At 38.9% G+C, this 112,769-nt stretch overlaps 1 protein-coding gene across 4 annotated transcripts; it reads left to right on the plus strand.

Moving 5' to 3' along the window:
• The first annotated feature begins 18,456 nt into the window (after positions 1-18,456).
• Positions 18,457-99,499, plus strand: GADL1 (glutamate decarboxylase like 1). 4 transcript variants are annotated; one of them, XM_051789026.1, is made up of 15 exons: positions 18,457-18,760; positions 29,946-30,115; positions 30,893-31,019; positions 32,751-32,841; positions 33,497-33,603; positions 35,031-35,146; positions 41,847-41,926; positions 42,041-42,095; positions 45,473-45,589; positions 51,637-51,701; positions 51,919-52,000; positions 58,985-59,184; positions 63,266-63,317; positions 65,713-65,802; positions 76,746-76,909. In XM_051789026.1, the coding sequence occupies exons 1-15, from the start codon at positions 18,754-18,756 to the stop codon at positions 76,860-76,862; spliced, it is 1,476 nt and encodes a 491-aa protein (XP_051644986.1). In that variant the 5' UTR covers positions 18,457-18,753; the 3' UTR covers positions 76,863-76,909. The 4 variants fall into 4 exon arrangements, with proteins under 4 accessions (XP_051644986.1, XP_051644983.1, XP_051644985.1 ...); XM_051789023.1 differs by lacking the exon at positions 76,746-76,909 and adding an exon at positions 96,798-99,499 and having other exon boundaries at positions 18,630-18,760; XM_051789025.1 differs by lacking the exon at positions 76,746-76,909 and adding an exon at positions 96,798-99,499 and having other exon boundaries at positions 18,630-18,760; positions 29,963-30,115.
• The last annotated feature ends 13,270 nt before the right edge of the window (positions 99,500-112,769 follow it).

Below are 112,769 nucleotides of genomic sequence, written 5' to 3' on the forward strand. Positions count from 1 at the left end.
TTGCAGATTGATAAATACCATAATTCTCTTCTGCTTGTCAAGTTGTGCTACTTACAAGTGTGGGGCTTCAAAGGAGGCCATTTTAAAACATAATTTTCCTATCTGGATTGGTGCTTATGTGCCCCCCCAAAAGAGAGTGTGATTTTGAAATCCTGCTAAAAAGAGGCAGTATCTCTCTCTTGACAAGTCTGTGCACTTACTGCTGGAAAACAGTTAAACCAAGGGAATATTTATAGCACCAGTGAGAGAACAAAGTTGGTCCCTTAACTGTGACAGAGCCCATTTCAGTTCTGTCACCTGTCTCCTTTCTCAGTTGAACATCAGAAAGCAAGTTCCATTCAACGGTGGCTTCATGCCGCTCTCTGCTGCCAGCTGAAGCTTCAGTCTATGTCAGTGTGAGTTGGTTATTAGACCCTTCTGTCTGTACTGGCTTCAGCTCCTGCTTTTGATCCCTGGTCTCTTGCATCTAACATCCACTTGTCCTCTTGATTGTGTAATGCTTCGTGGAAGTTTTCTAGTCCATCTGCAAGTAGGAGATTTTAAGTATATGCTAATTTTATTGTAAATTATTGACAAGAGGAATACGGAAAGATCTGTTGGTATAGTTCTTTTGATCCTGAAGAAATCTGATCAGATGTTTTCCACCAAGGAAGCCTCTTGTCTTGTTTTCCCCTCTTTGTATGCGTCATTCAGAGTATCTCCTGCTTTGCAAGTGGTCTGAGAAACTGAGAACTAGCCCCCACAGTATCCATGGCTGCAAATACATGAGAGGTACAATCACGTTTAGACGGCTCAGGCTGACTCATTATTTTGGAGTTTGCACTTTTCTCTCTTTGGTGACTATCATCAATTCCTTCCCTGCAGTTTAAGATAGAGAGGCTCGGTGAATGTATTCTGAGACATGCTCAAGAGAGCCCAAAGTACAGTTTTTAAGGCAGTTGGATATCATACATTAAAACCATAAGTGAATTTCCTTAGCTAAACCTAGCAGCAATCCTTCTTTGACCTTTCAGTTATTGCGGGTTGTTATTAGGATTATTTTTAGGATGTTATTAGGATGATTGTTATTAGAATTAAGGGTCCCAAGCTTTTTTCCTCCTGAAAGGATAACATGTACTTTTTATTTTAGATTAAGGAAATCACAGACCTGTCAAATCTCGCAATTGCTCAAAGGTTCCTGCCATGGCATCACACCCCATTTTCTTCATGTGACTGTCCTTTGCCTTAACCATCCAGTATATAACATCCTGCACTTTCTCCTGCTTTGTGGAGCCTGATGATGGAGGATGTCCACGACCAATGTGATCTGTAATTTGCCTGTAGTGGCAGTGGGTTGGTAGAGGGGCAAGGCCACAGTAGTACCATGAAGCACAGATATGCCCTGTGATAATATTCAGTATTCAAAACAGACCTTCAGAACTTCTTTTGTAGAAGCCTTTTTCCAGGATCCTTCCCTGTCACAAGCTTACCAGATCCACTCCTCTATCACAAAATGAAGGTTCTGGGACTTCAATATCAGGCAAGAAGCAGCTTTCAGCGAAGGCTATGTGAATACCTTCCTTAATAACTAGAATTGACTCTGATACAAAATGTTTTCTGTGCTAGGAGTCTGAGGACATGACGTACAGAAAACAGGGACTGTATTTCTGGGACTTGGAATTTGCTCTTTTGTATTCTTGGCAGAGAGTCCTGAACTTGGCCCTTTGCTTGCTTATTTTGGCCTTTAACCTTTGCAGGAGTATTCTCTTCTTTCCCGAGACCTGTCTTCATTTCAGCTGTCTGTGAAAACTCTGTGAGTTTTCCATCCTTTGTCCTCTGGTTTTGCAGGGACTCCGACCTAGTTGTGATCTGCACAGGCCACTGATATTGCAGGGAATGGGATCTTGGTCTTGATGTTCATTTTTTTCCATTTCCTTCCCCGAGTACCCATTTTAACACCTTCGTTTTTCACTTGGCCTCTATTTAATATCTCATGCAACTTCACACTTTGCCCACTTTACAGCATGTCATCTACTTGATGATGTTGAACCAATTCAAAATGTCTTGCAGGTCTTTGATTCAGTTGTAATATTGCGAAAACAACCATATGGAGAACAGTTTCTGAAGAGGAATCAAACCAAAAGAGTTAGATACTGTCTCGTTATTGTTTCAAAAACCACTATATATTCATATCCATTGCACTTCGGCATAGCCTGCTAGAGCTGAAATTTTCCTTGTTAGATTAAACAGTGTGGAAAAAGTTCTCATGAGATCATTAATGACTCCAAAATAAAAAGTGAGTTTTGTTTCTCTTCCTCCTGGAGAAACAAAACGTGTTTTGGTGATCTAAACTGCGATGATCTGAACTTTTTCAGTGAAAGTTTTACAGATTTTCTGAGCAGTGTCAAATGACTTCCATTTTTGGAAAAATTTTCTAGTTTTATCACACCTAAATATATACCTATTCTATTTCAGAGAACTTTTTAAAAAAATAACCCCTCTTAACCACATGTCAATTATTAAAATGCTTCAGTCTTTCCAGATGGCAATTAGTGCATCAATTTGGACCTGCACAGTACTATGAATATTGTGTAGGGGAAGTGTCTTTAATGCTAGATAAAAACGGGCCAGGAGGCATTTCCTGCCCTTAGGCCTAGCTCATATTCACATGGCTAAATTTTCTTTCTCTCTTCAAGCATAATGATTGAGCCCAAGTAGCTTAATACAAGCATGCCAGTACTGTTCCATCCCAAAAATGAGCCCAGGTAGGATGAGGGAAAGTGAGAGCTGGGATGGGTGAGAACCAGGCTAGGAGCATGCTAACACCTAAATGGCATTGATGGTCATGGTCCAGAAGTCAGAGCAGTACGCAGCCCTGCTTATTTCATAGAGTCATAGAATCATAGAATGGCATGGGTTGGAAGGGACCTTAAAGATCACTCAGTTCCAAACCTCCTGCCATGGGCAGGGACACTTCTCACTAGACCAGGTTGTTGAGAGTCCCATCCAACCCATCCTTGAACACTACCTGGGATGGGGCATCCACAATTTCTTTGAGCAACCTGTTCCAGAGCCTCACCACCCTCACAGTAAAGAATTTCTTCTGTATATATTTTGCAGTATGTAGTTATTAAGATTAAACTTCTTTTGTGTTTTATGTTTTGTTGTAAAACATCGTAATGATGATTGCCGTGCTGTAGGGTCATAATGATGACAATCAGCAACAAGGCTGACCAGCAAGGAAAAGAACTTTTGCTATTAATGGCTAAAATTTCCAGGTATAGCAAGGAAACTTTGTGTAAGTGTGAATACTTACTCCACTTACTCCACTGCCTTTGAAATGGTTTCATATTCTGTGACTATGAATGTGTAAGTGGGGTAAGATTGGATAAACCTTTAGTCTTTCAAGGGAGAAAAAGCTATGACCACATGGTACTTTTACCTTAGAAGTGCTGCCCCAGTTTGCATTCCAAGTAGCTTCTTTTTTGATCAAAATAGTTTATTCCCATGGAAACTCTGCATTTGCACATTGCTGTTCTGAGCCAAGTCCTTTCAGGCTTTTGTCTTGAGGTACTCTGTCCTGTACAATTCTGATCATGTAGCCATAATCCTGTGCTTCTGTACAAGCCTTCCTTTTCATCCCTAAAAATGCATGGTTTACATCTCAGTTATAAGATGACCTAACAAATATATCTCTGGTCACTTCATTTACTTGTTTAATGGTCAGTGCAGCTCAGCAACACTTCACTCTTTGACTTTCAGTTGCAGAGGGAAGAAGAGAAGTTTAACACGTGGTATGTCAGGGATGGACAGAGAAACACAGGCCTAATTAGCATTCCGTAGGTGATTTTCATCCAGTTCATTTTTTTAAATTTTGACAGGACAGTACTGTTTTCATAGGTCTCTGATCTGAAAGTCGTGTCAAAATGGGTCAGTGTTCTCTTCCTCTGTGTTGTGACTCTTAATTTATTTTTCTGCTTTTAGAAGAATAAGGATCATCCACTCAACTTGGCTTAAGATAAAAAGGCATCTGGGCATTCTAGGTCATATTTTTTTTTGCTGGAAAATTCCAGTCAAAGTGTTTTCCAATACAGAACAAAGTTGATAATATCTTTGAAATATGTTTTTTGGTTTTTTTTCTTTGGGATTTTTAAGTAATATTTGATCATTTGGAGGTAAGTTTTATTTAACCAGGGAGAGGTATGAGGAAAGACCTTATGGCACCACGCTGTGTGCAATTGTCATTGGCCCCAATCCTGCAACTTGATCTTTGCAGAGGAACTTAGATCTGAGTACTGTATAGAGGCACTTGAGGTCATGGAGGATGTTTCTGTATTAAGAAATGAAACTCAACACCTAGACCTCTGGGGTACTGCTAGTCTGCACTCACATATGCAGACAGTGCAGAGATGCTCACCCAGTGTTCTGCAGAGCCCTCCATCAAGCCATGCTGCCAAAGTGCCACTGGCTGTGACCAGTGGCAAAAGGGTTCACTGAAGGGAGGCCTAGACTAAAAAGGTTGTGAATCAGTGGTGTACAATATGCCATATTGAAGGCTTTTGTAAAACTTTTGATTTCCAGCTGAGTTGTTCACAGGAATGGCCAAAGTGTTGTCAAATGCATGGGGATAGTCCTGCAAAGGAGTTTGGCAGGACTTATTAAGTAATAAGTAATAAGTAGCCAGTAATAAGTAATAATTCCTTCTGATAAGAGGGAGGCTCTTGACAAGCTTGTTCTGAGATCAACAAATTAGTCTATTCAACCTGTCCCTAAGAACAGAAGAGGACAGGAGGGTGCCCCACTGGGAAACTGCAGAGCACAGTCCTGCTGGTGAACCTGGGGCTGGATGCAGCAAGCGGTATAGCTGAAGGAGTCCAGAAAGGCAACCCTGCCCACAATCCTTCATCATCTGGAGCTAGACCGCTAATTTCCTTTCATCACAGATACCTCTACTCATGCAGTGGCTAAGCCAGGAAATGTGACAAGAGGTAGCAGCTTATCACCCATTTGGTGAAGGTGCTGGAACCGTGTGTTTGCAGTTAAGGCTAAGTCTGTTGCTAAGAAAACAGCTGCACTGGTTTAAGCTTTTATAGTCTCCTTGCTGATGGCTACTCTGCCAGCAGTTACTACTGCAGAACAAAACCTGGCAGAAAGGAACATGTACCCATGCCTCTGCCATTCCCATTCACAGTTTGTCACCTTAGTGGAAATCCATGTTCTTTGGTATTGCCATCTATCAGGTGCATTGGGAGATGATGTGATTTTGTTTTAAACTTTGTGAGCAGGGTTTAAACTAACACACTTAATGCTTAAATTAACTTTAATTGAAAATCATGCTTTTGGTTAAACTAATGCTACTTCATTGTAAAGCTAAATCTTCAGATTCATATCTAAATACTCAAAAATGTTAACAGTTGTCGAGATTTTTTTTTCTTTATTGTGGAATCATGAATTTGTTGCAGACAAAAGTAACAGCTTTTGGTATTGCAGCACCAAATGCATACTACTTGAATCTTTATTGCACGAGATCAAATTCTTCTATGCAAACAGCAAAAATGAAACCAAAGAAAATTGCCTTCATTGAGGTATAAGTGAAACCATTTGCCGTACTTACAAAGACATTCCCAACCTGCTTTTGGCACAAAATGTGTGTTTTAGAGCTTATCTTGGCACACACATCTTCTGCTCCCAATTATTAATGCCTTGGGGTGACCAAGTAAGCAATAATTCCAGCTGCTCCTGACAAAAGAAGACACTGCTGCACTGCATTATTTCTCTGATGAATGTATCTTCCCAATAAACTGAAACTGGCTTTGCATCAGCAACATCTGCAACAGCAGGGAGTTAGAAAGTGGGTCAGGTATATTGATGGTTTGGGGAAGGAGAATGGATGAAGGAGGGTGTGTGTGAACATGTGTATGAATGTAGATCTATTTTTGCCTTCATATTTTCCTACAAATACCTTACTAGTTGATTCAGATCCTCTGGTGGTAACCATAGAGAGAGTTTTCAGTATAAAGTGCTTTACTTGGAGCTTCAAGGCTGCAAAATCTGACTCCGTTATAGTTAATAATAATCCATTTTCTTGAGTCGTATGGGGACAGCATTACTCCTTGTAATTCCTTAACAAGTTCAGGGCAGAATCTAGGTAACACATTGATTATGCTATTTTTCCTCAGCACTGCTCATTACTATTGGCTCTGTTTTTGTGTACGTGACAATGACAGCTTGAGGTGAAAGGATGTCTCAAATAAAATGGTAAATTTCAGGAGAGAAAGGATTAAAATCTGCAGACCAAGGATTACAATCACCTAGAGAAAGAGGTAAACAGAAAGTCTCTGTTGTTTTGAGCCTGGTATTAATATATCAGGCAGCAAGGCAGGAGGACGTACTGTGGAAACATCTGCAGTGAGAAGTTTGATTCCCTGGGGTGGGAAAGGAGATTGTGGAAGCAGAAGCAGCTGCAGTCAGACTGAGAAATATCTGCTTTTGCTGTGTATTTTAACAACAATACCGAGCTTATGTTGTGTTGATAGCTCTGGAGACTGCCTAGCTTTCTTTGTGCTGGTTGGGCAGGGTAGATTTAGAGCACGCTCCCTTTGAGCTGCACATTAAGTTGGCTAATGCATAAATGGTAAGGAACACCTCGATGGAAGAGGAATCTTGAAAGAAGCACCTCAACCATCAAATTTAGTCCTTTAGCAGACAGCCCTTTGCTAAATGCAAGCCAACAGAAATGCTACTCTGTGTATATCCTAGGAACCACAGAACACTTCCCCCAAACTTGTAATAACATAAAAGGCCATGATACGAAAGGCAGAAACACAAAAGCACACCACACCTCAGGAAAAAAGGAGAAGATATTGGGGCATTACCACTGTGTTCAGACTCTATCAGGAGAATTTATCCCCTAAAGAAGTCTAGAAGTAAACAAAGTAAACAATCCTACAAAGTAAACATTTCATCATGCTATTGATACAGAACAAAACCTTCCAAGTCTTCCCTGCCAAACTGCTTTGAAAGGATTTTTTGGCTTCAAACCTTGTGACCAGCTTAACCCTGGGTGCCTGAGCAAGATGCATCATGATTTGGACAGCTCTTTATCCTCCATGTCTATTCATTTTTTTCACAGGCCTCTATTTTCTGAGACAGCTAATGAGACACTGTGTTAGTATTGATTCTGGGTATAGTGATAGTGAGACACACTAGAAACTGGACACAGACTTTCAGATGCATCTTATGTTGATCATTAACCCACCGTTAGAGAGATTGTGTCAAATCTTGTAAAAAAACCCCTCTGAAAATAAGTTAACTTTTTTGTTTTTAATGTCTCTTTGTTTTCCTGTTAGACCTTTCTGCAGGGGGAAGGAGAAGGAGCTCATTAATGACTAGCACAGCAGTCTTGTTGGCTTGTTTTCCTATGTTGCCATGTACGTCTATCTTAGTTTATTCTGTTGTTGTCTACAGTACCAAGGATCAGATAGAAAATCTGTTCTTTCCTACACATTTTTAATAAATTAAACCCCTTCAGGTGGGACTGCTGTCAAACAAGGTTAACTTTTAGAGCCTCTATCATACACAATGTTTGTTAAAATTACCCTATGGCGTTTCAAAGCCACCAAGGGCCATATGCTTCTAGCCTTTAAAGAAAACCAAAGAAAGCACGGGTGTAGACAATGTAAAAGAGAAATCAAGTGAAAGCTTCAGCACATTCTTTACACCAGGAGGTTGTACTTAACATTCTGGAGCCAGACTCAGAAAAGAGGAGACTGTGCAAGAGGCATAAGTAGTTATTTTGTCCTTGGACAGAAAATAGCACTTCAGCACACTAATCACCAGGTAGTTCCCTAATAGACAAACTCAACTCTGAGTTGCAAACTTTTGAAAGTCTCAGGCGTAGTTCCCAAGAGGTGGGAAAGATTAGGTTTAAAATGCCTTAGTATACCAAAGGTTCCTTATTCCTTTTAGTGCTGACTAGAATTTGGAAACATCCTGAATGCAGTCCTGTTATTTACCATTGAATAGAATTTTTTTTGAACTGGTAAGGGAGAAATACTAATTAACTGTCTCTATTTTTGATAGCTTGCCTAATTATAAAACTAATTAGTGCCTGATTTTTATTGTTGTGAGAATTAGAATACTGAAAAAAAGCCTTAGAGTAACAAAATTAAAAATATGAGATTTTTCTAATGATTCTAGATGGGGTCAGAGACTTACGTTTCTTCCAACAAACTTACATAAGTTTTGGAAAGGAAAAGAGAGTGCTCCTTGGGATATTTCCCTTACTACATTAGTTCTTAAAACTAGCCTCTAAGAAAATGAGAGCAGTAAAGTGTAAAATGTACTCAGGCTAGAATTGTCAAGCAAAAAGTCCCATATTCTATCCACAGAGGTGTTTCTTGAAAACTAATGGCACAATTACTACCTTCATTTTAGTACTAGGAATACTCAGGAATTTGTTTGGCATCTGTAAAGAAACCAAAGCATCCAGAATGGAACAAAAGCCCCTACTGCCACTCTGCCACTGTAAATGAACTGAGTTGCAAGGAACTAGGATTAAAGAATATATTCGTGCATTTATAGAGAGGGGTCAAAAATAGTAGCAATGTTGTGTTTCGATGGTTGAACACTGTAATAAAAAGCAAATGGCCTCAAAGAGCCATGTTGAAAAACTAGAAGTAATCTGAGATACCTAATTTTGCTACAGTCAGTCAGTTTATATTAGGGGACTATACTATTTATTGAGAAGTTCTAAACTATAGAGATTGACCTTTGAACAGAAATCAAATAGCTACATGATTAGGAAGAATTATCTATGTCAATATAAGTCACTCTCTTTTAAAAGGCAGTATGCTAATTTGAGCTAATGATTTAGCATTTTCAAATATCAGTGGTAAGAGAACCTGTTTCAGAAGTTGTGTTAGTTTTTCTGTGTCTGAACTGCTACACTGACACTAGAACTGTACCTAGACAAACCTTTTGAAACGGTGTGCTTATGGGCGGGATGCAGCACATATTTTGAATTTAGGTTGCTGTTGACATTAAACGTTTGAGGATGGATATGATTCAGGAGGGAATGTAACTGGATTTAATGTACTACAGTTGGTTGTGAAGCATATAATTTAAAGGCATCTTTACCTCTTAATGTGTTATATACCACTCTATATTGCTTTATGTAAGTAGGTACTAAAATCTTACTGGCAGCTTTTCTAAAACAAGGTGGAAGTTTGTTTTGTTTTCTTTCCATTGCACTGCTGACAGGTCTTGTATTTTGTGACTCATTTGGCTCCATTCTTTCTGATATGCTTGTAGAGTAAGTCTTCATATTCTTCCATGTTGTCAAATACAGAAAACTATGCAGTGTTGTCATCTCTACTATTTTTAATACAACTGGTTGAGTGAGCAATCACAGTCTGCATTTCTTTACCTCTGAAATCCAGAGAGACCCCAAGAGAAAAGATGCCTTGGCAAAGAATGCCATTAGTTTGAATGGAGGATGTCTCAGGAGAAGGTCAGTTCTGACTGATTAAACAAAAAAAAAAAAAAAAGATAAAAATTGAAAATAATGACTCCTCTTTCCTGCCCGAGCAGCCCAATAGCAGTACATCTCATGAAAGAGACTACATAGCTGAAAGATCCATGATTTCGAAACACTTATCTCAAGTTGCAACTGTTGCTTTGCAGCTAAGTTTTTCCTCTAATTTTCTTCCTAAAATTTCTCGAAAATAGTGTAGGAATTGCTGTTTTCAAGAGACCAGTTCACACAACCCTAATATCTAATACTGTTCTTAAAGCATTTGATGGTGAAAGAAATAGCACTGTACAGGCTCCAGTTTAGCTCTTCAGCTGTGAATGTCTTTGCCAAAGTGAAAATGTAGTTGAAAACAGTCAAAACAATCTTTTATTCAAAGCTCTTTTATTCTCTCATATGTTTGCACACTGACATTTCTGCACTAGAAACTCCAGTTTCTTTTTTTATTTATATAATGATCATAAGGTCTGTAGGTGTCCATGTCAAAAGGCATTCCAGGTTGTGGTATACTCATTAAGTGCCACATCTTATACCAGTGCCTTCCTCAGGTTTGGAAACCTGTCCTAGGTTTGCCTCAGCTCTTTCAGCAGAAACATCTGGCACTTTTCATGGGTGTCTTGTTTGGAGAAAGTGATCTTCTGAGTACTTAGGAAGGCAAAATAGGAGTTATAGTCTTTTAGCAACAAAAATAGCCTTTTCTTCTAGTAAGGGGCTGGGACTTAGACTTCTTTTTCTTTGCCCTGCCATAATTTAAAATCACTGGCTCATTCCCGGACTCAAAATGTAAAATGTAACCCATGTACAGAGCACTACGCTGGGTGCACAAGATGGGAGTTCAGATCCTTGGTCTCTCAGGAGTATACTAGTTAACTTTCAGCAACACATTGGTGTTCCCTTGACCTTTCTGTACCCCGTATTGGCTGCATGCAAGCTGTTTTCTTTAACAAAGGGGACTTTTAAAATTACATAAGAGCTGAGAACGCTAAGAGGAGTGAGCTGCTTAGCATAATTCTTGTCCTGAGAGGTGCTTTTATTTCTTGTTTATCTCGTTTGATCTCAGAAAAGATGCTTTGTCATAGCCTAACCTTTTTCTTTGCTAGAAAATAGTTGCTGGAGAAATAAATACCAAAAAAAAAATAATTTTGCAGACATTACTGATATGCACTGTACTGTGTCCAACTCCCAGTAATCTCTTTCTCGGCCTTAAGCTTGAATTTGTAAGGTCAGTTTGTCATATGTGCTACCTATTTGTAGCCAGTGATATAGTTCAGTGTTGTGAAAACTGTATGAAAACCAGATGTATTGGGACAGACTGGAATTTTAGTTGAATGTGTGTCCAGTAGAAATAACTGCTCACTTAACTTTCTGCAGGGGAACCTAGATATTAAAACCACTTCCAGTTATCACAATCACGATGTTTGGCATAGCTGTCCTTTTTAAGCAACAGTGTACACTTGGTCAAAAGGGTAATTGAAATACATAATTTCTGCCTGTGCTAGCATAAGAGAGCAGACATAAGCCAAAACTACCTTTTGGTTTCATATAGCTAATGCTATCTTGAAGAAATTAATCCTTCCCTATTGCTGCTCCCTTTCTTCTGGAAGACAGAGAAGTAATAAGCTACCTAACCAAAATGAGCTCTCTAATTTACATGCAGTATTTTTCTTACTCAAAATGTTACCATTAAAAAAATACTTTGTTCTGGTTGTGGTATGGTGACATCTGTTTGCTTCTTGCCTGTTCCTAGTCTCTGTATCCCAGCCATGACATCAACTGTTATAATCTCTGCATGCAGCAATTTCATTTTACTTCAGACTTCTTTGTCCATAACAGGTAGTGAAATTATCCAAAGTCACATCAGATATGAAGATGGCTCAAAGAAGCTGTTTTTTCCCTTCAAATGCGATTTCAGGCTGCTTGGTGTGCATTGTTTGTACACAGAATTCTAACTTTGCCATAGAAGTGAGCATTGGAAGTAATTCCATTTGCAGAACCCACAGGCTAGTTTTTTGCTAAATAACATTGCTCAGTGTGGTTCTGAAATCACCTGCTGCTTCGCATCCTTCTTAAATGTTACGTGGTCCGTGACTCTTTTTTTGCAATTGGAATGAATTCATATGAAATTTGTCTTGACTTGAAATAAATTTCATTCTTTCCTGAAGTTTAGAGTGATGGGAAGCTGAAGTATCAGCCCTACTTACTTAACATGATTACATGTTCTGGAAGACAACGTAGATGTGTTTCACTTACACTTTCTGGTATCTGTATTTGCTTCCAAACGGTACCACACAATGATCTGCATTGGATGGACCTGTTTGAGTTCATTTCTTGGACTCATGTTACCTTCTGGGGGCTGCATGTTACAAAGGACATAAATCCCGATTCTAGAAACAATATTCATGCCTTTCATTTTATGGCTTGCTAATAAGACAGTTACAGCTTTTGTCACAAAGGTATTTCAGGGTGGCATACTTACCCTGCTCAAAATTTCCTAGTTTTTATTTTTTTTTGAAAACCACAAGGGATTATTTTTTAGGTGGGGAACAAACATGCAAGCTACTTTATGGGGAAAACTAGTTATATGGGGTTTTCTTAAGATTCCTGACACCACAAAATGTCAAAGTGGAGCGTTTGCCCCTTCTCTGTTTTGTCACCTCTAGTCTTATGCTCTTTAAAGTTCATTGTCTCAAGAATATCTAGTGAAGCCTGATTCAACAGTATCTGTAAAAAATTTTGTAAAAGAGACAACGTGGGTGAGTCTAACTGATGAAGCTGACCAACGAGTGAAACCCTGTCTTTTTACTAATTGCATCTTTGACTTTTGTAATCTTCATATAACATCAAAGACAAACCAACGACTGACCTTTGATCTGTTCAGCCAGCACACATAATCATTTGTTATCTTCCTGTGCATGGCAGAAGTCTGGCTGCAGCAGCATGTCACTTCAAGTGGGTGACAGGCCAAATATCCAGCCTTGAGGAAGAGTCTGCAACTTGTCCTGAGCATTGTCTTACCTTTGCTACTCCTTTAGCAATATCTAAGCCTGCTAGTTTAAAGATGGCTCATGCATGCCTACACTAGCTGCAGTGATCACAGTAGTGTGGTATCTGCTGTTACTCAAATTTTTCTTTACTCCTGATTTGTAATCCCCTTGGCTTAAAATAGGTTAAGATTCTTGCATGAAAAAAAGAGAAAGAAAAAGCTATGTGCACTTCTGGTATATTTTTGTTTATTAAAAAAAATCAAATACAGACACATAATAAGGATGAAAACACCTTGTTTTTATTAGCCATTTCCCCCTAAGCTTCTCTATCTAGCACAAAATGAAATGGGCAAAAGTGAGTTATATACCTATCAAAAGATTTTGGTAATGTTGTAAACCATAAGAATGAAGCTTGTATAGTCTTCTTCTTTGTAATCAATGAGATCTTAAGATAAAATTATGAGCCTGAGATTTGAAATATCCTCATTTTTTTACAATTCTTGAATATGATTTCCTTCTTATGCCTGCTCCCTGTTTTGTGTGATTCAAATAGCAAGCAGAAGCCCTTCTCTAATTGGTTGATCATCCTATTTTTAATTTGCAGGAGTGATTTAATCCCACTGAATTACAGAAGGGGCAAGCAACTTCATAAACCTGACTAATGAGATTTCTTAAGCATTATTTTATCATGAGGGTCTTTCCTAGAGCACATATTTTTCCCAGAAAAATATCTGATTAAAACATAATGGGTGAAAGAGTATGCTGATACCTAACCTTGAATCATTCCTCCTCTCGTGAAGTTCACCTCCCACCAAAATCAGCCTCAGAGAAGGGATATGACATGACCTGGTTTGCTAACATTGATTAAAGGAGAATGTACAAGACATACCAGTTTCTCAAAAATAGTATTACAATTTTGAGATCAGGCACCTTAGGTAGTCTACTGTTTAATAATGTATGTTGCATGGCTTCTTTTATTAAACATGGGAATAATAACAGATCTGTAATTATCATTATTGACTTGAATGAACAACAGTCAGTCGTGAAAGTCTGCATGCTCAAGGGTTATAAATAGCCCTATTTGGATTACCCTACTTTCCCCAAGAAAATACAGATGTGATTTAACATATTTAAATATACAACGTGGATATCTAAGCTGGGTCTATGAAACCGGAAAAGACTTGTCAGCAAGTTGACTAAATTTCTACTGGCTTTGTTGTCTTTGCTGATACCTGTAGGGTCCAAGCCTCACTAAATATGTTATGTTGTTTTGAGCCTTGATGTTCTGAACAATATGTTTTGTCATCCAGCCAATGCCATATTGTTCCTTTGAAGGCATCAGATGCTGCAACTTGAGAACCTAACTACTTCTTCATTTTAGTGTATAGAATGATCAGTCTTCACCTTTGGTTGGTCTCTAGTGGCACAGCAACATTATCCTCTAGGCACCAAATAGGTAATGAATGCCCTTCAACCTCTTAATGCTTTTTCTTCCCTGTCTTGGTTACCTACACCAGACTACTAATGTTTGAGTTCCATAGGTGACGTTGATACCAATGGAGGTAACCATGACACTTCAATTATTAATGCTCCAGGATCTGATTTTCACAAGCAGCTTTCTTTCCCCACTCCACTCGGAGTTGTGAATTCTTTGTGATTCTAAAAATGGAGCCCACGGCTTCTCCTGGGAAAAATATAGAAAAAGACCTGAGACTCTATTTTATGTATGTTCTAGGTTAGATTTGTAAAGTATAAGGTAACTTTAAAAGCCTTCATCTTTAAGACCATCTAAAGGGTCTAGTATTTTTCTAAATTTCTAAAATCACAGGGTGTTAAGAGTTTGCATACCAATATAAGGTATGTCAAAATTTTTTAGCCTCTTAAATAAAATTGAGGAGTTTTTTTGAAAACACCCGTGTTTGGAATTTTGGAGTACTGGATTTGAAAAAAAATTTTACATGCTATCTCTAAAATGAACTTTCTTCAACATAATTCTTTCTCTCTTAAGTAAGGAATGTATTGTTATTCTACTGTTCTAACTATTTGTTTACAGCCATTGGGGTCCTGCATAATTTAGAGAAGGTTCTTTACTTGTTGAAAAGGTTTTGTTTCATAGAATAAACTTCAGGGAAGGGGAAGGATGATGAAAATAGAAAGGCCACTGAGGTGAACATTGCCATGTCAGCTTCGGAAGCAGAGGAGAGAAGATGCAAGTTCACATCCTGGCAAATACAACAATTTAAGAAGAATGTTAGTTCATCAATGTTTAAATGCAGTTCTCAATAGTTTATGTGCAACACAATTCAGTTGTGTGGTCCTGGCTGCCTTCAGAGAGGTAGGCATTACTTGTCGTGTCAAACCTTTTAGTCCTCATTGCATACCACAGCTCATTATGGGGGATCATAGCTTCAGGTGAGGTAACTTGATTCATTTATGCAGAAGCTGGGCAAGAAATCCATAAATATTTAAAACTGATGTATATTTACTAGTGTAATATTGCATATTGAATTAGTTGTCTGGTTTGCCTGCCAGCATTTCAAACCTTGGGTTTAATTATCACATTACCTAAGTTTGATGGCCAGTGTTTTTAATGGATTCATCCTTCTGCCCTTTCCTTCAGCTTCTCCTTAAGCTCTTCTGAGCTCCTTTGTGACCCAGAGGAATTGAAATCATCAGCTTAGTGCACTGACAAATGAAAATAAGTGACTAATGTTTATTGTCTTTCATATTTCATACTCTGCTTGCCAAGAATGTCTCATGTACTGTGATCATTTAGAATCCTACACACTCAGGGTAGTCATGTTTGTCAGACTCATTGCAGTCAGTTGACAAAGAATATCATCTTGAGCAGATGTTCATCAATAGCCACCCCTTCTTATAATTACCTAGTGTAAGAAGAAAAAATTAAGACACAAAGGACCATTTAGTCATATGGTCTGATTTCCTCTGTATCCTATGTCATTAAATTTCACACATGTAGAAGCAGTATGAGGGCAGTAACCTGCATTTGGCTAAACCCTGTCTTCCAGAAAGACGTCCTGTCCTGGCTGGGGGACGTGTAACCATTAAAAATTTCTTGGTACCTTTGTTAGCTTGTTTCAATGATGTATTGTCACCTTAAGAAGAAAAATTGTGTGCTTTATTTGAATTTGTCTCACTTCAGTTTCTACTACAGCTTCTTGTTATGCCATTCTCTGCTAGATTAAAGAGCTCTTCAGAATTCAGTAATTTTTTCTCCATAGAGGTACTTTTCTGTAATCAAGTCAATCTTTTTGATACGATAAACAGATTGTGCTCTTTAAGTCTCACTTAGCAGAATTTTTCTTCAATTCTCAAGTCACATTTTCAGATCTTAATCTGCCCCCTCTACAATTTTTTGATGTTCTTTTTAAAACATGGCAAGGAACACAGTATACAAGATTGGTCTCATCAGTGACATATCCAGAGATAAAACTATCTCCCCTACTTCCTACTTCCCTGATGCAGGTTAATCCATCCTTTTACCAGTGTCAGAGTGAGTGTTTATGATGAGTTGGTGACTACAACCTCTAAATCTTTTCCAGTAAGTGCTATTTCCTTCTCAGTACACACCTACAATCCTTCAAGCTTGTTTACAGGGATTTAATTATAGTAATTACGCTTTAGTTATAGTAAATGCATTTTGTTTGACAAGGTCCAGTTTGCCACTCAATTCAGACTACTTCACATGGTTGACTGATACGTTTGCCATTTCTCTCCTTTTTGTGTCATTTTCAGATGTGACCCCCTTTTCACAGAAACATGCAATTCCTTTAGTGTCCACTACTTTTGTCATCAGTCATTTGGCAAGGCTTAGCCAATTTAGCATCTGCTTTAATGACCTCATGGGATACTACATTTTCTTCCAGAATTTCTTAAAAGTCTAATTTGTCAATATGCACATAGCCAAATGAGCAATTTCATTGAAGAATGAATTCAGAGAAGTTTGATTAGACTTGGTCTTCCTAAAAAAGACTGAAATTATTTCTATTAATTTCTTTGAAATATTTTTAAATTAAATTTTACTCCCATTATTATTTAGGGTGCTTATGTTGGTCTGTATTTTTCTCTCATTGCACTTGCCCCTTTTTGACTACTAGTGTAAGATTAGCACACCTTTGGAATTTCACAAGTATTCCAAAGTTTACTAATACAGGTGAAAGAGCCCACATATCTATTCTGGATCTGGGAGTAAAAGTTATCTAAGTTTTCCTATAGAAGAGTGCTCATGATTCCTATCTTAATTACTAGCAGGCTGGAGCAGTTCTTCATAATCCCCTTGAAATCCATCAACTTGTTCCTTTTGTAGCACAAAAGTGCTTACTGAACATATTTACATTTTCCACACCAACAAAATACCACATTTAGTAATGGACCAGTACCATCCTTGAGTTCCCTTTTATTCCTAACACACTTTAAATGTTCTATTTATCTTTGGCTCTTAAACCCTGGATTTTTTGCTTGCCTATTAACTTATCAATTTCTGTTATTGTAACTTGTAATTTATAGTAACTGTAATTTATATAATTTCTCTTTGTTTTCCATTTTCTTTCTAACAGCCACATTTGAGTTTTTATGGTAAAGTTACTGCCTTCTGTGATTGCAAAGTCACAGTCTTTTGGCCATTTAATAGAGGCTTTAGGAGAGCTCCTCTTTTGATGTTCACACTAAATATGTTTTGCCTTGTCGGTTCCCTTTACTGTTTTTCTCAGTTTGGGGAAATTAGCTCTCTTGAAGCAGGAGAAATGCATAGTTTTGACTGAGGCTGTCTTTCATTTCCCCATGATGAATACAATCAGCTTGTTCCCAGGCAACTACGAACTTTTTAATTTAGTGACATCCACCAATTTTATCTATCACAATGAGGCTCAAATACTTATCTCTTCCAGTGTAGGATATCTACTGGGCTACAAAATTACCTTCTCCAATCGTAGAAGTTTTTAATGACTAGGTAGAGTCTGCTGTTAAGGTAAAAAAGAGCTATGCTTGTTTCCCCACAAACAAGGAAAATTAGGATACTACATGTGAATAAATGTTTAATTCATGTGCAAATATTTAACTGACTTTTGAAAATCTTTGTCAAATTTCAATCAGGCCCGAATTTTAAGGGAAGATAAACTTTTGGGGGCATTGGTACTTAATTTTTGGACACTTTCAGACATTTTTGTGACAACAGTCTAATGCCTTTTGTCCAAAAGAATACTTGCTTACTTTTTTAAGAGGTAGTAATTAGGAGGAAATTTATTTTAAGAAGTAGTAATTAGGAGAAAAAAAAGGGATGAGAATTAAAAAGGCCTGTGTTCCATTGAATAGAACTGGTGTCCTGGAATGAACTGGATGTCAGCGACAACTCACCGAGAGCCCTATTCAGCTTGGAGAAGAGTAGGCTGGGGGGGAGGGGGCTAAATGAAGTCTACAACTTCCTTGTGAGGGGATGTGGAGGGGCAGACACTGATCTCTTCTCTCTGGTGACCAGTGACAGGACCAGAGGGAATGGCCTGAAGTTGTGTCAGGGGAGGTTTAGGTTGGATATTAAAAAAGGTTCTCCACCCCGATGGTGTTTGTGCACTGAACAGGCTCCCCAGGGAAGTGGTCACAGCACCAAACCTGTCAGAGTTCAAGAAGCATTAGGACTGTACTCTCAGACACATGGTGTGACTTTTTGGGGATGGTCCTGTACAGAGCCAGGAGTTGGACTCGATGATCCTTGTCGGTCCCTTCCAACTCGAACATTCTGTGATTCTGTGAAAACTGCCCTCGGCGGGCGGCCGTGCCCGGCCAGGCTGATGGCATCGGGCTGGGCTGGGCTGGGCTGGACCAGCCCGGCTGCCCACTGCCTGCCTCCGGGAGCGCCACGCAGCCCCGGGGAGAGTTTTGAGGCACCGGGTCAGGTTTCAAAGGCACCAAAACAAACCGTCAGAAGCAGCGACAGCCACGACCCCCCGAGTTCCCAAGAAAGGCCACCCCCGGGCATTATACCATCCACCATGCCCGCCTTTACGCAGTCCTCCCTGACCCTCGGGGGCAGCCAGGCTCCCTGCGGGCGGCACCGCTCCGGCTGTGCCCCGTCGCCCGCCCCCGCCGGGGCAGGCGGATGGCGGCGGGCCAGCGGCCACGAGGGTATTAATAGGCGGCCCGGAGGAGCGGCGGGGCGAAGGCTGCGGGATCGGTTTCTCTCGGCGCGGGAGCCACGCCGGGGAGGTGCCTCCCCTCCTTCTCCGGTCCCACCTCGACGGCGAGATGGAGGGTAAACGCCGGCGGGGCACAGCCGCCTCCTCCCTCTTCTCTCCCCGCTTCAGCCGCCCTGCGGCCGCCGGGGCGGCGCTGTCCGGGCCGGGCGGAGGGGCTGGAGAGGGCCGGGAGGAGGGGAGAACCGCGCTCTCAGCCCTGCTCGGGGCTTTGAACTCGTTCCCCGGCCCGGGTGGGCTCCAGCAGCCTCCCCACCACGGGTGTCGCTGGGCTTGGCGAGGAGAGGGACCTCTGGGCAGAGGAGGGAGGCAGGGTCTGCGCGCAGCCCAGATGCGGGAGGTGTAGCTGCCTGCTGGGTGTCGACCTGTAACCTCCATTTGTTACAGCGCAGCAGCAGCGTAGCCAGAATGGTTTAATAAGGTACAGGGTTTGCAACAGTTATCGTAAAATCATTGCAGAACAGTATTTTTTCTAATATAAAGTATACATGAAATAAATGATCTTTATTTCATATCTAATATAAATAAATGAAATAAATGATCTTTAAAGAGAGTTACCTTTTATTTTAACTCTTTTTTTTTTTTTTTTTTTTTTTTTCTTTCTGGCACCAGAATAAAATAGGCATGGTAATACAGTGATTTGCTTTGGAACAAAAGGTCTCAGTAAGGGAGAAGTTAATCCTGTTTTATAAATGTATTGTCAAGTTTTTTTTACCCGCATTAAGAGGAAGGCTTTGCATCATTAAGTGATGAAAAGTAAAAGTTGGCCATATGTTTATGAAAGCTGAGAATGTGGATGACCTGTGGCTAATACAATAATGAGACTGCTGGAGGAGGTTAGCAAATGCAGAGATTAAATTGTGGTACACCTAGGATTCAAATGATTATTTGCAAGGTTAAGAGGCAAAGAATTCTTTGGTCTTGTGAGTGGAAGCTGGTTGCTAAGTCAGAAAATAGTAAAAGTGTTTGCAGATGGCTGCCTCCTCTCCCTCCCACAAGATCAATATTCTTGATAAAAATTTCTCCACTTGTCTCAAATTGGGAATCTCTTATGAAAACAGTGAAAAAAGGCTTGAGATCTAGTATGTTTCTTTTTTCTTTTTTTACCCTAAACATGGGTGAAAAAGCAAAAAAGTTTTTAGCCTCAGGTTGAGAAGTCTCCTAGCTTGTCTCCCATAGGTTGAGTGTCTTGCATTCATGAGTGATCCAAGTTATTAGCACTATATTGGCAGACAAATCGCCAAATAAACTAATATATTTGAAAGAAAACTTCAGGAACTTAATGTTTGGAAAACAATTATTCCCTTTTGCTTTATTTGATATAAATTGAATGAGCATTGTAAAGTTACATGACAATTATAGTGTGATATGGTGATATATATGATATCATATGATCTGGTCTGCACAGTAGTCTAAGGCTGTACTGTAACGACAACTGTACTACGTGAGTAGCAGGAGCAGTGCTATGACAGCAGCTCCAAAAGTGATTTGCTTCAGATGCAGCTTGTATTTATATCCTCTGCCAGGACAACACCAAAAATATGCTGCCAGTAGTCACTAAGACTGAGATCCTGGTGGTTTAGCTGGGTAGTAGTGTTCTTGTTCAAATATTGTCTGATGTATGCTACTCAAAGTCTAATTTTGTTCCAAAATCACTGGCTTGTGTTGGTAAGACAGAATGTGTCTGGAGATAATATGATATCCACCCTTGTTGCTGAAGGTTTTCCAGTCTCTCTTCCTTATTCATGAGTGGCATCTGTAATTTCTGTGTACTTTCTCTCTCATGAGGAATCCTTTACTCTCCCAATCCTCTCTTCCCTTTATTTTTGGTGACTTGCCGTGTTTACTGTCAGGTTTCCCCTCCCCACTCCCCCAAGAAAATGTGAATCCATTGTTAAAACCAGACCTTCTGGGCTGATGTGTGAGGTTCTTTTTTCAATAGCAATTTTATGGACTCTTAGCTTTTAAGGTTATATTGGAAAACACCTAGGAGACAAAGTCTGAAGGCACCTGCCTGTTGCAGCACTAGCATTGTGTTTGCTTTGCACAGCCGGAGCAGCTGGCAAAGTGGACACAGTTGGATTGGAGATGTGTATGTGTGTGGAGTTAACACTTGCAGTGGCTGCTGTGGTGAGCGCAGTGGCAGCAATCTTGTGGGGAGACACCGTGGGTTGTTTTCCTTGCTTCTTTTTTTTTTTTTTTCTTTTCTTTTTTTTTTTTTTTAACACTGTTACTGTATCTGAAAGTGTGTGCTTGAGTTTGATCTTGCTGGTTGCTAATTGAGCCTAATTTCTTTCAGACATCACCACTGTCCACAAGGGAAGCTTAATGACTATGCAGGAATGAGTAAGAGGATTTTTTTTTTAGGCTATGATTCCACTAACACAAAAGACAGCAAAATCCCGTTAATGAGAGGGGGCCAAGTTGTAAATTCCTACTCCTAGCTGCAGAAAGGGATCTTGACTGCACATATCCTTCAGTAATTTGGCATTGGGGTAGTTTTCCAAGGTTGTTTTGGCATGGAGAAAGCCTGGCAAATTCTGTATTTGGAGAAAAAAAATAGGGGAGCTGCTCCCTTGTGGGGAATAAGGCCTGAATGAATTAAGCAGATTCTCAGGCAAGTTGCTAGCTCATCAAGTACAACAGAGTCAGAGCTGGAAACCACAAGGGAAAGGGAGCAGCCAGCATTTATGCAATATGCTGATTTTAACTTCTGAATTGCTGTCTGCTCAGTGTGTATATGGTATGTTTAGGGTGTTATGTGGTTTATGTCACCAGCAGGTTGGGGAGGTGAGTCAGCAAATATTTTGTGTAAGATGTTGCTATGTTGCCATCTCAAACCTCTGTAACATGAAGCATGGTGAAACATACTGGAAGTTAGTGTGACTTTAAGGCTCTGGTAATGTGACACTCAGGTTAGTATTTTGGTCAGAGCAGAGGAATAGGATCTCTCCTGTGTCTTAAAATCTAATCTGATAAAGAGGTCCTAGGATCTTTGCTAATATCACTTCATCAGAGGAAGGGAAACATAGGTTTGCAAGAAATGAAGCTTGCATCAAATAAGGTCATTCCGTGAGAGTGCATTCATGGTACTTTAAAATTAATAAGAATTTTCTTGGCAGTTAATGAACATTTAGTGAAGAAGCTTAATTTGACATTTGAAAAGTTCAATAAATAATTTTTCTTTCTTGATTAAGGCATCTTTTAAGCTGTCACTTATACAACAAGAGTTGTCACTTTTTAATGCAATAAGAGATCTTGTTGCATACTGATTCAGCTATTATTGCCTATTAAACAGTTTAGATTTCATGTGCCTTAATTTCCCAACCCTTAACTATTTTAAGCTGGCTGCTTGTTTAAAGACCATTGATATTTGCATAAGCCTTTATCACACATTCAAGACAGAAAAAATGGACACATTGAAGTACATGTGTATTGTATTTCTTTGTACGTATCTTTGTATTTCTCTGACTTCCACCCAACCTGTGGAGAGATTTGGGATAGTTTTTTGTGTTCATCCCAGATGTTTACAGAAATTAACTCTTTAAGATTTGCAAAAATCAAAAGATAAATTTCTTATGGCCTCTTTTGCTTTGCCTCACATCATAAATGGCAGAGGTTGTTGGAAGTAGTTGTTTGTAAAGCATTGATGAGTCAAGGATACTCAGCAGGACATGACTAAATTGGGGCCGTTTGACTCCTTTTTTATTCTCACATCTGTGCACACAAGTTATTTTACCATTAATGCGGCTTATACATGTGCAATGAAGGAATAACTAATTGAAAAGGCAAATGGTTGTTGCTTGGTGGCATGTTAGAGGTCATTTCTGTTGATTATTGTCAGGTCTAGTCTAAGGGCAAGAAAAGATTTCTTTGACCTGATTCAAATGTATGTATGTCATCCATCTCTATTACTGTTTCTTGACTGCATGTGATCTTTATTTTTTTCTTTAGTGAAAAACTTGTCAAGTGTCAGTAAATAGATTTGTCTTTTAAAGTAAAAGTCACTGGACCAGAAGTTCTTCCATGCCGTGAATAGGATGAGGAAAGTGGTTCTTAGTCACCAAGGCATTTTGTCAGCAAAGTAGCAATAACTCTACAAAGTAGTTGGTCAAACCTAGATAATCTGGAAGAGGTTGTGGCTCTAAAGCTTGGATGTCTCTGCCCTTATGTAAGCTGAAAAGCCTCATAAATATGATCTTACGCATTGGCAAATGTCAGGGTTTCAACAAGAAAGGTTGCAGTGTCTCATTGAGCTGCTTAAACTAATTTTTCTCAAGCAGACCTACTCTATTGTTAAGGGATTATTGAGTCCCCTTTTGGGCCAATATATCATATTTTAAAGCTGTTGTATCAGCCTGAAGGGGAAAGAGAAAGCGACAATTGCTGTATGTGCCTGGTGTTTGGTTGCAATGCTAATGTCAAATGACTGATTCAAGTTTTGGCATGGTCAAACAAAAACCCAAACAAAATAAGTTCTCCATCTTCTGCCTTTGTTAGAGGAAAAATGGAAGACATGGGTGTAGTCAGGCTACAGATGGTGTGGTGGCTCTGTTTGGGCCTCTTTCAGTTGCCTTGCTGTGACAGGGATCATATGGTCTTGGTGATGAGTCTCAGCATGCATAGTATGGTCAGATCTGTGCTTCTACCAGGTCTCATCCAGGCTGATGCTCTAGAAAAGGACTGTTAGTGTCTTCTGCTGGTACTTGCCAGTGTCACCCAGCAGCTTGGCCTCTTGCAGCTCAGGAGGGGTTTCCCAAAATCACATAGCTAAACCCATGGCAGGGACAATCTGAAGTGGTGTGTCCAGAGCACTGCTTGGGTCCCTCATCTACATGACTGGTCTCTGCTGATCTGATCAGCAATGTTATAGTCTGTGCAGAGCAGCTTGCTCCATTTAGAAAGTGCATTGGGTTACTTTGAACTACTTTTACGTTGAATTAATATACTAATAAATTATGAATATCTGCATAGAAACTAGTTCAGAGGACCTAGTGGGCTGGAAAGTTACATCCTGATTTACTATGCATGAGCTTCCCTGTGTTAGTAAATAAGGGTGTATCTCAGAGATATGTTGTAGACATGAGTTAGTGAACAGCAACTGGAAATCCTTTGTAGGAAGCAGAAAATATGGAAGTGTTTATGATATTAAGAAAAAGCAAGGGGAAAGAGTTGTTTTGACTGTAAATTGAGTGTAGAGGTAAAACTTCCTAAAATGAAATTTAGACTTTTCATCTATTTCTACATTTTAACTTTCATTGAATCCCATAAAACTAAGCTTTAGTAAATTACTGCTTTTTTAGTTGATTTTGAAAGACTGGAGCTAAAAATTTATTTTATGTCATGACTAAAAATAGAATTCTTGCATGAAATTACAGGCTGTCATGAAGTCTTTTAAATCAAGCTGCAGAACTTTAATTTGGAAAAAGAATCCTTTTTGTGTCTCCATTTTTTTTTTCCAGCGGGAACCAGGAAAATCAGAGGGATTCCATATATTCTATGTGGGTCACACATATATTCATCACTTCTGTCTGAACTCAGACTCCTGAAGTTAACTTTGCTATCCCATGCACCGTGCCTTTGATTGACTTAGATATTGCAGATTCAGTCACTTTCCCACAGAAAAAAAGGAACATTCATTAAATGTTCATTATCAATGTGCAGCTTTTAATTAAATTAAAACCAATTTTGTTTCTTGTGTGCTTCCTACACTGTTAGCAGGTGTTGAAAATTGGAACATGTGAGCTGAGAGAATCTCTTTGGGTTCAGGGAGTTGAGATTTCCATTTCATAGCTGGCATTTGCTGTTTCTCAGTTTTGCATCAAGGTGAATTCTGATTCTCCACAGCCTTTCTTCCTAATTGGAAATGTTACAACATGAATCATTCCTGCAGTTGCTTGGTTAGGGCATTATGAAGTTTTTATGAAATATTAACATCAATTCCTGAGGTTTGGCTACATAAAAGTTTCTGATTCTTTTTTCTTAACTTTTGTCTGCTGTTTTTGGTTTTGTAGTTTGGTGAGCTTTCCACTAATAAGAGTGCTCCCTCAGAACTGTGGAAACACCTCTGAAAGCAGGACCTCTGTCCTAGCGTGGACGTTGTGTTCCCTGTCAGATATTTGTTACTGAGTCTCCTCTCCAGTTTTCACTCTCCTCCTAACCTTTCCTTTCAGAATGGGAAATTCAGGTGTGGGATGGAGAACAGGACCCATTTGTTGTGCTGTTGCTGTTCAGTGTTAACAGTGTTCTCAAAGAGTCTATTCAGGGGCTTCTGAGCCCATACAGAAGCACTTCTGTTTTCCTTGGGTCCTGATCTATAAAGGTCACATCTGCCTTTTCACAGTCATAGGATTCCTGTGGGAGGGGGCTCTTGCAGCCCTTCTGAAGGGAAACACCCAACTTGTTCCCTGTCCACAGGCCTGGTCCATAAACCTGCAAAACAGGAATATATAATTCAGGGGGAATTGCAAGAGCCCTACCATACCTGTGCCTACTTCTTTTTGTTTGTTTTTCTTTTTTTTCTTTTGTATGGATAGCTTTGCCAGGACACTAAGTGATTTAATATGTTGGATTATAAGAAACCTGCATCTCCTTTACTAAGAAGCAATGTATTTTTGTGTTAAGGCTGAAGTGGCTTTACTTCATTCATATGTACAGAAAGCAGTGATTAAAGAAACAGATATGTCTTTAAAGATTATAAATACCAAGGGACTGAAATTACTGCATAGTGTGGGACATAGGTGCATAGGTTTGTGTTTTAATGCTTTGATACATGATATGGTGCCACAGTAATTCATTAAACATGGTGGTGTGGAGCCTTGACACTGAATTTACTTTTCTTTTGCTGGACACACTGAAGGAAAATACTGAAGTCTTCTGAAGGATTATCCATGACTAGATCATACAGAATGTGAAATTTAAAATTAGTTTCTGATTAATACTTGCAGTTATTACTGCATTTGTTACAAAACAGAAATAAGCCTTTGATCAAAGGCAGCTTTTTGCATTCCCTTGAATAGTCAGTGGTGCTAATACAGTGTAAACTGACAGGATTTGGCCCTGGCATCCAAGCACAAGCTGCTCTTTCACAACAACCCCCCTCTGTTTCCTCATTTTCCTTGTGAGCAATAAATCTTTCTGGTCATCTCATGCTACTTTCCCAAATGTTATTACAATATGTTGTTAAAATGGGCCAGGTACAATGCTTCAGTTTCTTTTTGTAGTGCAAAGATTTAGCAGTCAAATACGGAAGCACAGATGCAGCTTTTAAAATACTTGGTAGTGCTTACATGAAGATACAGAAACATCTGAAAAAGTGTTTATTTTTTCTGTACATTATTCCAACTCCAATTAGTTTATGTTTTCTGCTGGGAAAATAGTATTGATTGTAAAAATGAAATGCTGGTTGGATATTCTTAGGCTTCTGTAATAGAATATTTCTTTCAGGATGAAATGTGGGAATTATGAGCTTGATTTTCCTGCTGCTAAAACCAGTGGCTGAATGCCCAATTGCCTTCAATTGAAGCAGGATTGAGTCTTCTGTTTTGCAGAAGGATATTTTTAACAGACAATAATCTTTAATCTCTGGTTTAAAGCACTTCCATTTGGTAAAGTTTTAGTTCTGTTTCAAGCCTGGAGCCATTTGGATGAAATTGTATTTGATATATTTTCTGGAAGTCTGTTTTCTGAGTCTGCCTAGGAGTCTGTTTCTGTATTCTCAAGTAGAAAAGAACATATTTGTTGCAGCCTCATCTCTAGATTGTTTCCCTATCATGTCTGAAAACAAGAGAGGTTTATGTGATGAGATGCTGTTTCTATGAAGTGGGCTTCATGCAGAATGTGTTCCTTTAGTGCAATCAGAGGTGTTTGAGACAGATATAAAAGGCCTAAAATTCTTGGAAAATAATATTTTGAGCATTTGATGATGATTTTTTTAAAGAGGCAACATGTATTATCACCTCATAAAAATAGTGTATGTTTCTTAGCATGGATGCTGAGCTCTGAGATGATGTTAATGGCTTGCTATTTAACTTGGATACTGCGACATAAAAAGTGAACCTAGAACCTTTTTGGAGGTTCATCTATGTAAAACATAATAAATTGGTATTGACTCTTTTAAAAAATGTGATAAAAAGAAAAAAATGTTATGGAATTTCAGATATTCATCATCTACTTAGTTTTCTTCTTCAGGGTTTTACTGCAACCAAGAGGAAACATGTCTATTTTTTTTGGAAATAATAATTTGGAAATTTCGTAAGAACTCCAGATGTCAGACAGTTATAAGTAGAAGATTAAGTATCATGGCATTTGCAGAAAAATCATGATATGGGAATACTGTATACATCCAGGAGCGCTTTGCAAAACCTGAAGACCTGTACCTCAAAAATGCATGTGTTTGGGGCTTGATTTAAATGCTGATTGTGAAATAGTTTTCTGTTAATTTCAAATAAAGGTATGTTCCAGGGCAGAATTTAGCTCAGAAAGTTCAGATTGAAATAAGTGATAACCAAAAAATTATTGAGAAAGTGGTAAATAATTGCAAGGAGTATTATTCCAGGAAATAAAATATGGGCTAAGTCATGAACTCTTTGCTGGAGCTTTGCACAGGTAAAATGCTGTTGAAATGAAGGCTCTCTTTCATCCCTTCCTTCTATCCTCTCTGCTTTGCCTTTCTCTTCCATGGACTGTGACTTAGTACCAACACAGATGTGGGGACTAGGATGATAGTCTACCTGAAAGTCCTACCCATTTTCCAGAGTATATCTTCTTCCTCAGGATCCACAAAGTGTCCTAGGGAGACTGTAAAACTGTGTGTAGAGGTGAGCAGACTTGCTTCAAATAGGGAGATGTCAGACCTATCACCCAGCCCCCTAGAGATATGGTAGAAAAACTAATGTAAAGTTCTGCTTTTGCTTTTTGCAGAATTCCTGGAAAAAGATCAGTCATGGAAGTACTTTTACGTCCATGCAAAAATGACAGGAACAGGGCTGATGGCATTGCCTATAGAAACCTTTTGCACAGCTCTGGTTCTACCAGAGACCTGAGAGGTGGAGCAGAAAAAAAAAAAGGAGTTAATGAGTTCTCTTGCTCCACCATCTACTGTTCTTATAACCAAAGGAAGTATCAACATCTGGGCTTTGTGATAGATATTCGTCTCCTGTATATTTTTTTTTTTAGATCCTGTCTTATTTTTTTTGTTGTTGTTTCATAGCAACAAAACACCTTTGGCATAAATAGAGATGATAGCATCTCCAGGTGATGTTAAGGCTGAAATTTTTTCTAGTGTTTATGTTAAACCTGGATAGCACTTAGGTAGCTATTTATGCATCAAATAGCTAACTCTCAATTCACAAATGGTCTCTGCTCTGTCTGCCCAAAGACCTCATGCCTTCAAATTCCTTGGTAATACTTGGTGTTTCAAGTCTTGCAAAGTTGACCTACTAGCTTGCATTTTCAGAGAGAAACCTCTAAGACTTTTTCAAAGCTGCAGTTTCTTTACAGTGCCTCTGCTGTGATGTTCTGGAAAGCATGATGAGAATTGACATTTTTGATGTCTGTGATTTTCCCTCTTTGCCTGTTAAAGATTTAATACTGTTTACCTGCTTGTTCACTATCTGTCCCATAAGAACATTTATGTCTATCCTGTAACAATGTGCTGAAGGCTACTCTGTTCAGCAAAATTTAGTATATTGCCCATTTGGATTAAAAATAGAAGTAATTTCAGAAATGCATCTGCATGTGTCTCATTTTTGTTGGCAGCATTGTGGGAAGCCTGAGGTCCCATCTTGTGTTAGAGTTTTGTCTTGTTTGTCATATCTCTCCTGATAAGTCAAAGTGAACTGAATAGCTTTTCTGAGTTCTCAGAAAGCAAAAATTCATGGGATTGACAGAGTTTCTTTCAATCAATGGACCTTGAAATGATGAACTTTTCTAAGTAGCACTGTTGTTCTCCTATATCCTCCTGTGCATGAGGAGCTGTAATTGTGATAAAAATGATGAATGTGTCAGACTGCAGTATCTAGCAGTCTTCTGGAAAGGTGATTGTTTATTTAGACCTGTGAAAAAGGCATCTGTCTTCTGTACTTTGTAACTGGAGCAAAAAGTAAAGCAGAAGATAAAGTCGTTTTGGGCACGGAGCTTTCTCTGTACATCACAGCCTTCCACCATCCTCACTGTAGGTGGAGACAAATTTTCATGGTAGTGCTGCCTGGCTTTATAGATCTTGGCTATTCCAAGGCAAGATCAGTGAACAGATACTGTCTGTAACCCAGATAATTTGGCTGTGGTAGTTACCGCTTCTCCTTTCAGCGCTATACTGTTTCAAATGTCTGTTCCCTTGATATCTCTAAATGTCTCACTTTCATCTTCATCCTCACGTTGATGAAAACTGGAGTCCTGATCTTGCCATATGAAATCAATACATGAAATAGATACGTAGTTGTCACTATTGGCCAGCGTCTTATAAGCATCTTGGATGTGCTTTCAGAAGTACTGTAAAGGAGGAAGTAGCAATGTGCATATGAAACACATCTGGAGAGTATGTCTGTTGGGTAAAGGTGAGGGGAGGAAAAGGAAAGAGATCATCATTGGAGAAGCTAATGAACAAGATAATCTACCTAGTAGATTACTGTAATCAGTGACTGAGGGCTCTTAATAGGATAAGGGCAGAAAGGAGTACAGGTATGTGATATTGATAGCAATCTCAAAAGCTTTTATTTTCATGGAGTGTGGGTCAGTGAAGCACTTTGCAAAGAATCCAGAAGACTCAGAGCAAGAGAACTGGCTGGTGAGAAGGAGTAGCACAAAGATACAGGAAATGAAGCTGGAAATTATTTCATGAAAAAGGCGGAGCAGAAGGGATGGCATGTGGAGGGAAACATTTTCAGCTAAGAAAAATGCCCATTACCTTTCACTGTATTTCTGTTTATCCAGCTGTAACATATTCTAAGCCAGAACTGTATTTTCCTCTGTGTTTGGAAGGTTTCTTGCATGCTACAGAAAGCAGTAGATACAATACACTAGGTTATTATTACTTACAGAATAATGGTCTAGTTTCGAAGTAACACATAATTTTCTTCTTTTGCCTGCAAAGATTCTTCCACTAAAATATAGGATTTTTGTACACATAAAAGTCCATGTGAGTTTTTATTTAAGTTTACTGAATCAGCAATGAAAGCATTTTTTTTTTTGTTTATTATTTAGTTATCCAGGCCTTGCTCTAATGATGAGTTTTTCACCTTACAGTTGGTGTTTGCAAACAGGAGATGCTCCAGAAGAAGAATGCTGTTTTGGTGGATGGGGTCATCCTAAATGGTCCAATAATGGACTCAAAAGCAGGAGAGAAGTTTGTGGAAGAGGCATGTAAGATTATAATGGAAGAAGTTGTCCAGAAAGCTGATGATGTAACAGAAAAGGTAAGCAATAAAGTGTTGTTGGGAATTTGTAATGGACATAATGAACAATAAATCAATTTTTTTTATAAGCTGTATTTTATTGCAGAGTCTATGCCTGGCTCTGAAATAAGACAGCCTTAAAAAGGAAAAAAGAATATATTGTAAAAGCTTTCAATAATATAGTTACCATAAATATCTGCCAGAAAGTAATGAGGGTGTTTTTTTTTTATCTCAGAGTACACTGGTCATCTTCTGTGTGATCACAAATGGCTGTAGTGTTTTTCTTGTTTGAGGTGGGGGTGAGTTATTTGTTTGCTCCTCGGGGGCAATGGTATTGGAGAAGGAGGAACAGTGGATTTGGTACCACTGTGAAAGGGCAACATTATGAGATTGCTCTGGGTTTTGTAGAACCCCTGCTTAAGGGGCTGCATGGGAAGAGGACCTGCAAATAAACTGTGCTTGCCTTTGGGCATGTACTGGTTGCTCCCTCCCTTTGGCAGAACAGCATCTGAAAATGCTGTGATTACAAATCCTTAGCTAAAGGATAGAACTTGAGCTACAGGCCTCTTTCTGTTCTGCCTTCCAGCATTCCCCACTCATTTTTATGGTTGAGCAATGCCCGAGATGCAATAAAACCAACATCCCATGAGACCAGTTTACGATATATAACATATATTACCCTGCAAAGGGAAGTTTTGTGAAAGCAGTGCTGAATGTGGTTCTTACCTTGTACCTTTGTAACCTCTTCCTCCTGACAAACCTGTTCACTGATGGCGTCTGCCCCCTCCCTATCACTAGGTCTGTGAATGGCAAGCCCCTGAAACTCTTAAACAGATTCTTGACCTGGAAATGAGAGACACTGGAGAATGTCACCAGAAACTCCTGCAACTCTGCCGGGATGTTATACGATACAGCGTCAAAACCAGTAGGAATGTGATTTCTAATGGAGTTATTTTGTATGCTAACTTAGGAAGACAGGATAATGTTTACAAACCTCTGTTCACCTTTCAGGGAACCGAGGGTGTGAATGTTTGTTTTCTGCTTGCCTATACAAGTATGCAAACACTTGGTCATGTTTCTGTTGTTTGACTGAATGCTGGTCACCATAGGTTTGACTAAAATGTGTAATAATGGCAAACTAATAAAAAACTAATTAATGTAATGTCATTGGCATTAATGGTAAATTCTGTCATTTTAAAGTCTTATGAAAGTCACCAAGACAAGTATCATATAACAGTCTAGCAAAACAGGCAGGAGAAGGGCCTTTGTATGTCATTTCCTGCTGTCTGAGTGATGAGATTTGGAGTCACCATCACTGCCCTCGTACATTCTTAGTGATGATTACCCCCCATTTATTATTGTTCTTTTTGAGCAATAGTCTTGTAGGGTGTTAATTTGCTGATAGGCAGTAATTCCTGATCCAGACCCTGTGAGAAGAGAGACTGCAGTGTTTCAGAGACAGTACGCCACATCTCTGCAGGATTAGTTCTCTCCAGAACCTTTAGTTCTCTCTCAGTTCTCTCTCTAACCTTTCTGCAGCATGTGTAGGATAATTCAATCCTAGCAAAAAGGAATGAACAACATATGTTTAGGAAATAGTGCTGTGAATCAGTAGCTCAGGATTTCATATGTGGTATGGCTTAAGCTGTGTTTTGGAAAGTGAGAAGGACGTTTGATACAGTTAGTTGTGCATTTTGAGGTCACAGTCCCTGCTGCAGTCACTGTTGCTACAAAGTAAAACGGTAAAATAATTTTGAGAATGAACTCTTGCCTTTGAAAACTGTAGAAGAGTAGCACTACTGATCTGCAGGAGGAATACATTAATAATGTGCAGATATAATTACTGAGATACTAGAAAATGTTCTGTTTATCTCACTTCCGTAAATTGCCTTTGAATTATAATTTGTCTCACTATGTTACCTTGGAAAGGATGCTGTATATAAAAGTACGTTGTGCAAATAGTCTTTAATATAAATAGAGACATTTATTGAGGCCCCAGATATAATATAAATGGAGCCATACAGTTTACCTGGTTTTGCATGTAAAAATAGTGTGCTGTGGATTAAAATTTAGGTGGTGATCCCACTGTTGAACTGACTTGTTTCTATAGTCAGTAAGAGTATAAAATTTTGTCATAATTAGTTATATCTCAGCATTTCAAGGCAGGTAAACAAATTCTCTTAACTTCTCATTTTAAGTGTGCAGCAAATTTTTCCAAGCTGTTATTTTTCTTCTCTCTCCCTGTATAAAGACTTTGGTGGGAGCATAGTCATAGCTGCCTGGAATCAGCATGTTCCAATGTTGTACTGCTTAGCAAAGTTTGGCTGAGCATCCATTGTGGCCTCTCAAAACCACTGTTTAAACCCAATGAGTTGTCAATCCCTTTTCTTTTTTTTTGATTTTTAAAACTAGTGAACAACTTGCATTCATTCTGGACACCACTTGCACCTCTCAAGACTTCTTCTGAGGTTTGAAAGTGCTTATTAAGTTTACTTTCAAAGGATTGTCTAACCTAAGAAAAAGACAGTGAATCCAGGGAATACTGAGAGAATGGGGTGAATTGTGGTTTGCAGTGATTGGCATTCAACTCAGAGGGACTGTGATGTATTCTTTTTTCTTGTGTATCCTGTCACTTGCTTTTGATCTCTATTTTCAGGTCATCCAAGATTTTTTAATCAGCTCTATGCTGGAATAGATTATTACTCGTTAGTGGCTCGTTTTATTACAGAAGCACTGAACCCAAGTGTGTAAGTGTGGTTCTTTGTCCTCTTGATGATGAATTAGGATGATTTTTGGAACAACAGCCGTTTTTGCATCCTTGCTTCTGATTTCTGTTTTCAGTATTACAGGAGAGGTAGGAATTGTGCAAGAATTTGGGAGAGAAAAGGGTCTGATTCAGATTGGATGAATAGCTCACCAGAAGGTTGACTAATCTGATGAGGCCTTTTTTCATTGTTTGTGAGGTGGGGTTTCAGAGGAGAGAATTTTTCTTTTAATGCTTTTAAATGTAGATTTTTAACTTAGTACATAAAAATGAATTAATCAGATTTAATTGTTCATACCCTATGAGGCATTCTGCACAGAGTTGAGTGCAAATGGTTACCTGTCTACTGTTTACTTGCAAATGTAAAGCTGAAATTTAAGCATGTGACCTACATTAAAAGCAATCTCTGATGTATTACTTTGAGAGTGGAAGTGTCAATGTGATGCTGTCAGGAACTAAACAATTGCTCTACTGGGTCAGATGCATAATGTTTATACGTTAGAGTTCTACTGCTGATGGTGGTCAGCTACTGATAGATTAAAAAGAGGTGCAAGAAGCCTTTATCTAGTTTTAGCAGGACTCTTTGGCATGAGTTCTGTGTTTTTAATACCAATTTTGATGCTTTTCTTTTTGTTCAGATATACATATGAAGTATCCCCTGTGTTTCTTTTGGTGGAAGAAGCAGTCATCAAGAAAATGATTGAGTTCATAGGCTGGGAAGAAGGTGATGGTATATTTAATCCAGGTAAAAGCAGTTCAGACCTCAAACTGAGTCACTGTAAATCACCCAATACTATTAATTCTATGAACATTGGAGTAATGTAAAATATTTGAAAATGCATTCACAAGTCTAGTGATACACACACAGAACTATTTAAGGTAGGCTTATCTTATGTGTGTCTAGTAATAATTTGGTTATTCTGATCAGTAAATGAATGAAACCAGTTCTACGTTAAATATAATTATATGGAAATTAATTGTTCATAACTGATGTCCTTCTTGACCTTATTAACAACAACACCAAAAGCCTTGTTGGAATGAGTTAACTTAGTTGATGGACAGGGAGCTGATTTACATGCTAGACCAACTGATGGTGCCTGAGAGCATAGAAGTGTGTATCCTGCCTATGAATTGTGGGAGCAAGAATTTACGTGATCTTAAGTCCTTTGAATTTTTGAAATTTTATTAAATGTAATGGTAAAGCTAAACAGACATTTCTTAAGTTGCTTGATAATCCATGGTTTTCAAATGTTCTATAAGGCAGTGTTCCAGCCCACTGTATTGAATCAATAAAGCATAATGATGATATTTCACGGATTATTCAGATAACAAATTGTTAGGCTATCCATATATGAAGCTTTTATATCTATTTTGGGGGAAAGAAGAGGAATAAAATGAGTAAATGAATATAAACTCCCCCTCCAAAACCAAACCAAAGTTAGTAATTCCAACCTACACATGAGTAGTAGAAAAATAAATAAACTAAAATCCCCTAGATTTTTTTAATACATTAGTGGTATGGATTTTTTTTTCACATCAAATTTGATGTGTATTTTTAGTAGAAGCCTTGCATTTACAGCAGAATTTCTTGCTTAAAACAGTGGGATACTGTCAAAAGATAAATTAACTGTACTTTTTGTGCTAATAATGTAAGGGTTTTTATTGTTGTTTTTTTATTCTAACTGAATATCAAAACCCATCCAGATCTTACCTTGCAGATCTTCCCATTCCCACTCACCCTGTTTGTTGTTTTTTCTAATGAGTTTTTTCTCCCCAAAGTACTCTGAGGCCTGGTTGCCCAAGAGATCTCTGGGCTCTGTATAGTGCAGCCACAGGTGAGCTCTGTGCAGACACCTAAACTCACCTTCCTTCATTATAGATGGGAAGGAGCTGTGGCAGGGTGTTCTGTGTTGGGAAGGACTGCTTGAACAGAGCTCTTACTTCTCGAGAAATATCCCCAAAAAGCATTCAAATATGCTTTGTTTCCATGTGTGCTGCAGAGCCCAGAGTTCATTTTATGTCTGTAGCCCTGGGGGGGAGGAAATAAATTGTGATGGATGCATGACTAGGCTAGCTGTATAGTTTATTTTTTCCCTAATAGGTCAAGTACTTAGACTCAGGACGGGTGCTAGTACTGTGGCTAACATGATATTTGTATTTCTCTTTCTGCAGGTGGCTCTGTTTCTAATATGTATGCTATGAACTTAGCAAGATACAAGTTTTGTCCTGAGATCAAGGAAAAAGGACTTTCAGGTCTGCCAAGACTAGTCATGTTCACTTCAGAAGAGGTAAAAAAAAAAAAACTGGAAAAAGTTTTTTGAACTTTATTTTTCCACATCTGCAAAATTATATCATTTGCGTATCTGATGGAGCACTGGTACAACAATTTTTCCATCAGCGTATGATGCGAAATATTGGAACTAAGTGGAGAAGTCTGATAGTAAATTTCTCTGCCAAAGCTTCCTTGCTTTCAGAAAACAAACACAGATGTTCCTGCTTTGAAAATTGCTGATATAAGAATAGGTTGTACATGGGGCAAACCTGAAGCAGAATGCTTGTGGTGTGTTGTGGAGGTCTGCACATTTGATTTCCCACAACATAAAGTCTAGCAGGAACCATAGGTAAGTTTTGGATGTCAAAGGTTTTTTTCTGCATGTTCAATTTGTAGTAAACTGAGCACTTGTGGACCTGTGAGGTGGCTCTCTGCAGCTCCCACTCTGCCTTGTGTCTGAATATAGATGGTTGTGGTACAGAACCAAACCTACCATATGCCTCTTAAAAAAAAAAAAGCTGAACCTTCAGACAGTTCTTTAAATAATTGAAAATATGTGGCTAGTTTTAAAGTTTTTGAATAATGTCTGTCCAAAATGCCTGTGGGAAATTGAGTTACATTCATACATTTATTCTAAAGGTAATTTTTGTGACTTTTTTCTCTTCCCTGTCCCTTCAGTTTTAAGTTTATCATTTGATTAATGCAGAGTTGTTATTAATTCTAACTCCACTATATAAAGGCTCCAGTGGAAGTGAGAACCTTGTTGTATTAGAAAACATCTACTTACGGGAATAATTTTAGCTCAGAAGTTTATGCTGCAAACAGTTTGCAGTGTAAATAGACAAGAGGTTTATTTTGGAGAAGCCTGAGGGATGAAGGTGTTGTGTGCTTGTCCAAGACAGCACATATATTTTGGAATTGAGTCTTAATGTCCTAAATAAAGGTGGTTTGTTTGGGCTTTTTCCCCAAGCAAAATATATTTAGGTTTGTTTTGTTTTGTTTTTTTCAGAAAAGTGTGTGTATGAAATGATTTGCCAGTTCATACTTAATCCGCAATGTCACATCTTCAAAATAATTAAGGAGGTAAAAGTGAGGTTGAAGCAAGTTCCATTACTGCTTTTGAAGTGAAGCACATAAATTTTTTATTATGAAGTAACATTTTATTGCATTGCAAGGTTTAAATAAAATGTATATTCTTGTACTCTAAAATAAGCAAACATTTAATTTCATGTCAAATTTTAATTGGCCCCCGGAGTAAATTTATTTTGATGCCCACGCTTCAACAGAAAGACCAGTAGCATAAAACATAGAGCTGATGAGCAGAAATAAATTGGTAAATTATTTGTAAGGCCATGATTTTGATCTCTAATACTTTGCTTGATTCACAAAACCATGTTGTCTTCAGTACTCAGTAATCACTTGCTGTAAAACTGATGCTTTCAGTAGTTAGATAGTATGACTATTTTCTAAGATCTCTAGTGTTTACTCATAGTTATGAGAGAAGAGGTGGGCATATTCATATTATTTTGGATCCACCTGTACTGAGTTCAAGGTGCATGGCCTTTTGGGAACTTTTCAAATATGTCATATTGAGAATATATGTAATGAATGGTCCACACTGTCGATAAATATATAACTGTTTGTGTCATACAGTATTATTGGTTTTATTTTTAGTTTTTTGTTATTTAGCATTTTGCACCTTTGAATCATGGAATCATTTCAGTTGGAAAAGACCTCTAAGATCATCAAGTCCAACCTTCGACCAATTACCCCCATGTCTACTAGACCATGGCACTAAATGCCACATCCATTTGTTTCTTGAAGACCAGGTGACTCTACCACCTCCCTGGGCAGACTGTTCCAATGCTTAACAACCCTTTCATTGAAGAAATTCTCCCTGATGTCCAAATTGAACCTCTCCTGGCACAGCTTGGGGCTGTGTCCTCTTGTCCTGTCGCTGGCTGCCTGGGAGAAGAGGCAAATTCCCACCTCGCTACAACCTCTTTTCAAGTAGTTGCAGAGAGCAGTACGGTCTCTCCCGGGCCTCCTTTATTCCAGGCTAAACAATGCCAGCTCCCTCAGCCATTCCTTGTTAGACTTATTCTCCAGACCCTTCACCAATTTCTCTGTTCTTCCCTAGACATGGTCCAGCACCTCATTGACTTTCTTGTAGCGAGGGGACCAGGACACAGGATTCAAGGTGTGGCCTCGCCAGTGTCAAGTACAGGGGGACAATCACTGTCCTCTTCCTGCTGGCCACACTATTTCTGATACAAACCAAGATGCCATTGGCCTTCTTGCCATCTGGGCACACTGCTGGCTCATGTTCATCTGGCTGTCAACCAGCATCCCCAGGTCTTTTTCCACTGGGCAGCTTTCCAGTCATTCGTCCCCAAGCCTGTAGCACTGCATGCTGTTGTTGTGACCCAAGTCCAGGACCCGGCGCTTGGACTTGCTGAACCTCATACCCTTGGCCTTGGCCAATTGATCCAGCCTGTCCAGATCCCTGTGCAGAGCTTTCCTATCTTCCAGTAGGTCAACCTCCCAGCTAACTTAATGCCATCTGTGAACTTACTGAGGGTACACTCAATTCCCTCATCCAAACATCATTCGTTTTTGTTGTGTTGTGTATGTGGTTTTTTATTCTTTTTTTTTTGTTGTTGTTGTTGTTGTTGTTTTGTGTTTTGTTTTGTTTTGTTGTTTTTTTTTTTAACTGAAGGGGTACTTGGAGAAGCGAATTGTTTAAAAAACAAATCCTGGAGAAGTTAACAACCTGTGTTCATCTTTGTCATGAATCAGGCAACAGCACTAGCATGAAGAAGCCTTGAGGCTATAATGAACTGAGTATTGATAAGGAATCAAAACACATAGCTGCTCAAGGCCCTCTTGTCATTTTAGGGCTTGGCTGCAATGCTGTGTTGAAATGAAATGATTTTTGCCTGGAGTTACCAAGTCCCAAAGTTTCAGTTTGGCACTGGGTGGATTGAAAGAGTTGCCCTGCTGCAGAACAGAGGAAGGCACAGATTTGTCAATGACTCAGTTTTATGTGATCTGGGGCTATAAATATTTTGTATGTTCTTGGATAATCTGAAGATGTATGTTTAATGCATGGCCCACCCAGGGTCCTCATATGCTCTGTTTGGCCTTCAAGAATAAAAAGGCTCCTTGTTCCTGCAAGTAAAATGGTGATGATATGCAGTGAATGCTGTCTGTGCTGCTACTCTGTAGTTCTTTTGCTGGACCATTACAGAGTGATTCTTCTTGAGACAGTAACCATAGAAGAGGAATTGTTATATCCCACTTTCTTGTGGCATGATTTGTGGCTCTGCAGGAGCTGAATACAGTTGTAGTTATAGATATCAGGCCACCTTTTTCTCACTTTTTGCTATTTGAGTCCCATCTGAGCTTTATTCTGACACAAATATGTATTGCATTGATCTGAAAGGTAGAAATCTGCTAAATTTGAGGTAAGTGAGGGTAGAAGAGAATGTGTAAACAACTGAAATTTGCATGCTGATATGAGCAGTTTTTTAAATGCAATGAATCTTAATTCCTCCCCGGTGCAACTTGATCATGAAAGTAATAAAGTGAAAGAACACAACATTAACTCATCATGTTGTCCCCTGTTGAAATTAAAACAGACAAAAATGAATAATAAAACAATCTCATAATAATGTAATTGCTTTATGCAATCATGTTTCTAGGAAACTTTTCAAAATCAAGAAAAGACGAATTTATCTTTTGTTTTAATGAACACAGGATGGAAAGTACCTTGTCTTTGCAAATATTATTAGGAAACAAAAACTACATCCAGATATAGGTAAATAGTACAGCAGCACATCTTAAATCCACTCTTCCAATTTGATTTTGTGATCAAAGGTGTTAATTTCTTACTGCAAATGGCTATAGATTTAATAATTTTTCCCAACAAACAAAACTACAATAGACATAGCAAGAGTTACCTGAATTCACCTTTTATCTGGATATTTCTTTCTCCTTTTTTTTATTTATTATTTTTTTTTAAGGGAACTATGAACAAGTAAATTAGTTGACATTGTTGTGACTGTTGTTGTCTGGTATATTTTTTCTTAAAATGATGCACTGCAATTTAGCCTAATGGCTTCTAGTAATGCTAGTGGGGGTGGGACGGGGGAGAAATTCTTACGTTTTCAATCAGTATAACTGAAAGACTACTTTTTGTATCAAAGAAAGCATATTCCAAGTCTATGTGGTAGTATGAGTCTTGTTCCTTTTCTATCCTACTGAAGGACAAAATTTTCCAAGAGGTGCAGAAATACTTTTGGAGAAAAAAATAATGTATCTTACAGCCTTTTATTTTGGTATTCCCTTTGTACTTCTCTTTTCCTCTGCTTTTTAGTATAATCTCTCAGGTGCTCAAGTCTTTTATCTTTCTCCCAGTCTTCCACACCATTTTTTATAATAAAATACATGATTTAGTGATTGTCTGCTTACTAGTATACCGAATTTGCAGGTCTACTGCTTTCTCAATCTGGAGGAATCTGATTAATCTTGGTGATTCATACCTTTCATTTGAATGTAATGGATAGAAATCAGTGATGGAGATAACTTGTATTTTAAGTGATTCACAAATCAGTCAAAAACATCTCCAAACTTCTACTAAACAACACACAACCACTTACAATCATTATTACCATTATTGATGTAATTTGATGTAATGTAAGACTAATTATCCACCTATGTATGTTATTATTCTTGTAACAGTTTAAATGAATGAGTCTTAAAAGCTTTGTGGATGTGTCATGTTACAAAATTAAGCTTTCTTAAAACTACTTTCTAGTATCGGGTAGTGTCTTTGTCTGCTTTTATTTAAAAAGTGGGTGATGGTGGGGGAAACGTTTTTGTCAAAAAAAAAAAAAGAGAGCCCTTTGAGATCATCCATCTCATCAAAATAAGCATGACAGGCTTTATTACTCTTAATGTATTCATGCCCACACATTAAAATGTTGTACATTTTTCATAATTATGTTCTGCAGTAACTGCATTTGTGTGAACTCTCTGGAAGAAAATGGAATTAATTAACCACCTGGCTTCACCTCCTGTATGAGAAGTAACAATTCTAGACGTCTTCATGGTTGCTGGGGCACGCATTATTTTAACTCTTCAGTAATAACATGTAAAAGAGCCAACTTTATTTTTTTCTGAGAAGGGCAGTGCTAATCCGAGTGTTGAATGACCTTTGTTCTGAGAAGAACTGTCTAGTGATATGGGAGGCTGTGCACTCTCAAAATTGACCCCACTGCTATGAGTGGGTAGGCATTTGGCATGCTGCAGGTCCCTCAGAGTGGTTTCATCTTCTAAATATCTTCAGGTTAAGAAGGTTACTGCATCTTAAATTCCCAGGCTAATTATGAAGATGAATTAAGCAGAGATCAGTGTACTCTTATTCTGGCATAAGACAAAATGTTCTTGTGCTGGAATAACAGTACTCACAGTAGAGCAGGTCCTTATAGAGGTGAATGTTGGAAATATGGTAAGATAGTCCATGAATGTTTACTCAACAGAAAAAAAGTTGTATGGAGTGATCTGTAGGCTTGAGTATCCTTCTCACCAAAGTCATTTTACCACATTCGGATTAAATAAATACTCATTTTGAACATCCTCTCTTACACTCACTTCACAGGCTTTGTAGACTGATGCCCATTATTCAACACTAGGTGAGAAGTGGACTGCATGTGTCTGTACTCATTCAAAAATGTCTCTGTGATGAGACCTAGCTAAAATTCTTTGCTGAAATAGTAACTTCATTTTCTGAGAAATGCAGACTAGTCCAGACTGGAACCTTTTGCAAAATCCACATTAAATTTTGAAGATGTGCTGAGTCTTGTCTGAAGTCTGCTTGTTTTCATAATGGCTTCACAACACCATGATTTTCAGATCCCTTTGCAGAGAGAGGACTTTAAAAGCCTTGTAAGTCCCAATTGTACCACATCTGAAGGCTTTGGTAGGTCTTGGGAAGGCTTTGGGTAGCTCCTTGATGGTGTGAACAAGAGTTGCTGAATTAGGCCAAGGGTCAGTTTAGCATGGTATCCTGTCTCTGGCAGTGGCCAACAACTGAGGATTAGAGAAAGCATGCAGAAGAGTTACAAGAATAAAGTGGTAGAGGCTTTAGATGTATCATCTAAACACACATCTTAATTAAGGGTCCAGATTCCAAGGAATGGTGCTTTTTGACTTTCAGACCTATTAATTGCTTCTAGTTTTTTGAGTTCAATAGCCTTCTGAACTTTCTTCTCATGCCTTTCCTAACTCTTACAGTCATTGATACTTTTGACTCAGTTCTAGCAAAACCTTTTGAAACAATTAATAATTCTTCCCTGATGACACTTTAAAATTTCTACTTTTCATTCTAATGCAGAACCAGCTTTAAAAAAATTTGTATGTAATAGAGTTTCTTAGTTTTTTTAGGCCCACATTTTAAACGTGGTACACATCTTTTTTTGCATTATTTTCCCCAGTTTTCAGTGTATGTTATTGTTAAATACAAGATGGACTTTGTGATTCGTAGCTCATCAGTTTGATTTTTGTGTTAGAATATGCTGTTTTCATGGCTGTTATGTGTAGTTGAATTAATTTTAGTGTCACTGTTCCCTATGTGGGAATTCCCTATGAGGAATTTATTTCTTTTGTTTTAATTGCATGTTGTTTTTTTTTTTCTCTGTACTTTTCACTTACAGTGTCATTACTCCATGAAGAAGGCAGCCTCCTTCCTGGGTATTGGTACAGAGAATGTTTACTTCATCAGAACAGATGAAAGGTAAGAAAGCAAGAGCCATGAATGTGATCTCTCAGCCTTTTTAAAATGCATTAGTGCTATACATAACAACCTATTTGAATGTAACTGAAAAAGTTTTAAATCTGTGTCCCTTAGAGGTAAGATGATACCTGAGGAACTGGAGAAACAAGTCCAGCGGGCCAGGAAAGAGGTGAGAGGGGGAGAGAGAGCATGAAGGAGAGAGGAGTGTATGCAAACTGTGTGCTTCTGTCTGAGTGAAAGGAAGGAAACTAAGAGTGAGCAAAATCTTAAAAATAGGGCAATTAATGTAACAATGGCTTTCTTACAGGAGAAATCTCTTTTCCACAAACTTGTATAACAAGTCAAGGCTTATAGGTTCTACACTCTTAGAAGGGAGGAAAATTCCACAGGGTGTTTGCTGCTAATGAAAGTCCTGAGTACAATGCTGCTCTTAATATTTAGCACATTTCTTACAGGATTTCTTTTTCCCTTGATCCTTTTTTTTTTTTTTTTAAATGGATGTGGTATTTGTTTTCCTAAAAAGGTTTTTCAGGTAATTACAGCAGCTGTTCCTCTATCCTCTGCAGTAAGCAAGAACTGTAAGGTGTCTTAGTCTCTGAAACCATCATACAAGCTACAAATGCTAAATTCAGTCCTTTCTCTTACTGTAGGAAGAGTGCAGAGGTGTGCCTTTTTTTCCCTAGGGACTTTACCAAGTAGAAAGTCAAAGGCCAACATTTAGAAAGGTACTGATGTGTATATTTGGACAACATTGGCATACATTCCTATAATCTGTAAGACATTGTTTAACTATAATCAACATAATTTATTTTAGAGAGCCTGGAGGACTGAATGTGAATTCCAGGAGCATCTTCTTTTGGCTTGGTTAGCTCACCTTAATTTTCACTTCTAGTTTGTGTATCAGAACAGTAGGATTCAGAGTTCAGTCGTGATCTGTGAATACAAAGTAATTAGTGACACGTGGATGGCATAAATAATACCTTCTATTGAATCCTATCTTGGGAAACCTGCTTTTGTGGCTGGTAGAAAAGCCAAGGTAGTGCTGTCCTGTCATGCACTGGCATGGCCACAACAGCTTTCAGTGAGATCTGATTTAGATACATCTTCTGCCTGACAGTCATCTCTGAGCTTTATGCTAGATAGTATAGCTAGTGATACATGATAGCCCTAATGACCTAGGAAACTCTCTTGCTTGCCTCTCTCTTTACTTTGCATTATCTGAGCAAGACAACCTGTACTTTATTCATTTGAGCAAGATGGGGGAAATGGCTGAAATAAAATGGAGCAAGAGGAAGCAGGCTCACATGAGAATGAACTCTTTGCTCTTGCAAAAACAGAATTTGTGTTTGTTCATGTAATACTAAATGTAGTGGTTATTTGAAAGAAATCATCTGGCATTTATGATTTTTTAAAAAAGGTCAATCCCAGTATGGTGCTGTGCAATTTAAAAACAAATGTTCTATATCGAAATGCTCTGCTTACAGGAAAACACGATTTCACTTGCATTTTAATGGAACTTACAGGTGTATTGGAAGGTTTTCATTTCATCAGAGCTTCTGTAAGTGCGTCTGTCCTTGACTAAGTGCTACTTTACAACTTTTACAGAAGGACACTTCAGTGAATTGCAGTAAATATTCTAATGACTCTAGACAAGAGAGGATGTATTTGCTAGTGACAAAACCACAAAATGATCACTGAATATGAATAGCAAGAGTCTTAGGACTCTTTTTAGAGAGTTTAGTCAGGAAGATTTGTTTAACTCTATTGTCAAGAATAACAAAAATTGAATTCTCTTCTTCAAGGAAAATGTGTAATGGTAACAATTATTGGAATTCGAAGAGATCTTAGACTTGTCCCTGTATTCAGTCATGCTATCAACTTGCTGTTTGAGGACCTTTGACTTTGATGTAGCTCTGGGAGAAAATTGGTGGGAACACTAGCAGAAACTAGATGCATCAAATACATCTTTGCCTCGCTTGCAAGTGTTTTGTACTTGAGCTTCAGGCTAGCTTGTAAGTTTGACTATTGTGGTACCTTGTACTAGGAATAAATGACCAAGAAGTGAATTATAGGCTGGTAATTCTTTGTGAATGTATGGGATTAATTTAAATTCTTTCCAATATTACTTTTCACTGCTTTAGCAATTTGTAAAGAAATTTTAAAATACAAATAAATCATAATTATGTACCAGTCTAATAGTCTTCTACACTGTAAAGAAGTATAAAACTGTTAGAGTGCAAATGTGAATTAAGCCTATCTGTCTCTGTAGATATTTAAAAGTGGCAACAGTTTTTCTTTTTTTTATGAGAGATCAGATTTCAGTTGAGTGAAGATACATGAAAGACTTGTGTAGAGTTTGATTTTTTTCAGCTGATGTCTGTTTTCACCAAGCTACATTGAGTTACATTAGCAGACAGACTTACATCATCTGAAAGATTTAATTCCCTGCAAATGAACTTCAGTGATTCCAGACTGTACAATGTAACAGCAGCTTTAGTGCCTCTTCAGTAACTGCATTGTCATGCTGTAGGCCAGATGCTAAAACGTGCAGACCAGTTCCTTCAGCATGGATTTACCAGCAAGTGAGACTATGCAGTCATTGCTAGGGCTTGATACCCTCAATTTCACAGAGCTGTTACAGAATCCACCAGTTCTTTTAATTGTTTCAGTTTCTGCTCCAAAGTAGACACAGCCACACAGATCTGCAAGGGTGCGTGACCTAGCCTGCTATTGTAAATGCACCCCTGCCATTAGTTGAATGGAAAACCACAGAAACAAAGATGGATGGCTTACACTGGTTGCCTGAGACCGCAACCTGACAAAAGTTTTCCTTATCCCAGCTGCCTGACCTTAAAACTATTTGAGATTTCCAGTGATCTCTCTCCTAACATGCAGTTACCATCTTACAACCCTTCCTGTTTTCTAGACAGGCGTAGGAACAAGGGAATAGCACTGTGCTGTAGGTCAGGCCTGGGATCAGGCAGCGGTGACCGTCCCTGTCATGGGATGTGCCAATGCTGCTGAAGGCAAATCGTGTTGTCTAACTGAAGTTTCCTCTTCACCAGGCAGAGAATAGGGGTATTGTAGAGACAGTGCAGGTGGAAACCCTAGAGGGATGAGCCCTTTCCTTGCATGGATAGTCTGCTGTCTGAGCTAGTAGCTTTATTTTATCCATCAGAATGACAGCAAATATGGTAGTGAAATATGAAGACTGAGAAGTGAAAATCAGTGTATAAAGAGAGATGTCAAATATCTGGTGTGTTTTGATTTTGGCAAAACTGGCATCTGTCAAAGCAATCTGAAGCTGGTGAAGTCTGCCCTGGGGTGGTGTTAACTAGAAATGGAAAATGAACTTTCTTTTTTTTTTAATGGGAAAAAAAGGAGTCAGCACTTTTAAATGCAGAACCTTCTGTTGGGAAACTAAATGTAGACTGTCACATCTTTGTCCTACATTCCTAGACCTTTCTATACTTTATTCTCTGCAAGTATACTGGAGCAAATGAGCAGTGCAAATTATAATTTTTTTTGTTTTGAATTCTATTGCAGGGGTCAGCACCATTTCTTGTCTGTGCTACAGCAGGCACAACAGTGCTGGGAGCATTTGATCCTCTGGATAAAATTGCTGATATCTGTGAAAAGCATGGCCTCTGGCTTCATGTTGATGTGAGTTTGTATACTGCATGGTTTTGTTTAGCACTGCTTTTTTATAATTGCTATTTTGCTTTGACTGTTGATATTTCTTTTTAAAAGTAAGTTGGGCTCTAATAACTTTTCTTTTTAATAGGGACCAGAAGTACATTCTGACTCATCTCTGTTATATGTGCTGCAAAACAGAAAATAGCTTGGTTCTGACAAACAGTCAAAGCTATTTTTTTTAATTGTCAGGTTATATTTCAAAATTATTTTATAATCAATTTCTTATTCTTGCTACCTCCTAAAAATGCTTAAGGGGTGATTATATACAAGTATAAATTTGAATTATTTCCATGTTCGGTTGGAGAATAGACACATTAGAATTGTGGTGTGCAGTTCATACAGGTTAAAATAAAGATATGTTTCTGGCTCAATCAGTCATAAATTATTCTGTTTCATATTTAAGGTGTAAGTTTCCTTACATTTTTCTTTTTTTAAATTTCTTTGTAATTTTAGGTTTGGATATTAAAATCTATTCATGAATCTTTTTGGAATAATCCTTGAGCCTTTTTATTACCTGAAAGAGTAAATAAAGATAGGTCTTCATCTTTTCTAAAATTATATTCTCTTTAGAATTGCAATACCATGAATCCAGAATAGCTACATTAGAAGTTGTGGAGCAACAAGAAAATCTAGAGCAATGTTAATGGAGATTTTTAGATCTGCTTTAAATTTTTTAAGTGTTTGTTTAAAATTGAATATCCAGAGAAAAATCACGTAGGCAGTGATGTGTGTTTCAAATGAATGTCTCACAGACATTGATAAATAAGGTCACTGTATGAGTGAGTCAAAAGAGTTTTCTTATTGACTTGGAGGTAAAGATGCAGAACTAGGCCTCGTATTTAAAATATCTGCAAAGCCCCCTCATGGCTGTGTGCTGCTGAGAACAACCAGTCAGATTTTCATCAGAAGCACAGCACTCAAGCTTCATGCCAGTCTCTTGTGTGTCTGTGTACAGCTGATGGAAACAAGGATGTATTTGGGATCTGTGTTGAACCACAGGTGAGCTGAATAGACGTGGCTGGACCCATCTCCAGTGGCTGTAGGAGTACAATGAGTAGTCTCCCTGTAGCTGAACTAAAATTAGATGGGATAAGCCTGGGCCATATTCTGAACCATGGACAGCTGATAGTGTTGGAAAAGAATTAACTTTCTTCTTTCGATTTTGCCTCATGTTAAACTAAGGTAAAAATGTCTGTGAATATCTTTAAGTCAATTTTCTGTTTGAAAAATGACTGTAGGTGTCAGATGTTAATAGATTCCCAGTAGAAGGACAAATGTCCAGTAATAAATTGGGTTTATGGTCCGGAAGACCAATCATTCTGTTAAGATGTGATTCATGTTATGAACCTCTCAGTGGTTCTCAGAAGTTCTATCAGTATTTTTTCTATTTTTCACATTCTATGAAGAGTTGAATGGATGGCTGTTTCTTTATTTTTTGTTAAAAGTTTCTAGCTGTATTAATAAGAGAACAGGATATAGGGAAAGACTGAAAGCTTTCCACGTAAGTGATGTCAATCATACATGTATGTACAAGTGTACTGTGGTAAAATGAGCAGACTGTAGTTCATAATGTGATATTTTTTCACTCGGTACCACTGGAAATGGATTTAATAAAATAATATGCGAACAGATACAGTGAAACTAAGTCTCTGCCATTCAGAAAGACTGTACAAGAGACACAGGGAAGAACTGGATTTTTATCTTTGTTTTTAAGCAGGCTTACGTCCTTCTAGCCTTATAGGCAAGAATATGATATTTTTGAAAGCTTTGAGAATCTGCAGTCCTCTGGCTTCTTGTTGAATGATTTACACATTATGCAGTCTGAGTTATAAAAAGTGAGTACTGCTGTTTGGGCCTGCTGTAACTGTGAAGGAAAAAAGGTACAGTACAGACAGAACCAAGTAAAATTCTGTCTAATTTAGGACTTTTAATGTATCATTAATGGGCATCAGGATTGTCTACTGTAAATACTCTCACGAGCTATTACTAAGAATAACCTATATGAATGTCGGTGGTGTTATTTCCAGATTTACAATGATTTATCTCATTTCAGAATATTTTCTGATCCCAAAAATCTATGTGTTTGCCTTAGGGAAACTATTTTCATTAAATATGAAATGATAAAGCTGGTGATTCTTAGGAAGAGCAAAAGGGCAAAAGGGAGAACATCAACATAAAATTAGTGAGATTCAGGAAGATAAATTTCAATAAAGTCAGAAATAGTAGATAAGCTCTCACATGGAGATAAACCAGAAGAGGTAAAGGGAGTTACAGAAATTTTAAGAAGATAATACTAGTAAGTCCAAACTGTCCTAGCAGTCAAGCTGTTCAACAGCCTGAGTGCAGAGCTATAACAAGCTTATTTTGTTCACATTATGGTATTTATACAAGCATTCCAGTTGCTTATTTTATTCTAATCCACATCTATGGTGCCTTTCTTAATAACTTGGTGCATCAATATGCACTCAAGTTCCAGCACTTACATATGTCATGTATTGTCTTCACGCAGCTTTAAGTACTATATATGAGTATTTCTTCCCTGATGGTCCTTACTTTGACTCTTCTTTTTTTTTTTTTCCTATTAGAGGCCAGTACAGAAAATCAGGTTTGACTTATTAGCCTGTGCTTAGGTAATTAGTTTAATCACTGTGAACACTGTGATATCCATCATTCAGCTGAAAGTGATTTGCTGCATATGAAACAGAGTAATTTTCTCATACCTTGTTATCAATTACATTACGTTGGACACAGGTGATAATATTAATGTTTAAACCTACCCTGCATTGATCTCAGCTGGATTTGTCATCAACAAAACGTGCCAGTCTAGTTTGATCAATCTGCCTTCCTTCTGTAGTCTCATGGATGGAGGAGAAGCAGTTAACTTTATTGTGTATTTGCAATATCTAATCAAAAAGCCAGAGAAACATGCCAAGCTGCAGCTCTGGTAGTGAGTGAAAAGCTGGCTGGAAAATCATACCCAGAGAGCAATTACCAGTGGTTCACTGAAAGGGGAAAATTTTTTGAGCAGGATTCCACAAAGGTCTGTCCTAGGTTAGAAGTTATCTGTTATTTTCATTAAATAACTTGGATGAAAAAGAATACACTGACAATTTGAAAATTATTTAAAACTGCTGCAAGAGGCAGTGGAAGGACAAGATTAGAAATCAAAGAGATTTTGATAATTTGGAGAAAAAAGTGGAAAAACTAGGCTACAGTTCAATAAAGATAGTATTCTAAGTTCTAATAATCAAGTGCACAAATACAGGCTGGATATGGTTGGCTAGACAACAGATCTTTGGAAAAAGATCTGGGCTTTGCAGTAATTCACAAATCAGTGATATTTTCAAATAAAGTTAAATGTATTTCAGAATTAAATACATAAAGATACATAAAATGATTCTTCCTGGTATGTACTTCATCTGCTTTATCTAGATTGTGTCCAAATAAAAAGATGCATTTCGAGAAGGTTAAGGACCTACAGGAGAAAGATTAGAAAATGAGAAAGCGATGCAGATAAACAGAACCATATCTAGAAATCATGACCGATGAGGAAAGATGGAAAGCACTGATGTTATTTAAACTAGAAAGGACAAAGAGACAATACATAATAGTCTGTAGATACTTTAAAAAAGAAAGGAATAATCTCTACCCCTGACCACTGAAGGTGTGACTAGGGGTGACACTGTTTAGGTCTGACACTTTAAATTGAAAACAGTTTGTTACCGTTAAACACAAATTAAGTGGCTAAATTATACAGCCTCGATCATTAGAGGTCTTTAAAACCAAAGACAGTGATTCTCAGTTGTCTTGGGTGTCTTCTCATTTGTGGTGGGTTTTTTTTGGTGGTGGTGGTTTTTTTGTTTTCTTTTTGCCAGCCCTGGATCCCTAAGCACTTGATCTTTGAATTGGGTGAAGAAACATGGATCACAAATTTATCTTGTACTCCTGTGGCTCAAGGAGAGATTGAAAGGTGGTGAAGATGCCTTGACCTCCACTACTATAATTCCTCTCTTCTAGATCTCCAGCAGTAGTTTTTAAAACAAAGGCAGAAAGTAGTGCCAGTAGTGCTGTAGAGGCAGAAATTGCTGGTGCCTCTCTGCATCTTATTTTTCATTTTCATGCTAATTACAAGCCATGTATTCATTGATTAGTAACTTCTAGAAAAGACAAGCATTTGACAGAAATGAGATGAGTATGTTGATCCTGCCTTTGGGAGTGGCACACTGTTGAGATGACCTCTTGAGTGCCTTTCTAATCTTGTTTTTCAGAGATAGTGTGAAAATTTCAACTTTTTAAAACACAGACACCTTTAGATGCAGATTTCATGAAATTTATTATCTTTTAATGTGTCGTTTATAAATTATGAAAGTCAGGGAATAACTTAGGGATTGTTTTGACTTTATTGAATCATAGAATGAAAAGAGTAAAATTTTCTATGAATAGGAAGTTCAGTTTGATTGTCTTCCCATAACATGGCAAATTTGGACCAGCTGGAAAAACATAGCTCAAAGTTGTGGTTCTGCAGGTAGAATCCTTTCCTACCTTAGGTCCCAGGTGTAGATTGAGCGGCAGCAAGGATGTTGTGAGCATGACAATGTAAAATATGATGTGGTGCATTAATGTACTGCATAAATGAGAATGATGTGTTAAGACAAGTTAATAACCTTTCATTTCCCCTGTGAGCCTTTACCGTTCCTGTCTCCCAGAGATAACAGATCTTACTCCTAATGTATGGCCTGTGAAGCAAATACTGATGCTAAATTTGTATGTCATCTATCATATCTGTTTTTTTCAAGGGAAAAAAAAGGAAGAAAAACTAAACAAGCATATATTCTCCATGCTTAGGTCAGGAATCTTTACATCAATGATTTTTTTTTTTCCCCTTTATTAGCACAAAACATATGAATCTTTCTTTTAAAATAAGCTGAGTCCAGATGTTTTGTGGACTGATGCCTTCTGTGCATCTCTGAAAAGCCTTGCTTACTTCACAGATAGTTTGCTTAAGTGTATTCCACCTGCATGAACATGGAAAATCCTCTTATTTATTTATTTATTTATTTATTTATTTATTTATTTATTTATCAGTAATTTCTCAAATGCACTGTATGACATGTCTGCTGTTTGCAACTTTCCCCTGTGGATAAATATTGCTGTCTGAGAACTGAAGATTCACAACACCTGATGGGTGAAATCTGATCCCTGCAGAATTCATGAATAAGGATCACATTTCCTGACTCTGATTGTCCAGAAATTAAACTTGTGTAGTAAAAGCTTATTGTCTGAGTTCTTTCTGTCATCCATGGAGATGTATATCTGCAAAAGATATCACCCAAAGATGGGTGTCTGGAGTAGATGACACTCAGTAAGGAGATTCAGTAGAGAGTTCTTCTCTACAGAGAAGGCCTAAATGATTCTCAGAGTACACTATTAGTTGTTAACTGACCTGAGGGAGATGTGATGAGTCTTAAACCATTTTAAGGTCAGTTGGGTTGCTGGTAACAGAAAGGCTGCTGTTGCACACTCCCTGACTTTGCTTTTCATATGTGTGGAAAATCCAAGCCTGGACTTTGCAACTGGCAGAGCTTTTACATTGTCTGCTGTTTCCTTGTGAAATTCTCAGGAAGGAAATGGCTAGCAGGAAGAAAATATGCAAAATGGGGCCTTCTGCTCTCACTGCTGAGGTTAAGGCTGGGGGAAAGGAAGCAACTCTATTCGGTATCAGGAATGAGTCTGCTTATGCAAGGACACTTCAGTTCATTGCCTTGCTTTCACAGAAGGGCCAGTCTAGTTTGTGGCTTATGCAGTGGCACAAACCATTAACTCCTCTGTTTTAGGCACAGCCCCAGGCTGCCATCTTTATTTCAGTAGATGATACTAAAGGCAAAATGTAGCCCACTGACCACGTAGTAAACTAAGTTTTAAATGAGATAAGACTTCTTTATAAATTATTAGTTGAAGTATTATGAAAAGATCTTTATACAAATATTTTCTTGGCTCTATAAATGTTCTAACAGGCTTCTTGGGGTGGCTCGGCTTTGATATCAAGGAAGCATTGCAGACTTCTTCATGGCATCCACAGGTAAGTCAGTTTAGTTCATGGGGTCACTTACCAGGGATTGAGATGGAAGTTGTATGGCCTGTTGGCTTCCATAAATAGAAATTACTTAGTTGGAGAGATTTCTGAACCTATGGTGGGAGTGGGGGGGATGGTAAATCTGATTCGTCTGCTTGGATTGTTTTGCTGTTTTTGATTCTTTAGTACCCATGATTATAGGTGCAATTTATAATTTTCGCAGGGCTGATTCTGTTGCCTGGAATCCCCATAAAATGTTGTTGGCAGGAATACAGTGCTGTGCTCTTCTGGTGAAAGACAACTCTGTAAGTCCTCCTGTCCTTTTTTTTTTTTTTTTCTATTGCAGTAGGTTGTCACTGCTGTTATATGGAAGTAGAAATAATTAGAAAACAGCTGCAAATCATTTTTACTATACCACAGTGCAAAGGCTGAATTATATTATTTTGAATTTCACCACTAAATTCATTTTAATAAAGGGTGAATAAGAGAGCAGGATCCAAGTCACTGTACCCACAAGTGGTCAAATTTTGCAGCTGGTGCTAGTTAACTTCTGTACATGATTTACATTCAGAATTGAGTATTTTGTCGCCTGGGCCTGCAACACTTAAACACAGAGCTCATCAAAGTCCTCAGAATAGCTGACATCCATCGGGACTGCAGCAGTACTGCGTCTCTGTTTAAAGCAGGCAGAGCTTGTCTTCCCATCCCCTTACATAGGTACCTCAAAGGGGAAGAGGGATAGGAGGCAGATCACATCCAGAAAAAGGTGCTGAGCCTTCTTTGCTCACTCTACCAGTTTTTCCTCATCACCAGGGTGATTTAGACTTTCCAAAAGCCATGACTAATTTAAAGGTCTAGCAAGCTAACAACAGAGCTTTGATCTCAAGATGAGTCTGCAATATAGTAAAAATCCCTGCTTTTATCTTTGTGGAATTCTTTTATCTTAATAAAGAAACCAGTAAAAGGTCAATTATTTCAAGCTCCGTTTCAAACTCAGAACTGCTAAAACTTATACCCATTTACCACCATCAGGCTTGAGTTTCACCTTATATAGGTTATGAATGACTGAACATCATGAAGATACGGAGCCCTGGAGGTTTGCACCACTATTTTGTGGCCATGGTTTGTAAATTACTCTGTCAAAACTACTGATATTTTCTATTCAACTGCTAGGGTTAGCTATCCATGTAATTTGTTACTAACTTCTAGAAGTAAGAACTGATGAAGACCAAAGAGCATAGTTGCTAATTGGCACTCTTTTGGAGCTGATTGCTCTAAGTCAGAGGTGAGACATGGCAGGACAGCAAGGAGAAGTGTGCCTCCTCATGTTCTTAGGTTAGAGTCTGTAGGATTAAAGAGGATTAGACCTCAAGATTACTGTCCATCACTTTATCTTTATTCCAGGATGAAAAACAAACAGAATGACGTTATTGACTAAGATTAATGTGGTGTCTTAATTGCAGACTTGGGAAGATTTCATTGCTGTATTTTTAACTAATTAGCCCTAGTACATAGATATAGCCCCAGGTAATGATTAGACTACTTGGACTGCATAATAGAAATTTCTCAGGAAGAAAGAGGAAAGAAATGAAGAAGTTTGAAATGTTCTAGCTGCTCAAGCATTTAGAGTCACTTTATGAGCACTGTTCCAGCTTCAGGGCTCTAACAGCCATGTTATATTCTCCTTCTGCGCAGTGTAATGTCTCTTAGAGCACTCCTGTTCCACTTTTAAACCACAGCTGGGCAATGTTGTATTGGAAATATTTGTAAAGATGAATCCTAGGTCATTGAGGGGTGAAAACACAAGTATCACTGATCATAGATCCCGCTGTATAACAAGACACCTTCTGGAAAGTAGAAGATTTCTTTGTGTTGAATAGAAAGGGCATTTTACTCTGTGTTTAATTCTTGGAAAATTGACACTTATTTTGTGTATGTGCCAATGCAGATTTTATATGGAAAGAGACACACATACAAATTTGAGTACTTTCTTATTAACTAGCTGGAATATAAATCCATAAGAAAAAAAGATCAAATGCATATTTAAGACACTTTGACAGAAAAGCCTTGCTTCACTTTGATCCTCTCCATAACCAGAATAGGTAGCTGACTCCAGTTTTCCATTAAAAATGTTATTTTCACACCAGTAAGAGAAGGAAAGAGCACGTGTATCATTTTCTCACTCGAGAGCTTGTTCCACTTCTCCTAAAGTACATAAATACCTATGGCTGCAGATGAAGCACACATTTACATGTGAACATAATTCCTTTGCATTGTGGTTAGGATGCCTCAGTGGGAGCTGGAAGAGTTTGGCACACATTGCTCTGCCAGTGAATGTTCAAAGAACCTCAGGTGGTCACTGAAATGCTGAACTCTGCAAGAAATCAAAGCAGCAAAATGTTAATCATGAATGTTAAGTCCTATTTATGAATCACACCCTATCTCCCTTTGAAAGACTGATAAAGGAAGTTTTGTTACTCTGTCTTCTCATTTGCTTTGAGGTCCATTTGGAAACTGTGGAGTACCTCAGAATTAGGCTTAGTTGATTATAAGTAAACAAATTAATCCCCTTCAGTTTTTCTTTCTCTCTTTCATACTTTCTGTATGAAAAGATAACCTTTAGAAGGTGTCATCACATTTCAGTTGTGGTGGTAACACTGTAATTTCCCATTAGCAAAAGTAATAGTGACTAATTTTGTTTGGTTTGGGTTTTTTTACCACTTAGCCCCAGTATGGTTTAGTATTATTAATAGGCTTAAGACATTGTAGCTAGCCTGTTAGAATAAAACATTGTATTTAAGTATTTTCCCATACAGATTTAAAAAAAAAGAAAAAAAAATAAACTGCAGTGAAATGCTGATAAAAGAGTATCTTCCAGCCTTAGTGAAACAAAACTGGAATATTTCCAAAGAAGGTAGAGATAGAAAACAGAAATATGTATTTGACTTGATTAGATGGGAGAAGTATTTTCACCAAAGGGAAAGAGAGATTGGTTAATCCTCTATAAAAGCTCAGATCAATGACAGTAGTTCTTCATTGCTTAAAGCACTCAAGAAGTGCACAGTTATTCCTTTTTCACTGTCATGCCCTGAGTAACTTTCATCACTTCTCTAATAAGATAGTCTTGCTCAGAAAACGCTTGTATTGCTGAGGCATGAATTGCAGTGACTGTTTAAACACAAAGCTAGATGAAGCAATAATCTCAAAACATTAGTGAAGTCAGTTTTGCTCTCCAATGTTCTTAAAGTGCTAGGAATCAGTCTTGGGTTGTACGTACTCCCTTAAAACCACAGAGCTACTACAGTTTGTCCTTGCTATAATCCATATTGGTGGAAATATTATCACCATATAAATAGAGAACTACTGTTTACCGTCACTGCCAGTGACTCATTAGAGTGAAACACTAGGTTAGGTAATTAAGAATCAATTCTAAGCAATGAGCAGAATTTTCACTTATTTGTTAAGAATAAAGTCTCAATGTAGCTAATTAAATCTCAGTTTAATGAGAATATAATTGATTAAGGAGATGGCAGCCATCTACAGTGTAGTCTCTTCCTCATCATTAGCAACATCATAGAGATATCTACGTCCCTGATTCCTTTCCGTGGCACCTGCAGGAAATACCTTATTCTCATTGCTTTTCACTTAGGGTTAGTGCAACTGAGAGCTCTTCTCACCTCTTGAAGTGAATTCCTAGAATGGCCTTTCACACTGCACTCCTTTTGAGAATTTTCAAGTGTGATGTTCATACTGCTTCAGATAAGGCAAATCAGGGAGATGTTTGTCTTGGGGAAAAAAGATATTTTGTTAATGAAATTGAAATTCACTTTTAACTAGCAATGAAAATGGAAGGAGATCAGAAGACTTGCTGTAGGTAACTGTTCAATGAGAAAAATGTGTTGAATTATGAAAATGAAGCTCTAGGTTTCAGTATCAATAATTATTAATTTCCCATTAATTAGAACACACAGCAACTTTCCGTAGACTTCATCAAAATCAAAAGCTCTTTGAGACTTCACAGTAGACTGGGGCCTCCATGAAAATAGTATTTCCATTATCTAAACTTTAGCAACCTGACTATAAGTCTCTGAAAACGGTAGAAAGATAAAAGGTGCTGAAGAAAGATAGTCAAAACTTGTCAAATGGGGCACTTCTAATGAAATTTTTGCAATTCTTCTAAACAGATGGAGCAGCTCAGTTACTGTGTGGAAAACTCTTGGCATCTTCTTGGGACTGAGAGCATTGAGATAGAAAACATATTTAAGCCATGTTTCTTTCCTTTTTTTTTTTTCTCTTCTGCTTTTCCATAATTTGACTAGGAAAATTGAGATGACTTTTTATGTCTTCAGCATGTAGCAAGTTTCAGTCTCTTAATTTTGAGACAGCAGCAATCAAAGAGTAACTGCTTTCTTAAGCATAACATTTCTTTTGGATTTTTTTTTTTTCTGCTGTCCTCCCTGCCCAAACTCTGTTCTGCAATGTTGCCTTTCTTTTCCATTCTCTTTCTTCTCCACCTTTCTTCTGTAATATTTCTTTCTTTCTCATGATGATTTTTGTTTCTTTTTCTGTCTGCTCTGGTAACATGCGTGAGGATGTCACTGTGCTTGCCTCTGTAGATTGATAGTAGGCAGTGTCTTCAGCAGGGTTTCTTGAGCGTGTTGCATTATCAAGCATGTTGATTATCAAGGATCATCAAGCCAACATGTCTTGTCAGCTTTGAATGTACCAGGAGCGTAGGACAGTACCTGCCTTTTTTTTTTTTTTTTTTTAGTGAAATATATTCCCATGAACTGGAGTTCACTCAGGGCCATTGAACTATTTGTTCTTGTTGTGTTGTCACTCTATAGAGTTTAAACTATTAAACTCTGCAGCTGTACTGTGATCTTAAGTGAACTTCTCAGTCTTTCTATAATATTACCAATTGAGTTTAGGTTTCTTGTGAAAAACAACAGTTATTATTTTTCAGAGGACAGGCATGAGGGGAACTAATATTCTGTGATGTCCTCTATTGTGTAGCTGTGTTGCATTCTGATAAGACAGAAGATAGTCTCACATTGATCAATACGCTCACGACAGAAACACTATGCAAATATTTAAGTCAGCAAAGATAAAAAAATTAACTTAAATTTGTGGATAGACGATGCTGCCTTTTTTGCTTGTTTGTTTGCTTGGTGTTTGTTTGTTTTTTTAAGACCATGTCTAGTAAACTTGTTTATTCCCTGAAAATCGAGGTATGTAGATTTAACTGAACAGAGCACAATGGCTTCACAGAATGACTCCTGTTCCTTGTTGGGCAGCTGCTAGCCAGAGAACACAAAGCTGTAAAAAACCTGTAAAGTATGGATGCTTCAGTGCTTGACTGTCTGGTTTCTAATGTCCTTTTTCTGCCTTTCTTTTTCTGAGAAAGTTGGAAAGTAACTGTGAGAATCTTATACGTTACAAAACACTGCACCCAGCACTGGCTTTTCAGCTATGGCTACCCTGTGCTGCAGCTGCACCTTATCACTGATGATTGCAAAGGGAGAGAGGATGCTGGCCCTTTTTTCCCCCCAAGCTGTCACATAAACTGTCTTTTCACAAGGCTGAATGTGCTGGATCTATGACTAAAGAGTTCAGACTGAATTTGCTGTACTTTTAGCAAATCAGCAATATTACAATGGGATTGTCAAACCCTTACAGAAGCTGTGGAGCAACCTTTGGTGGCGTTCTCCTTTTGTGCTCTTACAAATAGGTGCGTAGGTGGGCTTTTTTATTTGCGTTACTTTTAGTATTGATGGAGGGAATTGAAAAGTCTAGGAGAGAGGCAGAGTTATTCTGTATATGCCAGTGGGTTAATTATCTTTTGGTGTTTTTTGGTCTTGGCCTTTTTTATCTATTTTATTGCCAGTCCTAAAGTTATCAGTAGTGTATTGTAATGTAGATCAAGAATGATACCTCTGTTACAGGAATATGACACTTTGATTAAGAGTGATGTCAGACCTGTCTGCCATTTCAAAATCAGACTTGCAGCAGATGCAGAGAAAAGAATGAAATGTGAAGTACTTTTTCTGTTGGTTCAAATTGAAGAGTGATGTTTAACTGGAAAATGAGTTGTGGTCTTCTGTTTAGCAACTTGTGTCTCGCTGTCTGCTTCTGTTCCTTGTCTGTTCTGCACAGGCTCAGCTGTCACTTAAATAGGTGTTTCCAGATCTGAATCAGATGCAGTAACCATGCTTTTAAACTCATCTAAATTTCTATTTGAGTATTATACGTTGTGTTTTATTTTTCTTACCCACTTCACTGACAGGTCTATAACCTTTTCTTTCTTCTGGGCCCCTTGTAGGGCCACCGTCATCTTTGATTTTGTAACCTGCTTTCTGCCAGCCTTTCTCTCTACCTCACAGTATTACAGAATATATTTTGATATTTCATTCTTCAGCCAATGGCCAGTCCTATGCCACTTCTCTTCCTCTGTATATTTAAACCTATAACAACCTCTGTGCTTTCTGTTTCACAGCCTTGTTCTCTGCTGGAACTTGCCACATTACTCGTTAATCTTTGTCTCTTTTCTGCTGCTCATCTCGCTCAGGCAGCCTCTCAGAAACTGGAGGCTGGAGATAGCTGAATAAAAATAATTTTATTAACAAACCATGATTAGAGTATGTGAAAGTACTTTTCTCAGGCTTATTTTCAAATGTTAAATTTGTCTGAACTGTAAAATGAGACAAAAATGGGTGTACTGATCTCCTTGTGGTGTTTCTGCTCAAACAGCCAGATAGCCTATGCTAAATCTACAGTGATTATTTGCTGGTAAGGGCTAAACATTTATTTTTTGGGGCTAAAATCTTCCTTACCTGCAACTAACCAAAGAAGGAATAGATTGAACCATTTGTGAACATGTAGGAAGTTCCTCAGGGGCTGTCCTTCCATCTAAAGACTGGAGCAGTGGACGTAGGTGTCTACTTCTTCTCCCTCTTTCCCATCCATATATGTCTTTGGGCAACTCTTTCTGTGATACCCCCTTCCATGGTTTCTTGAGATTCTGACTCAAAATTTCTCTTCAACCTGCCACTCTTCAGTGACATTATGGAGAAAATAATAATAATGAAAAAGTTTGCTTGTTGTCAGTGCTGACTTCACTGGGTTTAAGTTCATCCAGGATTCTTAAACCACACCATACGCTTTGGAGAGTATCCTGCACATCCAAATCTGTTTTAATAAGCCGTACAGACAGGGAAAAATAGGCTTTGGCTTGTGAAGTGGTTTGATCAGGAAGCCAGGAATCTAAGTCTCTATTGTGTTTCTAATAGGGCCTTCTGAAGAAATGTTACTCTGCTGAGGCTGCATACCTGTTCCAGCAGGACAAGTTCTATGATGTCAGCTATGACACTGGCGACAAGTCCATTCAGTGCAGCAGACGTCCGGATGCATTCAAATTCTGGCTGATGTGGAAAGCATTGGGAACAACAGGCCTGGAGGAGAGAGTAAACAGGGCACTGGCTTTGGCAAGGTACCTCCTCACAGTTTTGAATACATCTACTCTGTCTAATTTGCCAAAATGCTGACACTGCTGATACTCCGTATCCCAGAACAGACCACCTTGTTACTTTTTCCCCCTCTCCTTTTGTTTGTATATAATAGGAGGAACTAATAACAATAACAGTGTTATTACATTTGCTATAATATTTAGCAGTAATTATTGCTTTCAGCAATAAGCGTAGGTGTTGGTAAACAGTGTTGTCAAACATTTATATTATCTGAACCAGACACAGGATAGACTTACCAACACACCTTCTTCTAACTCAGCTGTGTGTTCTGGTGTCGATGTAAAAACAGCCTCATGTGCCAGGATCTTAGCTGTATCTAGCAATAAGTGAATTAGCCACTCTCCTGTCACTTCATTCCTCATGACCAAGGAAATGCAGAAAGCTGATGATGCAGGGAAATTCTTATGAGAACACTGTTAATGTTAGGATGTACTAGAGGTATATGAAGGCATATTGTTCTGACATACTGCTTGTTTTTTCTCCACAAGTTTGTTGAAGTTCTTAATGCTTACAGTGTGTTCTGTTAGGGACAGAAACACCTTTTTCTTGCGATCTTCCCCACACATGGCCTCTTCGATTTCACTAAGTTTTTGGTCTTGCAGAAATGAGTTTCTCAACTGAATTCAGCAGAATGATTGCTAGAAGGTGGTTCTAAAGTGATGGTGATGTCTTGGTTTCTGGGAAGAAGCTTCCATACACAAGGGGTTTTCTCTTCTCATAGAAGAAATGATTTTGAAATAGGATAGATAATGTCCCATTAAAAAGAATTAACTTTAAGTATCATGTTTGTTCAGAATTTATACAAGATAAATCACAATGGAAATTTCACCAGACTAGCTACACGTTTCCATAAGTCAAATCATTGATATTGACATTTTATTTTTTTTATATGAACTAGCAAGACAAAAAGAATTGAATGTTTATTTGAATGAAAATTAAAGGAATAGCCTCACTGTAATGAAGTTACTTAAAAGGTAAAAATACCCCTGACCTAAATCCAGAGTGGATTTAAAAGGAATTAAAAGAAAGAAGCAAACCCAGAAAAGCTCAAATGAGCCGTGACCTTTTTCTTTATTTTATTTTTTTTTAAAACCACTAATTTTTTGGCTGGCTATATGTTTTTGATATCTTCTGGTTAAGTTGCACCTTATTTTTGTTCCGAAGCATTGTACTGTTCCTTGTCTGTACAGAGTAAGTAATTCATTCCATTATTAGTAGGGGAATTCAGCCTTATCAAGGTCATTGGCCAAGATTGTTTGACTGACTGTGTAGTGACTAATGACCTTTATGGGATTGATATTTCTGTTTTAATGTTAGGATCCAGTTGGTGGCACTTCTAAGGAGCGACTGGCTTGTCTCTTCTGTTTCTTGATTGTTTTGCGGTTTTTCCATAAAGAAGAAATTTAATTTTTAAACTTCCTGGAACTAGTCTACTGACTATAGAATTTAAGGGCAATATTGCTTTTTTTTTTTTTTTCCCCAGTAGCCAAGCAGACCTGCAAAGGTTTTAGGGTAATTGCAAGCATGTATTTCTGGTACATCAAACTTTGTTTATTGGCTATTCCAGTAATATCTTTTTGTTCTGGAGTTGTATCATGCTTTCAGTGTATTAAATATCCCAGGAATATCGTGATGCTACCTATTTGGAAAGGCTCGCTTTTAAAATAGCTAGAGTAGAGCATCCAACTGACTGCTTCAGATTTTTTTCAGATTATTTTTTCTGCCCAATGATTTTTAATACAGGGATGTTGCTTTATGAAGTACACTAAAAAAAACCCAGAAGTAAATGGCTTTTCAAATACAACTACTGTAAGCACCTCTGCATTTTATGCTTCAGCTTCTTTGCAGTTTTTCTGCATTTTCTCTTCTGACACCCACTGTTAGCAGACGTATGTCTACTTTCACTGCAGATCTCTGCCCCTTATTTTCTGCAAGGCTTAATCATAGCAAATGCCACTGGTCTGTGTACTTCAGTCCTCACTAAAACTCAAACCCTTCTGACGTTCTACAACTGTGACATGATAATAAAACTTCACTGTCAACTGTGGAAAGATGCACAGAGTAAATTGCTCCACTGCCATCAAATAGTCCTGGCAAGATAAATCATGGGCGATGGATTTTTCTAATGGCTGCCTTCTTAGGCTATTGGCAGTGTAGTTAAGAACATGATTAACAGTGTTGTGAACTTGACCGACATCAGACAGCCTATGTCAGATGGTGGTATAAAAAGAAGGCACTTGTGGCAGGAGGGAAAGGTATCAAGCATTGTGAAATAGCTCTAACAATTCAAGACCTCAAAAAAAAAAAAAAGTGATCATGCATAGATTTCCCTTTTGTGATTTATTAAAGAAAAAATAAATTGAGGACTACTGTCTTATGAATAGCAAGCTGATGTTGCTGAATATTGGTTTTATGGCACAGACAAGTATCTTCTAATAAACAGAACAAAAGCACCAAACTTGTTTTACCTAAGACATTTACCCAACAGAAACAGGTGCCCCCCAACATGCTCACATGATATCTACCCTTCTACTTGCCTTTCATCATGCTTCTCTTTCAACCTAAGTGGTAGCCTGGGCATTAACAGCTGGATAACAAACAACTGCATACAGTGGGATCTAAATGGTCATGGCAGAAACAACCCAGAACGCTGATTTGTTACAGTGAGAGGGAACATCTCAACAGTGCACACCACAACTCCTAGGCCTGCGGTGCTGTGGGAACTGGCACTCCACCACAGTGATTGCTTTGCTGGGGTGTGTGCTGAAGTAATGAGTCACAGGCACAGCACTTGTTAATGACAAACAGTGTGACAACTCCCTATGCACAGCTTTGAAAAACATGTGCCATCCAGGGTATTGTTTATTGCTTCCCTAGCCGACCTGTTCCTGCAGCACGTCTGCCAAATAGATACAACGGGGCTAGAGGTGTCCCTGTGGGGGCAAGTTTCAGACACGTGGATAGGACCGCTGAGGGTTATTTTGGCAATATTTTTTTTCTTCAAGTAGTGGATAAAAGAATTACTAGAGATGACCAGTAATGTAGCTGCAGGCAGGAAAACACCAAATAGTAAATACAAAGAACAGATTTGTGCAAAATCAGTAGTTAAACTGTGTCTAACAGTTTTATTCCTGTTAGACAGCAAAATTTTCGTGTAGAAGACTAAAATTCTGTTGACATGGAAAAGCTGTGTGAATTTGAGGTGAATTCTTTGGAGTTTTTCTTTGGAAGGCTTTGAGGGGAGGAGAATAAAGAGAGAAGTCCCAGCTGTGTCCTCTTTGCTTCAGAATTCCTGTTTGATTGTGCCATGGCAAAGTTGAGGTCATGTTTTAAAAAAAATCTATAAACTGAAACTGTTTGTGTCTGAAGTTTTGATTCAGACCCATCTTTCCATTGAAGACTTCTGGGTTTTTCATGCTTGTCAGGGGAGAGAGAAAAGAAATTCTCATCTCAGTATGTTAGCATAGGATGTTCAGGGATTATTGTGCATAAGCAGTGGCTCACTGAGTGGAAATATACACTGTTATGTACAGTGTGGAACAAGGGCAGTACTGGGAAAATTGTTGGTCTTCAAGTACGCTCAAATTTTTAAATTCTGGGCTAAACTAAGAGGTTCTGGTGATAGTAGTAATGCAACAGGTGTCAGGGTGACTACGAAATAACATTGCAACACAACATCAGCACTTGAGATGGAGGGATTAATTTGTAAAGAGCAACATCAATGGAAATTTGCATTGGGAAAGTTCACAACCTAATGCAAATAGGATCAATTTGTGCTGTGTGACTCCATTGAAAATCTGTGCCTGAGGACAGATTTTGACTTCTTCTCAATGTTCCTTGGCTGGCTGTAGCCTTCATTTGTTTCCAGGAACTGATAGCTATTGCATTTTCACAGCAGGTAGAAATGAGGTTTAACTCTGTAGTTTCTTTAGTGTGAAAAAAAAAGAAAAAGGAAAAAACCCCACACGTTAAAGACCTTTTGTTGTTGTTTTCTGTTTGTATTGTTTTGTTCTATGCTTTAAACCCCTGCATTTTTAATTACAGATATCTAGTGGAGGAAATTAAAAAAAGAGAGGGATTTCAGCTTCTTTTGGAGGTAAGTGAACATGGAACTGAACTGCTGTTGTTATTGGTGGGGAGTGTCTACTGTTTGATTTTTGCTCTCTTTAGTCAATTACCAATATGTATTTGAAGTATATAATTTAATAAGTGTGTGTATCCACAGATATGACTGAACACACATAACACGTGCTGTATTCCCTGTTAGGATAGATGAAATACAAAATATAAAAAATATTTTACACTATTTGTACAATGCAGATTGTCTCTTTAACTTTGAACACTGCTAATTGACTGAAGAATTTTAGGCCAGCCACTTTACTTTTTAGTAAAGTGGCAAGTCTGTAAAAAACTGACCACTTTTTGTTATTGTAGAATACCCAGATGTGAAAGCTGTTGAGAACAGAGGCTGCTGTTTAGTTCCTGCAGAAATGGGACATCTGGGTTAAAAGTGAGATTGAAGGGAATGCTATAGGATGGACTATAGCACTTCCTGAGAAGGAAGTTGAGCAAGGATTAAGAAAAAGATTTCAGGAGTGCAGAGGGAGGGACAAGCAATGAGAATTCAAAGAAAGACTGCTGTCAGGCAGCTAGGCCCAGTTATGTGAGCCCTTTTCCTGAAAGTAAGTTGGGCTTCAGACAAAAAGCTTAGAAAGATGATCCTCTATGGCCTGGAAATGCACTTGTGCTTGAGTCATCTTGAACTCTTTTGTGTGTAAGTGCTTACCTGCTTGGATAAGAGCTGTGACAACATAACTAGAAATAGAGTGTGAAGCATGGCTTGGGGTAGTTTTTTAGGATGAATGGTATTTTCAGAGGGGGATGATATATTTGATGTGTGAGAGGAAACTGAGATAATCAAGAAAGCAGCACAGGCGATGGCAATATGGTAATATATGCCATCTGTCTACTCCTGCCATCTGAATTTAAATAGTTTTAAAATAAACCCTGTAACAGCGAGCTAGTGCTTGCTTCTGAGGAAGGCACTGCCTTTTCAGTGTCTGTGTTTATGTGTGTAGTCAATGCATGCTCTTTGGGGAAAGAAAAGGGACTTTAAGAGCTGAGCTTTATTCCATTCAGTGGCAACACACGGCAAGTTTGCAGCTCTGTTCCTGCTGACAATGATATTCTTCTTGATGATTAAATTGTATTTAATGCATTCTTTGAAGTGAAGCAGAAAATGATATGAGCAGCTCTCAGTGCCCTTTCATGAAAGAACATGTCTCAGCTGGTGGGCTCTCCTCGTTCAGGAGACTGCCTGGGATTATAATAGCAACCACGTTCACAGTGGGCTAAAGAGATGGTGTGACTCAGCTACCAAGCTCTCTTTTAACTTTTTTTTTTTTTTCTTTCAACTAGTACCAATGAGGGTGGCATGTGGGAGAGGAGAGGGGTGTGTGAGATCATAATCCATATTATAATTTAGATGCCAGTTGAATACTGTGTTGCAAATAGCGTAGGTCAAGATTGTTGTAGTGGTTTTATGAGTTGTGTTGAATGGGATTAGAAGGCATATGTGTTCCTCATGCTATTGCTCTCTGTACAAATAAAATAAAAATTGTTCCAAATTAGCAGGAAATGTATAGAGATCGCAGACTAGTTTGCTGGGAATGTATTCTCTATCATATATGACACAGAAATCTCATAAGCACAAAATACCTTATTTTATAATGTGTGGTGAAGAGATGCTTTTGTTGTGAGCCTTGCAGATAACTCTCTACTGAGTTTAAAGGCAAAACTTCTCTGGAGGGAAACTGAAATATGGAGTCTTGGCCTTTGCCAAAACACCTGCTTAGATATTGGACAAGATACATTCAGGATATTGCTCATACCCTGCAAAGGATCCAGAGATTCTTACAAAATGTGGAAATAGAGAAAACCATTGTCTAGCACTGTATAGTGTGCTCTGTGATATAAAAGGAGATTGGCATTGTTCAGTAGAAAAATGACTAGATGTGCAAGTGTTAAATGGTGACAAGAATTAAGCTTGTGTGTTTTGTGTAAAAGACATCATAGGAAATCTCCATCAAAAAAACCCAAAACACTAAAAAGAAAATGTATTCTTAAAGGTTGCTTAAAATTTGAATTCTGTAACTTACCCTTCTATGCCTCTCTTACACTTTTCCAAACCAAAATTTTTTTGTGAGCAAAACAGAGTTAAATATGGATGTAGGAAGATGAAATTAAAACCCCAACAGGTTTCCTTTTTCTGGCAGCAGGAATAGAAATGGATGATATGAAAACTATTTCTAGTTTCAAAAAAGGGATACAAAAGGTGAGTAGGAGAAGGAAGTTTTAATGAAAAGGGTATAAACTCAAAGGCTTCCCTCCCTCTCACCCCAAAAAATAAAGCATAACTCTTTGACAAGCTGTAATATGTATCCCTGTCCCATTTGTTACATCTAAAAGCAATCATTTGTTCTCTTGTTTAGCCGGAGTTTGCAAACGTCTGCTTTTGGTACATTCCACCAAGCTTAAGAGAAATGGAGGATGGACCTGAGTTTTGGCAAAAGCTGCACCAGGTGAGTGTCATGTGTTACCTGAGACTTACTAATTTATCTGTGTGCCAGATAAGTATGTGAAATAGCCTTTGCTCACTTTTATAACCTATCAGTAGAACAGGGATTTAATCCTTAAATAGATGTTGGTAGGATTGAAGTTTTTTCTCCGCTTAGAAAAAGCTAATTATTTTTCTCTTAATGTAAGAGGTGTAGGCATTAACAAGTATTCAGCTCACTTCAAAGCTGTTTAGCAGCTGGCAGAACTGAGAGAAGAGGAACAGCATTGTATCTGCATCTCTTGTCTAGACAGATTATTCATTACCTGTTTCATATACTTAGCGCTGTCCTTGGAACTTGGCTTGCATTATCCATGATAATCTATGATAATGCAAGCGAGGAAGTGCTTAAGAATATATTTCTGATGTTAAACATAAATGACAATAGGAATACAATGGGATAATACAGTGGGAAAGACTTCACTAACGAGTGTTTTGGTAACTCTTTGCCATCCTGATAGGAAATCATGAACATCTTGAAAAAAAGCAGCAGTAAAATTGTGAAGTTACTATCAGGGAACTCGTTAGTTAAGACTTAATTAAGAAGCCACTAGACATTGTGGTATTATGTTTTACTGAATAAGCTATTCCGTGAGGAATTGAATTTAATTCATTGTTTGCTTATCTCTGGAAGAGCTTTGGTGTTCTGCATTTATTTTTTCCTAGAATTTGCTACTAGAAATTTATACTAGAACATAGATGTGTATACCATATGCATACTTGCATATGGTGTGCCTACTATGCATACAAGCTATACATACTGTATATACATGCATGCTTCCTATAACATCTGCTCTCAGCAGCTTCCACTGGAATTGCTTTCAATTTATGCTAGGGGCTGGTGTCTTTAAGGGAGAGGTCTTCCTTAACCCTGTCTATATTGTTTTGGAAAGTATACTTTGGTAGTACAAAGCCATGCACAGCTGTAGTGTGGATGGAAGGGCTTTGCATTTGCGATGCTTTTGCAAAGCATGCACGGGTTATGATCCTTTCATACGGGGCTTCCCTTCCTCATGTTAGAGTGGAAGGCCTGTGTATGAATGTGTGTGTGTGTATGTATACACACACACAGAGCTGTATAACAGCTCCTCTGCCCATGGAGGAGTGTGGATTTGGAAAGCAGCAATGGGAAAGCATAGAAGACATAGTGCTGCAACAGTCACTGTCTGATTTATGTGTGCTACAGAGGGGACCGAAGAGGGAAGGGATGAAGCACGACAAATGGCTTTGAGCATGTATGTTTGAGTAGCTTATTGAGTGTAACTTACTGGTTCTTTTCTCTGTTCCTCTATGGTTCTTCCAGTCAGGGTAGGCAATAGATGCCTGGCTTTATTTTATGTACTAATATAGATAGACTGATGCTGGAAATGCAGATTTCCTAGCCAGTGTTCTGTGGAAGAGAACTTAGAAGGAAAGAAACTTGGGTGCAATGTCTGTGAAGGACTGAACACTGCTGCAGATCTCAACCACTCTTTTTATGGGCAAGGTGACATTTTCTTGATTCTTTTATCTCCTCTAATGAAACATGGAGAAACCTCAAATCCTAAAATATAACTATTTCACTCTTCCCCACAAAAGCCTGGAAAAAAAAATCTGCCATGAAACAGACCAAAACTCCCTAGCAGAGCAGGGCACTGAATTGCACAAATTTCTCTCCCAGGGGAAACAACAAATGATGATTGTTAGTTGTGTTATTTTAGACACTGCTGGGAAGTAGTTTGACACTGCAGAAGTGAGCCTGTTTTGCAACTAAAACATGTTATTTCACCTTGCTGATTCTCTACGGGGATAGGTCTGGGGTTTACCTTGCTTTTTGGATGTTGAGGGCCAATTTGGGGCAGAAGATATATCAATGAGCAGATGAGATGGCAGCACTGGGTCGCAAAAAATAAGTGTGACTTGACTTTTCCAGCTAACGTCAATTCGTTATAACATTGCTGATGCAAAGAACATAGGCTTTATAGTACATTAATCAATACAGATACATTGCTGTACAAGAGGGAATGCATCCTCATCAACAAGGTGTAAATGATACGAGGATTAAGGCTGGAGAGGTTGTTACATGATGCCATTGATGGACAGAGGGGGTGTGACAGTTTCTTGATTGCAAGCATTTCCTGAATATTCCCTTAATTTCACTAAAATGAGCTATTCACAGTTTGTCTTTTCACACCACATTTTAATGTCACAGTTATTCTGTTTATCCAGAAATCAATCTTCCTTTTTGTTGACCTGCATATTTGACAATAATTAGGGAAATATACGTCTTAAAAATCCCTACAGCAAGTAATTGATTTTACTCAACTACTCATTCAGCAATATTGTGCAGGATAACATGCTGTCTTCTAAGGTTGGTTATGAGTTTTAGTGCTGGTGAAAGTTGATAAGCAAATTGTTCTGATTTCAACTCCTCAGCTTCATGAAGAATTTGCATAGTCCTATGCAAAATAACCCTGAAGGTTTTCTGCTGTACTGGCTCTTCTCCAGTTTCCATGCCCACTTCATGTGAAAATGTGTCAGGACTGAGTGGGTCACGGCATGATACCTAATTCTGATGTCAGCTATCCTACATAAAAAGTGTCTTCCCCGCCCCCCCCCCCCCCTGCCATGGGCTGTTTATGTTGAATTCTGTGGCCTGGCCTTGAAATTTAGGTGTACAATTTTCACTCTTCAGAGTCTCCTACATTCAAAACAGAAAGGTGGTAGGAAAGAGGGACCTGAAGGATTTGGAACAGCCACTAGCTGGTTATTTGACTTATCACCTGAACACTTTATGGAAAGCGAATTAACATGGGGGTGGGGGGAAGTAAAGAACAGCATAAATAGTGCGTTGCTCTGTTAACCAGTAAAACTGGGAATTCTCTGCACATCCACAGTGTGGTACACATACAGTGTGGTACCACTTTGACCTTTTGGGATTACAGCAGGATGTGGCTGTTTAGTGAAACTAGTTCTATAAATAGTACAGCAAGGCTTTGGATGCAGTAAGCCATAAATGATCTGACCACGTAAGGTGTTTTTCAGTGCCATTCCTCACAAGTGAGGAGGGATTTCTTCTTGTAGAAAGTGTACAAACGGGCTCTCTGTGGTAATTGAGGAGCTGCTGTTAGATCCAACTAGAAATATCTGTAAGTGGTGTTATTTTGTCATTGCAGTCTGGGGGCGGTTGTCTCTGACCTAGAACTGACACAACTGACGGGATGAAGGAGCGATGGCTTTGCTAGTGCTGTATGCGCCCTCCAGTGGGATTTTCGCTCCTCTTCCTCTGGTGACACTGTAGGATTTACTTTGTTTACTGCTGAGGATGGTCAGTGTGTCGCAAGGTCACAGTGAGAGAAGTGGAACTGGAAATTACAAGCCAGAAATGAAAGTGAGGGAAGAAGTAAAAAAATGCAAGCAGATAGCATTGTGATTTTCATATTTCTTCCATACCTGTAAGTATCCATGTGTATTCTTTCTTGTAACAATCTTCTCTTTAGAAAAGTCAGCTTTCTCAGCTTATGCTGAAGTGTCTGCAGATGATGTAGAATTAGCTGATTGTTAGTAATACTGTCTGGAAAGCCTCCTGGCAGCACAGAGGGTGCTAGGGCACAAGGAAGAATTTGGAGGTGTACATCTGGAACTGTCCTATTGCCATCCTGTTGCTAACCCAGGCAGCCAGTTGTGTCTTGTGTATTCTGGATCAGTTTGTAGGCTGCTCAAACTCAGTGGGTCTAGGAGACACAGAAGTAACCATCTTTAACAGATCCCTCCTCCTGCAGTAGCCTGGACCCCAGGGTACAATATCTATACAATACCTATTGACCAAGGTTTGAATGGGAAGGAAAAACAAGACCTCCAATTGGTTATATCAGTAAAGTTTGCCCTCTATATTTTGGAAGAACAAGAGGAAAAAACTATAAAGGATCCTGGAGCATAACTGTAGGTAGAGTACTATGTATTGAATACTGCTCAGTAAAGAAAGCTAGTTGTATATTGCTAAGTACCTCAAGATCAGGGTTCAAAAGTGTCAGTAGGTTCCTAGTAAGTCTTTTGTGATTTACTAAACTTTGCCTTGTCTGTAGTTCTAAAAAACATATGCTGGAGTATCAGATTTCCAGTAGTTCAGTAAAGCTTTTATATACAGTTGTTAGTTTCAGTTACTTAAAATTCCAGCATCTCAGTCTTAGACTCTACTTGTGTGGTGTGGTTGATGTTTTTTGTTTTGTTTTGTTTCCTTCCTGCCCTTTTGAGGATTTTTGCCCATGTAATACAAAATTTATTGACTGTAATAGAAGGCTCAGGATACAATGTCATACTAAATCCTATATAGCTTGGAATGCCATTTTTACCCCTCCTCCCTCCCCCTTAGTAAAAGGTAACCTTATTCCTACCTTTCCCTCCCACTTAAAGGGAAGGCTACAGCTGTCTGTTATGTGAAGGCATATTTGTAAAATAGCCTGTCATGCTGACTGGTGTTGTGATACATTTATATAATGAGAGGTTTCATATCAAAGCACAAATGTATGGAGGGTGAACAGGTGTTGCCTTGGCAACCTCTGAATCTTGTGGTCTTTGTGGTATAAATAAAAAACTAATCAAGGACCTGATTCAGTAGTATTTAGGCATTCAAAATACCTATTGAACAGGGTACAAGGTTTGAATGGGAAGGAAAAATAAGACCTCCAGTTGGTTATATTAGTGAAGTTTGTCCACTATATTTTGGAAGAACAAGAGGAAAAACTATATAGATTATAACCATGATAATAAATGCAGTGAGCCCAGGTTTATGCGTAAGGAAGGTCCCAAGTATATCACTTCAAGTGTATTTTCACTTGGGATTTGCGTGCAAAATGTTATTTGATTTGGTGGCATCCCTGTGTGCTACACTTTGAGTTTTTCTTATGCTTGTACAAGAAAACAATTAAACAATATTTTTATGTGTGTGTTTGAGGAGTAATGAGAGAGGCATGTTTCTGTGAACTTTCCTTACGTGAGTGATTTTTATGGTACAGCAAGTAGCCTATTGCCTCTAGCATCTAGCTGTCTTTGACATGAGTTTCACTGGAGGGCCACATCAAATGACAGGAAAATCAATGGTAAGATTTACACAGAACTATATGAGAGTTAGATTGGCTAAATCATTTGTCTGGCTAAATCATTGGCTTCTATGACAGGGTGACCCACTTAGTGGATGAGGGAAAGGCTGTGGGTGTTGTCTGCTGTATTGGGTCTGGCTGAGCTGGAGTTCATTTCCCCACAGTAGCCCTCACAGTGCTGTGCTTTGCATTGGCAGCTAGAAGGGTGTTGATAACACACCGGGGTTTTGGCTACTGCTGAGCACAGCATCAGCACTGTAACATTCCTTCCTCAATCGAGGGCAAGATCCTGGGAGGGGACACAAGTAGGCCAACTGACCCAAACTGACCAAAGGGATATTCCGTCCTATGTGACGTCAGCTCAGATATAAAAGCTGAGGCAAGGAGCAGGAAGGCAGGCATTGCTTGACTCCAATGGCTGCCTGCTGAGGAACTGTTACGCGTGCTGGAGCCCTGCTTCTTGGGGGTGGCCAACCATGGTTGCTCATGGGAAGTGGAGAATAAACTGCGTTATCTTTCACTTTTGCCCGTGCAAGATTTCACCTGGCTTCTGCTTTAATAAACTACCTTTTCGCAGCCCACAAGTTGTTTTCCATCTTACTCTCTCCCCTGTCTGGCTGGGAACGGGAGTGACAGAGTAGCTGGGTGGGCACCTGGCATCCAGCCAAGGTCAACCCACCACATCTGCCTAGACTTCGGTAGTGCCATCCCTTTATCTTTTTGTTTTCTTTTAAAGCACCCTATCAATCTGTTGTGGTCTGCAAGAAACTAAAATCTACAAGGGGAAGAGATTGCTTTGGCAGGTCTAAAAGAAAGACCCTCTAGAGGGGTCATTTCAGCATATCAGATGGGGACCTCCAAAGGGGTTGTTTGAAGAAATTTAGTTTGCCAGGGAAATCTTCAAGGTCAACAGAAGCTTCAGATTCATCCTGTGTGACATGAGGCAGTTAACCAAGGAAGCTGCTTGGGGAATTGGCACAGTTTTTCTTTGTCTTTAACATGGACAACAAGAAGGGGAGCTCCAAATCATGACTTAGGCAACCTGAAGTCAGAAGTACCCTTGGAAAAGACTTCATTATTCAGAAGGGGAACCTAAGAAGTGCCAGAATCCTTGCTTGGCAGTGATTTATAAATACAAGTAAAAAGAACCTAACATTAAATCCTCAGCATGCTCTTTGCTGTTTTAGACCTCTGTTTCACAGGCTTCTGGAGAGAAGAGCTGCAAGATCTCCTGATTCAATGAACCTAGCTGAATTCTCAGTATTGTGCTCAAGAGGGGCAGAAATGCAGCATTCTTGGAGAGGTGAGATGAGGAGGCCCAGTGGAGGCAGAGCTGCAGCCAAGGATGTTAGGGGAGAGAGGTACAACAAGCACTGAAGCCACAAAATGAGTAATATGATAATAATCAACACTTACGTTGCAGTGTGACCATTCCTCAGCAGAAGGTGATGCTCAGAGATTTAAAAATTAAAATAAGCATTAATTTGTTAAAGTAACAACATCTTATTTTGCAGCTAATACTACATAATATACAGCAGCAGATAAATAAAAATTTTGTAGATTAGCTGCATATAAATGACTGTTATTGTTAAGAAGTCTGAGCTTTGATAAATAAGAGGGAACAGTACAGTGTAATATAATAGCAGAGAGAAATTATAGTGGTGTTTCAGTACCTTGTTAATGAGGGATTCACACTTTCTCTTTTAGTATGTGACTTTTTCTGCAGTACAAAAGTGACTGTAGCTGTTAATTAAACAAGATATTTAACCTGACTGTTTTAAAGGTATCCTCCATAGAACTGAGTTATAAAAACACAAAAATAACATGCCTTTTTTTTTTTAAATTTAATTCGAAGTAGAATACTTTGGTTTCTGACTGCATATCTGCACATAACTGCAATTTATGTCTTCGTTCTCTGTTATATTTATTCTTGCATGAATGCTGAAGTAGTAGTGGTAGACTAAGGGGCCAGATTGACAGTTCTTCATCAGAAGTAGGAATCAATGCATTTTACCTTGGCAGTGTCCATTTTACCTTAGCACTAGACCCAGGTGTTAGGAACACTTTAGTATATATTTTACATTGGTGAAGTTGTACATCTGCTTAACTTTCAGCCACATATATTGGTGTGTGAGACTGACCTGATTTCACATTGCTCTTTCATGGGATGACTGGCATATCGGATATATTTGTGGGGCTAGAATGGAGCTATGTTTGTATAACTGTACTGTAACCTGCAGTAGATGGAATAAGATAAGGCAAAGGTGTGAACTGCTTCCAGCCCATGCTTTCTATAATAGTCTTGAGTGTTACTGTAGGAATTCATGATATGGCAGTTTTAGATAATCTGTTCTAGCTCTCTACTTTGTCCCTTATCCAGACTGACTTTTTAAGGGTGTGTAGTACCACTTGGATCCAGTTAAAAGCAGTCCTATTCATGTAGAAATATTTACATATTTTAGGTCAGTGGTACAGTTTCAACTGAGGCAAATAGACAAAAATCAACATCACTAAATTACCTTCCACTTAATTTTAACCATCCTTTGATAGCTGGCTGTTTCTGTTCTCCCCCCTCAGTCCCTTCCCAGACTTGGTGATATCAGGTGATATCTTGAACTGATAACATTTACATCTCATCCGGCAGTAATAACACATCTGGCAGCAAAACATCTCTGTATTAAGAGCACTGTTGCACAGCTGCTAAAACTACACCTCAGTTCTTGGGAACAAAGAGAAGAAGCCCCAGTGACTTTAACACTGTACGGTTTACTAGATGAGAATGCAGGGCAACTTTTGTCAGGGACTTAACATTGAGCTGTGCATGTTCAAGGCCCTCTGGGGACTGAGGTCTATTGATCCCTAGTGCTCAGCCTATGGAAATGATCAAAGCTGTAGGGAGGGAGCCTGCTGCAGCTCCATATGTTGCATTCAAGGCGAACAAGGATTTCATCTTCCCCAAGCCACCTGCAGAGCAAAATTGCTCAGATCTCCAGAGATGAAGTAGGTTTCACACTAGTTGTTTCTTGCTTTAGATCCTTTTAAGGATAATGGAGGGTCCAATCTTTTCTCCATGTGGTAATACGCATAATGCCATGAAATGAAGCTGGGAGTGATAGAAAAAGTGGAGAGCAGTGTTGTTAGGAAATAAAATCACAAGAGATTCACAGATTCAAACTAAAGGACGGAACCTTCGAGGGAGATCAATGCAAGATGTGTTTTCATCACAGTGTGTAATGCTCTGTGAAGATACCTTATCTAGCTCAGGAACTAGGAACTGTATGGCCACAGGTTAGGTATGGTACTTGATTCAGGTTAAAAATGATCTCAAAAGGACTAGTTAGTTAACATGACTGTTCTTTCAGGACTTAGGCAAATCACCTATAATAGTGGAGTATTTTTTCTGTAGATGTACTTCCTTCTTATGGGGGAAGCATGGGTTCCACTTGCCCAATAGTTTAAAATTTTTGCATACTGCCTCACTACACCTGATGGGCATTCTAGCTTTCAGTTCAGATATAGAAAACAAACAACCTGATTTCGAACCTTTGCATTGTTAAAAGCTTCACACATAATAAGTCTTTCTATTTATTATTTATATACAGGAAGCTTCTAAAAAGTCTTATTTTCTAACTGAAAGATCAACAGAGGCTGTGGGGATTCAGTGGGATTGCATTCTCTGCTTTATTGCCATGGATTCAATTGACTGAAGGGTGCTTAAGCACTGCATAAATGCTTCTTGCTTGTCTGTGTGAACAAAGACAGTACTATTTAATTTGTATGGCTTTCAAACAGATACAGCCTGTTACCAAGAGCAGTGGAAACTTTGCATCCATTGTTAAGTGTCTCTCAGACTGTAGAAAGACCAACAGAGTAAAAGAACTCCATTTCTTTTCCAGAAAAGTGAATTTTTGGGAGGAATAAGTGAAAGTGGTGCAATTCATATAAATTAAGCAGGCAGTTGGTGGCATACCTCAGAACATTTATCTCTGTGTTTGTGCAGAATTGAAAAATCTAATCTGAAAACTATATCAACTTTATGACACTTTTAAAGAGTAAATGTTAAGCTATTTGCTGATTATAGAAAGCCAAAGGGAATTTATAATGAATGTAAGAGTTTATAATCTCTCTTTTTTCTTTTTTTTTTAATCCATCAAGAGCACTTCAACACCATCCTTTCATCATTTCCAAATAGCATAATAAAAATAAGCACTTTTTACTTGGAGTCATGTTGCCACACAGAACAGTATTGCATTTTTGTTCATTACTGCTGTAGAAAGGAAAAAAAAATCCATATTTTGCAATGCAACACTGTGAAACGTTTTAGAATTGTCCATATGTGGTATTTGAATATAAATGTGTGTGTGCCTATGCATACACATGTATATGAATATGTATTTACGTATTGGGATCATATAAAAGACAATTAGTATTGAAAAGGAAGAGGATAGCATAATGCATAGTATTACTGAAGTAACTACATTCTTAAAAAAAACTTGTTAACAGAATCAGAGAACACTTGAGTTCAGAAAGGACCTCTGGAGGTCATCTTGTCCAAGCTCCCTCTCGAACAGGGACACCTAGAGTTGTTTGTCCAGGACCATGTGGCTTTTGAATATCTCCAAGGATGGACATTCCGTAACCTTCCAGGGCACCCTGTGCCAGCGTTTGATCACCCTCACAGTGAAACAGTTTTTCCTGATGTTCAGAGGGAACTTCCAATATTTCAGGTTGTGCCCATTGCCTCTGGTCCTCGCACTGGGCACCACTGAAAGGAGTCTGGATCTGTCTTCTTTGCACCCTCTTCAGGTGCTTACATGCATTCATAAGATCCCCACAAGCCTCTTCTCTAGACTGAACAGTCCCAGCTCTCAGCTCAGCCAAACCCACAACCCTACAAAAGCAAATGACCTCATTCCTCGAAAACATATGCTTTCTAAGAAATGGTAACCTCAAAATATATGATTTATTCTTTGACAAAAATACAGTATGCATTCTTAGCACTATTTACAGTCAAATATTTTCATTCTGAGCTACGGCAAATTACTATACTCTTGATGTATTTTGTTGGTTTCAGCTACTGCATCCAGATTCCTTGCTACATAGTACTTGTTTGCCCAAACAGCATATATTTTCCTCTGCTTAAATAGGACTAATTACTCTTCCTTTGATTAAGTTTGGAGTTAGAACATATTGACTAATATTGCAAATGGCCTTTTGTGCCTGCCTGTGGAGAGGACTGCTTTTAATAAGAAAGCAGAATTTAAAGGCACTCCACACATTTAATTTAGTTCTGTTTGACCCTATAGACTGTGTTCTTATAAAGCAGCATGGTGCTCCTGCATATCTGTGCACCCCTTCATTCTGCTCTCTCAGTGCTGTATGCACATTAATAATCAGTGATGGAAGAAAAAAAAGTTCAAGTTACAGGTTGAACTCCAAAAGAGAGCTTTTCTGGAAGTATCATAGATCATGTTTAATAGCCTGTGGATCAAAATGAAACTCGGTATGTATCACAGGGGAGCTCAATAATTGAAGCATTCTGGGAATGTCTAAGTACTGGAGTCCTGAGGTCACTGGAAGCTTCATTCTGTGCTCAGTTTTTACCTGAAAAAAAAACCTGTCTCCTTCCTCTGTCATCTTTTCTTCTTATAACAAATAGTAATCATATTTTAATGCACTGACTTAAATTATATATTCAGGGGAACAATAAATTTCTACCTCCTAATTTTCTGTAAATGAGGAAACCAGTCAGTCAGAGACATTAGCATTTCAGAGTATCTCCAGTACACTTGACTCACAGCTATCTCCCCTCCGTGCTGGGTGTCTGCAGAATGGTCCCACAGGAGCCCTGAACATGTTCTCTGGATCTGTGAAGCTCATCTGCCTGCCAGCTCTGAATTTACTCCTTTCATATGAGAAGCCTCAGGGGCTCTCTGAAGGATCCTAACTGGTCTCCTGGTGAAAGGAAAACAATACTTTGCAACCCTGGAGCTGCACAGGTGATATTATGTGGGTAGGGGGAGACTGTATGGGTTTGTCTCAGAAAAGCAGCAGTCACAGAAGAGCTTTGTGGACTTGGCTGCTCTGTGGTTTGCACAGGGGATAAATGTTTTTCCTATGTGAAGGTGGTGGAAGGAAGGTTGACTTTTGCAGCATCCTGACAGAGAAAAAGACTTGTAATGAAACTATAGGAAGCCTGGCCAAGTTGAGACCCTTGGACCTTTGAGTGAGTGTCATGGGGCTCCTGTGCCAGGGCTGCATTGTGTGACTGTGACAGAACTGGACTGGTGGGGGGCATGCTGTTTGATTTGGAGCCCTCAGGGTTAGAGTAGCAAGGCAGCCCTGCAGCCCAGATCAGTCCCATCTTACAGTGGCCAATGGTGCTCCTGGAGGACCATTGTGGTTTCACCTCATTGTTTCGCCTTGTGCTTGTAAGCTGCTCCTAGAGCTGCCTCCCTGCAGCTGCCCAAACTGCAGCTCCTTGTCCATGTGAGGATTTTGGTATGCAGTTCAGAGAATCTGTTTTACAATGGGAGTTTGAACTGAATGGGGTTGCTGACTGAGGAATACAAATGAGGGAATAACAGTTGATTTTTAGGTGAGCATTTGCAGTGAATATTTTAGGGTGCACTACGGATCGATGAGGGGACTGCCCAGCAGAGCCACTGACTATATGATGGTTATATATATTCCTTAACCATGCTAATAATTGGTATTTTAATGCTGAAGGGCATGTGTAGGATAACAGTAATGCCTGCCCCTCCCACTGGTCCTTTGCATAGGATGAATCTCATTGAGAGTGAAAGCAAAGAGCATGGCTGAACAAAAATTATTCTTAGCAGTTGTTTAACTGTTAGTACATGATTTCTCTTGCTTTTGCACATAGCTGAACTGCAACGTGTAACAGAAGTCACCACCCTCTTGGCACCTTTTGAAGTGCTGCCTCTCCCTCTGCAAGGGTGTGGTAACAGGACCTTCCTGAATGCTTTAGATATCTTATAAAGGTACTTGAACATGAGAAATTGCAGGTGAATTAAACGACAATCTCATGAATGAATGATGAGTGGTAGTGTGGTATGTTGATAATGGCTTTTTAAATGAACCATTTGTACGCTACATAGTAAAGTTTCCTTCAGTTACAAATCTTTCTGGTGGCATCATGAATGTTCTGCCCTGCCAGCTGGTACCTGCTGGGGCTTCTGAATGAATCAAGTGTCTTCTACCATTCTGTTGGGTTTGGCATGTTTAATAAATAACAGCAATGAATTGACTGTAGTGCACTAATAGTTATTTCAAGTGAAATAGCCCAGTGATTTTTTTTTTTTTTGTAATTTTATAGGGAGTTGGACAGCAGAAAAATAAAATCTTTGAGTTTCACTCTTAATTAATGGACTGCTACAGCAAGAGTTACTATGTATTTGATGGAAAATAAGATATTTTTTCTGTCTTATCAGCCAGAAAACAGCAGCTGCTGAAAGTATAAGCCTTTATTTTACCTCATAGGAAAGGTAAACTTCCACTGTAGTCTGTTTGAAACATGAGTGACAATTTCAACATGGAGTTAGAGCCTGTCCGTGGAAATATTTCATTGTATTTGTCATATCAGGCAAAGTGGGGAACTCCCATGTTGGGTGGTTACAAAGGATGTGGGTAATTTGGCAAATGGAGCATTTCTAGAAAAGAACTACAAACATACCTGGGTTACAAATATTTGATCAAAGAATTTTTTAGTGGTTGTTTTAGGGTACAAATGAAACATTTATGGCTTTACACTTCTGTTTACGTTGGGCAGCTTAGGCAGAATTTGTAAAAGAGCAGTAGTTTGCGCGTCCTTCCTTTGCACCTGATAGTCCAGTCCTTTGTGAGTCTGCACTTTCAAATGGTGTCAGCTGTCATTTATTGACTTTCAGAAAACCAGGATCAGCATCAAGGTTAATCCAGATCTCTGTGGAGCCTCACTAGCAGCAATGTTTGATTGACACCCTATTTTCCCTACATGTGGATATATGCTAGTTATTCAAATCTTGCTTAGTTCTACTGTACTGCTATTGTGTGGTCCTAATTTTTTGTGCCGTTCCTGTGTGAATTGTTCCTGCTATTTTTCATCTAAATGGCTTGTGTAAGGCTTTCTTATTAATGCTCTAAGTGCAAGTAAATCATTGAGAAAACTTGTATCAGCAAAATAATGATGGCGGGCTGACCCAAAAAACTGGTGTTTGGCAAAGATATGAATGTAACTGAACACAAAAGACTACATTCTGAATCTGTTTCTATCAATTTTAGAATTTCTACGTATTCTTATCCTTTAACTCATTATAAATTATATCCAGTATGAGTGTTTCTTTTTTTAACTTTATCTTCGTGCTGACTTAAGCATCCTTATTTCACTAGGTCTATCTCCTTACCACTTCTAATAGTAGTGCTTGTTTTCTGAAATTTCCATAGTATCCTAAAAAATTATCCACAGATTCAGTGAATCATTTTTGCTTAGGTCTACAGGCCTGGATGGATTGTACCTTAAAATTTGCTTTCAGTAGATCTTTAACATTTCAATAGCTGCTGATGGCTTGGAAAGTTCATCAGATTTGTGGTAGGAATCCCTCCCAGCAGAAATTGAAAGCTTATGGAGCACTTCTGCCTTGCCTGCATTTTTAATGATTTGACCATGGGTAAGGTTTCAGTCATCCCTAATGTACACACTAAACTGTTTCTTCTTTTCCTAGTCCTGTCAGTCAAGGTTCTCTTTTCCTTCTGATAAATTTTCTTCATGTCATGTTTGTATTGATTGCTATTTGATCTGCTTCCCTCTTTCAACTTGTTAAATATTGCTTTGCTATCTTCCCTTTGCCAATAAACCAGGATGGGCTTTTAGATAAAGCTGTCTTCTTTCTTGATTGAAAGATTGCAGCTTTTGGCTATCTAAGCTCTTCTTAAAGAGTTTTAAGCTTTCATCTGTCTTTTCCACCTGAAGTTTTTCTGGAAAATAAGTCTTTTGAAACACTCTTTGTGATCATGACTAGCCTTCTCCTTAGGCTGAAGTGAGTATAGTCAGGTTGTGATCAGTACTCAGGAGGAAGTGCTGATTTATAGACCAACAAGTAATTTCTCTCTGTCACGGTATGGTTGGAAATGAAGATGTATCATCGCACTGGTACAGCACCACAACTGCTGGTGAATTGGGACAGGATGTGCAAAACTGTTGTATGAGTTGGAGACTGCAGATATACTAGGTCAGTGTTTGTGTAACAGGATGCGGTGACTGGGGAAGGGAGGGGAAACACAGCCAGTGCTGTATACCAGTGTGTCTTAACTGCTTGAACGATGTCTCAGTTTGATTAATATAATGTAGAAATCTACAGATGTCCCATCCCTGGAAACATTCAAGGTCAGGTTAGACGGGCTCTGAGCAACCTCACATAGTTGAAGATGTCCCTCCTCATTGCAGGGGCGTTGGACAAGATGACCTTGAAAGATCAACCCAAACAATTCTATGATTCTATGTAGCATCTGTGCTTATGAATCAAGTTAATTTTTGCAATCAACAGTGGCTATGATGCAGTTTTGTTGACCTGGAGGGCTCAGTGCTGAAGCTGCGAAAGTGTTCTTTGAAAATGGTTAGGGATGGTGATTAGTACCTGGCTGGAGGACCTACCCTGGATACCCAGCTCTGGATACCATGAATGGGAGCTCTGAAGTGTTGGTAGCTGTGTCAGGGCTCGGACCCAGCTGGCTGAAGAATTACACCTACGCTTGGGCGTCACGTCTGGAGCACAGCTTTTCCGAGTGGTTTTTAAGCCGCAGCTGGTAGTAAAGCCAGGTGACCATTGGGGGGCACCAGAACAACAGTAATGTGTGGAAGCTGCTAATTAGTACTCTGCTGTTAATGGCTATTTGGCGCTCTCAGGGAAAAAAAAAAAACCTGCGTTTGAGGACGGAAGGTAATTTCTTTCAGTTCTTAAATCGACATAAGTTCCTCAGTAATACTGCCAGCTCTGTTTTGAAGGCATGAGCTGTTAAAGAATAAACTATAGCAAGCAAGAGCTATCTCCTACTTTCCAGGCAACACTAGCTTTTTTTCTATTTTCTCCCCCCCCCATCCTTTGTATAAAATTATGTACTTCTTTACAAGGTTTAAACTAAAAAGTTATTTGAAATAAGATATATTGACTAATTATAATTGAGAGATCAGTGTCTAATAAAATATTAAACTTCTTGTAAAGATTTTACAGTTCTTCCTAGGCATTCGAGTGTCCTGTACAGGGTCTGAACCCAGTAATATTTGAGGAGTTAGTATGCAGTTTTAACAGTAGTTGAGCATCGTTGTTTGTTTGGTTTTTTCCCCTGAGTGACAATGCAGCTGATGGTATGAATTTTTTAATGTAAAGAGATACCTAGACGCATGGGTGGATATTGTATAAAAGGGTCTATAAGCTAGTGGTAATTCATGGTGTAAAAGTACCTTTAACTGCTCCTTGACCTGGCCTCATAATAAAATGAGGGGAAAGTAATATTTTTCCCCTTAAAAAAGAAGACTGTTCTGCTGTCTACAGGCAAAGGCTTCTTCCAGGTGTCTCCTGAAACTCCTCCTGCTAATCTTTGTTGAAAATTCACAGTATTATTATTTAATATTGAAGGTATGAGCCTGTTTTAGTAAAGATGTGTTTTCTGTTTTGTTCTGTTCTTTTTAAGTAAGTTTGTTGATGCGAAGATATTGAGTTTCTGTGTGTCGCGTCACAGTGTGCTTTCTGAAGAGCAAGGATACTAGCCAAGAATTAGCATTGTTTGGCCAGTCATGTTGGAAAGCATAGTCCAAGCTGTCCTGAGTCATCTGCAATGTTCAAAACTGAAAGATTCCAGAGACTTTCACCTCCAGTGTTGCTGGTGCTCCTCCTCTGTCCAGCTGTCTTACTGATTTACCAGCCTTGAAGTCTCAATTGCATGGATAAATGTTGAATTGCGATTAGAATGTGGGCTTTAGTTATAACAACACAAACAATTAATTTTTGCAAGTGAAGAATTTTGCAAATATTATTTCTGACTATCTTGAAAAAAAAAAAGAAAACAATGAAATGAATGTAGCGTTTAGACACCTGGAAAAGACACAGACATAATGAAAGGATTCCTTGCCTGAAACCATGTTGCTCTTTCTCACTAAGTAACTTTGCCTGAAAAAGATACTGCTTCACTATGCAGATCTTGCTTTCTTTATATCCCTAGACCATCATAGTCGCAGACTACTAGACACAGTGTCATAATGAAACATCTGACTTTCATCAGGCAGCTAGAGGCATCTGGAAATTCCTGTTTTTTAAAGTTCACTAAGCCTATTTGAGGTCTTCTAGAAATGATGAAAGAAACCTGTTAATCCTACTGCTCTGCTGCTTCACTTTATATCAGTAACTCACCTCTTAAACCTGTGCAGTTCTTTAATTCACACACTAGATGGTGATCAAAAGCAGCCCAAGTTGTGTGTTCTGCTTCCCAAAGTCACAGCTGACAGTGGAAAATGAAAGCACAAGACTGACCATTTTTCCTGCCAAGCTTTTAAACTTTTTTAAGCTGTCCATGAATGATTAATCTACTTAGTAGAATCATCTTAAAGATTAAGGTAGAGATTCTGCTAAATTCATATATCATGTTGGAACTGTGATTTTTAAATCAGTTGTTTGATAAACACACAGGAAGTGTTTCTGTCTGTGCAATCATGAAATATTCATCAAATATCCTGTGACTTCAAGCTGGGGTTAGTGTTGTTTCCACAATACAGGAATTCAAATATATCAGTTCTTAAAATAGTTGCTAGGGACTGAAACTCAAGTCTCTGAATGTACAGATTGATTACCATCGGTTATTACAAGGTAGTAATGAAAAAGGGAGAGCACTACACTGAAAACATGATTACAGATCTTTGTAAGATTAAAAACAAACCAAGGAGAAACCATTTCTGTACTGCCCACCCTGAAATTATAAAGCTTGCTCTAATCCTGTAGCTTGAGAATACTACTGGCTTCAAAGGGAAAGACTACAAGATGTACTGTGGTTTCTGTAATGGGAAAAATGCATTCCACTGAAGAGAATCAGTCAAAAATATTCCTTTTACTAAAAAACCAAAGTATAATATTTGAGAAGGGAGTCTGATAGATAGTCAGATTAGGGACATGGGGAAATCTAGTACAGTACTGTGCAGAGTGACTGTAGTGAGAAAATACCAGTGGTGCAGTGTTTAGATAGTAGAAGGGGAATGTAGGTCTCACAGGACTGTAAGATGTCATTGTACAATACACTGGCTTATAATATAGCTATTATAAACCAACAGCATAGTTCAAATAAACACCTGAAAGAAGGAGAGTATCACATCAGCACTAAGTGTTAATTGTTGGGAACTTTTTTTTGTCTTCTGTGTACATCTGTAGGTAAGGCATCAGAAGCCTGTCTTGTGACTAGTGCTCAGAGCCACTTGCATGCATACATCCTTCCTCTGGCAAGCTTAAAAGCTGGTGGAAACAACTCTCATGCTGCTCCAGTGTGGGAGTAGGTCCCATGGGTGATGGTTATGGCAAAAATTACAGTGCTGTGGACCCACCCTCACGTATGGAAAGATGGATGAGATCTGATGGTGCATGGAGCAATGGCATGGCTTAAATTAGGCTTAAACTGAGATTCTGGGTTATTTTTCTTGTTTCTGAGCAGAACACAGGCACTCAATGCTGAGGCCTTATCCCAGAAGCTGGATTTAACCTCAGTGTAAATATTAGTAACTCTGTGACTATTGTGAGGCAGGCAGTGAAGGCACCGGTCATCAGTGGTTGGGAAGCTGGATAACAGTAAATAAGTGTCTGCTCACAGGCAATATTAGGGTTAAAAGAGCAAAAGGAAATTTGATGCAGCTAACACATGTTTTACACTGGTGATCCGTGTAGCAATGAGGAAATGCATGGAAAAGCAAGATTCCAGACAACTGAGTTGATTATATGATTCATACACTGACTTTTTAACTCAGCACTCATCCCAGTTATAATGAGAATCATCTGAGGGAAGTAAAATAACAACAGTTTGAAGCTTGTAGGAGGGCAGTAGCTTATAGTCATGTTAGATGTGGAGAACCATTTGATCTGTAGCATGGAGGTTGTGCCATGTAACAAGATGGAGTTTTTTCTTTGGCTTGTTTTTCATGTTTGTAATTTTTGGAGGTGTCCACTGTAACCATTGCCTTTTGTTCTAAATTGGTCCTATACAGCTGCATGTATACACTTGCATGGATGTAACATATGCATGCAAATAATCTGTGCTTGCATAAAAAAATTGATATTTGCATGTACACGTGGCCAGCTTGGCAGCAGTGCATGAAAGGAATTAGCTAAATTTATAAAAACTGGCTCTGAACGTAGAAGGGAAATAGCGTCAAGAGAGCTGAGGCACACTCTCAGTATGGAGTTAGCACGTATTCTCACAACTGTTCTTGGTTAAAGACAGCTCTTCCTCAAACAGCATCAGAAATGCAAGCCTCAAATTGTCTCATTCTACGTGATAGGATAATGAGGTAAAAACTTATGTGCATTTAATCTTAGTCTGAAGTTCCATTTCAGGTTCATGCCAGATGAGCCTCCACCCCAAAGAGAGTTTTCTAATGATCAGTATGCATTTGTTGGACCAATGGGATGCTCTTGGGTTCAAACGCAAATGATTTTTTACACACAGAAAATGATTCAAAGCACATGTCCCTAGCATTTCAGTGAAAATCACAGAATCATAGAATGGTTTGGGTTGTTAGTCATGGAGAAACAATCGGTTTCCCTTGATTCTGCTTGTGCTCTGGATATCCTCCTGGACTGTGTCCAAGGCAGCTTTTGGGTCTATCCAGCAGTTCCATAGCCTAGAAACACCAGAGGAACATGGATTTTAGGTACCTTTGATTCAAGATAAACTGTATGCATGGACTTCATCTTACCTTGCTTTAGCCATCTAAAACTTAGGCAGAGGTCTTCCTCTGAAGACCATGGTGGAGGAGAGAAGCTTTCCTAAATTGAGTCCGTCTATCTCAGGACCTATCTTACTCTAGGCTGAAATGAATCACTCTCTAGAGGTGCCCCTTTTTCTCTGTTAAGTAAGGGCAAAGCCTAGATGACTAGCTTAGACTTTTAGACTAACTTTTAGACTGCCAAAATGATGGGAGTTGAATCCTACTTTCCACAATTTATCGTCAGTTCTGGAGGCTGTGTCTCTGGGAAACACATGTTGTACAGTTCAATGCACCTAACACTTCCTCTCAAGCTGTTACTCCCCTTGTAAGAGTGTGAGACTCTTACAAAAATAAGTAACTACAGTCTGTAAACAGTGCAGGTCCTGAAGGAAAAATACTGTCAAGGATCAATATAAGTCAATATACAGAGCTGGAACTTGGGAAATTGTAGTCTGTGTTACTGATGTGTGTGGCATAAAGAAGACGGAGTGACCAGGATTTGATTTTCTGTGATCCCTCGTGTCCTCACTGAGTCTTCACCACCAGTGAAGCTCACACCAGTCAGCAGCCCTAGGTGTGCTCTGGAGTGCTGACCACTGGAGGAGTTGACACCTGCACTGCAAGTGGGGCACTCTGCATTGCATCCTGATGCTGCAGTTCAGCTGTGGTTCCTCCAGGAAGGAAACCTCTTTGATCCAAATGGGATGAGTTTGTGTGTATTTTACAAGAGTACTCGCATAAAAATATCCTGTCCTGCTAACTAATTCACTCATGTACCTGAATGGTGTCTGGCTTTGGCACAGAATTGTGATTAATATTTCAGTCATTATTTCCTTTCTGTGTGCCTCAGTTTCTTTTAGAGATTAAGGTGGAGGTAATAGTATTTCCTCTTATCTATGAAGTACATTGAAATGTGAGGATGGAAAGCAGTGTAAAACACCAAATTAGAAGGAATTCTTCTCTTATACTTAGGAGTATGACTTCTTCCTTTTCTCTTTTTCTTTTCCCTAACAGCAGCTACTTACTGCTTACACTACTCCTTACCTGCCTAGTACGTGAATAGTAGATGGATGTGGCTTTGAGAGCATCAGGTTTTTAAGACAAATGAAAAAGTTTAAAAAATGGTGTAGTTCACAGAGAACTTTTGATTCCTTAGCTATGCTGGTCCTGGCAGAAGAGTGTAAGGAAGGTCTACAGCACCATGAAGGAAGAGCTCAATGAAATGTACAATAATATAATCATGGTAGAGAAAAATAATTATTTCTATCCCCATATATTTAATTTTATTGGATATTATATGATTTAATTATCAAAGCACAGTAATTACGATCCATGGCAATACTAATGACTATTGGCAACAAAGCTCACGAGGACACACAATCTAATTAGCTTTAATGGGATGGATTTAATAATACATTGGATTAACATCTGTTAGAATGAAGTATCAAGATTTATTGTTCTCTGAATAAATATTGACCTCTTGCTCTCAGGTCAATAAATCTTAAGCTTGCCTCCACTTAAATGAGTATCCACTTATTACATTAACACTCTTCTGTTTCCTATCACCAACTTCAGTAGGAGGAGAGGGGAGCTGCATTTCCCTCCTGCTGCATCAAACACTTCTTTAAGAAACTGAAGGTAAACATTGAATTTACAGACACTTGAAAAAAAGGGTGGGGCCCTAAATTACCCTTCCTTGCTGTTGCTCTATAAAAATTTTCAATCAATTACTAGTAATGCCATAGAAAAAGTGTATAGCTTGCATCATCTGCTCAATTAAGCAGTCTTTATATTTGTGTGATGTTGTGAGTGGTGTCAAAAATATCTGTGGGGATGAGTGGGAGGAAATCCAGCTCCTTCATGTGTAGTGAGATACAAAGTATTTTCTAAGACTTCACTTTCATTTTGTGCTTCAGATATTTAGGCACAGATTCCTTTCTAACTGTAGGCATTTCAAGAGAAATGAGATGGAATATGTTTCTTTTTCATGCCTACAAGGGAGGAATTTCTTGTTACTCTCCAAAGGGGTCAGTGTCGCCAGAATAATTTCTTATAACAGAGAAGGACTCCTCTAAAAGCAGTAGAAAATCCTTGAGATTGATATCCATTCAGCAGGTATTTAGACCTTCCTTTCAAATTTAATAGTTATAAGAAAATATGGGTTAGTCTAACTCTACCACAGGTGAATTTAGTTATAAAACTCCCTGTACTTCAATGGCAGACTTCTGTAGGTGAATGTTTATTAATGTAGAGAATTTTTTGCAGACACAGCGTCCAATCAGAGAGTTTATTAATTTTTGTAGGAAGATTATTTGTATTTATTGAGTTCTGCAAATTTTTTTTAAATAAAGGAAGTGAAATCTAGAAAACTTTAATGGATGAGTTTTATATAGCAGATCATAATTGCTTTCAAAGGTCTAAAGATTGTTCTTGTTCTCTCTCTTTCTTTCATAAGAGTATCTGTGTTGGTGCAGAAGCCTGACAAAAATGTGCCAGTATTTCACCTTACTTTTATTTTCTTTTTAATTGTGTGTTATTTATAGGTACATGTGGCACTAAGGGAAATTGTGGCATTTGCTATGGTCCAGAGTGAATATCTGGTCAGACTGGTGAAAGAATAAGGTTCTCAAAGCAATTTGGTGTACAGGATGAGAGGATTTCATCTGTGCCTCTGAATACTGAGCTATATCCATAGGGGTGTAGGGTAGGCCTGAGGTTAGCAAATTTTTTATTCCATATATTCCTTTAAGGCTACAAAGTCTTGCAAAATGGATTCTAAATTTTGTGCCCAGTCTGTTGTTCCCCTTTTGACTGAACTTAAATTATCTAGGAATTGACTGCAGTCTAGTTCTATTTACCTAAGACTGTTATTAGTCATAATTACCTATATTTTCTGTCTGTAGTTTGCAAATACTTGTAGGTGCAAATCATTATTTTCCTTTCATTTTTAACCCTTTCAGACTGCAATGAAATTTGCATATTTTGAAACCCTAGAGATCCTGCTTTGCTCTTTCAGTTTCCTGGTTGTCCATGCATTTACATATTTTGTTAATGATTTGTAACATATTTTGGATTTAAGTTGGGGATAAAAAAAAAGGAAAACTTAATCACTGGGAATGAGGAGAGGAGCAAGGCTGAGCTGGAGTGAACATTGTCTTGGGGCAAGATGTACATGAGAAAAGTATTGTGTTGACTTTGATAGGGCTCCATGTCGTAGGGTTTGTGGTCTTTATTTCATAGCCATATTGGGCATTACATAAATGAGCCTCAGGTAAGAAAACAATTTTAATAACTGACAGTTACTGGTCTTGTATTTCACTGTATGGAGGGGCAAATGGGATAATTTTCTTTGTTAAATTGGGTGAACAGGTTAGACAACTGCCTTTCTTTTGTGTTAGCAGTCTGGGTCATGGTAGACACTATCCCTTCATGCTCCCCAAGACATTGTAAGAAGCCTCTGAGAAAGTCAGTAGGATGTTTTTAAGGAGAAAAAAAACCAAGACAAAGGTATCTAGTTTTCTTGAATTACTAATTTTTCTTTAGTTCTAGTTAAAGAATATAAAGAAATATGCATTACTGTTCTTTAATTCTTACTGTAATGCAAATGCAGAAGGTGCTGCTACCTTATGCCAGAAGCTGACTTATGCAAGTAGTAAATAAGATCTTAACAGCTGAGAATCATTCCCACTTTCTGAAGTGACATTCCTTTTTCTACACTAGAAGCATATTGAGTTTCTGAACTCGTGTCACCACATAATGCAGTCGTTTCCTATCGAAAAGTATTCCTCCCAGCCCCAGACATTCTCATTACACCGTGATTTCTTTGTCCCCTCAATGAAGTAGAACTGAAGCTCATTCCTGTGCATACGAACCAAAAAGGATAAGGTTTTTTGTTGGTTACTCTGACTTTCAAGGTGGCAAGCTACCCTTTCATCTTGGATGGAAAAGGGGAGCTTTGGCAGGGTTGAAAGACCGGAAAACCTAGTCACTAAAATGGGAACTTAAAAAAATGGTGCACAGAAGAACCTTGTGTATGTTAAGAAAGCTTTTAAGGTAATTATTTTTATAAAACTAGTAGCACTCAACTATCTTTTAAACAGATCAGAACTCTGGATTTGTATTGTGTGCTAGCCTCTGGTGTTTTCTTAATGCCTACACTTTCCACATGGCTTGTTAATAAGACCTTGGTAAAGCAACACAGAAATGACAGAAAAATAATAGGAATTCCATGTGAATTGTCTTGAAAAGCCACATGTGCTCAGACAGAAAAAGCCATGGGACTGTGCACTTGGAAAATTGTGTTGTTCACCAATGTACTTTTTAACTGTAAATAAAAATACATGCAAACTTGTTTAAGTGCTGATTCTGTTCTGGGGGCTATTCTGTCCTGGCTCTTCCTTTTCAGAGGCCAATAACATTAGTGTAAAAGCCTTTGAAGGCTATTTTTTCTTGCATAAATGATCGACTAAAGAAGTCACTTAACACAATCAAAATCCAAGGCCAACTCACCAGCTCCTATTATTCAGGTCATTTTCAGTGCTTTGTGAGGTTCATTAATGTGTCTTCTGGCAAAAAGCAATGGATGGGAAGATGATTTGCAATATATTGCAGTGCAGACATACTGTGCAGCCCTGAGTGTGAGTTGAAGGTGCACAGAGAATGTCAGTATTGGGACAAAAATACCAGAGCATCTGTTCTCCTTTGATATGTTAGTTGCTCTCAAGAATGTGGAAGTGGTTACTGCTATTTTGACAAATGCACTTATTTCTGCTTTTGTTGCCTGGTGTGGCACAAAGGGAACACTGGCGCAATAGTGCACGGCAATAATTTATTAGTGGTTTAGGGATGTGGGCCCAGAACAAATTCTAGACAAAAGAAAAACATGTTTGGGTTTTACTGAGCGCCTTGGCTACAGCAATGAAGCTGTGATTGGATGTGCAAATATTTGGTATTTCGATTGTCCCAGTTGCTGTGACAGCTGACAAATGGTCTGAGTTTCTTTTTAATTATCACCAAAAGGGAAAAAGCCTGTTGTTTTAAAGCCAGCAACTGATGTTGCAGCAAAAAGCAAGAAAAGATATTTAACAGTGGGGAATATAATTTCTCGGTGTAAAATATGTTGAAAGCACTATTACTTCCAAATATTTATAGTATTTAGCTAGTGTTGTAATTACAGCCAAACAAAAGTGTTTTGTTAATTTGTATCGCATCCAATGATCAATATTAAGATGCCAGCTACTGTTCTTACTTCATAAGTACCGGTATCATTGATGTCAAACTTATCTTTTCTAACCATTCTGGGAAATGCAGCAGATATGTTGTGACATATATTGTGGTATGCCCGTGAGACCTTTTTGACACAGGATTTTTTTAATACACGTATCATACCTTGTGGATGCTCTGTACCATTGTATCAGGGCCAATTACAGTAGAGAGAATCATAGAATCATTTAGGTTGGAAAAGACTGTTTAAGTCATTGAGTCCAACCGTTAACCCAGCGCTGTCAAGTCCACCACTAAACCTTGTCCCTAAGTGCATACCACTTCCCTGGGTAGCCTCTTCCTATGCTTGACCACCCTTTCAGTAATGAAATTTTCCCTAATGTCCTGTCTAAGCCTCCTCTGGTGCAACTTGAGATCATTTCCTCTTGTCCCATTGCTTGTTACTTGGGAGATGAGACCAACCCCCACAAATATATGATGTAGGAACACATAATACTTCACTGCCCTGAAGGAAAAAAGAAACATATTACCCAAAAGAGGTGTAGTTATTTGTCCAAACAGCCTCTGGGAGAGTTTGGGACCAGTCTTATTTGTTGAGTCCGTGTCCAGTACTTCAAACCATCATTTTATCATTTAAGCAAGATAAGAAACAATACTGTGAAGACCCACTGTATTTAATAGCCCATATGTAAAAGTTTAAAATTGTGTCTGAATACTTCATGAACTGGACTTTTATTTCCTTTTTGTTTTGGTGGTAATTGTTGTACAATAGTTGTTTTCTTAGGAATATGCATGGGTCCCAACTGCTCATTTCTGTCAGGAAGCACAACTTGTCAGACTTTGAACAACCAGTAAGTTGCCTTTTAAGTAACAATCATGAACTTCCAAATGAAAGTGTTTGCCCCTTCTGGAGGAGCCAAAATAGATTTTTTTATCAGATGAGAGGGACTGTTCTGTATAAATTTGTCTTCCATTGCAAGGAATAATTGAGACAAGAACACAAAATGTGTTTTCCATATCTGTGAAATCGTGAGAATGTGATCTTTCCATTTTGTCAAAAGGGCAGATTTTTTGTCTTCTAGCTACAATTCTTCAGCCAGTTTCTAGTGCAGTATTCTGTAGCTTGGAAAATTTAATCAAGGCTGTATTTGAGGAAGAGAAATAGTTTGAGCTGGTAATATGCTCCTGTCCTTCCAACTCTGTCAGCCTGCTTTTATTGATCCCTAGAAAGGTTATTGATTTGCTGCGAGTGTGGCTTTCTGTAGTAAAAGCTGAAGGCTGTTTGCAAACTGCCACCTGAAGCAGACACATAAGAAGGAAATTTAGGTAATTGCATTCTGCTTCCATTGAAGACCATGGCAATTTGAAAATTAATATCAGAAGCAGAATGGGGTCTGGTGACTGGGAGTTGCTGCTCCAGCAGCTGGAATAGCTCTTTAGCTTTATGTTGCATAGATGCTCAGTGACCTGGGAATTGTTCAAAAGATTTGGAAAAATGTTTCTGAATAGCAGTTGCCAGTATTGACACTAGTTTTTGTAAGCATTCTGTCTTTGTAGTACTTGCTGGGCTAGCACATTTAGTCATCCACACTACTCAAAGCTGTTCACATGGGATGTCCAGACAGGTTTTGCCAACAGAACAGACAGTCCTATGAGTTTTCTCATACTTTCTGTCTTTTCTGAGGTGCAAAAATTCTACAGCTGTTACAGTTAAGCAGTGTCAACACTTTTGATCCCACATATTTATGGTTGTACAGAAAATACATTTTTTGGTTTGGCCACTGAATTGAGAAACTGGAAGCAATTCTTGGTTTTAGTTGATCAGAAAGAATTTTTGTTTTCAGGCAAGCTAAAATGAAGCAATTTGCTTAGTTTCAATTTCCTCACTTCTTTCCTACTGGCTGCAATAAAAATGGGTCCATTTCCAATTGAATTTGAGTTTTAATTGAAAATAGTGTTTTGAAACAAATACTCAAAATATTTTTGTTTTCAAAGTTTAGAAAAACTTTAGGCTTTTCTGTTTTGTTTGTTGTTTTTTTTTTTTTTTCCCTAGGTAGTGCTGTCTTAGGATATTTGTCAAATCATGACTTTTTTTTTTCCCCCTGAAGGCATGTATTCTCAAATTTATTGCTTAGCAGAATATGGTTACCCAGCATTTTTAGCAATTTTGCAACTTAGTGTTTTGCAACATTCCTTTTTCCTTAGTGTTTAAATAAAAAAATTATAGAATGTTGCTTTTAAAGCTTATAGCCTCTAGCCTTCAGTTTGAAAAAACTGTTGTGATATGTAACATCAGGTATGACTAGACTATCCAACTGTGAGAACGATGTGAGAATGATGCCAGTACAGGGAGCATTCAGGTAGTAGAGATGTGGTGTCAGGGGCATAGAATATAATTTTTGATGATATTAGTGGGACTCGGTTTGAAAATACTGAATTAAGTCTAAAATGAGATCTCTTATAGATTAAAGGAGGGCATCAAGAAAGAAATCTATAATCAAGGTTGACATGGTCTTCCATTATCAACAAGCTATTTTGCAGTTATCCAACCTGAGCTTTCTTGCATTTTCAGCATATCTGTTAATTGCGATTGTCAGAGACAACATTAGTGAAGAAAAATAACAGGCTAATTAGAACCAGTAGGTGCTGATTTCTTTATTTCAGCAAAATGAACAAAGTAACATATTTGTTGGGAAATTCTCCTTCTCTTTAGGACAACTTATTTGGCTATCCAAACCCAGCAGCACTAGTGCAGGTGGGGTATGTATTTTAAAAGTTAATGGGATTATGTGATTTGAAAAGTTAGGCACCTGATTACCTTATGGGTTTTTTTTGTTTGTTTTTGTTATTAGAATAAAATTTACAAACCAGTTCTTCTTACAAATGTCCATACTGTTCAACAGGAGGCAAATAATAGTAAATGAATACCAAACCATAATACTGTGCTGTGACTAATGGAGTAAGAACACCACCTATTTAATGGAGCTGCTCTGTAGATTTCACTTTACACAAGAAACCCATGTGCTAGGAGGTTGTTTTTAGTTTAAGAACCAGGCTTACAAAGTTTGACCACTTTGAGAATTGTTTTGGAGGTCTTGCTATCTGGAAGAAGAAGAAGAAGAAGAAATTATCTCAGATAGGTGTTTCATCAAGTCCTCTGAAAAGATTTTTATTGTCCAGACTTGGGAACTAGCTCTTCGAGACACTAAGTATGCGATTCCCCTGCTGAGAATATGCTCAGCTCTTTTTTTGAGTCAGTTTTTAAGGGTGGTTGCCAAAGTGTGTTATGCTATCATGACTTGAGCCTGATGGAAATTCTTAAAGTGTTGGAGAAACTTGGATTAAATGTCACTGATGAGTCAATCAGTGGGACCCAGTGGTTTTAAGATATTGCCCTATGGTATGACTGTGCAGAATCAGTTTTCTCAAGGATACTTGAGATATGGAGAGGGAGATATGTTGCTCTCCTGATCCTCCGGTGTATTAGGATTTCAGCTGTAGCATCCAAGTTGGTCCTGGCTACATATTGCAGTGCTCTGTGTGCGTATATGTGCTGGGAAGGAACATTGACATCTTTGTTGTAAATACATAGGAGGATCAGCTGTAGTCTGGACTCGTGATAGAAACAGCTTAAACTTCAGGGCTTAAACTTTTTGTTGCTTGTAGTATAGCTAAGTGCTGGCTGAGAGTGAGAGAATAGATTATCCTGTCACTCAGGTAGGTAGAGGAGGAGCTAAGCTACTCTGTAATTTTTGGTCTATTTAAAAAAAACCCCTCTGCTATTAATGGTAAGGGAAGTAGAACTGTTACAGCCTCTGTGTAGGTCTCCACAGGGAGAGTGTGGTGCACCCATCAGTCCTCAGGCTAAGCAGTTCCACAGACCTTTGGCTGCACAGAGCAATGTGAGCAGCCCTGCTGCAGGATGACCTCCCACACATGGCACCTTCTCCCCACCTTCCTAGGTGGAAGAAGGACCTGCTGTAGTGAGCATTTGAAATGATAATCTCCAGGATGGATTGGCAGGGAAGGCTAGCAGTGGGAAGGAAAAGGTGAAGTGAGCAAAGGAGAGAAGAGAACTTTGGGTTTAGGATATATTACACTTAAAATTCTGAGACTGCTCCACTGGCAGGCCACAAAAAGAATTAGATTTACAATTTGAAGTAAGTTCCGTAGTAAAATAATTGGACTGGTGAAGCAATCTCACTCTCACTAAATTGCTTTCCGAGAAGCCTATCCTGAATGGACCTGTGCAGCTTTTTCTGATATCTGAGCATCCTCAGGTCTCATTGACTTTGGTTGGAATTAAACTCATTGAACTCCTCACTAGGCAATTAGTTTCTTTTAGGTCTAATTTTTCTGCTGCAAAGTGGTAGTTGCCTCTCCCTTCTGTTAGCAGTCATACCCTGTGCTCCTGCCTTAGCATGCATGTATCATTTTATTGTTCTTTTGTGAGACATGTACTTAAGCGTTTGGACACAGATTCTGTTCCTTACTGCTTTCTGTGGATAAGTTCCCTGACAGTTTTGTTACACTGACTGCACAACTGTAGCAAATAGAACATGCAAAATACTTGATGGAAAATCTTTCCAAAAGTAATCCTGTCAAAAGCTTGTAAGATTTTGTTTTGGTTTGGTTTATTTCTTTATGTAGGAAGTGTTTGTTTTGGCTTCAAAAAGGGATGGACAAACTTCAAATTAAGAGGACGGCTTCATTAGCATGAAGGATGAATGAGATAATTGATGAGATCGTGAAAGTGAGGTTTTTCTACCTTTTGTTTTCATGAGAGAAGACCTATTGAAATGCAGTATATTTACAGTCCTCAGATTACTGAAGCCATAAATGTTTTTGCTTTCATGGTCTCCATTTTTGCTACTTGCACATTTTGGGATGATGGATTGTGGAGTGCCAGGTGTTGAGATGAAGAGAATCAATAGTGTGATACAAAAGATGAAATAACTCTGATGGAACATCAATAAAGGCTAAAAGTTGCCATAGGGATTTGAATCTTAAAGAAGAGCCTGAGAAAGTGTATTAAGAAGAATTTGCTTCTCCCCTTGCACTTGTAGTGTCTTTATTCCTTGAGCAGAAGTCACTTGGGGGTTCTTGTCAAGTACAGAGGTGGAGGAATTTTCTCTTTTCTGTACGTATATGGTGTTCAGCACAGTGCCTCCTGGGCACAATGTCACAGTGTCATGGTTATTTCAGGCCACAGCTGCTGTGGGTTACCTACCCCTTGTGGTACCAAGGATGTGACCTGCTCATGGTGGCCCTGAGGCAGAACAATTTATACTGATTTTTTGCACTGGATTTTAGTTAGAATTGTGACTCCATCACTCTCATAGTTTAAAAAACAAATGCTAAATAAACAACCTAGTTTTATCACAAAGATAAAGCAAAATCAGAGAGATGAATCAAGTTGGAGCCATAAACACTCCGCCTCTGAATTTGATACACATTTTGAAACAGCTGTAGTTTAGACATGTACCACTAAAGAAATACGGGAAAGCTAGGCTGTTAGTGTTGAAAACCTTACCTGTTTCTATCTAAGCAAGTTGTACAGGACTTGCCTAGTAATATATGCCATAAAAATAAATCTATTAAGGTAAGGTTGGCATCATCATTTTCCTTTTGCAAATCAGGTGATAGTATCTGGCCCAAACTTTTAGGTCACACGCCTATTTTCTTGGTTCAAAGTCAAACCATCACAGAAAGAAAAAAAGGAATACACTGTTCTGAAATACCGTGATGTTATTTCTAATATATTAAATATACATAGAATATATTAAATATATAATATATTAAATATTTTAATAATATGTTAAAATGCCAGACCTTTTAAAAAGTACTACTTCTGTCAAGTTACTTATTTGTTGAATTTGTTGAATTATTTCTTCCAAGGAATAGAGTACTTAGTCCAGCAATTCATTTCAGCTTATGACCTATTTCAAGCATGACCTATTTCAACGCAGAACTACTCACACACCTAAAGTTAAGCCCAAGATTAATTGGTCAAAGTTAACAGCCCTGCTGGGATAAGATCAAGTGCTCAACTATAAGGACCTGATTCTGCCAATCTCACTCATGTTTTTATCTGCAGTTAGACACCTGTGAGATTTCATTCTGTGCAAGAGTGGTGCAGACAAATGCTACTTATGCCTAAATCTAAGAGATGAAATCTTAAGCTTCAGAATCAGGCCTTCTCCCTTAATAGACTTCTTTGACAGATTAAGTTTCACAAAGGTACAATTGAGAATGTCCTCTAGGGGCAGCTGCTTTGCAGATGTGGGGGGAGAAGGGCCATCAAGGGAGAGAAGTCATTCTTAGCTTAATTAGTACAAGGAGACAGACCCTGCCTTTAACTAGCTGTGACTGGGTTCAAACCTTTGATCTAAATCAGGAAGACTAGGGACCTTAACCCAGTCTTTCCCATGCCACAGATGAATGCCTCAAACAGCAGGCTTTTGAGGGGTTTAGATCTTGCTCTGATTCTTTCAGGAGTCCCAGAAGCTGAGGGTCTCAGTGCCTCTAAATCTGCAGGCCTGAGCTTTGCTGTTACTTGGAGCAGGCAGTGGGAAGACAGGCAAGAGGTGCAAAACTCAGACACTTCAAAAAAACTTTTTAGGTCACAAAATACAGTTCTTGCCCAAAAATGCTATATTTCTGAGGGTGACATCAACCTTTTTTTGTGTCTACTTTCAGGTTGCTCCTATAATTAAAGAGAGGATGATGAAGAAGGGCAGCATGATGCTTGGGTACCAACCTCACCGGGGCAAAGTCAACTTCTTCCGTCAGGTGGTGATCAGCCCACAAGTTAGCCGAGAGGACATGGACTTCTTGCTGGATGAAATTGAACTTCTTGCTAAGGACTTGTAGCTGTAGATCGACAGCATCAGGTGCTGCTCACGTGTGATATTTGGGGAGAGAGAGTGGCAGCAGCATTCTGGTGTTATTCTGTGAAAGGTAGTAAAAAGCTTGACATAGAGTTTGGAAGCTGTCGTTGTATAGATTGAAGTTGAGAACTTTGCAGGTAGAACACCCCTTCACTGGAAAGTATTTGCTGATGGGGGCTGGGACAGGCTGGTGCTTGCAGCACCATTGCTGCCATTCTAAGAAGTGTTTCCTTGGGCGCACTTCTGCAAATGGTATCTATGTCCCAGGGAAGGCAGCTATTTTCTGGGTGCCTGTGCACAGTGTAGCTCAAACTGGTCACTTGTGTATGCAGGCAATATTCCTCTGAAGTTGCTGTGAGAAGTGGTTTAGCTCAGTGAGCCTTAAGATGCTAGTTAATTATCTACTCTGTCAATATTTTAGTTTGGTTGGTGATTAAACTGATAAGACTGGAAATTTTGAACTTATATGAAGAGTTCCTCAAGGGCCCTAGCTAAGTGGATTGCCCAGGTTTTCTGCTGTGAGCACAGGCAGACTGGAATGAGGCTCACTGCAGTCACCGCACTGGGAGGTTTGCAGGAACCTCCTGCACAAAGTCCTGAGTAACCAATATTGACCCTGCTTTGACCAGGTTGAACCAGGTGACCTGTTAAGGTCTGTTCCAACCTACAGGATTTTGTGATTCTAGGAAACACAGTCATTGGGTCCAGTCAGTGTTTGCCAGTGTTGTGCACCCCAAATATCACCACCGCTTTAGCACAGCTGAGAATATTGAAATAACACTTAGAATTTCTTAACTCTTTGTTAACAAGAGCTACCTACCATTTCTGAACTACTGTTTACCTTCTTCTATTTTTAAAGTATAAAGATTTATTTAGAAGCTTTTAGATGCACTTTAAAATTATAACAGAGAAAAAATATATATTTACCCAAAAGATGCATATTTTTGTGCATAGTGACTATATATTAATAATATAGAAAAATTACTTATTTGTCATTATTTGTTTTGTATTTTGCTACAGATTTGAGATGACTTGATCTTATGTTATCAGTGTATAATTTGTAATTTGACTCTGAAATTACAGTAGTAGTGATCAGAGAAGGTCTTCCTGTGATTTTAGGATATGAACAGCTTGAACATTTTTGGTCAATCTTAGGTTAGAAAACTAAGTTCTGCACTTTGTGTTTGTGTTAAGAGTTAAAGTATATGTTTCATCTGTTTTTATTCTATAAAAATGATCTATTTTATAAAGATAGAAATTTATTTCTTGGGATGAAGTTCTTGCAGCAAACTAATGAAAATAGCCATGTCTTTCACCTTGTAACCAACATCTGCTTGTCTAATGTTTTGATGTTTGTTCCTTATTCTGTATTTGAGGTAGCACTGACCAATATGAACCTTTCTGCTATAATGTTTTCTGTCCTGAAAGCTGTCTTTAAACACAACACTTCCTCATTTTCATTTCCTACGCTGTACTAGGATCCAACATTGCATGAAATTCCTACTTCCAATCTCCAAGACGATGGTGTGAAAAGTTTAGCAAGGCCATGATAACCAAGGAGGTCGCACTATCAGAGCAGTAGTTAGGAGCAAGAATCATCCTGCAGCCCCTGACAGATGCCTTTAACAGTGTCCTGGAGGTGAATACGCTTGTGCTATCATAGTGATCTAATGAACTTTAAACCAAACCCATGTTGATAGTAATATAAAAATGAGTATCATAATGTGGCCCCTGGATTTTGCCTTTTAATACTCACAAATCACTCAATCATTAATTGGCTTGTCTTCTGGCTGTACCAGCTACCAGGATCTTGGAAAGCCCATGCCTAAATTCAGGGCCCGTGAGGCTTATTTTGCCTCCTGGTCACTCTGGGTGGAGTGCAAAGTACACAAGGAGTGCTGGATGGATGAGATGACTTTGCTGTTGCTTTCTGAGTTAGACAAGATTGTTATCCCTTCTCCTTCTTTTTGTTTTTGACCTTGAAGGGAAAGACAATACAGTGTCAGGATGTTTTGTTTATGGTGAGTACTTGATTTTTGATTCATGAAGAAGTTATGACACCTTTCATCAGCACCACCGCTATCAAAGAAGTGTTACTGTCTTGTTTCTCTTCATGTTTTTAGTGCATTTCTCTGTTTCCAGATACTGTAACACTTATGGCACATGTAAGACTGAAGTAACACAGTTTGTTTCTGTAACAGTAGTGGCTACAGTATTTTTAAATGAGAGCAAGCTGGAACTTCTTTTGTGTTTGCAGAAAGTAGGTCTCTGATCAACATGTGCACTGATTTCTTCAAAGCTATAGGTTAACCTTCCAGTGTGATGTGAGTACCTTATCTAATCTCCATATAATTTGTATTATTTCTGACCCTTTATCATGTCCTAGGTGCACAATATTTCAGGACTAATGTAATTTTCTTATTGTTGCTTATTTAGGACTAGTATGTACAAAATATCTATTTTGTAGCTGGTGATTTTAATAAAAAGTGAAGTAAATGACAGCCTTATAAATATAGTCTGTGTTTGTCATTTGTCAGTTCTGGAACTGCAGAAGGTACCTATGAGCACTCCAGACAGATAGCACTTCAGCTTTAAAATGTGAAACCTGGTTTGACCCTGCTTCAGGATGTGGTTTATCTGTGTGCTGTGCCCATATCATCTTTAATAAATGCTGTGGATGAAAACATGTCACAATTTATCTTACTCTTGCTTTCAAATGCAGAAGATAAGTTGTCTGCACAGAAATGCATTTAATTTTTTTTTGTCTGTTCTAGCTAGTTGAGATTGGCTCATGAACTCCTGCTCCTAATTACTGAGAAGCACCAAATTCTGGAAGTAGTGAGGTACATGCATAAATCAGTGTAGAACCTGATCCATTGGTTGACTGTAATTTCTTGTCTACCCCTAATAATTTTTTCAATAGAAAAGGAAAGAAATACTTAGACAGAAGGGATGCTGAGGCAATTTTTGCTCTTGGTTGTATGGCTGCATCTTGGGAGACCTTTGGGCATTTTGTGATGGGTCCATGTGCAAAAAATCACTCACATAAATCAGTATACCTAGAACCGGTAGACCCCGTCTTAGGACTTCTATTATGAGTTTCTGTGATTGATTAATACTAATCATTAGAGTGTGGTTATGTGTGATTTTAGTGCTTCTAACTCCCACTGGTGTAACTGGAAACCCTTCCTGGATTGGGCCCTGAGTTTTATGACTGGGATCTTCCATTTTAATACCAGCAGTTTTGCACTCTGAACATCTCAGTTTGTCTAGTTGAGGTTTGTGCCTACAGGTTTGGATACATCTTTATTTCTGTGAGACTGAATTGAAATGTATTTTCATTTGTATCCTTCAATGGTTCATTAAGATGATTTTCAAATAGCATTTGACCTTGTCCCTAAAGGACAAGAAATGTCCTTTGAGAAAGGTGTGGTAGAACTGGTAGAGTTGCATTCCCAGAATGGTAGGAGTATGTAAAAGCCTGTTATGTTGCCTGAGGCTTCCTCATATACACAAATCACAGCATTAATTCATGCTGTAAAAATTTTTACTTTTAAATCCTTGTACCTTTATAGGACTTACAAAACTGATATGAAATATTGAAGGCAGAGGAGAATAATTCAGAAATACTAAATGTTAAGCTTGCTCTCTCTGTTATGTCGCATGTGAGCTCTGTGACAAGCCAAAAGTAAGCCGAAAGTGGCGTTTGGGTCCCACTCTTTCAACAGTGCCAAAACTACCCAGCCTCTTTTCCCCATTGGCTGCTTCCATGGGCTTTCAGCAGGCGAATAAAGCTTGTTCATCCTGGAAATCAGTTGCTGTAGGTAGGGCTGACTCACACCTGTCCTCCTTTCTGTGGTGTAACTAGTAAATGCTGATAGTTATTTGAGCTTATAAGCACTGTGTCTAGTTCAGTAACTGCTAAATATTACTACTGTTACATCCTGAAATAATGCAATTGCGCATGTTAATTTTGTCTTAATTGCTCATGCTAATTGCAGGTTAGATGCAATCAAAGCAGCACTGCCTGGCAAAAGCACTGTGAGCACAAGAAACCCTGGTGGAGGGGTTTTCTTTCTTTAAATTGAATCTAGTCTCCCACAATTACATGGTTTTGCTTCAGATGTACAATTAGATGTTATTACTCTAATTCTGTAACTACACAATAATCAGCCAAAAATTACTTTGAGAAACAAAACAAAACGAGGAAATTTGCACTGCAATAAGGGGAGTGTCAAAGGTTTCAAGGCAAACCCACAGAAGGAAACAATGGTCGTGTGAACGATTAACCTCAGCTAAATCTGTTGTACCTGGCTGTGCCTTGTGTCTGTGCTGCAGGGGTGGAGTGGGGAAGCCGTACCAAGCAAAGGACTTGCACATACCCTGGCGCTGCAGCAGTCTGCCCCAGCATGCCATGTCCATCCACTGTCCTAGAGAAGCCCTTTCAGAAGGCTGGATGCTTTGTACATACTTACACATTAACGATTTTTGTATATATCAGGGTAAAGTTTGTTTTAAAGCAGTCTCAGTAATAAAAGTGACACTGAAGGGGTAATCATTAAAAGGTCCAACAAAGATGACTGCTTTCAACCTTGGTAGCTCGTGTGCAACTAAAGAACAATTGATCACATTTTTAAAATCTTTTAAAGAAAACCAGTAAAATTTTTATTTTATCAGGGATGAAGGCAAGTAATAGAAAGTGAAGGATGGAGACTCTTAATAATTCTGTCAAACGCAGATGTTCTGTTTTGATGGAGTAGTTTCTTTCATGTAAGTAGCTTGTACAAAACTATTTAAAAATAGAAAGTGTGATGAAAGCACTTGCCATGAAATAGCACGGGCCCATGGAACGTAACATCTGCCTTTGGGACTGTGTAGTCGATATTGTCCTCTGCCCAACACTGTTCTTCCAAGAGACTTTTACCCAGCTTGTCATTCTGGGAAGCGACTCCTTAAATCTGGCATGCACTGACACTGGCAGCTTTATCCATATTCCCTTTTCATACCAGGTGATATGGATTTTATTCTTCCTCTGTTTCTGTGCCCTCTCTCATGCCTGTACATTTTTTCATAGGGATATTTTCAGTATTTGGAGCTACAGGGAAAGTGTAGCAAAAAGGGTAAGATTGAAAGCTGAAGCAAAAGCAGTACCAGGTTGGTATATTGATGTGATGTTTTGCCCTCCTTTTCTCCTATCTAGATGCTCAGACAACAATCACTCACTTCTGTTGGAACTATGGAAACACCAAAATCGTGACTTCACGTGGGAGATCAGTTTAGCCTTGTGAAACTGAATAAGACAAAGAGTGGGAGAAAGAAATGTTAGTTGTTCTGTTTTACAGATGAATGATACACAAGGAACTTAAAACTTCTATTTTGTGAAAACTTGCACTGTGGCTTTAGGAAAATTGTTGAAGGAGTCACTACCAGGAGACAGTAGTGAGTGAAAAACGGGACATACTGAGATACGGGCTTAGCAGAGGGAAATGCTACTAGACTAGCCAGAGAGATTTCTGGGAATAGAAAAATTGATTTTCTAGACTGGACTCTTAAAGTATTTGCTGTTGTATCATTTGGGAAAACCTACATAAGGTGGGAAGCAGGACTGAAAATGTAAGGTGGGTAGGATTATCTAGTGAAAGATGAAAACAAATAATGGAGAAAGTTATACCTTGGTATTGATCTTGAGCTAATCTAACTTCATACTTTCATCGCTAACCCTTCCAGAAAGATCAGACATATGTTCATGAAGTTTGCTGATGAAGCTATGCTGGAAATTTTAGAGTTTGACATGCATGAAGAACTAGGTGATTTTTAAGAACATGTGGCAGGTGAGACTAAGTCAAACAAAGTGCAAAATCTTTGAGGACTTGCAAAAAGCTGCAAGAACTTCTTGGTTAGAGGTAGATCATGTTAAACACTTGCAAAACAGAAAATTGTGGAGATAAGTATAATGATAGCATAAATGACAGTGTATGAGCTAAGCCTAAATGACATGTAAATAAAGTCAACCATCCAAGAAATTCAGTGGTAAACATCAAAGCAGATCTAGCCTCTCATCTGGAGTATAGCAGGAAGGAAATGCTATGTGGGCAGCAGGCTCAGTGGCTGGTCCAGCTCTTATCTCAAGCTGTGAGCAGTGAACAGTGAGAATATTAATTGGTGCTACAGAGCCAAAGCACAGCACTGCAGAGTCGTGTGCTCCATCTACTGGTGTGTCCTCTGGTAACCAACTTGTTCCATACTCAGGATGTCTCTTCCAAAGAGTGCTCCTGGGTGTCTCACATGTGGCAGAGGAGGGAATTGGAAGTAAAATTTCTTGAGATTTTTCAGGCAAAAATGACCAGAATGTCAGAAAATATTGCTTTGATTTAGGCAGTCTCCTGTGAAAACATTGAATTTTAATAGATTTTAGGGAAATATATGCAGACCTGTGATTATCTCTTGTCATCCTGCCTAAATAGTGACCAGAATGTATTTCCATGCTATGTAACTCATGATGACACTGGTGTGTGTGTGGCATCCAAGCTGAGCAATGAAGAACTCAGGGCAACATAAAAAATTCACTTTCCCTATTTTGAGCCTCTCAGTTGAGCAGTAATTCCTTACCCTTTCTTTTTACCAAGGCTAAAAATGGAGTCAGGATCATACAAGCCTCTTGTAAGTTGTATGGCCTCTGAGTGCTCAGTTTCCAGGCTTGATTTTTTCATAGAATCAATATACTGAGTTGGAAGGGATGCATCAGGATCACCAAGTCCAACTCCCAGCCCCACACAGGACACCCCCAAGAATCACACCATGTGCCTGAGAGCATTGTCCAAATACTTCCTGAACTCAGGCAGGCTTGCTGCTGTGATAACTTCCCTGGGGAGCCTTTTCCAGTGCCCAATCACCCTCTGGGTGAAAAAACTTGTCCTGATATCCAACCTAAACCTCCCCTAACTCAGCTTCATGCTGTTTCCTTGAGTCCTGTCATTGGTCATGAGAGTGAAGAGATTGGTACCTGCCTTCCTCTTCCCCTGTACTCTGCAATGAGGTCTCCTCTCAGTCTCCTACAGGCTGAAGAGACCAAGTACCCTCAGCCACTCCTCATATGGCTTCCCCTCAAGACCCTTTACCATCTTCATTGCCCTGCTTTGGATGTTTTCTAATAGCTTAATGTCTTTTTTATATTGTGGTGCCCAAAACTGCACACAGGACTCAAGGTGAGTCTGCATCAGTGCAGAGTAGAGTGGGATCTTTATTCTGAAGCAATCCAACTGCTGGGGTTTTTTGTTATAATTTCCTTTCCATGAGAGGTATCAAGTGTTCTACAGGGAATTGCAAAAGAAGATGTCCTGCCTTCATACTCCAGCATATTTTGGAATTTCTCATAGAACAAAATTTCCAGCTTCTTGACTGCTCTGAACTCAGACCTTTGGAGGCACAGACTGAACAGAGACCTGCAACTCCTGCAGCAGGAAAACATCTCAAGATGTCATTGAGAAGATATGACCTCATCCTGAGATAGGATCAGTGATGCACTAGAGAACTAGTGTCTAACCTTTGCCTAGTCTATGATTCATGACCAAAAATGCTGGACAACCTGCGGCTTTCCCATTATTTCATAATGGATAATCTAGATTTTTCCTTCTGTGCTTGATCTCCACCATGATTAGGGCCAACAAGTATATTTTCTTCTTTGTGACTTCTACATGTTCAAAGATTATAATCTTATTACCCTTTGTCTTCTTTTCTAGTCCTGCATTACAGTCATTCCTCCCATTTTACCTCGGAAGCCATATTTGAAAGTCTGCTGATTATTCTACTGCCCAAAACAAGACAGAACAGTCCTCTGTAATCTCACCATGTTTTAAGGGTGGCAGGATCACTTTGTACATCTCTTTATACATCACAGCATGATGTTTGCCCTCTTTTGTAACAGCAAGATGTGATTGAGTCTTGTCAGGTTTCTGATCCACTCTGAGCACTAGAGCTTCTTTGGCCAACTGCTCTAAGTGGCTTTTCCCTATTAGATATTTGTACATTTAATTACTCCTTTTTAAGTGCTCCTCTAAAGAGGATAATATTTTTTTCAAAAAATTTGTTCAATCTGTCTAGAACAATTTGAATTGTCAATCAGTCCTGCAGCACACTTGCAGCCTCTCATAGCATGATGCAGTTTGTCCAAAGCATGTATTTTTGTCCATCACCTAGACCATTACTTAAAACATTGAATAGGAACTAGACTAGAGTAGCTGCAGAACCATACTCAATGCTGCCTGGGGGTCTGTATAGGAACTATTATGTCTTTCAAGCCAGTGCCCACTCTGCTTGAATTTAGACAGCATTTCCCTAGTTTGTGAACAAGAGTACCACTTGATGTGATGTTAAAAGCCTTTCTAAGCTCAAGACATACAATGTTTATTGTATCTTCTTCATTTTACAAGAGCTACTGCTCTCTACAGAAAAAAAATCATGATGAATCCATTTTGATTCCTACTCTCTTCTCATTGTTTTTCAGTCGTCTTCAAATAGTTTGATTCTTCCCACCCCTTGTAATTTTCTGAGACACAGGAAACTGAATGGGTTCTCCAGCTCCTTTTGCACCCTTTCAAATGGTAAGTGCCACCTCTGCCCCTTTGACAATGTTGGAGCAAGCTGTGCACCCTCAGAAATCCTCAGTGGGTCATGTTCCAGCTCAGAGGGTTTGGTCCTTTAGTGGCTGAACCTCAGGTTGGCTGTGGATGGAGCTGAGCCTGGAGGGTGCTGGAAGTCCTGTTAAGGCCATGTGCCTAGCTGCTAACTCTATGGGAAAGAAAGGGTCTGGGAGGGGAAGATGGTGGAGCACCTAGTCTTGCCTTGGTACAGAGTCATGGTGTTGCTGGGACATGCATTTGGATTTGGAGCCAGACGTGTACTCCCATTTTATGCAGGGAAGTCAGAATAGTCAAAGAGAAGCTTGAATAGATCTGAAATTGTGAGGATGAATTTCACTCAGATCGGTCAGGCTGAAACAATACAATATACTAAGCATTTTCCACCCTTTTCTTATCCTGTGCTATTTCATGAATTAGGCTTTTATTGTTTGATCGTAGCTAGAGAGAAGTTTTTCCTGATGGGTTTCATTTTCTCTGTTTTTTTTTTCTTTTTTTTTTTTTTTCTCTGTTTATTTGGGGTTTGTTTGTTTGTTTGGGGTGTTTTGTTTTTGTTTTTAAAATGTTTTTCTTCATAAAACATACCTTTAGTTTGCCAGGTTTCTTTAGAGCTGGAAGACAAAGATATTACTCTGGTTCCGGAGTGTTGAGCCTGATGAGATAATCATGTAGGAGATATGACATTAAAAAAGAAAGAGCTACTTTCCCTTGCCTGATTAAGAACCCTTTCCCCATAATTATTGTCTTAATGAAAGCACAAGATGTGGCTCATAATACTTATGATTTCATTTTAATTTCTCCTGGAAAACAATTAAAGTAGTTATTTAAAAATGTAGCTCTTTCCATAAAGTATAGCAAAATGGAGTCACAAGCAGATGCAAGTTATTCTTCAGAGCATTTGATATCCTCAAGTTAATAATTTTATTATTGCCAAGATACGTGTCTCAAGCAAGAAGTGTGTTGCTATGAAGGTGAGAGGAGACATTCACTTGGTAGCATTCATACATTCCAATTGCTAATGTGTTGGCCCCACGTACAGAAAAGGAGATGAAAAAGATGAACATCATTGTTTGACCTTTCTGACCCTGTATCCAAAACTTCTTTCATGCATTTGTGCATGAAATAAATTTCCATCTCCTCTAGGAGCTAACATGATTGATTTTGCACATCAGGGCAAGTAGTGCAGAAATAGAGAGCTCCAGCCTCTCCATCATGTGTGGCAATCAGGCCTCAGCAAGGATTCTCAACATGTTCATTTGAAAATCGAAAGGCAAAAATTTCTTTGTAAAAATCCATTGTATTTCTTGCTTGGACTTTTGAACCAAATACTTTGTATTATTAGCACCAATGTAAAGGCACTTAAAGAAAAGAACAACCAGTCTTTAAGATAGTCTATGAGCACTCTCCATTTGTTGGTGGGAAAAGCACATTGTCTGTACTAAAAATCTGGCTACAATAATAAGTCAAGTTACTGAAGTCAAATCTACTGACCTCAGCAGTGTTACAGTGGAGTGAAGGGATGATCCTAATGTGAACTCATGAAAGCACAAGGAGTAGGCTTCTTCTCTCCAAATTTCAGCTGTCTGACCGTTTGATGCCCATGTTCAGGCTCTCTCCTGGCTCCCTGTGCAGCCCCACTTCCGTGTGGCCCTGGGCAGACCCACTCTTGCCTGGCTGTAGGAGCCAACTTTAGGCCAAGCTGTTGATGTGGTGAAGATGGTGAGACTCTGCTGAATTGCTTGCTTGCTCTCGGGAGATTTTGAGACTGTTTTACATTGAAAAGTGAACCTTGCTCTGCCAAATAATAAAACTAAATTGGACTCTTCCTCAGATCAGGAATGAATTTTGTCTGGTTGTGTGTCATGGCTATAGTAAACAGTTTATACTCGGGCAAAGGCTGTGTTTAAGTATGACTGAATCCTGTTTGGTTTACTGTGATTAACCTAAACAATTTAGAAATGTTGAAATAAGTTAATTTAAATTCTTTCCTCCATTTCCTATGGCTTTTTTCAGGTTAGGTTCTTAAAGCAACTATTCCAGAAATCATTTCAAGGCAAGCAAGTTAATGTTAACATTCTTGTATTAAACTAAAATTGTTTTTTCCCTCACCCCCCATTATTTAATAAGGCTTACATGTTCTTTCCAGATGTACAGAAGCTAAGCAACATCTCCTAATAGGAGATGTTCTTTTGCTTAAAACACGGGAACATTCCTCAATGCCATTCAAAGCATTACAAGAAATGGTCTAATCCCCTGCAAGTTGCTTCTGCAGACTCCTCCTCAGTGATGAGGCTGAAGTGTTGGTGATGTTGTCATGTCACAGAAAGACTGCTCCTGCTTCTCACATGGGGATTAGTTGAGCAAAAGGGGTTGAGCCAAAGTACATGAGCAAATCTGTGTAAAACTGTACAAGGCTTAACAACTGGAAAATTAAAAGTGTTGGTATGAGATTTATGTTCTGTCAAAACCTTTTAGCTAATTAAAGGTATGACCTACTTTCTTTTGCCTCCAGAAACACTGGATGGTTTATGGAAAGCAAGTAAATTGGTTGAAGAGAATTGGTACCTTGGCTTTAATTTCACCAAAGGAGGAAACATCACCTTTCCAGAAATAAGTCTGGATTCAAATACTAGCAGTTATCATCTTTCACTTGCTAAGTGCCTCTCTTATGGATGGGCTGCACCTGAATATGTTGCCTGCTAACCCATGTGCTGCAAATTATAATTCTCCTTGGTGGCAGCACCGCATAGCTGTTTTTCTTGGTGGTGTGAGCAGATGGGCTTTGTGTCTTCTTGCACTGGATTCTTTCTCTGACAGCCTTTAGTTCAGTTTTGTTGGATCAAAGATGAAACACTGTTTTTGTCATTCCAGGCCCTGTGTCAAAAGCTTCGCTCTTTCAAAAAATAGTGCTTTACTTTAAATGATGCTCAAAAAATCACCGCGATAATGCAATGAAAGAGCCCAAAGTAGGCTTTGTATTTCCATCTCATTCTCTCAGGCAACAACCCGGGGCACTTCTGGGTCTGGGGAGGCATTTCTTATACATTGCCAAACAATGTATTCCCAATTTAATACAGATATCTTTATAATCTTATTTTACTGGGTAGTCAGAACATAGACAGCCTTGCTAGATGAGTGCAGTGATCCTCTCAGCATTCACGTATAAGGAAGTCAGATAAAGACCAGCCTTAAGAGCCAAACATTTGCAGCCACACACAGACAGATGTTTATCTGAGGAGAAGTTTATACTGGCTTCTGTTTGAGAACTAGAAAGACAGTTTTCACCTTCAAGTGAAAGCAGGAATTAGATGCAATCCATAGTTTCTGTAAAACATTTTCTAACTTTAAATGGTCTCCCGAAAGGTTGAATCATGAGGACCCTGGCATATTTCTAACAGAAGGAAATCTATTTCTGGAGCTTTTTGTGTGGCATGGAAAGTGGTGTGTTTGGGCTCTGTTGAGGTGGGGGGAAAGCTCCATTTCTATAGCTCGCCATACAGCTCTGATAACAGGACCTGCATCCAAAGTCAGTTTAGCTCATTCAAAATAAATAACTTCCCTATACCCCACACACATGCATCTGGGACTGAAGCACTCTGCAAAACCGAAGACATTTCAAAGGTTCTTATGTTACAGTGGTGGGGGGATGAGCTGTACAATACAGAAACACCTGCTCACACAGGGCTGGAAATGTTAAAGGGGTGTTTTCATTCCTGGCTCAGTGGGTGGGATTCATGGGGAGGGGTAGAGAGTCGAAGGTGAAGTTGGTGGGGCTAACGTGAGTTGCTCATGTGAATAACAAACTGGAGGAAGCTTCACTTCAGGGGTGTCAGGAGGGAACAATGTGGTCGTCTTCTCCAGAGAGATAAGGAGACAACTATGGTCTGAGGAGCCTCACGCAACCACTCGTGGAGCGGAAAGACAGAAAGCCTGACTGGAAACGTGACCACCATCTCCATGAAAGCTGGTTAGAAACACATCTGATGTGTAGTTCTTTTTTGCTTACCTTCCTCTGCATTGTACCTGCCCTAAATAAGCAGAGTGGCAGTGTGTTAAACAGGTGTATGCAATGGGTTCGTTTACTCAGGTGCTGTTTCTAGAGACGGACAGCCCCTGGTGGTCAGGGCAGTCCCTGTTGGGGTAAGGATGAGGCCGAGGGGCAGAGGGGTGCAGGTGGAAGGGCATGGCTCCAGCCTGAGCAGAAGCAATGGTGAGGTGCCCTTTGGGAGCTTGTGCAAGGCAAGCTCAGCTTTTAAACCCAAATATCTGGTTCAGGTCTTGTTTGGAGACGCAAACGCAATGAGAGAAAGACCAGCACCCCAGTCCAAAACCAGAGGCAGGAGGGAAGTCACTGCAGTCCCTGTTTGGGCATCTAAAGGTGCTGAGGAAAAAGAGTGGTCGGGCTGGGGTGCTGACACCCTGGGCTTGAAGCCATGGATGGGTGAAAAAAGAATGCAAGGTGAATTGCTTTTTGTTTCTTCCATAGAAAGGCCTTGCTGCAATGGAGCAGAAAGAGGGGAAGTGTTTTCAGCTGTGAGTGCTCTCTCCTGTGACACACATGAGATGATTAACCCTGGAAGAAATGCCAAGGGTCTTTGCTCCCCCTTGTTTCACATAGCAGTGTACTTGTGCAAGAGACATTTCAGCAGGGAGGGTTTAATCATGCCAACTCAATCAGGTGACCATCTAATTTTTTTAAGAGTTTAGCTACCTAAATGAAACTGTCTGAAGATATGGTTTTATCACCATTATAACTGAGCAAATAATTCACAATAAATAATTTATGAGCTGCCTTTTGCCTTTGCCTCTTCATGAAGTGATTAGATGGTGCTCAAAGCATTCATTAGTCAAGAACTGTAAGTCTATTTCCTGGGCTCGGTCCTCTCAAGAGCCTCACAATTTGGCTGTATTTCAGCAATCCACTGACTGTCTCCTCAGTTTTCTGCCCATGAGCAAGGTTGTTCAGCTGCCAGAGGTCAAAAACAGGTGAGATCTGCCAATAGATCAAGGCATGGTGAGGAAATGTGCTCAGGACAACCAGGCTGGGACACCTTGGGCTCAAGCCAACTCAGTCTTATGGGTCATGCTGGGAAATGTAACCCAGTAGGACACAGGTGTCTGAAAGTAAAAAAAATAATCAAGCACCAAAATCCTGCAATGAGGTGCATCACTTATATGGACCCTGAATGAAACTGGAATTTTTGCCATTCCCCCCAGCAAGAGCTTTCTCAACATGCACATGGTGTGCGCCGACTTGCAGGAATGTTTGCCAAGTAATAAACAGTGTGAAGGCAGCAAAACTGCCATTCATGAACAAGCAGACAGTCTGGAGCAGAAATCACTCATCTTCTCTGTGGCCAGAGGGAAAAATTGCCACAGGCAGCATTTTATTAGAAACATAATGCCGAAAAAGAAAAAGAAAAAGAAAAAGAAAAAGAAAAAGCAGGAGAGAGAGAAAGAGCTAAGGATCAGGAAATAAATTAATCAATGTTCTTCTGGAAGGAAAGGAAGCCCTTCGGCCCCAACACAGCTGGCTTGACAAGAGGACAATATTGCAGGTGCTCTCCATGTGGCCCAGTTTGTTTCCAGGAGCATGCAGAATAACAGTGTCTTAATGCCTTTCTATTTCTTTTTTTTTTTTTCTCTCCTCAGCAGCTGGGTCATAATTTTTTTCTCTTTTATCATTCGTGTCTATTTCAGTAGAATAAGGGGGTGAATGCCCCATTGTGCTGGAAATTACATGAACTGGTAACACAGAGGCAGGCTGCACCGGGAAACTTCACTATCCAGTATAGACCACTGCACGGTTCAGTAGTAAATCCAAGGTCTGCCTTCTGCATTGCACAGCTGAGCCTCCTTGCTGTGAACCCTGGTGATAAAATGCTGACTGACATGCTAATTAAGAGCTGCTTACAGCAGGATGTTGAATACAATATTTAGGATAAGAAAGGTAGGCAAAAGCCTTAATTGAAAAAAAAAAATGTTAAAAGTGTATAGTGTACTTAATTTCAAGGATATTGTGTACTTCAAGTCTGAAAGATCTGTGGAGTTTGCCTGCTGCATTTTTAAAATTCATTTTATACTTGGTTTTGCAACACTTGCTGTGTTATGCCAAAAGGACTCAGACTTTGGGCCAGTGTAAACAGGACGTCAGGGCTTGAATCTCTGCCAATACATGGCCAGCGGTGGGCACATGCTGGGGCCAACCACAATGATGCTGAGCTTGCCTAGACCTCAGCAGGGCGCTGTTGGAAACACAGAGGTGTGGGTAGTGAGGCTTTGCATGCCTGTAGGGAAACTGAGAGCTGTTTCATACCTGACAGAGAGTAGCTAACTTGAAGAAAGAGCTGGTCACCTGAAGCTGTCTGCGTGAGGGGCACCGAGTAAGGGCCTTCTTCACAAAGGCCCCATTTTGACAATTACAGATTAAATGTGGCCGCTGTGCTTTGCACCACAGCTGACATTGGCTATGTGTTGCTCTGTTCAGAGAACCAGGTGCCCAGGGAGACTGTGAAATCATTAGCACTGAACATGCTTAAAATTCCACAAGGTCTTGAGCAACCTGATTCGAGCTTCATATTTTGATTATGACCCTGGACCACAGAACCGGCAAGGACAGTAACTGAACTGGATAGCCCTGTCAGCCTCAGTTATTCTGTGATTTTGCTTGACTCATGAACAAAGACATGTGGGTGACTGTTTAAGGCAGCCTTACTTGAAGGTTCAAAAGAAGATATTCAGTGCAGTCAAGCATGAACGCTAGAGGAAGTTTTGGCACCAAAAAACAATCTGTGAAAAAAATGGCGTTGTCCAGAGTATACCAGATGCCCACTGGTGGACTGCACTCTATGTAAAGGCTTAGATTCAACCTAAGTCACACTCAAGACAATTTGAAGAGGGCAGAGGGAGGTATCTTGCTCTTTGTTTATGTGGTGCTTGTGTTCAGCACGTCTTCCATGGGAGGGGTAATAGCTTAGAAGGGTAAAAGCTCTGAGTGGAGAGCAGAAGCTGTAAGGCATAAACACATTAATCATACACTTCTCAGTGACACAGATATAGTGGGCTGTCTTCTGGCTCATTTTAACATTAACATCAAAATGACTGAGGTCTAACTACTGCCCTATCACAGAACCACAGAATTCATT

Source organism: Manacus candei, unplaced genomic scaffold (genome assembly GCF_025592945.1).
Source record: "Manacus candei isolate 608988 ecotype Guabito, Panama unplaced genomic scaffold, ASM2559294v1 h1tg000026l, whole genome shotgun sequence".
NCBI lineage: Eukaryota > Metazoa > Chordata > Aves > Passeriformes > Pipridae > Manacus > Manacus candei.

Coding starts and splice junctions, on each gene's coding strand:
- GADL1 (XM_051789023.1), top strand. Junction 41,927..42,040: donor TTCATCAGAACAGATGAAAG/GTAAGAAAGCAA, acceptor TGTGTCCCTTAG/AGGTAAGATGATACCTGAGG. Junction 45,590..51,636: donor GCCTCTGGCTTCATGTTGAT/GTGAGTTTGTAT, acceptor ATGTTCTAACAG/GCTTCTTGGGGTGGCTCGGC.